General features: G+C 31.9%; 12 protein-coding genes and 1 non-coding gene across 22 annotated transcripts; 3 read left to right on the forward strand and 10 right to left on the reverse strand.

Moving 5' to 3' along the window:
- Positions 1–16,019: 16,019 nt before the first annotated feature.
- On the reverse strand, positions 16,020–20,851 carry LOC123910094 (alpha/beta hydrolase domain-containing protein 17B). Its single transcript, XM_045961141.1, has 5 exons — positions 19,687–20,851; positions 17,761–17,797; positions 17,344–17,580; positions 17,132–17,179; positions 16,020–16,828 (listed from the first exon to the last, which is right to left on the reverse strand). The coding sequence occupies exons 1-5, from the start codon at positions 20,001–20,003 to the stop codon at positions 16,256–16,258; spliced, it is 1,212 nt and encodes a 403-aa protein (XP_045817097.1). The 5' UTR covers positions 20,004–20,851; the 3' UTR covers positions 16,020–16,255.
- Positions 20,852–33,585: 12,734 nt separating this feature from the next.
- Positions 33,586–42,242, reverse strand: LOC123905604 (glycerol-3-phosphate acyltransferase, chloroplastic). Its single transcript, XM_045955273.1, has 13 exons — positions 41,823–42,242; positions 40,429–40,526; positions 39,908–39,994; positions 39,657–39,754; positions 38,219–38,276; positions 37,021–37,122; positions 36,860–36,921; positions 36,643–36,753; positions 36,293–36,371; positions 35,270–35,389; positions 35,079–35,192; positions 34,295–34,473; positions 33,586–34,058 (listed from the first exon to the last, which is right to left on the reverse strand). Exons 1-12 carry the CDS (start codon positions 42,145–42,147, stop codon positions 34,339–34,341), a joined length of 1,389 nt encoding a protein of 462 aa, XP_045811229.1. The 5' UTR covers positions 42,148–42,242; the 3' UTR covers positions 33,586–34,058; positions 34,295–34,338.
- Positions 42,243–45,027: 2,785 nt separating this feature from the next.
- Positions 45,028–48,301, reverse strand: LOC123911229 (dolichyl-diphosphooligosaccharide--protein glycosyltransferase subunit DAD1). Its single transcript, XM_045962601.1, has 5 exons — positions 48,100–48,301; positions 47,967–48,014; positions 45,688–45,775; positions 45,485–45,528; positions 45,028–45,288 (listed from the first exon to the last, which is right to left on the reverse strand). The coding sequence occupies exons 1-5, from the start codon at positions 48,214–48,216 to the stop codon at positions 45,205–45,207; spliced, it is 381 nt and encodes a 126-aa protein (XP_045818557.1). The 5' UTR covers positions 48,217–48,301; the 3' UTR covers positions 45,028–45,204.
- Positions 48,302–51,740: 3,439 nt separating this feature from the next.
- Positions 51,741–55,310, forward strand: LOC123909622 (uncharacterized protein At1g32220, chloroplastic). The gene is made up of 7 exons (XM_045960493.1): positions 51,741–52,004; positions 53,088–53,187; positions 53,276–53,364; positions 53,453–53,508; positions 53,742–53,888; positions 54,171–54,296; positions 54,826–55,310. The coding sequence occupies exons 1-7, from the start codon at positions 51,889–51,891 to the stop codon at positions 55,104–55,106; spliced, it is 915 nt and encodes a 304-aa protein (XP_045816449.1). The 5' UTR covers positions 51,741–51,888; the 3' UTR covers positions 55,107–55,310.
- Positions 55,311–55,726: 416 nt separating this feature from the next.
- TRNAM-CAU lies at positions 55,727–55,811 on the reverse strand. The gene is given in 2 exon segments: positions 55,727–55,762; positions 55,774–55,811. It is a non-coding gene; the product is annotated as a tRNA-Met (tRNA).
- A 915-nt stretch (positions 55,812–56,726) lies between these two features.
- Positions 56,727–59,727, reverse strand: LOC123911021. The gene is made up of 5 exons (XM_045962336.1): positions 59,543–59,727; positions 59,386–59,465; positions 58,724–59,307; positions 57,724–57,826; positions 56,727–57,189 (listed from the first exon to the last, which is right to left on the reverse strand). The coding sequence occupies exons 1-5, from the start codon at positions 59,615–59,617 to the stop codon at positions 57,147–57,149; spliced, it is 885 nt and encodes a 294-aa protein (XP_045818292.1). The 5' UTR covers positions 59,618–59,727; the 3' UTR covers positions 56,727–57,146.
- A 6,067-nt stretch (positions 59,728–65,794) lies between these two features.
- LOC123909855 (protein KTI12 homolog) lies at positions 65,795–68,248 on the reverse strand. Of its 2 annotated transcripts, none has more exons than XM_045960782.1 (2): positions 67,617–68,248; positions 65,795–66,991 (listed from the first exon to the last, which is right to left on the reverse strand). In XM_045960782.1, exon 2 carries the CDS (start codon positions 66,928–66,930, stop codon positions 66,016–66,018), a length of 915 nt encoding a protein of 304 aa, XP_045816738.1. In that variant the 5' UTR covers positions 66,931–66,991; positions 67,617–68,248; the 3' UTR covers positions 65,795–66,015. The 2 variants fall into 2 exon arrangements, with proteins under 2 accessions (XP_045816738.1, XP_045816739.1); XM_045960783.1 differs by having other exon boundaries at positions 67,612–68,248.
- Positions 68,249–68,910: 662 nt separating this feature from the next.
- On the reverse strand, positions 68,911–77,865 carry LOC123908101 (BUD13 homolog). 9 transcript variants are annotated; one of them, XM_045958625.1, is made up of 10 exons: positions 77,456–77,828; positions 75,987–76,129; positions 74,058–74,267; positions 73,098–73,845; positions 72,723–72,787; positions 72,343–72,404; positions 70,922–71,025; positions 69,595–69,667; positions 69,311–69,491; positions 68,911–69,198 (listed from the first exon to the last, which is right to left on the reverse strand). In XM_045958625.1, exons 3-10 carry the CDS (start codon positions 74,239–74,241, stop codon positions 69,113–69,115), a joined length of 1,503 nt encoding a protein of 500 aa, XP_045814581.1. In that variant the 5' UTR covers positions 74,242–74,267; positions 75,987–76,129; positions 77,456–77,828; the 3' UTR covers positions 68,911–69,112. The 9 variants fall into 9 exon arrangements, with proteins under 9 accessions (XP_045814581.1, XP_045814580.1, XP_045814583.1 ...); XM_045958624.1 differs by lacking the exon at positions 77,456–77,828 and adding an exon at positions 76,577–76,689; XM_045958627.1 differs by lacking the exon at positions 77,456–77,828 and adding an exon at positions 76,577–76,683 and having other exon boundaries at positions 75,987–76,493.
- A 5,246-nt stretch (positions 77,866–83,111) lies between these two features.
- Positions 83,112–89,666, forward strand: LOC123909760 (homeobox-leucine zipper protein HDG5-like). The gene is made up of 12 exons (XM_045960646.1): positions 83,112–83,283; positions 83,487–83,688; positions 83,816–83,991; positions 84,380–84,497; positions 85,140–85,331; positions 86,106–86,585; positions 86,666–86,767; positions 87,204–87,416; positions 87,492–87,660; positions 87,737–88,005; positions 88,159–88,254; positions 88,583–89,666. Exons 2-12 carry the CDS (start codon positions 83,545–83,547, stop codon positions 89,045–89,047), a joined length of 2,424 nt encoding a protein of 807 aa, XP_045816602.1. The 5' UTR covers positions 83,112–83,283; positions 83,487–83,544; the 3' UTR covers positions 89,048–89,666.
- Positions 89,667–110,584: 20,918 nt separating this feature from the next.
- LOC123907110 (lysine-specific demethylase JMJ706) lies at positions 110,585–118,469 on the forward strand. The gene is made up of 11 exons (XM_045957217.1): positions 110,585–112,120; positions 113,865–114,192; positions 114,757–114,913; positions 115,008–115,227; positions 115,389–115,442; positions 115,525–115,604; positions 115,727–116,004; positions 116,113–116,508; positions 116,678–117,096; positions 117,209–117,484; positions 117,642–118,469. The coding sequence occupies exons 1-11, from the start codon at positions 112,118–112,120 to the stop codon at positions 117,978–117,980; spliced, it is 2,550 nt and encodes an 849-aa protein (XP_045813173.1). The 5' UTR covers positions 110,585–112,117; the 3' UTR covers positions 117,981–118,469.
- Positions 118,470–119,480: 1,011 nt separating this feature from the next.
- LOC123904285 (F-box protein At2g35280-like) lies at positions 119,481–120,218 on the reverse strand. Its single transcript, XM_045953967.1, has one exon. The coding sequence runs from the start codon at positions 120,216–120,218 to the stop codon at positions 119,481–119,483; it is 738 nt and encodes a 245-aa protein (XP_045809923.1).
- Positions 120,219–125,599: 5,381 nt separating this feature from the next.
- LOC123904286 (F-box protein At2g35280-like) lies at positions 125,600–126,325 on the reverse strand. Its single transcript, XM_045953968.1, has one exon. It carries the CDS (start codon positions 126,323–126,325, stop codon positions 125,600–125,602), a length of 726 nt encoding a protein of 241 aa, XP_045809924.1.
- A 3,218-nt stretch (positions 126,326–129,543) lies between these two features.
- LOC123904287 (F-box protein At2g35280-like) lies at positions 129,544–130,281 on the reverse strand. Its single transcript, XM_045953969.1, has one exon. The coding sequence runs from the start codon at positions 130,279–130,281 to the stop codon at positions 129,544–129,546; it is 738 nt and encodes a 245-aa protein (XP_045809925.1).
- Positions 130,282–144,179: the final 13,898 nt, after the last annotated feature.

Below are 144,179 nucleotides of genomic sequence, written 5' to 3' on the forward strand. Positions count from 1 at the left end.
GAGATGTTATTTGATTTGTCTCGAAAAATATTTTCAAAATATATAATTTTTATAATTTTTAATAATAAATAATTTAATATATTAATGATTAAAGTTGTGCATTAACAAACATAAATGTGGTAAACTAGGTCATTTGTTTTGGGACGGAGAGAGTAACTCATAATTTCTCTTTTCCATACAACATTAATTAAATTTCTTAATATGCTTAAAAGTGTCCAAGTGACATATATTATGGTACGGAGAGAGTATTTACGACATTGATTAACATTTTCCATTAATAATATATCCTTTTAAACAATTGTTCTATCATTTAAATTCAATCTCAAGTGACCGTATTTTGGCTATCTGTGTATGTTATACTTTCGTGGCCCCGCAGTATGTCCGCGTGGGTCCAAACTCCAAACCGTGAAATGCTGCTTTAGCCTCGCCGCAATTATTGCTGGAAAGTAGTAGTAAAATCATTGCCAAGCCAAACGACACTTCTCAACCCTCACAATGCTGTCGTTTCATGTCTACTGTAGTACTACATTTTTTCATGCATATTCCCCTCCCAAAAGGAAAAAACTCTTGCAATCATCACCTTATGAATTGTTTGATTTCATTAGTACTAATTAATTTTGTATGGAATTTTTTTTTAATTTTTTTTTTTGAAAATTTTGTATGGAATTTTTGGATTATGGTTTTGAAAGCACATAAGAGTAGAGAAGTGTTCCAGCGGAGTCTCTAGCTTTTTTTTACACTTGGAGTCTCTAATTTAACTAGCTTAAAATAAGGATGAAAGAAGTTAAAGGAGCAAAAATTCTGAATTTAAATCTTAATGAAGATAAAAAAATACTAATAGTAGCAATTAATTACTAACTTTAACTATATGTATAGATACATTCATGTGTAATTTCAAAAAGACCAAAATAAATAAAAAAATCAAACGGTTCGTCAAAAGAAAAAAAAAAGTTTGTTGTCAACTAGGTAGGGCATCTCTAGTATCATAGAGAGATATGATTCGCACATTAATTTTTTTTATTATTGGAGTTCCATAACGTGATATAGAGGGTATCAAAATTGATATACGGTACCTTATTTAAGATACCGTATCATCAATTTAATATCATCAATTTAAGTTAAAAAAATATATATAATAGGTATCACTTGTTAATAATGTATGATACTCAAAGTGATATCATCACTAGAGCAAAATATGTATGAGTTGCATAAATATTACATTATTATGTAAGAATCAATTGTTACTAATGTATAATACCCAAAATTGTATCGATGCTATAATGTAGAATGCAAATGGGTGTTGTGTCATTGCCACAGAATATATTCGTCAATAATTAAATACTTTACTCAATAGATTTCGTCTTTGATTTAATTATCATTGTGTGTCTCCATGTGCATATCTACTTCTTTGTTTGCATCATGGAACCCATGACCAAACAAAACAAAAACAGGAACAAATGGACAACCAAACATTCCAATTGCTACTTTTATTACATTGGATTGATGATTGATTGAATATATGTATTGCAATCACACCATACCCACCATGATTTGTATGGGAGAAACACAATAAAAAGGTCAATTATTTTTAATCAAGACCAAAAAAAGTTATAAAGGATAAAAACCTAATACTAAAAGTCTATCCATTTAGATTAGCTATCAAATTATCCACTCATCAAATAACCCAATAATGTATAGTATATAGGAAGAAAATAAATTAAGGTTAAGATAAAATATTAGCTCAATTGGTAGGGACATCGCACTATACATGCAGGAGCCTGAATTTGAACTCGGGACACTCCACTTATTCACTTTTAAGGTGAATTTTCTAGCCACTGAGCTACTATAACAAAAAAAAAAAAGATTAGTATGAGTTAAGATATCTTCATTTTTTTAAAAAAATTGAGAGTTCTATAAGAGAGATATATACACAAAGAAGTATAGATTATTTTTTAAAATATTTAATGACAGGGTTCTAATTGGTAGTTGTACCCGTTGTTTATTTTTTGACTCTATTTATCTTCATATGGAGCTCTCTATTTATTTATTTTTAGAATGGAGAGAATTTTAGTTCAAAAGAGACATAATAAGATAAACTATCATAATCGAACATTTTGTTTTTCAATGACAAAGTAAATAGAGAAATTACCAAGGGTACTCGAGCCGTAACAAAAAGTAAAAACAACTCAAGAAAAGAAACTACCAAAGGAGCCACAAATTAAAGAAACACAAACAAAAAGGCCGAAGAAATACCACCTATGAAGCCCCGATACGTGACATGATACCGATACGATACGATATGGAAAAAATTTCAAAATTCTCGATCCGATATGGCCGGGATACGTTATTTAAAAAATTAATTTAAAATTAAATATATATATATATATATATAGATGCACAATATATAAACATAACTAAAATCGAGAATGACAAAAAGTTAACATTCAAATTACTCAAATTGAGCGAACAAGTGATAATTACATATCTTAAATACTACCCAAAAAGATGAGTGAGATGAGTAACTCAACTGGTTAAGCTAGTTGAGCTAAGGGTTAAAGAGTTGGAGATCTAAGGTTCAAGTCCTCACAAGGAGAAAAACTAACATAACAATATACTAACAATTTGCTCATAAAAAAAATATGTACTACCCAAAAAAGATATAGTTGGTAACATTATACTCTAACACTCAATACTCACGAATTTTACGTTTCCATCATCAAAGAGCATTAATTGCCTGATATTTTTTCGATACGCGTATCGGAGAAGTATCCGACATGTATCGGTTATATTTTTTATAAAAAAATAATATTAATTTCTCTGATACTGTATCATAGAATATCATATGTGTATCAGTATCGAGTACGTATCGGACACGATACTTCGTCATTTTGAAGTATCGGGGCTTCACATAATACCACATATAGACAAACATACGGTGGCATTTAGTATACACAAGTGATAAAACTTGTGTACCATACCTAAATAAAACACTAACCATTGATTTAAATTTTAAATGGTAGGGATGGCAATTTGACCCATACCCAGCGGGTACCCGCAAAAATTACCCATAACGGGTAGGGTAAAAACCCGCATTTTGGGTACGGGCACGGGTATGGGTAATTACCCGCAAAAATGAACGGGTATGAGTGCGGGTACGGGTACCTTAGTACCCACCCCGCCCCATACCCGCATAATATATATTTATTTATTTTATTTATATTATTATATTATAATATATGTAAATCAATTTAAAACAATACAATTCTACTAAACTATTACATATTTTTAATAAAAATATTTATTTATAAAATAATATAAAAATAATGTGAATATTTAACATAAATATGAACTTTAACATAAGGTTAATAATAATTGTTTATAATTTTCATTAGTCAATATTAAAATTTTTGAAATTATTTTAATTCTATTAAAATTATATGATATTTTATAATTGATCAATTTATTTTTAGTAAAAATGCGGGTAACGGGTACGGGTATGGGTATCTAGATACCCATAGGATATGAGGACGGGGACAAAAGTTGTTACCCACGCGGGTATGAGGATGGGTACAGGTATTTTTTCAATCCGCGGGTATGGGGATGGGTACTATAGTACCCTACCCATTGTCATCCCTATTAAATGGCACTGATTTGAGAAGGGTGAGTTGGTGTGAGAAGTATGCAACTATTTTCCAACCCAACCAAAAAGCAATCGCGTGCAAACAGTAGCGTAGCGCAAAGCTTACAGTAATTTTGTATTTTGGGATAATTCATTGTTTCACTTTAATTTGATAAACATAAAACATCCGTATATACTTAATTCTTTTAGAAAATGCATAATAGTGTTTTTTTTTTTTTTTTTTAAAGTTTATACTAACGTATTTGAGTTGGGCACTTGTTAAAAGAAACTAAAATTAGAAAAATTATCTTGAAATTTATGTAGTTGATATTTTTAAAATATAAATAATGTTATTTACCATTTTTATTTTCTTATTAGTGTTATAGAAGTACCTATTAGTAATTTCGCATAACCCTATATTTTTATATATAAGATCCATATTTTTTCCGATGGCTTATAACTTTTGCGCTTATCATTAGTTTTTTATACTTTTTCTCCATTCTTAATCTTATTATTTACTACTTCATTACCTTTACAATAATCGTCCTTATAACAATTTTAAACCAAAAAAAATTGTTTAAAGTAGAAGATCGGAGTTCGAACTCCGGTCGTGACGACTAATCTAACAATTTTGACATTTTTCCACTTGAGCTAGAGTTTGTAAACATGTTTTAATAAGTGTCATTTTATATGAGTTTGTCTAACATGTACAATATTGCACATGTTAAAGTAACCAAACCTAATAATTTTTTATTTGAAAACAATTATTTATTAATTAAAAAATTACATATTTAATATAAATTTCAAAGTTCCAATATTAATTTACTATTTTAAATTTTTAACATGTGTAAATTTGCACGGAGAAAACCCATTCGTTGTCAAACAGTATTAAGGAGTTATTTTATTTGATACTAATGTATGTGTTTGGTAAAACTGTATATTCATTTGTTTAAGTATGAACAGTATACTTGTATGAACAGTTGAGTACAATGAAACACCTACCAGATCCAGATGCTAGCTATGTCAGCACACAAATTTTTTGGTTGAAAAAAGTATTGCATGCTTCTCACACCAAACTATCCGTATAAATCATTGTCATTGAAATATTAAATGATAAATCAATGATTAATATTACATTTGAGGTATGGAACATAAATTATTAGGTCTATCTTGTTTGTCTACTTGCGCAGTCAAACAATTGGTCCTGATCATATTTTTATCCAACTCTATATCATATAACATGTTATTGTCTCTCGACCATCAAATGAACTCTCAAATTCTACAAAAAGTATAAGACTTAGGGCCCGTTTGGTGCACAGGATAAGAGACAGGATAGGATAACTGTATCATATCCTGCCGCAATCCAGTGTTTGGTGATACAGCAGGATATGATAAGTTAATCCTGAAGCTTATCCTATCCTGTCTCTCTAGTTATAATTCTTATCCTGAATTTGAGCTGGGTTACCAGCAGGATAGGATAAGAAAAAAAAAATTACTGATTTATTTTATAAAATATATTTTAAAATACATAAAATAAAATTAACAAAATATAAATAATAAAATAATTAATTTTTAAATATATATGTGATTTTTTCACAGGGGTAATTTTGTAATTTATATATTCTAAAAAATCAAAATTTTACTAAAATTACAATATCTTAAAATAAAATGATTATTAAAAAATTGACAAATAGGGATATTAATTTAAATTTTATAAAAAATTAAATATAATTCTTTTGCAATAGTAGTTTTATTATTTACGTATGAGATATATCATATATTTATTTGGCTTATCTAACATGTATATATTATTGAGTTATTTATTTGATCATGATTCATATAAAAAATTAAACTTGATTATTTTCTCATGATTTTTATTTTAAATTATATAAAGTTATTTGATTACTTATTTATATTTTTTATTTATAAAATTCAAAATATTACAAAATAAGTTTTAAAAAATAACAATTGTTTTATAAGAGTAATTTTGTCAATTAAATATGTTATATATCTTATCATATTATTATGAGCAAGTATGTATTAAAAACAAAATATAATAGTTATCATGTTTGTTATTCTGTGTGCACCAAACACAGGATATGATAACTGAGTATAACTGTTATCCTGTTGTTATCCTATCCTATCCTTATCCTGTTTTATATCCTATCCTGTCACTATGCTATCCTGTGCACCAAACGGGCCCTTAATGAATTTTATAAAGCGTAAAATTGATTATATTATGGATCTGTTTGGTAAAAATAAGTTATAAGCTAGTTGATCGATAGTTGAAAAACTGAAAAACTAGTAGAATGAAATTAAAGTATTTGACAAATTTATCTGTTGTACGTATAAAATGACATAAAAATACATGGTTAGTGGATAATTATTATATTTAAAAAAAAATAAAGAAATAATAAATGAAAATAATAAGGGTAAAAATAGGATAAAATGTAAAATACTACTACTATAACCTATAAGTTCATATTTTTCTTGAAATATCATCTAAAAAAGCGTTATAAGACTAGAACATTGACCCGTGCGGTGCACAGGTCTAATTAGCTGTAAGATATATAATAATTAAATAAGATATGATAATTCCAATAATGTAAGGTATATGAAAAAAGTTGAGTAACATTAAACGATAGTTCAACAATAATTTTGGATAAATATTCATACAAAGAAAATTATGTTATATTACGGAAGACTTCCTTATAGACCACATTCGAAGTCTTAGTCGTATATTCACTGTCATCATCGATGATCAATATTTTTAATCCTTTTCTAGAAGTAACTCTTGAAATTGCAACATACAACTGACCATTGCATTTTCCTTCAAGAGCACGTTTTCCCAATCTCGTAATAATAAGTCTTGTTCCATTGCATGATCCTAATTTTTTATTCAAATTTCTTAATAGCATAACTGGAACTACAACTTTAAGTCTCAACTTGTGATTAGGATGTCCCGACGTAGAAATTGTGTTCAAAAATTCGGAATTATGAATATCATCCACTGTTTGACCGTCTACATTTTGTGTGAGTGGAGTATCATAACTCAAATATGTTTTTTCTTCACCAGGAATTAAATCCAACATATAATCATTTATTGTGTCGACTATTGAATTTTTAGGAGCTAGTATAGCTCTATTTTGGAAATACGTTATATCGTTCATGTTTTGTAAAAGTTGGGGATAACTGCTTTCAACGATAGAAGCAAGATGATCACCTGAATTTGGAATCAATAAATCTGATGGAATGTTAAGTTCTAAATCATCGTCGTTGTCATCTCCAATTTATCCATCGCCAACACCTAAAATATATTCAGAAAACAATCTTCTTTGTTCAACGTCTGCACTCGAAGCACCACCGAGAAGCCTCATGTTTTTACTCAATGTTAAAACTTCACAAAAATGCCAAAGAACCGAAGAATTAATAATAGCATGAACAACTTCTGACCTTGTACCTTTGGGTATTACTGGTTGAATTTGTCTAAAATCTCCGCCAAAAACAACAACTTTTCCACCGAAGGGAATGTGTTTATTTTTTTCATCAACAGACTTGAGTTCGATCAACAGCTTCGAAATAGTGTTTGTGCATCATTGGTGCTTCATCCCATATAATGAGCTTTGCTTTTTGTATTAATAGCGCCAAAGAGTTTTTACAAACTGTGGTACATGTTGAAAACTCGTCAACATATAGAGGAATACAAAACCTTGAATGTGTTGTTCTACCGCCAGGTATAAGCAATGCAGCGATCCCACCTGAGGCAACTGTTAAAACTATCTCACCTTTTGAGCGTAATGCGGCTGACATGGTCCTCCAGATAAATGTCTTCCTTGTATCGCCATAACCATAAAGAAAAAACTCACCAGGTTTGTTTTCGTTAACTCTTGTCATGATTGTGTCATATACTTTATGTTGCTCTGAAGTCATAGTTGACATCAATCTAACATGTTCCTCAACTAATGATTGTCTGTTATAATTTAATTATCGTGTATTAAACTATTTTGTATATCAGGAACTCATGATGTGTCTGCTCTAGGCATTGGATGATAATCTTTTAAACTCTTCCCACGACTACGTAACATCATCTCAATATCTGCTAGTGCATATTGTATCAATTGATCATCGGTTAATATTAAATCTGCAATGTTAAAATTAAAATAATTAATGTGATTAGTGACATGACTATGATTGTGTTTGGTTGTATTGCAAAAAAAAATTGATTTAGCAAAATTGAGTTTGATAATAACTTTCCAAATCACACGTGATAATAACTTTCCAATCACACGATAATTATTCTCTAAATTTATGATCCGGTAGAAAAAAAAACATTGATCAGGAAAGACATAAAAATATTTCGTGATGAATAATATAGTCAACAATAATTTTGATATGATATACTTTTAAAATTGATGGTGCTTATCAATTATTGCACATAATTTTAATCATAATTGATATACTTGCCATAGTGGTTCGAAATATTGTCTTGCACTGAAGGGTTGCGGGTTCGAATCCTAGTCAAGACAAAATTGTATTATTTTTTAATAAAAATTGCAAGATAAACTGGAGTGAAATCAGGGAAAACAAATTAGGGTTTATGGTTTGCTTGTGTATACAAGCTTATAATATAAAAGATTAGATAAGCTTGTTACCAAATACGTTAATTTTTATCAAATAAATTTATAAGTTAATCCAATAAAGCTAACTTATTAGACTTACTAAAGAGACGCTATATCAATTTGGAGTAAAAATGAGTGTGAACCTATTTTTGTGGAACGCGACTAAAGTGCACCTATTTTTGTGTGAACCAATTCAACTTGTATTGTATGTTAGGAGAAAAAGGCAAAATAAAATAAGGCTGTTGTTTTGTTTCTGTGTCATTCAATTCGTGGCGTGTAGGCAACGTTCAACATTACGGCATTACCCATGTCACATACTAAATGTGTATTTCATCTTTAGATACATACTTCTTATGTTTTAAACTTATGTGTTTTTTAACCTAATAAGTTTAATTTAGGGTCTGTTTGGTAAAAATAAGCTATAAGCTAGCTGATAGCTGAAAAGCTAGCTTATAGCTGATAGCTGAAAAACTAGCTTCTTGAATTTAAAGTGTTTGGTAAAATTAGCTTTTAAAGTGGTTATTAAATATAAAATTACATAATTGATAGTGGGTAGTTTATTTTTTAGAGTGGGTAGTTATTAAATTAAAGGGTAAAAATGGAATAAAGTGTAAAAAGCTATAAGCTATAAGCTCAAATGCTACTTGAAATAGCATCTGAAAAAAAGCTATAAGCTAGTACAAAAAGCTTGTTACCAAACACCTCTAATTTTTTGAAACAAGCTTATAAGCTCATATAATAAGCTATAAGCTAGCTTATTTGTGTTACCAAACAGAGCCTTAGGGTCTGTTTGGTAAAAATAAGCTATAAGCTAGCTGATAGCTGATAAGCTAGCTGATAGCTGAAAAGCTAGCTTATAGCTGATAGCTAAAAAACTAGCTAATTGAAATTAAAGTATTTGGTAAAATTAGTTTTTGAAGTGGTTAATAAATATAAAATGACATAATTGATAATGGGTAGTTTATTTTTTAGAGTGGGTAGTTATTAAATTAAAGGGTAAAAATGGAATAAAGTGTAAAAAGCTATAAGCTATAAGCTCAAACGCTACTTGAAATAGCATCTGAAAAAAAGCTATAAGCTAGTAAAAAAAGCTTGTTACCAAACACCTCTAATTTTTTGAAACAAGCTTATAAGCTCATAGAATAAGCTATAAGCTAGCTTATTTGTGTTACCAAACACACCCTTAGTCGTGTAGACTAAGAAACTTAAAATATGAATGTGTAAAATACTAAAATTCACTTTTATGCAAAGTTCTTGTAGGTCAATGTTATAAGTGTGATTGGTTCTTGTAGACCAAGCTTATAGTTTTTCCTTCTATCAAATTTTCTTCGTCTACAAGAACCAATAACACATGCATAAAAGTGAATTTTACACATTCATATTTAAAATTTTAGAATGGTAAATTTGAAAGGAAAAAAAATTAAAAAAATTATAGGGGGCACGCTAGAACTGTCCGCTTTCGGATCCTAGAGTCCAAATGGTTTATATGCTTTCAGATCGTACGATATAAAACATCTTGGGTCCAAATTGAGGGTATTTTAGGGGGTCTGGGAGCAACTCAGGGGACCGGAAGAGCAATTTTCAAGCATCAGTAATTTTTTAAGGCTTGAATGTCTTGTTGGGCTTGGTCTGGCCCCGAAGACAATGAGGAGGTTTAGTATTTTTTTTTTTTTGGTGATAAGGAGGTTTAGTATTTTACTAGTCCCACACCCGTGCGATGCACAGGTGTTATGTGGTATTTTATATTATAATGTTGAAAAATTATTCGTATAAATTGTAACAATAAGTGTTGTGAAAATGAAAATAATAATAATAATAATAATAATAATAATAATAATAATAATAATAATATTAATAAAAGTGATGTACTTATCACTTCCTTCAACCAATATATTTTCAACTTTATATGTTGATCCTTCTTCAACCAATTTTTTTATCTTTGAAACCAAACTTTTTCCCAAAGTAGCAAGAATCTTATCACACTGGATGATCAAAGTAAAAAAAGGGAAAAAGTCAATAATAAAAAAAAAATATCAATAGAGATTTTGTGAAAATGTGAGAAGTATATCAAGATAGTACATCACCTTTTCATCAACAAACAACATATTCATAGACGTAACCTCAGTTTGGTTTGTATTTGTTTGTTACATTCCACACATGAACAATTCGAACTTTCAACTTTAGATTTGTTTTTCTAGCTACTATAGCAAACACATGAGGGTAGATAGGAGCTGCTATGGTTTGAAAGAGTGATTTTTTTTAACTAAAAACTAAACTCAATAGAAATGTATGCATGGATAAAGAAGTAACTGTTATACTAATTATATATACCTATATGTATAGAGAATGAGTAGGGACCATCAAAATTGAATGAAATATGATAATGATAATGGTTATATATTTCAATCTCATAACCTAACTTTTTGCATAACCTTCACTCTTCTCTACAATTATAATGTAATTAAGTCAATAATGTATACACTCTTCGTATTTTTTTGTGTGACTAAATTATAAACTCTTTGTTGTTTCTATGAAAACGGTTGACATTTAAATGGGATAAATGTTGAAAGAGAATCTAACTATGCTCATCTTCATTGTCACTAAGGAATGTTATAATAATGTAGAAAAGTGTAACATCTTGTGACATCAATTTTTGGATAATTGGAGAGGTATAATTCAATAATAATGTAGAAAATTGTAACATCTTGTTACATCAATTTTTGGATAATTGGAGAAGCATAATTATTTATTATTTATTATGAGATTGATATAATATAAAAAAAAATAGAGATGAGAATGATATAATATAAGGAAGTGATGTGGCATTATTGTGTGATTTAATTGGATGTAAGTGGATGATGTGGATTAGGGTTAAGATGGATAGTAGGAGAACTATCTAGGAATTATATATATAGATACTAGAACTAGAATGATCAACGATGGCTTCTCTTTAGGCACCCCATATTTCTTTTTCTCCCTTGAATTTTACTTTTTTTGCCCATCAATAAAAATTTCGATTTCTACGAACCGGATTTTTTCTCCTTGAAAAAAAAATTGGTTTCTGTTAACCAAATTTTACGCATTGGATTTTCACCCCGAAGACAATGAGGTTTAGGTGCTCCATATTTCTTTTTCACCCCTTGGATTTTTTTTGTCCATCAATAAAAACTTCGATTTCAACGAACCGGATTTTTTTGCCTTGAAAAAAAATTTGGTTTCTGTTAACCGAATTTTTTCTGAAATTAAACTAGAAAAAATTTCGGTTTCTGCGAACCGAAGTTTTATCAAGGGCAAAATTAATTTTTTTGGAGGTGTAAAAGAAACATGAGGGCCTAAAGAGAAGCCATCATGATCAACTAGAATAACACAAGAGATTAGTCTAATATACATATACCAATTTGTCACTGTTGTGAATTCGTCTTAAAATCACACCAATGAATAACTTGATGTGTGGAGCAATAGAACGGCAACCAATAATTAAGCGGAATAAGCAATAATAATAACAACCGATAAACAAGATAAAAGAGAAGAAAGAACACGATAATTTGTTTACCCAGTTCAGTCCAATAATGACCTAGTCTGGGGGAGAGAGCAGCTCCTCCGTTCCACTATATCAAAGAGTAACGCTACAAAGAAATTCCCAATTGGGTTACAAGAATTAATCTTAATTCTACCCAAAACCCGAATCTCTTCCCGTGGCCAAGAGACTCAATTTGATAAGTGTTTCCCAAGGTGTAATCAATCCCCTTTGCCCAACCCTAGAGTTATACCAAGAGACAACCCCTCTTGTTTCTCTCTAAAACCCTAGCCTTGTGTCGGCGGCAAATCCTAATTGAAAACCCTACATTGTTGCTCCCTTTCTCTCTCTCTCTCAATTTTTTCTATGAATAAAGCACTCCCTATTTATAGAAAAATATATGCCAAAAAATTAGTAACAAATCTGTTTTAAAATAAAACAAATCCAAGTCAGAGTGTCTTCCAAAAAAATATATTTTTTTCCCAAAAAATCTTCAAAACATCAAAGATGCAAAAAAGATTCAACAAAGATTTTTCCGACTTCTTGTAACTGAGATTTCAAGGCATATCCAACAATTCTCCACCTTGCCTTTAAATTGATGGTGATCCCATCAACCACCGTGCTGCTCTCTCCATCTTGAATCTTTTATTCAAGATCACCGGATTGTACCTCCCTCTTCATCCTCGGAATGCCTTCCGCTCTCATGAAGATCTTGCATCCCACTACCATAGGATTTTAGGTAGCCCCACAAGATTCACCGCACCCTCTTCAGACTCCGAACTGGTCAAGTCCGTACCTCCCTGAAGAAACGCTTGCTCCCAACTATCATCGGAATTTTAGATAGCTCAACAAGCTCCACCATCCCTCTTCAGCCCCCGGATTGTGCCTTTTCCGTCCTCCTGAAGAATCGCTTGCCTCCGACTATCCATGGATTTTTGCGATAGCCCTACAAGCCTTCACCACTCTTCGACCCCGGAATGCCTTCCGTACTCTCGAAGTTTTGCTTGGCTCCAAACCAACCTTGGAATTTTAGGCGGTTCCACAAGCTGCAACATCAAACTCTCCTTGTATCCAACTACCTCCAGCAGTTCACAAGTTACCAAGTCTGATCACCTGTTGCTTTCAATTGCCTCCCTGAAGATCATCTCAAGGTCTTGCACTTCTTCAGCCACAATTGAAACATAACTCACAAGGTCTTCATGGTCATCCCCCTTTGGTTCAACAATACCACTCTCCTCCCTATCTCCGATTAGATAGCCAAGAGCTAATGTTGACTGTCTACCACTATTGGAAGACTCCACCTCAAACTGAGTTTCCACCAAAGTATACCCACCATGATTTCCACCTTGTAACACGCAAGACCTCTTCAACTCCTCTGAAACATACTTCAAGCTATTGTTAGTCTCCAACAATTCCAGTTCAGTTCAACACCTAGTAAACCCTGTTCACTAGTCCAACTAAACACATGTCACTAACAGGTACACCCGAAGTCCCACAACTCAACCACATTATGAGAATCACCACTAGTTAAAGATGCATACCAACTATCTTTGCATCTAAGTTCAGAAACATACCTCACATCGTGTAAAGAAACTCACGATTGTCAAACTTCGTAAGACAAACTGAACTCATACCTTGAACCTTCAAGCTTTACGTTTTCAAGATGAACAACTCCACCTTCAACTAGCTCTAGAGTCTCAAAGTATTCATTCTTTGACCACATGTGAAAGGAGCATCCAACGTCCATGACTCAACACTCCACTGAATCTCAACTTCCACTAGCACCTCCACATAATAAAGTTGTTGTTTCAGAAGTAACCCGAGTATTATTACCACCGCCTCTCCAGGCCGATGTCGAGTATTATTATCACCGCCTCTCCAGGCCGACCATCTTCACCATGTCCATTAACGTTTTATCTTCGAGGCACCAGGTAACAACACTCCATGTTTTACCCATCATCCCGAATATTAAAATTGCTTCCATCTTCACTTTCCACAATTCCAAATTGCTTTCGGAAAGTCCCTCGATATCCCACTTAGAAACCATGGTGCTCACTTAAAATTGTTCCGATCGCCCCACGGTGGGCGCCAATTGTTGTGAATTCGTCTTAAAATCACACCAATGAATAACTTGATGTGTGGAGCAATAGAACGGCAACCAATAATTAAGCGGAATAAGCAATAATAATAACAACCGATAAACAAGATAAAAGAGAAGAAAGAACACGATAATTTGTTTACCCAGTTCAGTCCAATAATGACCTAGTCTGGGGGAGAGAGCAGCTCCTCCGTTCCACTATATCAAAGAGTAACGCTACAAAGAAATTCCCAATTGGGTTACAAGAATTAATCTTAATTCTACCCAAAACCCGAATCTCTTCCCGTGGCCAAGAGACTCAATTTGATAAGTGTTTCCCAAGGTGTAATCAATCCCCTTTGCCCAACCCTAGAGTTATACCAAGAGACAACCCCTCTTGTTTCTCTCTAAAACCCTAGCCTTGTGTCGGCGGCAAATCCTAATTGAAAACCCTACATTGTTGCTCCCTTTCTCTCTCTCTCTCAATTTTTTCTATGAATAAAGCACTCCCTATTTATAGAAAAATATATGCCAAAAAATTAGTAACAAATCTGTTTTAAAATAAAACAAATCCAAGTCAGAGTGTCTTCCAAAAAAAATATATTTTTTTCCCAAAAAATCTTCAAAACATCAAAGATGCAAAAAAGATTCAACAAAGATTTTTCCGACTTCTTGTAACTGAGATTTCAAGGCATATCCAACAGTCACTAGAATCACAAAGAAATAAAAAATTTATCATTCTTTTTTTTTTTACTTCTTAACAAATTTCCTAAGGATAGACTTGTTAGTATGACCCAAAAATAAAAGAGAAGTTAGACATCGCACAAAAAAGAAGTGGGGCCTAGCAATTTAGAAATAAGTATATAATATAATTTTTTTGTAAAAAGATAAAATGATAAAACTATCATAAACCCACACATATAAGTAAGGGAATTGGAGTTCGAACCCGATTATAACATTCAACCTAACAATTTCGGCGTTTTTTTGTCAGTTGAGCCCGGATTTATTGATAGTAATTCTAAAAGCCATTAACATGTACTATTTATGAGAAAATGGAATAATAGTACATATTAAGGACAATCTTACATAAGAAATCGAGTTCAAATCCTAGAATAATCCTTGTTATATCAAAGCAAGACCATGTATTTATGTTTGGCTCCTAATAAGCATACAACACAAAGCCAACAACCAGATACTTATGATAAAAATTTAACTACAAAATATACCAACCCCAAATTTTTAGACATGAGCTGGTTGTGAGAGGCTTCTCATTAGGATAAATCAATTTCACATTTTGTGCAACATTATTATCTTAGGGCAGAACAAATGCAACAGAAAGCAATTTAGAGATACACATAACTCTACTACATGCACATATTTTTCGAACGACTTAAATACCATTTTTTTTCCCTCTACAATGAAATTTAAACATATCCGTCCAAAATAGATCGAAATTCTATGAAGTGATATTTTCTCTGCAATAAGATCTCAGCCGTTTAATGTGATTATTGATTATCATCCGTAGTCAAAGACAACTCAAAAAAATATGTAAGATTCTACATGCACATATTTTTCGAACGACTTAAATACCATTTTTTTTCCTCTACAATGAAATTTAAACATATCTGTCCACAATAGATTGAAATTCTATGAAATCATATTTTCTCTACAATGAGATCTCGGTCGTTTAATGTGATTATTGATTATCATCCGTAGTCAAAGACAACTAAAAAAAATATGTAAGATTCAGATTCACACCGGAATGAATCCAGTGAAATTTCACGGAAGAGGATCTCGATGGATTTGGATCCTCTTCAATTTTCACCCTCATGTTTTCTCTCATTTTCTTAATCTAAGGGTTGGTAAATTACAAAGAATAAAAACACACTTAAGAAGAGAGAGAGAAAATAACATTTCTCTCATTTATCAACTATTAGAATAAGAAAACGAGAGAAAAATTGGAGAAGATCCAAATCTGATCTCGATCCATTACAAAGGTTCTTTTGTACAGATTACACTGCCCTGTTCAGTTGTTACTGTTGGCCTGGGTAATATGCAATGCAAGGTATGACAGGATTGAAAAGACTTAGCTTATTGTCAACGTTCCCTGTCTAAAATACAGACATGAAGAAAAGAGAATGACAATATTTAAGAAGCTACAGAATGCAACTATGCAAGATATATATATAGTACTACAAACAATTCAACTACTTTAATACTTAATTAATTAAAACACCAATGTTTATGAATTATGAGTAAAAAAAATTACATTAGAACTTCATAAACTCTAAATAACCCAAAAAGATATAGAGGATACTAAATTTCATCACATATATCAATCCTCTACAATAATTCCTCCTCTTTGTACACCAACTTCACAATATATATTCTCTTATACATTGCATTGTTATAACTTATAACCATTATCCTCTTTGTTTTCCATTTCTTCCACTGTGTTTTCCCATAAAACATTGCCAACAGAAACAACTTATGCAACAACTTGGTCTTGAACATGTAGGGTAGCAACAAGGCAATGAACATTTTGGAACACAACAGCAACTAGGCCTTGAGCATTTTGTGCAGCAAGTTGATCCGAAACAATTTGTTAACTTCGGTAAGCAACAACACTTGAAGCAGTTAGGTTTCCAGCAGCAATCTGGACAATTGATTGACAAGGAGAAATTTATGCAGCTGCAGCAGTTAGAGCATTTAGGTAACTTGCATTTGCAGCTACAACAAGACGTAATTCCACGGCATGTACATGCGGAACAAGTGTTTGATTTTGAATTTAGACTTTGTCGGATCTTTTTGAGGCGTTTTCCGGTTGTCATGTTCTCCATTTCTTGGATGAATTTGCATAGATGGCGTATGTAATCAGGGTAAAGCTCGAGGTTGCAATGACCGCCTCCTTTGATCCATAAGGGTTCGTATGACTCCCTTGCCATTTTCCATAGTCTGTTACCATGTAACCAATTGACAACATCGTCTTCTGTTCCCTGAAATAATTTAGCAAGTCCATCATAATAATTTGTTCTCACAAGTTAAATTTTCATACACTGTCAAAATTTTACACTATCAGCATATCACAATCAACCATTTGTGTAACTTAGTTATGATAAAAGTCAAACGTTTTAAATGATCTGGCGGATATGATTGATTGTCATTGCAAAACAAAATTATACCGACAGTGTATAGAGAAATTCCAAAACGAGAAAATCATTACGCACAATAATTGCAATGTTGAAAGAAACAAATATGATGAGGAAAAACAGTATGATTACATTTTATCATTTACTTACATGTATTACAAGTACAGGACACTTGACCTTCTTTATTTTGTTAATGTTCTGCATGGTTTGGAAAAGAAGAAAAAACAATTAGATCATACGAGATGACGTAACAGTATATTATATTCATTTTAAAAAAAATAAGATTTCCACATGTCACTAAACTTCTATGAAGAGGTGAAGTTTAATTTCATTAAATAGTTTGATTATGATTCGTCTATTACCTTATAAATGTCAAAGCAAAAAGAGAACTTCACATGACAAAGAACTCGGAGACCAGAAAGAATGCCACTGTGTAGAACCACGCCTCTCAGCCTCGGTAATTTAGATGCCAAATGCAATGTTGGTCCACTTCCAACTGATTGACCATATAAGATCACGTCCTCTTGACCAACTCCATATTCGGTTTCAAGGCATTCATATATTGCCTCTATGTCAGCATATGTGCTGGATTCACTAGGCTGTATAATTTGAAAGTATTAGTATTAATGATTAAAGAAAAAACTGTATTTCTAACCAGACATGTGGCATTACAAAAATTGCCACTGGTGTATGTGTTGGTGACTGTCTGTGTGCGTGTGTGTTCTATCATTGCATTGCAACCAACTAACGAATGTTGTATTTGCGAAAGAATAGCCTACCTTGCCAGTAGAGGCCCCATATCCAGAGTAATCATATCTGCAAACAAAATGTTGCAGAAACATATCAACTTTTCAGCTTTAATATAGAAATGTTGGCACCTCAAATGATTGAAGTAACAAAAAATTTAATTCTTTAAAGATTACTTATATTAATCCAACCATGTATGGGTCAAGGACCGATATACATAATTACTTTTTAAGTAAAAGCTCATGACCTAATAACCGGTGACATCTTCCGATGAAAATTTTAAAGCAAATGTGACTCAAATTTGCGCTATAAATTTATAGGCATGCTTGATAAGGAAGTTAAAATTAATAATAATGGCCAGGTATGTCGATACAGAATAGAGTGATAATGTCGATGCAAGGTAAGGAGATGCTTAGAGTGTCTTTGATTATGCAGTGATAAAACTTGATTTTAATTGAATTTAACATGATTTACATTTACATTTGGATACATTCATGTAAAAATGGGTTGAACAATAAATTTGAGGTTTTGTAGAAACTAAAGCTCCAAATTATGGCTTCAAGTTAGAATAAATTCTTGAAGGCAAAAACAATTCTACTCGAGAACATCTAAACATGTAAAAATCAATTCTATAACTCTAGAATGAATCTTGCTACGTCTCCCTAAGATGAATCGTTCAGTAGAACCCAATTTTGATTCCTAGGAGGAAAAAAATTTGGTCAGACTTTACTTATTGAACTCCAGATAACCAGGACCCTTCCCATGGGAACAAGAGTGTATACACCAAAAACAAAAGTGGTACCAAACATGCATTTAACCTTTTCTTTAATATTGTTTCTTTAAAAGGGTATTAAAGAGAAATAATGTTGGTGGTAGGGGAAAAGAAAATTAAGAGCTTTCAAAGAACAGCCAAGAAACTCTATGCTATGTCCACATCCAAGTAGGGGTAAAAACTAGAAAACTTTAACTGATTAGAAAGAAATTAAGAAAGTGAAACCAAGGACAAAGAAAGTTCACAAAAAATTGCTACAAACTACAAAGAAGGAAAAGTTAGCCTAATAGAATCTTAACAAAGGGGAAATCTTTATGAATGTCTCAGAATTCATAAATATAAGCTACTTTTTTCCTTTTCCTTTTCACTTTAACTTTTCATTTTTTGTTTGTTTGTTTGAGGAAGACACCCTCTAGTGCCAAAAGCCTCAACTTCATCCACTTTCTACTTACAACCATGAAAAGAAACACTAAAAGAAAGACATTGACATTAACATTTGACACAAAACATTTATGTATTTCTAATGTGATACTGTGATTTATGGTTAAAAATCATTTTTCCTCGATAAACCAGATACATTAATTATACAATGAACCTATTTCTCGATAAATCAGATACATTAATTATACAGTGAACCTAGAAAGTTGAATTTTGCTTATGAAATATTACCGACGGAGTGATTAATTTATGTTCTTTTGACGATTTTCTCCTTGTGCATTCTTTAGACAATTAATTTGCACAAATACTCAATACTAGTACACATACACATTCACATTCACATTCACATTCAGAACCAGATCTAAAGCATACACATACACATGAAGATAAGTGATTAAAATATAAACCAAAGCATAGATAAACTTAATAATTTCAGATCTAAACTAAACAAAACCCACTATGACCCAATAAATTATATTTTTATCACCTAATTAGAAAGAGAAAGAGTTCAAAACACCAATATAATACAAAACAAGGGTCAGTGGTTAACGTGAGGACTTTGAATATAGTGAAGAAAAAAAAAATGTGAACAGACAAAAAAGACAAAAACATCAAACACACAAAACAAAAACACAACCAAAAAAAAACAGAACATGAACATGAACATGTTACATGAACAAACTAAAACAAATTCATGTCTTTTTAATGATTAATTAGCAGAAACAGAAGAAGAAAAAAAACCACTAACCCCATGAGATTAACTCTGAGATTAACCTTAAGTTGAACAAAGAGATCATAAAGTTGACCCAAATCAGCAGCATTGCCATGAGAATAAAGCAAAGTTAATCTTGCATAAGGATTCTTAAGATAAAAAGCAACAATCTTGTTTCCATGTTTTGTGTCAACAAGAAGAACATCCAATGAGTTATCATCAGGATGAGGAATCGGAGACGCCGTAGAAACCACCGTGAGTTTACCGTCGTCACACTTTTTCAGCTGATACGTCGGCGGTGAAGGTGGAAAAAAAGCAAATTTGGAAGCTAAAGATGACACCATGCAACCCATTCACCAAACAACACAAAATCAAACTCATTTGTTGATTAGAATGATTTTGAGTTCATTTCAAACATACCCATTTGAAGTTTATGAGGTAATAATTTGTGGGTAGTGTTCAAGCTTGAAACTTTTTTTGTTGGTTTGTAATGAAAGCTAGTTTAGTTGCAGGTTACTGTGATGATAAAAATATGATTTTTTTTTTAACCCCACTTGAAATTTGCAGAGTTTTTTAGAGAGAGAGAGAGAGAGTTAGAGAGAGAGTGAGGTGTTAATGTTTGAGAAGGTACAAAGCTAGTTATGGAAGTGAGAAAGTGTAGTATAGTGAGATGTGGAGTGTAGTGGTGGCAAGAGAGAGTGAAAATTGAAAGAGAAAGAAAGGTTTTGTTAATTTTTACTAATATTAATGGGAAAATAAATATGGAAAAATCAAAACTTGGTTAAAATATTTATGTGCATGACTTCATAGTTGTCTGTCAGCTATGCAGAGAAACAGGTCTTATTTTATTTCTGCTAACTGACATTTTTTATTGGAAAATGAATGATTCTTTCCTTGCTTCTTTCCTTTCAGTACATTTCAAAAAAAGAAAAGAAAAAAAAAACTTTTTTTTTTATAAATTTCTAATTCTTACTATAAGAAAAATTCAATTTTTAAATTTATTGAATAACGGACGGAAATACAAAAAATCTAACAATTGAAAAGAAAAACTAAAATTTGTTCTTATAATAGAGAACAAAAGGAGTATATATAAAACTTTATATTATTTGTTATTTTAAAATATTCAACATCAAATTTGTGAGATTTTGATATAAGCAAATTAGGTTGATGGTGTAGAGTGGAACTTAGTTTGTTCAACAATGCTAAGCTTGTGGTGTGATCTCCACATATATAACACATTGACACATTTATGGTAGCTATAGTTTTCTAAACAAATACTACTATACTAGTATCCTCCCTCACACATATAATACATCTTGTTACCAAAAAAATATAGGAGCATCATAATCACGTTCTTGGTAATGTGGGAATATAGGTGAGTGTCTTTTATTTTTATTTTTTAATAATAGATGAGTGTCTTGATCTTGAAGCGTAAAATGTGTGCTTCTTGTTTTTCTACTTAATTCACCCATGTTATGTAGTTAACATTATACAATTCTGATTAAACCAAAATATACCTTAATCATCTTATGATCCAAATCCTCTGCATTCTTAGAATTTGAATCATACACAAGATCTCTATGGAATAAATAAACATGAATTATCTCATCCAAATGTTTTTAACTTCACAAAACCACCATGTTGGTATCTAAAAGTGTTAATTTGCTTTAACATTACTAGAATACACTATAGCTAGTTTTATTTATTTATTTATTTTTATGATAAGTAAGAATTAGCGAATAGTGTGGTATTGTATTTTCTGATCACTTTAGGTTGGAAGTGTGATTCATGCGTGTGATACTTGAAAGATATCTGGCTACTAGTAATAAAGTAACTTACCTTTTATCGAATAAGCTCAATTTTCAGAGTAACGTTTCTTTGAAGATTATTAACCCTTTAAGATAGCGTGCTGTAGCGTTCAAAGTTTTTTTAGGTTGGCATGAGAACCTTACACAGTAAAAAAAATATTGCATATATTAATAGTATAAATTTTATTTACACGTACATCTAATTAATAGATACAAGAGGTTATTTGGTCTTTTCCTCCGACTGGTTGGATAAAAGCAAACACTGATGGTGCAGCGAGAGGTTCTCCGGGGCATGCCTCAGCTGGTGGTATTTTTCGTGACTCAAGTGGAGGAATCAAAGGTTGCTTTAGCTTGTATCTGGGTATTCAATCTTCTCTCTTTGCTGAAGTAATTGCAGCTATGCATGCTATTGAAATTGCTCATCAAAATCATTGGCATAATTTTTGGCTGGAATGCGACTCTAAACTAGTAGTGGATGCCTTCAATAATCACCATATCATTCCTTGGAAGCTTAGAAATTGTTGGTATAATTGTATCTATTTCTGCTCCCTTATGAACTTTAGAATTTCTCATATTTTTAGGGAAGGAAATTATTGTGCTGATAAGCTTGCAAATTTTAGTTTAACGTCTCGGGAAGATCACTGGTGGGATAATGTTCCTAGTTTTATTGGTGATGACTTTTTTCGCAATAGGACAGCTTTGCCTTCTTATAGATTCAATTGATTATTTTTCTTGGGTTTTGGCCTAGTCCCCCAATGTTCAATTGCTTTGTTTCAATAAATTTTTATGTGTGGTGCTGCAAATGATTGGTGGTGCTTGGGGTGCCAACATAGTTGAGATGTCAAGTTTCTACAACTGATGCCTTTGCACTACACTAGCCTTTAAAAAATAAATAAATAAATAAATAAATAATTAAATCATACCATTTACATATTTGTAGAGTATTTTAAGAATTTACTTATAAAAATAACAATATTTTTATTTTTCGGTCAAGTAGTTTAGTGGCTAGAAATTTCATCTTTAAAGGTGGATAAGTGGGGATGACCGAGTTCGAATCTCAACCCCGCATATATAATGCAATGTGTCTTCCAACTAAGCTAAATTCACGGGACATAAAAATGACAGTATAATATAATTTAAATGTATGTATATGTCAAACCTCCAAATGGAATAGGCATGTGCATCCGAGATGATCAAGGAAGGTTTGTTTTGGCCAAAACATAATGGTTATCTCCAATTACTGATGTCGATACAGGAAAAGCTATTGGCTTACTCAGTGCTCTCAATTGGGTCCACGACTTGCAACTAGAAAATGTTGTAACTAGTTTCCATAGTAAGCATCCTAACGTGTCTGAGTTCGGAGATATTATTAAGGATTGTGTACATGTCTATAATACTCATTTTAGAAACTCTCGTATCGAGTTTATTAAAAGACAAGTCAATGAGATTGATCATGCCTTAACAATGGTGGTCACATCTCTAACTAATTTTGACCTCTTTATTAATCTATCCATATGTTTCGGTAACATCCTTTAAAAATAAAATGTAAAACAATTTTACATCCGTCCATAAATAACAACTATACGAGCCTTCATTTCTAAGAAGTCCTTACTTAATGTCAATTATGATGGCTTTGCATGATTAATTATCGATATGATCAGAAACATAATCATGCTTTTGGGAATAATCTTGATCAAAAGGATAAAGTTATGCGGATAATGCGTTTACAAGGGAGATAAAGTAAGTATTTTTCATCATTAATAAGGCCAAAATTCTCCTCCAAGTGGTGATAATTAGGTGAAAAAAAACTACTTAGAGTTTCTACTGTTTCTTAATTTTTGTATATTTCTTTTCCTGGGTAAAGAGGGGAAATTGTGATTGGTAAAATAAAAAGCACTTGAAAGGAAATTGAAAGTGATGCAATGGACAATGACTAGAGTTACCGATCAATGGGAAAAATATATAAGTTGAAAGACAAGCTTACCTCTCATCTTGTCTTAAAAAAAAAAAAGCTTACCTCTCATCTCATGTTATAACATCCGGTGATAATTTTATAAGTAACCTACTTGAATTTTATACACCAATAATAAGTGGTTCTTACAATATTACTCCACATGTTTATATTTATACAATTTGTATATATTTTATTCTCATGATATAAAATTAAGTAACACTTATTATCAAAAATAAAATTATGCAAGTCTTAAACAATTCATATTTTTATACATAATTATTTAAATAAGTCCACTTAAATGAGCCAACATTAAATGATGATACAAATACAATAGTTTAAATAAGAATTTTGAACCTATTTTTTCAACTCAACATCCCACATCATATTTTCTCTAATGAGAAAAAAAAATTAAAGAACGGATCATTATTCTATGAGAGCTATATATGCTCTAAACACTTTTGTATTTTAGAGTAGATCAATTCATATAAATTAAGGATAAATTTTAAATAAAGAAAATAAAATAACAATTTTACTAAATTAATTAACTATATGAATTGGAGGTTGGTTTTCATTATCATCATAATTTAGACAATTTCTTTTACAAGTTTGTGTATTATTATGGGATAGATGGGTATCAGTTTATTTTATACTCTATTAGTGTCTTATCTTAAAATATTTTCATATTTGTGTATTTTTTATTATTATATATTATTTTTCTCGTCATATCTCATGTAATTATATTAGTAGTAGTATAAAAAGTTTCTAGCATTTGAAAATATATATATATATATATTTTAAAATAAGTTTTGAATTTTTTAAAATGTTAACCTAGTTGAATCAAATCAGCTCAACATGTTATCTATCTATTTGATTCGGAATTAAAAAAAAAATATTATAAAAATTAAATTTTCAAACCCAGCTATTTTTAATACTTCAGTTTCTGCTTTCTCTAAAATTGAACAAAACTGATTCGTTAACATGTAGTATTTGAGTGTTCTCAACTATAATTAATTTTTCTCCCAAATATAAATCAACTTATATTCAATGGCGAGAAGATAATTATTGTACCTGAAACACAAATCACTCAAGTGGTTAATGATAAGGAATTTGATGAGGAGGTACAAAATGATTTAAAAGTGGTGAAGCAACCCCGGGCAAACATGGCAGAGTAGGAGAAGCCATTTGCACCATTTGTTTCGAGAAGTCGGGAGATGAAAGATAAACATGGCATAGGCCAGCCATATAACACACGCTCGAAGGTGCTCCTCTCACATGTCTTTATGAACATTTGGTAATCCATACACTAGAATATAACTTTGAGAAATTATTGTTTTTTCTCATAAGTCTCATAACTTGAACTTTGTTTTTTCTTCTTTATCCTTTGGGGTAAGGTCTAGACCCCTTGTAATTAATTTTTTTTTAATGATTATCTTTTCTTTTTAAAAATTTAGATATATGTTAAACAAGGTATTCACATTTTATTAGTTGAGTTAAACTTTGATTGAAAAATGCTGAACTGTAAAATGAACTACAAAATGAACTGTATTCACATTTATGATTACTAGTGCATATTACTTGGAATGGAATTAATCTTTCAACCAACACAAAGATGATCATTTATGGTTTTGCCAATAATAAACAAAGATACCTGATTACATGAAAAAGTTGTCTCATTCATAATAAAAAATGGACACACGAGTTACAAACAAACTATGTCTCTAACTAATGTAATTATTTTTTTTTACACAATCTAACATTCTAACTAATGTATTTAATTATGTCGATGTATCAAAAAAAAAAAATTATGTCAAAAAAAAAAAAACTAATGTAATTAATTAAGCAATAAATAACCAATAATATTATGATGGCTGACATATAGGAGTTACTGTATATGAAAATATAGTCCAAAATTAGAAGCAAAGGACAACACAGGTAATTGCTAAGCTATGATGTGTGGGTCTGTGGGACGAAAATATAACTTTAACAACTACAGCCTACAACAATATGGCAAGGCAAGAGTGGGAAAATGTAGGCACACAAGGCAACAACTTATCAGCTAGAGGACTAGAGTGAAAAATAAGAGAATCAGAATATTCTAGCTATAATAAATTTTGAATTTATTTTTAAATTCTAGCTTATGGAATATATATATTTTGGTGTAAAAAGAAAGAAAAGTTTATGCCATATATATAATATAGATTTAAAACATTAGCTAGTTTTCACTCTTATTGCATAATTTTTTTTAGTTTACAATAAAGCATGAGAATCAAACTCAGGACATCATGCATATTATACAAAATTTTTACCATTAGACCAAACCTGATAACTTACTCCTATTAGTTATTACATAATTTGTATAACAACTTTAGAAATTATAGAATTGATGCATCTAAGAAATTTTTTGTTCATGTTAATTAAGGATGTAAATTGGTATGATACAAGAATGATTCTAACAGCATTTAAGTGAGTTTCATAAAAGTTATGATTCATTTCTTATTTCTTTGCAATTTGATTTCGTGTCCGTATGTGGATACGCTGTGTTGTGCTTATGGTGATTTTACTTTTGCGCTGGTTCTTTTTATATGTTGGATTGATTCTAGACCACGTATGAGTTGCTTATTTATTTGCTTTAACCGTTTGAGTTGAATGGTACACTTTTGTGTGGTTTAACTTGGTCACGTATGTCTCTAGTAATTTTCTCATTAAAAAAAACACTCCATCAATTTTATTTTAATTTTCACCACCAGTATCTATCCACTAAATCGCCTAAAAAATTTAAATCAACCTAAAAAAAACTTCCACGTAAATTGTTGATTAATAATCATCTTTAGTACGACATTTCTTGGATGATGTAGGGTCTTTGGGAAACACCTTTCAATTGTCATTTGTTTTGACAAATCAATTCGGACAAGAGGTTGAAATATATATAACTTGAATTCGTATTTATAACCAATCTTTAATTTGGCTTATTTACGGATTCTGATTTCATTTGTTTCATTCTACATAGATAGATAGATAAAGATGATTAATCAATAGTTTTTGCCCCGGTACGTAAGTTGGTAACATAAGGGTCCATCTTGATGCCATATCAAATCCTCATATCAAGATATTTTTCCACATGACAACAATTTCTAACTCCATTCATGTTGCTCCTCCTGGTAATTTTGACATAGATAGTAGATGTGACTGGAAAGTGAAGCATTGATGGATAATAATGCAAATTGCCATACTTGAGATTTTGATTGTCCGATACAAATTAAAAAAATCTGTCTAATTAATAATTTGAATTCTTTTTTGTCTAATCGAATCAAGTGTATAATTACAATGAACAATGTTGTATCTCGCGATTAAATAATTTATACTTAGTTAAGTTGAAAGAGAGGTCCCAACCATCTTATCAAATAATTTGAGGAATTCAATAGAGCTAAGAAAAATATTCACTCAAAGATCACTTATTAGATTATATCATCCATCCATTTATCTTTTGAGATGAGAGTTAACCAACCTGTTTTGCTGATTGCATATAAATGTTGATAACTTATGTATTGATAATAATGTATAGCATGCATGATTATCATTTTGAAAAAATATGAAGCATATGTATGATTTGAGAGTTGAGTGTACAAAATGAATGAGAAGAGGTGGGGTTCATTCATGGTACGTACTGAAGGAGACAACTCAATAGCATCGTGTGTTCCCTTAGATTTTGTACAACCAATATATTTCAAAGTGTCCCTAGCTACTTGTTTCCATATCCACCTCTCCTCATACTCCAAGTGTATTGATGGGAATATTTTAAGATCAAGTTGATTGATGTTAATTTCAGATAAAAACAAAATAAGTTGAGAGCAAGAATTTTCTCAATGGAGTGATTCTTCAAATGAATTATCATCAAGGAATTGACTTTATATCCTATATATTAAGAGTGGGATTTGAATCCTCTCCGGCTTATCTTTTCCGATTGTCTATGTTGCTATCATTTCAACTGTTCATTCATACTTTTTCTCTCTTTAAAAATGTTTCTTTTATTATCATTCATTGAATGAAGAGCAGCAGGGTTAACAAAACATAAAGGATAGTAGAAGATCCAATTTTGTAAAAGTGTAGGTTCAAACTCTCGCTATCGTGAGCAGGGAAGGCTTTGTGCATAAGTTACTTACATGAGCTATTGCACAGAGCCTCGGAAAAATGTGGGTTTAAAATGTATTTTATATGGTGGTAATATGACTAGTATAAACACAAATAGGGTCATGGGAGTGAGGACCTCTTTAGTCGGTGATTTGTAAGTATTTTAAAAACATTCTTTGAATCTTGAGATATGCACTGACTTTGATGATTCTCATAACTCAACTCACTTAAATTTTTGTAATTTTTTTTACTTGATGCGCACGATGAAAAGATGGAATATGATAAATCATCTCATATTATTGTGCTCCAAAAGAAAAGGATAAATTAAACTCGTTTTTAATCTTATATTATTGACCCTTGAGATAACAACCTGATAGGATTCCACAAACCTTCTCACACGTTATATCCTCTATTCAGCGAACTTCCTCTTCTCCAACGAGTTTCTGCCTCTCACTCATACAAGCTCTCACATCCGATTAAAAAAAACAAAAAGATTATGACCTTTCAACTCGTGTGTGCACCAAACATTAATGGCTATCCTTTTCACTATCTTATCATGTTATTATTCATTTTTTTATTTTATTTTTTTTCATATATTGTCTCTATTCTATCATGCGCATCAAATAGACATTAAATATTTATATTTCTTTTCTTCATATTTTTAAATTTAAAAATAATATAGCAGTTGTTATTTGTTTTGTAGAATAACTGTAGGAAATGATATAAAATGAAAATTTTCGATTGTGTAATAAATATAAAAAGTTTTTTTTAAAAAAATTGTTTCAATTTTTTATTCATATTTTTTTTGTTACGAGGCTAATAAAAAACAAAAGACAAAAAGAGAAAAAAGAAAACTATTCTCTAAGGAAAAAAGTTTCAGTTGCGTCGCTCCAGAGAATGTCTAAGAGACCTTTTAGGGGAGATGCGTGAATCGTTATATTAGAATCTGAAGAGGCTCCAAGTTTGGCTAAACAATCCGTACAATTGTTACCCTCGTTGAGTGTGTGGCAAATAGTAGTGTTACATGTCTTGAATCGACACGGCATAAACATGATAATTTATATTGGGGAAGTTCATACTACTTTCTTCAAAAAAAAAAAAAAAATTCATACTACTTATCTGATTCTTTAACGCGAGGAAAATCAATTTTTAAAAATTATTGAAGTGATTTAAAGAGTCTAGTGATGTCAAGTTATTCCTCCCCTTTTTGACTGATTACACCCCCAATTTTATTTTGGTTAACCACCTTTTTTTATATAGGTTAATAGTCCAAAAGCAGCTTATTTTAAGGATATATATCATACTTTTTCTAAAAGCAATCGACAATTAGTGTACTGCAAATTGACAAAGTTACAGTAATTACATTTTTATAGGCACATAACTATGCTTTAATTTTCTTTTTCATCGAGTAAATCACCCTTATATACAACAAGTTACTAAGAACTTGTCATGTCATTTTTTTCCCATTCCATTGTTATACCTTTTTTTATTCGTGTGAGATTCTCACAATTATGTCGATTTCATTTAAAATATTCTTAATTTAGAGTAATATCACAAAAGGTCACAATATTTTTTTTTATAGAAAATAATTGTAATTTTGAGACTCAAGTAGCTTCACAAATAACTTTGATCATTTAGATAAGTTATGATACTAATTCTTACTAGAATGTTTAGGTCGCATTTTAAAGCGTAATGTTTGCTTGTTTGCTTGACGATTTATATTGAGTCACATTCATATGGTGCAATAGCTTCACTTGAATGAAACCGGTAATTGGTCTCATATGTAAAAAGTGTCTCGATGGATGAGATGTGTGAATGTTGTATATAAACTACTTTTATATAAACCCTCACGATATGAGACTTTTTATGTATACCGGAACATTATTGAATGCAAATGATTTATTTGTGGTTATATAGAAAAAATTAGGCTAACAATTAATTGAAAGTAACAAAGATTTCAAATTCTCTTGAGACAAAATTATTTCGGATTAAACAGGTCCAACCCGTCAGAAATTTGAAATGTCCAATCCACTCAAGGTCTTTCGAAAGGCTCACATTCACATTCCTTTTGGAATATTAATGTTTACTCTGAGTCAACGCATTCTCCCTCATACTCTTCCCTCCCCCGTAAATACGGAGATCGTGGATTGTCTCCCTGAAAAATCCCTCAAGTCAAATCTGAACCCTTAAAAAAATAAAAGAAAGAATTTTTAAAATAAAAAATTGGAAAGTGAGTGGTGGATATTACAACCGGAGAGAATCCAGTGAAATTTCCAATAGAGACAGTCCATTCCCGTAAATACGTTGACAACCTCGGTGAAAATGTACGCACACGTTTTCTATTTCATAACTTCTCTACCCACACTCATTTTTATACCGACTTAATCGTCAAAGTATTTGCAGGTACTACTCCACTTTTGAGGCAACAAAGTGCTTGTAGTGCTACCTAACTTGTTCGGTAAACTCAGTCAATCTCTTCGGTCCACTTTGAATAAAAAATCAATTATATTTAATGTGAGATGATGATCTAAACATGAGTTTACAATTATCACATTTCAAGTCATATTTATATGGTTGAATTAGACTCAACTTTCAATTTTAAAATAGTACTAGAATCTCTTAAGATCCTTTGAACCACCTACTATATGGTTTCCACTATCGAATCACCTGTCATTATATCAACATACTAATAATAACATGAACATGAATTTATAAACAGAGACAATCATCATCTTACAAACCGATTTTAGGACGTTAAATATGCTCAACACCCAACTTCCAAAGTTCCAACTCTAAAACATAAGAATAACGACAAAATACAAACATGTCAAAATGTATTATCATAGTCTCAAAAGTATAACCAAACAATTCAATTCCCCTGCCCCTATAGTATCATCGTGTGTTAGATATGCGGTATTATAAATTTTGCTGGTGTCAATGTATTGAGTCCTTGTCCTTGCATAAATAAAGAAAATGTATTGGCTCCTGAAAGGAACATGCATGCACTGTTGCACACTCCTCACAAAGATTTGGTAACCTTCGTTGGTGATCGTAAGTAATAAAATATTATTTTTATCACTGCGTGACAATGTGACGTTATTCGGGACCCTCGTGCATGCAATCTTAAACTATTCATTTATGTAATATCTACAGTATCAAAATCACAGCATCCTAAACTTCATTATACAGTTATAAGCAGTGTCGTAACGCTACCTAAGATTCAATGGGGACCAGTTAACTATGTTTTCGTAAACAACTTACTCCATTCGATTTCATTTATAAATTTAAGTGGATTTTTTAAATTCATTGAATAATCAACTACGTTATATTTACATGAACCAAAAAAATAAAAATGTAAATATGTAATGTTAAAGTGAATATAAATGAATATTTTGTTTGTATTATAATATCTTACTTTGAACATGTCGTTATGCGAACCCACTTGAGTTGGTTTGATGGTATTGACTTGAGACTTTGGAGTGTGCTCCTCCTTAAAGTCTTATGTTCAGTTTTCTATGATGTTAATTTAGACGGGCTAATTTAACTTATTAAAAAAAAAAACATGTCGTTATGTGATTATAAAAGAAACCATACAAAAGCACAACAAAACAATGGAGTGGATACCAATTTCAAAGGGACCCTTTTCTTGATGTATATCGTATGGGAAAACAGTAGCAAAGTAGAAAGAAATTGGCCTTATTGAGCATGATAGGGCTGTGTTGGTTCCAACTATTTTAACACTAACTTGTAGCTGTGGTGTGGGACATTGATCGTACTACCATACGTAGTAAAATGACTGTGACTCAAAATTGGCCTAGCCTAGAAGCATAAAACTGACAAGGGACACATGTGATATCTTAAATTGTACTATCAAGTTGGTTAATTTTCTAATTTATATAGAATGATATAAGTAAATGTTGTCTAAAATGTGCCAAATTATAATAACCTTTGATATTCAATCAAATAATTATTATATATGAAATCAAGTGATTGGATCAAGTGGTTAATAAGTTTCACTTAATGAGTTTGAGAGAATGTTAATATGATTATGACTCTGTTTGGTAAAAATAAGCCATAAACTAGCTGATAAGCTAGCTTATAGCTGAAAAGCTAACTTATAGCTAATAGCTAATAGCTGGTAGCTTATAGCTGAAAAGCTAGTAGAATAAAATTAAAGTGTTTGGCAAATTTAGCTGTTGTAAGTTCAAAATGACATAAAAATATGTGGGTAGTGGGTAGTTTTTTTTTTTTTGGTAAGTGTTAGTGGTAGTTATTATAATTTTTAAAAAATAAATAAATAAAATTAATGAGGGTAAATATGGAATAAAATGAAAAAACTATAAGCTATAAGCTCATACGCTACTTGAAATAGCATCTCAAAAAACGCTATAAGCTAGTTAGAGAAGCTCGTTACCAAACACTTCACATTTTTTTCAAACAAGCTTATAAGCTAGTTCAATAAGCTATAAGCTAGCTTATTGGACTTACCAAACAGTGCCTATGAAGTAGAACAATTATTAAGTTAGACTTCACTTATTTATGAATTAATATATTAATTATCAGTAGAAGTTTATTTATTCCTCCTGTTTTCTTAGAAGTCACTTGGTTGAGGATTTGTTCTTCAGCCTAGAGGTACTCAGTTCGAGACCCGGCACCGACAAGTTTATTTATTCCATCATTTTACACTCTCTTGTGACACAAGTAGAAAGGTGAAGTAGAAATGAGATGGATATTTTAATGAAAGATGACATGATGCACTGTATTAATATTGAAGTACATATATATTAAAATAAAATTGAAAGAACATTCAAAATATAATGTACAAAATACATGTATAAAAATTTGATGGTCAACATGTCACGGATTTAGCAAGTATACCCGACCCTATAGCAAGATAACTTAAAGGAAAAGTCCCATTTTTTTTCAGCACATCACTAGGCAGGTCCCCAAAATTCAATAATGAGACTTAGGAGCAGTATAGGACAAGTGTTCTTGAATTATAGTACATTTTGGTGGTTCTGGTTCTGTTGACTAGTAGCATCATTGAGAGCAGTAATAATAATAATAATAACACATTGAAGGCCATTTTGAATAATTGCTCTGAAGAATAAGGGATGAACCACACAACACAAGCATACCAAATTATTTGCAAAAATTCAAATAAAGCAAACAAAAAAAGCTAGACATGTTCTTTATGTCATTCACCTAAAGATAATAAATTTATTTATATCTTTGTTTGGGCAGAAATGAATAGCCATGTGCGCATCTTATCAAGCAATAACAACAGAACATTTTTAGAAAGAGATGGTTGGTTCAATTTCAATCTCCAATCTCCTTGATATTGTTCCAGATACTACTTACGGTTCAACTTTTTTAAGAATGGAAATAGTTCATGTCTAATAAGGATTAACTATTAAACAAATAAATTAAGACCCAATTTAGATAGAGAAATCATGTTTTAGATTACCTCAATAAACCTTTTAAACCTACATAGCAATATGTTCACGTTTCTATGTTCAATTTTTATTGCAACTAGTGGGATACCCGTGCGTGCAACTTCTATGTTCAATTTTTATTGCAACTAGTGGGATACCCGTGCTTCCGCATCGGACGCGCATTCCGCAGTTCCGCACGGAACGCGTTCCGCGCGTTGCATTGTGTGGTGTGTTAAGTTATGTGATTGTTCATGATATATATACACAATTGGAAATATTAAGAATGCTATTTTGGAACAATAGTATACTAAAATCATATAGTTAAAAAAGTGTATAAACCTATTTAAAGATTTAAGCATAATTATCGATTCTATAAAACTCATTTACATATAAGATCTTATTACCAAAATAAGAAAGAATTAGCAATATTTTAGGTTAGGTCAAATCCCTGAAAATATCACTTAAGACCTAAAATAAACTTTATCATTCAAACAACCAAACTTCATCATTCAACAAAAAAAAGAAGTTAGGCTACTGTATTACTAGAAAACTGTCTTGTTTGACCTATTTCCACCCTACACATATAACCATCATCAATGCAAAATAGACATAAGCAACACAGAAAATGCACCACTTTTATTTATTCTGACAACATACATTTTCTTCCAATTGCACTTTGACTTACTTATATACTGTGGCACGTTTGAATGAATAATTGGATTATTATGAAGAAAAGGTTCTAATATTAACAATTATACATCTATAATGGAACAAATTTGACTCAAAACTACAAATGGAAAATTAGCTATTATCTATTTAGCTAGCCAAAAGAAATACTGATACAAAAATAATTGGTAAAAAATTATATTTAGTCTCTTATCAGTCAATGGACTGGATGTTACAAGGAGCTAAGAGGGACCTGTACAGTAAGCAGCTGATTTGGAACGTTCGGAAACAGATTCCTGACAATGGTAAGCGCAAACAAGAACATGAAAATGAAAATATATCTGACGGGAAACTTCCATCAAGCTAATCATGGGATCAATCAGTTGGATTATTTGACCAACGTTTTGTAACTTGCATCTAAAAAAGGAAGAAATTGGAGCCTTCAGCCATGAAAAATTCAAGCAAAAATGCTACTAGAAATGAAGATTGATATTTAAAGCAATGATAAATTGTAGTACAACGAAAACAAGCATCCCATCTAATAATCATCTAACAGAATTTTCTACCCCAACAATAATGAGAAACTTTCCTAAGTCTAACCTACAAGATGTGTGGTATTAGGATTGCATTTTCCTACATCAAAAGAATCGTACCTGATAATCAGAGAAAGGTGTAACAAAAAAGATTCAGATCTGAACTACTTCCATGGCTGCGATAAAGAAACTACAGGAGTTGATGCTTTTAATCCTTTTTTGCCGTGTATGGCAGACTTCAGCACATCATATTGATTAGTCACAGAATCATACAAGGCTTTTGAGTATGCTTCCTTAGCCTGCACCATACAGACTCCATATTTCAATAATCAAATTAAAGACGTCAAAGAATCTAACGGATGATGAAGTATGAAACCACCCTGTCTATTTTTTAAGCTCAGAACACCGAGGTCCAAGGGTCAAAAACATTAGCAAGTTTGAGCATAAGACCCAAGGATACTGAATGTCGGGTTAATTTACAATTTACATAGATCATTTAGTCATTAGTCATTACATAACAAGAAATTTGACTGAATTTTTGTAAACTACAAATGTTTGCAAATATTAAACACTCAGATTCGGTAGAGGGTTCATAGGTTCACATAAGTTACTGTTCTTTTTGTGGAGTATCCAAGTCCCTCTTTATAGGCCTAAAAGCTTACATGTAATTTAAGTGTGCAGCATAAACTAAAACAACAAAAACAAAATGACACAATCTGTACTTAGTGTTTTATAAGTAGTGTCAAGTTACATAGCAATATAGCATTCTTAAGCAGTTAAATGTTCTCACTTCAAGGATAACAGAATGACAATAGGTGACTTTTCAGAAAAAATTGATGTAGAGTCGATGACAATGATAAATTTAAAGATCTATAGAAGTTGAAGTGGATCAAAATCTCCTTACCTTTTCAGGATTTTCACAAGCAGCAGTGGCATTGGAAAAGCTTACTTCTGGAGCAACTGATATCCCAGTCCCGTGATAGGATATGATTCTTTTCTCCCCAATTTCTTTTTCGACCTGAGAAATTACATGGTGTCAATAAAAATAAGAGGAAAAAATATCAGGGCCAACTCTCGAAGGAAAGAACCCTGTACCTTAAGTGGAGGGGGCATTATGTCATGGCACAATATTGCCAAAGGATAGATATGACCTGGGGGACCTGAATGATCGGCAAGTCTTCGCATATTATCCACTGAAGAAGGATCAAAGGGTGCCTGAATGCCTCATATAAGCATGGAAAAATCATAATCAGTACGGAAATATCACAGAATTGGTTTTTTTTTTTTTAATGGCATCATAGAATTGGTTGTATTATACACTTGGGATTATTAACCATGTGACATAAGTCTCGATGTTCATTATTTTATACAACTACAAGCAAAAGAAAGAAAAATAAACTGTTGAACAATATTTACAATCATACCACATAATAGATCAGATTCACAAACTTAAACGTTGGATTAATATATTGCACATAACAATAATCTGACTTAAGAGTACAACCAGGAGAGAATAAAGATAGCTCAATAAGCATAGAAATCGTTATCAGTTATCTGTTTTCATGATAAGCAAATCATAAGGTAATAAAATTTTTAACATACATACTTGGTTTTCAACGCTAAACCAACTAAATAATAAAATGGTGCAGCAGAAAAGAATTCCACATTTGAGCCAAACCGGGACTTCATTTCTAACCCCTTCCCAGACCATCCGTAATGAATTATCCATGCACTTAATTCTACCGTATGATACAAGGCTTTGCTGTTATTATAACACACTGGAATTCGAATAGCATTTCCACAATTTTCAGTGAAAAAGGTCACTAAGCAGCCTTTGCAAACAACTGATTATGCTTAAATAGAGTATTAGACATGGCTCCCATTCTATCTGCTTCTAACATACTTTCTTATACTTTTCTATAAGCATATAAAATAATAAATGAAATAAAAATAACATGAGCTGGACAGCTGGAATACCCTTATGGAAGCAGTAGCCCAGTTAATGATATTATGTTTCCGCATATGAATCGTAGGATCAATCTAAGATGTGGCAAGTTTTGATTAAACTGAAACTATAATGCACTTTTACATTTTACTTTTACAAGAAAGTGAACTTACCGGTTCCCATTCCCCGGAGTTGGCAACTGGTCGATCCCTACCGCCGCTTGGGGCAATCCAAATTATTTGTGATCCACTCCTGTTGAACAGTACATTAACATTTAATATGGTAACATCAATATAATGGATATCTGACCAATCAACAAGTCAACAACTATTACACAAAAGATACTATCTAAAGGGAACATATCAACTGTATTACACACTCTTTCCTTTTAAGATTGAGATTCAACCATATCAGTTTTCAGAATTCTAGAACACATGCACTCGAAATGATGCATTGCAGCCTGAATTGGAATAAAAAATGAAAGCAGTCATCTGGTTATAAATCAGTATGTATATATATACACCTTAAAAGCGTAGCCATTTCCTTCAGACTTCGTGTATTTGCTTTTCTTTTCATCTCTACAAGTGCTGGATCATCAAGCATGTGCTTTTTCGAATAAACACAGATCAGATTCCTACATAAATAAAAAATGTAATTACAGAGTTCCAGTCAACTTCATTTAAATTAGGAAATATGACAGCTTAAATCTCAAATTTCATAAAAATAAGAATAAAATGAACCTGCCAATACTGAAGGGTTTGCATAGAGGATCGGTTATAACTCTATCTCCTGCTACATAAATCTGTAGAACAAAAGGCAGAACACAATTAGTTGTGCATTTATAAATATGCAGAACAGACTGTACATTAAATTAGTCATACAATACACATGCAAATTTTACCAAGTTTTCAGCAATATATGGAAGTCGCAATTCAAGCAGCAACGAAATAACAGCCGGATCTGCTTCAGTTTGGTGGTTTGACATCAAGATAATATTGTGTCCCTGCAGTAATTTTTCAATCTTTAAATCAATAATCCTACATCTACGAAAATGTAAACATAGGGAAAATATACATAAGAATTAAGAACCATAAATCAGAATCAAGATTGACATTTCATGAGAGGTGGTGAATATTCTGTCAGTTTTCACATTGACATAGAAGTGATAAGTATTGCTTAATGGGGAAAATTAGACATACAAACAATAGCATCAACAACTCAGTATCTAACTTCCACAAATTCTAGACATATTTGTGACAAGAGGAACCTTACACTGGTAAATTTTGTTTTCTAGTTCTAGTATAATAGTAATGCAGAATTGCAATTAAGTTCAGTTCATAGCTCATACTTTCATAATGAAACTGATCTGAATACCAATGAAATATCGAAAACAATAAAGAGTCACATGATCTCAAGACCAGTGAAATATCGAAAACAATAGTCACATGATTTGGGTCAGTTACCACAGTCTAGATTTAAGATTGCTTTGTTGTTAAAAAAAAAGGTGTGACATAATTAGCATGGTAGCATATTAAAATAAATAACAAGGTTATTTTGCATAGTCCACTTTAAGAAGAACTTTTACACATCACATACATAAACTCCATATATGTCACAACCTTATGCATAGATATACCAACCTTAGAACTTGGTGAAAAAAAAAAAGGGTGTGACATAATTAGCATGGTAGCTTATTAAAATAAACAACAAGGTTATTTTGCATCTTGTCCACCACTTTAAGACATGATTGACCCACCATCGCAAAAAGGGGAGTAGGAGGAGATTAATCCCCCAGTGTATCTCAAAAGCAGAAAAAATAGAACTCATTTGAGAGAGCTTGGTGGTCTTAAGAATGGTTCGGGGGGGTAACTTTTACACATCACGTACATAAATTCCATGATAATCAAAAAATAAAAAATACATAAATTCCATATATCTTAAAAGGCTCTACCAATATTCCATACTGTAAGGGTGGAATATTTGACTTTCTATTATGCCCTTTACCTTTTCTAGGGGAAAAAAGAAGGTTCTACCAATATTTTACAGTAAGCAAATGAATAATACTACAATGTAAAAGTAAGCATATTAGAAATTGGCACCTGCTTAAGTTGTTCTTGCATTTGAACGAAAAGGGGCATGTTGCCAACGAAAGAATTGCTGCAGAAAAAGTATCACATTTAAGAATTAGCATGCATATGAATGGGGTATACAGATTGCTAGATGCCAGCATTATAATTCTCAAAGCGCGACACAAAGCCTACTTCTAGTACATACATACATACATACAGATATATTCATAACTAGGGAGCAAAAGCTGAACAAGTGTCATCCTGCCTGCATACATCATAAATTCATAAGAGATCTCCATTTGAGGGCACAAAGAAAACTGAGGATGAATCCTGGTAAGATGTAGTCAAAATCTGCAAAGGCATAACTCCAATGAGATCATAGATTTTTTTGGTTTTATTTTATCATTTATATCCTATGGTTAACCATGAGCAACTTCCAACTAAGCACAAATGTAATTGAATACTGATGGGCACCCCATTGCAGTGCGTAATGAATGGACACATGGCCATAGGACAATGGAGAAGAGGGTGATGGAAGTGAGGAATGGATGGCAATATGATGTAGGAAGTTCGACAAAACAGGAGTATGGATCTGTGAAAGAAAATTTGGGAGGTTTAGGCTTTGAGGCAGGGTAGCATCTAGCTTCTCCCATTTGTTATTTTATTCTCCATCTACGTGTGCATATTGTAATTAGAGCACTTCATCATAATTGCTCCTATCCATGTGATACCCTCATGTATTAACATATACATATAATTGCTCCACCTGTTGCTCTATTTCTAAAGAAATTTCCCCCTTAGCATAAATGTGAGTTGTCTTACATTCAATATGATTGCAGAACATCACTAACTACTAACAAGCAAAAGAACCAGAATGATGAATTGCTTAAATAAATTCTGGGATGTAGAATCCCCATGATTCATACAGGATGTAGCATTTTCACTTGTGCAACATAAGACAGGATGAAACATAAGAACATTCACAATCAAAATTACATTTTTTTTTGAAGAAGCTAAATTAGCCCACCCAAATTGGCGCCAGAGAGAATCGAACCTCAGACCTCAAGAGGAGCACACTCCCAGGTCCCAAGCCAATACCAATGCACCAACCCAAGTGGGTTACAATCAAAATTACATCGATATTCATTCCCGATAACCATTAGCTTCAAAAGCTCATGTTCAACATGAAGACTTCCATAAGACCACTACATGCAGATTGCCTGTTAAGTGTTCACTTCCCCCAAACCATAATCCTATGGGTTAAGGACAACCCATGCACGCATATATTATAGTTCTCACCACAACCTTAGCTTATTGTAGTAAAACAAATCTACTAATAATGAGCAATATCCACGTGTGAAATGTGACTAATCAATTTTGTAAACCGATGAACAACAAAGCCAAATAAGTAAACTAAACTGATCAATGCCAGCAGAAGGAAGAGTATAAATTATTGCTTGTAACTCACTTGAAATCAACCAAGGGACGGATATAATTTTGACCAAACATGTAGTAGTCAAAAGGCTCTCTCTTGGCTTTGTGGTGTGCTTCAAAGACAAAAGGCTCCTGTTAAAAATCAGACCAATTTTTTAGCATGGAATTTCATAACACAAAACTATAACAAAATTAAATGTGCATAGATGTGAGATGATATGAAAATATCAAAAATCAAAGACTCTGAATGCATCGAAACAGTTACCAAATAGAATTCAAACATACCTTCACATCCAAAAATATGCGATCTAATAAAGCAGTCATATTTGACAATACAACCTCATCTGATTTGGGATCTCCACTTTTAATAACCTGAAATATAGTTGCATACAAAAGGAATTGGAACTAAGTCACTGGGTGAAAAGAGGAACTAATATATTAATTAATTAATTGCAGCTTAATAATAACATTAAACTGAAGGACTATAAAAAAAGCTTGACTCAACTACTTTAGTTATCCTAAAGTATATCTACACCAAGCCAGGTGGGAAATTATCAAAGTATATCCACTAAACAAGAACAGATGACAGATATCTCCTGCCGTTAAAAAAAAAAAAAGATGACAGATATCTCCAAACTTAAACATAGCTATTTTGGGATTTCAGTTCCACGGTGAATCATGGGTAAACTAATGTCTTATCCCACAAAATACAAGAAATAATTTAGTCACAGAAAAACATATTAATGGTCTACTTCTTTAATTAAAAACTTACAAACATAAGATAAGACATCGGATTATAAACTTACTGCACTTTTATAGTTAAGATACAATTCTTCCATACCACCAGCAATACTGGGAGGCAAAGTTCCCGCTTCTACTTCCTTCTTTATTCCAGAAAGAACATCTGCAAACAAACAAATCAATATGACAAAAACTTAATACTAATAATAATAATCAATCTTCAATATTTAAATAATGAAACCAAAAACAAAATTATGTACAAACAAACAAAAAATGCCCTCTTAGCCCCAATTTTTGCTAACAATAGTCAAACCATACACATAAAGAAAAAAGAAGCAGCAACAAACTTCAAACCAATTTAATCTTATTCTTTATTAACATAAAACAATCAGCATCAACAGAAATCAACTTCAACAACAATAACTTTACCTACCAACACAAAAAACAATATATAATATCTAACACTGACACTTCAACTTGTCTCTGGCATCAAACACCAACACTTGCCAAACAACCACATCAGCATTTACTTATATTCAATCACTTCTATTTTCTCAAAACCATCATTGATTTCTATGTATCAGTCAATATCGTGTCTAGTGTCCGTGTATGCGTTTTGTTTGGGAAGACACATAAGCTAACTTATAGCTTATAAGCTCGTTTGGCTAAAAAAGACCTGTTTGGTAACAGTTTTTCAAAAAAAGCTTATAGCTTATCTTTCAAACGCTATTTCAAGTAGCTTATAGCTTATCATTTTTTCTTCCAATTTTACCCATGTCATCTTACTTCAAAAAAATTAAATATTAATTAAACATATCTTTCTTTATGTTATTTCATACTTATAAGCTAGTTCAACCGCTAATTTTACCAAACACTACCAATTGTCATACTTATAAGCTAGTCCAACCGCTAATTTTACCAAACACTACAAATTCAATCAGCTAGCTTATTCAAGCACTAACATCGACACAAACACCACCCGACACTAATACATCCACACCAGTCAAAATTTGAGAAAATGACTTAATCGAATGTAATCACATGTTTCGGTACACACACACCTTACACCTCTTTTATCAGAAGTGTCGGTGCTACAAAATTGTATAGTTATATTCAATCACTTCTATTTTTCCAAAATTATTATTATCGGTTGCTATTATTATCGGTTTCTACACATATTGTTTCTACATATCGGTCTGTATCGTGTCTGGTGTCCGTGTATGTGTTGGATATTGTAAAAAATAAAAAATAAAAACACAAAAATAGTCTCATCAAGTAAGCAATTAAACTTCATAATCATGTTTTCTTAATTAATTTAAATAAAAAAAAAAAAAACTGAAAGAATAACTAGTTATGGTAATTGATGAACTAAACTTAATAATCATGTTATCATTCTTAATTAATATAAAATTAAAAAAAGAAAGTGAAATGGTGTTAAAGGATTAAGAGTAATTATTACCTTGTTCATTCTGAGCATTGAGGAAAGTTCTGGAAGAAACAGAAGAAGTCATATTAGCAGAAACAACGGTGTTTTTATTATCTCTAGATTTAATATTGAAAGCGAGATTAGAATAAGAAGTGGAAGTAACAGAAGAAGAAGAAGAAGTAGAAGTTGAAGATCGAAGATAAAGAGTAGAACGAAGAAGAGGTTTAGAAGGTTTGGGAGGTGAGAAAAATGCGGTTGAAGGAGAAGAAAACGGTGTAGAAGTGATGAACATAGTTTTCTTGTTGTTTGTGTGGCGGTAATAATTGTGTGACGCATAGTGAACGAAAGAATCGGTCATCTTCTTTTCTTGTATTGTGTTGTACAAAGAAAAATCAGAAACAAAGAAAGAAAAGAAAGAGGGATAAGGGTGACGATGAGTGACTGAAAAGGGTAGGATTGTCTTTTTGGATTGGGGGGTTGTGGGGTAATTTGCCACTATTGGAACCAATCGATTTTGAGATTTTGTTTTTTGACACGTGGGGATTGTTTAATGGAGTTTTGTGATGGACGGATAAAATTAGTTGCCATTTTTTTATAAAAAGTATTTATTTTGAAGTTTGGACTATGGATGACATTGATTTAATTAATCATTGGGTGAAAGACAATTTTAATGTTCATAAATCATAAACTAGCTAATTAATCTGAAATCTTGTAGTTGTGTATAAATTTTATTGATATTTGTCATTTCATTTACACAAATAAATACCATTTTAAGTATCCAAAGCTTAATGGAGTTTGTGATGGATGGATTTTTTTTTGTTTCAATTGATATTTCTTTTTGAAGTATCAATGATATGTGATGAAGGTAAATTTAAATAGTAGTATTTCTTTTGAAGTATGGAGCTGTTTTGAAGTAATTATAAGAGGTCTAATTCAAGTTCTATTAGTGTTTTTAAAGGAGATAAATATAAATATGTTTCTAAGTATTTAAGGATATGTTTTGATTAATTTATTTGAACATTTATTGGCGTAAGTTTTGTGACATTATTTGTGAGAATTTATGAATAAGTTGTTTATCTAAACATACTTAAACTTTTCATCCTAAATTTTAATTACAAAAATAAATAAAATATTTGGGTTTGGTTTATTTTGTTTTGGTTTATTTATAGTTGGTTAAATGTGTGATACACAAATAGTTTTTGTGTGGGATATGATGGCTAAACTTAGACTAGTTACAATGGTGTGTTGAATGTGTATTTCAACAGCAAGGGAAGTGTTGAAACCATTGCAAGGGAAGTGTTTAAACTGATGTGGATGAAAGAGGTGATGAAGATATTCAACTGTGTTGAATGCTGTCATGGGGGACAGCTGGCGCTTCATGATTCGGCCAGACAGGCGCGTGTGCAACACGCGCAGACAGCACGCGTGGCTTCTTCTTCAACGCGGAGAGAGAAGCTGCTTTGGATAAAAGGCAGCGACGTGGCTGCTGCTGATTGGTCCGGTGGATTTTTATGATTTTTATCCTTTGAACTCAATTATCTCATTGCAAATTAATTTTTTATTTTTTTATTTTTTTACTAAAATTCGTGATTTTTTTTTCTCTACAAATAGAGACTTGGTTCATTTCATTTGGACACAGAAAAAAACCAAATTTTTCACTATCTTAATCTATTATTATCTTTCTAATTAGTCTTTCTTTTGAAGTTTTAATCTTTTTTTTTAGTGAAATGGATCTCAACAATTCTTCTATACGTTATTTGTGTGTTGTTTCGTATTTTAAGTTAATTTGCATCGTATTAATTACGTAACTTGTGTGTTGTATTGCATTTTAAGTTAATTTGTATCGTACTAATTACGTTATTTGTGTGATGTATTGCATTTTAAATTAAGAAAATAAAAAAAATATTTAAATAAATTTTGTTAAGTGTATTATTTTAATTTAATTTTAATCGATAATTATAATTTTATTTAATCATAAAAACAAAAATTTAAATTTAAATAAGAATATAAAATAGAAAGTGGTGGGGTAGAGAAAGTGGTGGGGTAGGGTGTTGAATAGAAAAACCATTGGAGAGGGTAAAAGTTGAATGTGTGTTGAATGATTAGGTGGAAGAAAGAGAAAATGATGTGGAGTGAAAAAATGGGTGTTGAAGGTATTTTGGTGTTGAAACCATTGTATATAGTCTTATACTAGTACTAGTTATATATAAACATTGACTTTAATACCACAACTTTTTTCAATGAAAAGTACTTAAAAAATTGGAAAATAATTAAATACAAATTTTCCTTTTTAATCTGAATCAAAAATAGAAAATTTACTTTTTGTTAGCTAGGAGATTTCTTCATTGAAATTTGAAAGGGTATAAGGTTGAAAGGGTATGATACTCCTAAATCATCTTTTCTTGATCATATGACAAGTAGCTCATTGTTAGTGGGTAAAGATATTGAGACCTTCTTGATTAATTCAACTCATGTACACCCTAGTTATTATATTCATATTACAAAAGTATTTGTCAAACAAGGAAATGGGGATAGAATGCCTATAAATTGACTCTTTCTAAGTTGAATAATCATATTACTATTGAGGACAATTCTGATTTCACATTAGTTATGTGATTTCCCATTAGTACTATTATTAAGGTGCTTGAGTTTCTCTATTATTGGTCAATAAAGACATGGAGTATATATATCATAAAACCACATGAATCACGAGGGAGGAAAAAAACCCACTTTCATCACCCACGGTGATCTCATGGAACCGACAGAGCTTTTTCTGCTCCATATATCTTTTTAGTAGTCTCTTCAAAATGCAATTATAAATACTTAGATTATTAAAGAAAATCATTAGACAACTTGGTGCATGTTTGAATTCAGTCTCTTCAAAAAATATATTCTAAATACTAATTGATTTTGAAGTTTATAAGTTCACAATTAAAATCAATTTTGCCTCTAAACTTTATTCTAACATGAACCTAAAATTTGTAGTTTTCACCTCCAAACGTGACTTTTACACTCACTTTCACGTGAATGTATACAACATCAATTGAATTCAATAGAATTTTGCCACCGTAGGATTGAACACAGCAAGTGAGTTTGTATTGGCGGTGAATTTGGCAGAACTAGGTGTACCAAAGTAATGTTGACAGTTTTTCAACAAAACCACAGCATCGCTCTAATTTTGCCAAATTCACCGCTTATCCAAGGCATATATTTCAGAGTTTTTGGTCTAGTACTCAGGTTGAGATATCCATGTTCACCTTCTGTAATTCATCATTAAAATGGTAGTTTTAAAAGATAACAAAATATTTAGCATTTCTATGTTCAAAACAAAATCCCCAAAAATACAATACTATTGGATTTTTATCATCCCATGATTATCTTTCTCTTCGAAACAACAAAACCACACCAAACCAATTTAACCGAGGAAGTTGATGATCACCAAATGAAGCACCACATTGCAGAGAACAAAATCAGCAAAAGCACGCTCAGGCGCAAGATCCTGCATCAGGACAGAGGACCAAATTATCAGTAAGAATATATCAAGTGAAGAAAATAATATGCAGACAACACATCATTGCTTTATTTCCTTTCCTTCTTGCTTTGTCTTTGTTTTGTCGAGTTAAACAGTGTTTACCATGAATTTGACTTGTATACATCAAGACAAAAATCAAATTAGACAAGAGAATAATGTTTACCTTGAATTCCTTGTTCTCTTTATTGACTTGGATCCGGAGACAAACTGATTCAAAATAAAGGATGATTAGCAAAGATAAGGAGGACAATAAGTATAACTAAATTTGTGTACATGTATCTAGCTGGTTTAGAAATAACCGTAAGTTGGTATATAAATGAGCATAACATCCTAACTTGGACAATGTAATGGACCATTGACACTTACCGGCCAAAACTGCGGTCCCCACACAAGAGAGTACTCCAGAAAGGAAGGAGTTAAATGGAAATGTTCCAACCAGAGCCATGTAAACTACCTGTTCACAAAGAAAAAAAATGTAAGTTTTCAGTTTTAACAACTAACAAGCTCATGTAATGTCAACATTAACCTAATAACCGATCTCAAACCTTCATTGAATTTTTTTTTTTCCTATTGTGCAATTTTTAAGAATATGTTAAAAGTAAGAACTCATTAAACTAGAAAGTGGAAGAGTATCCATCCAGTAATGCAAGGGTTATGTTAAAAGTAAAATTCTTCATCCCTACCTACTAGATGTAAAGCAAGGGTTATGCAGAAACACACATAAAATAAGTGCATTTAGTTCACGCTTAAATCCCACAGAAATATCATTCCATTTAAATTACAATTTGGACTTTAAATGCAAATTTACTGAACTCTGAAGGCCTTTGTCTACATCTTACATATATATGCATTGTTACGTCTCACACTCATGGAAATCACTTGGAAATAGAGAAAATAGCTCCGACAGTTAAGTAGTTTCCATGCTTATTGGAAGGGACTGTGAGAATGTGATAAACACTCTGACAATAATATATTTGACATAAAAGAGACTGTATCTTACAAGAAAATGATTAATATGGGCAAGGGGAAAAGGAGCTGTTTAAACAACCATATATTAATTGTGCATTGCACTAGATTAGTCTGTCTTTCAAACTAAGCAATATTTAGGCTATCCGCGACCCCACTTGCCTTTATTTTTCATGAAAAAAATATCATAAATAATATCCCTATGGCTTAGTTTTTTTTGTTCCCCAAGAGACAACAATGAAGGGGATCATGTTGGGATCTATAAATCTCTTTTCACATTGGTTGTTGAGGACAAAAATAGCAAAAGATGCAATTTTTTCAGTTGAAAGAACATGACAGAGATTAAAAGCTGACAAAGTTTGTAAGTTTATAAATTCATAGCTCTAAAATCTCTCGGGTTTGGAATCTCCTTTTTTTTATTGCATATCAGATGATGTGATTGTGCATCTCTAATACAGTCTTTCTAGCAATATAGGGTTCAGTTTGTTTAATTGTGTTTGGTGGTAGCAATACTTTGAGTTAGCAATCAAAGTGACGCCAATGTCTCATGATCTGAATTGAATGAGGGTTGGTTTGGGAGTTTAGGAGGGGAGGGCTTTATAAAAAAGGAAGGAGGAAGTGGAAGGAATTAAGGTGCACAACTTTAGATCTTTTAAATATATTAATTATAGATTAACAAGTTAGTTCTGTTAAAATTAAATGGTATTACCGCCCTTTAGGATATTTGATTGCTTGACCTCAAACAAGTTAGGGGGTTTTTGATGATTCTAGGTTAGTTTGAAACCAGATAAATATACTCCTACTAGAGTAGGTACATGAAAATAAAGCAGATTCGGTAGAACTGAGTTTCCACTATCCCGACATGTTTGAATGTCATTATTGAGCTATAAGTAACTAACTAATTCACTAGCAGCTCGCTACATTTAAAACCCAAGAGATAATTACGGATGATTGAAACTTGCAGTTTCACGATGTTTCCATTAAACTATGGAAATAAGGCAAAGTTTACAGAATGGTAGTATTTAACAGCTTGTTTTTCTCACCTAAACATAACCTTACCTTTGTTCAATCTATGCTATGAAGGATTGTTAACAGTTCAAAAACACCTACTCATACAAGACATACATGCAGATTAATTTCTTTACCTCAAACAACTAAGAAATGTCTTTTAAAAACAGCATAATATCCACACAAAAAAACCACAAGAAAATGAGTAAACCATCATATCAAATTAGTCCCTGACTTTGTAGACAATCTCAAATAGGTCACTAACTCTATTAAATTGTCAAGTTGGTCCTATATTTAACCACTTGTTTTCAATTAAGTCCCTGTATTTTAACAACTTATATCAATTTGGTCCCTAAGTTTATCAACTTACTATCAATTTAGTCCTTAACATATTCTTTGAAAGACTAATACGAGTAAAATTTGACACAGTGAAGGACCTTTTTGAAATATTGTACAAAGTCGGGGACTAATTTGGTGGCTTACTCTCAGAAAAATATACAGAGATCATAAATTAAATCAACAGGAGTAAAGTCAAATACCACAATTTTTTCATATAATTAACAATCAAAATCTAGATCAATTGAAATTGAAGACTACAAATGCAGAATCAGAAAAACGATAATCAAACAAAAACGATAGATCTAGAAGAAATTGAGGGGAGTACTAGGTACCTGAAGGAGTGCGGTGAAAACAGCGAAAGCGACATAGAGATCGATGATCTGAAAGAAGAGAGAAAATGAGATTAGGGAAAAGTAGAGATTTAATTATGTAGAAATGAAATGAAAAGGATAAGAGAAATGGAACCTTGAGATTTGTAGGTGTAGCGGAATATGCAGACCAAAGTGCACGGAGAAGGTCTTGTGCATCCTTGGTGATGGAAGAAGAAGAAGAAGGAGAAGAAGAAGAAGAAGTTCTCGCCATTCTCTTCACTTCACTCTCTCTCTCTCTCTCTCTCTCTCTAACTTGTTTTCAACTCAAGTCGTCACTCGTGACTTTTCTCAATATTGTTTTTCGAGTCTAAACTTTAAACTAAAAAATTAAATACCACACTAAAAATAAAAACGATGAATCTATCGAATAAACTCACATTAAATGTTTTTTTTATTTTGTTTTTTACAATAATAAATTTATATCAATATATTCGTTATAATGGGAAAAATACAAGATGAAATAAGATCGGCATATAATTTTGATGTCTTTGCTAAATAATGAGGGATACAATTTGTTTGTCTCTTTATAAAAACTTATCTCCAAGTTTGGATAAAAGTATAAAAGTGATCGATACATTTTCATGATAGTACCAAATTCGGTTCGATTAATGGAACAATCCAAAATATCGTCAACCACTAGCTTGTAATAATCTACGATTGACATTTTAGACGCTTCCGTATCACCTTAACCAAATCATAGTTTCTTTTAAGCCCACTGTTTCTGCTTCTTGTGCGAGGGGCGACTTTTCGAACCACGTCGTCTTCACGTTGATGAATTGACCCCGATCGTTGCGAATACACATGTCAACGCCATACCTATTCATATCACTGAATATTGAAGTGTCTACGTTACACTTTAATGTCCCTAGGATCAGGTATCATGGCACAACAAAGACATTCTTAGGTTTTTAAATAAGATAAGTTAGGTTGTGTTTTCTTTAATATCTCATAGGGAGATATCACATTATTAACCTTGAGGACTATATTCAGGACATAGCAAACACTCAATATAATTTTTCCCACCAGTGAGAAGCACCACCATAATTTAACTTAACATACTAGCAATAACTAGTTCAGTAAGATTTCTATTTTTTCTTTATGCTTTACCATTCATTCCAGGAGAATATGGTGCGGTCGTTTCATGTATAATTTCATGTTGTTTATAAAATTCATTGAATAAACTAGAATCATACTCAGTTCCCCTATCACTCGAAGCCTCTTAATTTTCTTACTAAATTAATTTTTAATTTCACTCACATACATCTTAACCATATCAAGCACTTCATTTTTATTCTTCATTAGATACACAACAGTGTAATCAAAATAATCGTCAATAACTAGGTGGTCATCTGACTATGCAAATCTAATGACGTGGCATGTCCACATGGGAAAAAAATTAATTTATATTTATTTTTTAAAATTGCATGTCAGTTAATAAAAAAATTAAAAAAATCAATTTAAATCTTATTTTAAATAAAATTAATTTAAATTTTTGTTTTCTAAAAATTAATTTATTTTTAAAAAAAATTAATTTAAATATAAAAAATTAATTTAAATCTTTTTGTTTTTTCGTGTTAACGTCGTCTAAGTGCAGCAAAGTGATTGTTGTCGTCTAGTGCTACATTTTTGCATCATCATATTTAGCGGATCCTAAGAATAACATAGGAAGAAAATGGGAACTTAAATATAAACAAAACATAACAAACACCGTATTACATAATAATCAAGTTCATCATATTCTAATGTTCCCACAAACACCCTATTACATAATTAAAGAGTCATTAGATCATTTTGAAGAAGTCCATCTTATCCGCATCGTAATTGTAATAAATAATAAAACACATGCTTGTTGTACACCTGTGCGACACACCTACTTAGGGTGTGTTTGATCTGCTAAAAAATAAGGGACTGGACAAGACAACTCTTATTGTACTGTGTTTGATTTTAAAACTGTTCCTGGTACTGGACAAACTGGGGGCCAAGGGACAGGACAAAACTTGAAATTCTTGTCCCCCACAGAACCACGGGACAACTTTTTGTCCTTAGCACAAGTTGTCTAAAATACCAAAATAACCTTTTGTCCACCAAACATCGTACAACACAAAGTTTGTTCAATACCTTAAACGTTTGTCTTGTGTTGTTCTGTCTTGTATTGTCCTGTACTGTTCTGTCCAGTATTTATATTTTGCAGATCAAACGGACCCTTAATCACATGTTAAAAAAGGGTCTTGTTAACATGTGCCCTAAGGGCACATGTTAAAATAAGGGACAAATTAAACATTTAATGATATACCAAAATAGAAATTTAACATTTAATGATACAAGAAATTTAATGATTCAAAAGTCAAAATGCACAAATTAGCATCTAATAATTTCTATTTTTACTTCCTTAACATGTGCCTTAAGGGCACAAGTTAACATTCTTCATTAAAAAATATGATAAAGTTATGTGAGTAAACAATTAAGGGTCTTGTTAACATGTGCCCTTAGAGCACATGTTAAGATGTACCAAAATAGAAATTCAACATTTAATGATACAAGAAATTTAATGTTTCAAAAGTCAAAATGCACAAATTAGCATTTAATAATTTCTATTTTTGCTTCCTTAACATGTGCCTTAAGGGCACAAGTTAACATTCTCCAACAATTAATTCAATTCATGATAAATAACATAGTTTTTTTAACCTAAATTGAATTACTAGTTATTGAGCTAAATTGAAAGTAACTAATTATTCTACTAAATTGACCATATTTTTGCATGTAATTAATCATAAATTTGCAACTTTTATGTCCATTAAAGACATCAACCGAAAACCAAGTCATTAAACTTAAGTGATTAATGAGCATCACCAAAAAGGACGGATTTTGGGAGAACCCGAGTTCGATTCCCTAGGTGGAACAATTTTTTGGTCAAGTTTTACTTACCTCGTGGTCGAACTCTAAACTACTTGAGCCCCTTTCCCCTACGAACCAGAGGGATATAAAAAAAAAAAAAGACATCAACCGAAAACATTCACTAAAACAAAAATATAAAGACTATGAGTACAAATACTCTTTAGATTAGACGTGTCTTGATGTTGGACACGCGTCGGTGTAGGACACCAACACAATATTGAGTTATGTCAATTTCTCAAATTATTATCAAATATCAATGTATTAGTGTATGTGTCATGTCCGATGTCTGTACTTCAGACACAACGTCAAAAGAAAAATGATATTTGTACAATTAATTTTAGACAACTTTCTCTCATACTCTCATTGTATTATTACTCATTCTCTCTTTTTCTTTATTGTTTTTGTCCCAAAGAAGAACGAAAACATGTTGTCTCAAAAATTTAGTGTAAAATATTGTATTTTTAAAAATGTTAAATAGTATCTCCTAGCACTAATTTTTTTTGACACAAGCACTAGTTTTTTTTGTTACATGACAGAAGCACCAGTTAAATATACTAATGAGTAAATTCTATTTTGAAACTTGTACGTTCAATACCTTAAAATATAAAAAAATTACTTTTTTCGACATGAATTTTAATTTGAGTTTAATTTGTATGTCTGTCGATGTAAAGTTTTTACACATGCATCCAATGATGTGTTGTCATATTATTTAATGAATGCGACACATCATGTGTTTTTAAACACCATACATAATGCGTTGGTATATTATTAGACGCATGTGACGGTGTATATAAATTAAATTCTTTTAATTTTATGTTTTATTTTTTATTTTTATATGGTTAAGACACCTTTTAAAAAATAGAAGAGAATTCAAGTGGTGGATGTTTCAAACCGTCACTGTTTCTTCTTCTTCTTCTTCTTTCTCAAAATTCTGTGTTTATTGCATCTTCTTCACCAACTAAGTATTTCCTAAACTCATCTCAACAAAATGGCATCGTTTTTGTCTCTCCCTGTCATTTCTCCTCGTCTCATTCCCACCGCTTTCTCTCTCAAACGACCTTTCATTAAGCCTCCTCCACCCACTTTGCATTTCAAAAATCCCAGGTTTGTATTTCAATCCATTCTTTCAAAAGTTCACAACTTTTTTCATTTCTCTATTTTGGGTTTCGTTTAATTTTTGTGATTTTCTTTTAGTTTTCATGTTTTCTGCTATTAGCTACTGTTTGGAACATGTTACCATGAAATTTGTTTTACATAGGTTATCTGTTTCTTTGCTGATCATAGATTATGATTCATAATCATCAATATGAGTCTTAGTGAGTAATGGGTTATTGCAAGATAATTTAATTTTGTTTCCTCATTTTTTGGATTTGGTCTGTTGTTTTTCAATTGTTGTCTGATTAATGTTTAAGCTAATGATTATTACTGTGTTGTATTAAAATTCAACTATTCCGTTATGATTATCTATGTTAGCAACATTCTCTGTGTTGCATGTGATCCGTTATGATTATCTATGTTAGCAACATTCTCTGTGTTGCATGTGAGAAACACCGCTTGCATTAGTTTTTTTTTTTTTTTTTTGAAAACTCAGTATCCGGCTCAAAGACCGACTAATCGGAGGTACACAAATCCCACCATCTACTAGTGGGGGGCAATTGAATATATGGTTTTGCTCAGTATGGACTGACCCAACATAGGTAGTGGCATTGGCAGGATTCAAACCTGAGACCTTGAGAGGAGCATACTCCAAAGTCTCAAGGCTTCACCACCGGACCAATCCATGTGGGTTTCACTGCTCGCATTAGTTATAGTAGTTTGAAGTTATAGGAGAATATAATTTTTGGATAAACATTTTAATTAAGCACTCATAAGTGTTTATGTGTGAGCTCTTTCAATAACAAAAGAGTAAATAAAGTCAAACTATTTTCATAAGCTATCCTATAAAGCTGATAGAAATATGCTGAAAACAACTTATGGACTTGTCATAATTTGTTATGATAAGTTCTTCCAAATAGTCTCACAAGTACTTCATGTCATTAGATAAGCTCAAATTAACCAACCCAAACTTGCTCTTTGCTTCCCTTTTGCAATGTGGATCTTGGTTGTCTTGTGAATTGTGACCAAAGACTGGATTTAATACATACTGTGTGATGTGTCTTCTAATGGTTTGTGTATATTTTCCTGCAGATTTGCAGTTAGCTGCAGTTATGCGGGAGCAGGTCTTGCTGGTGATTTTGAATCATCAACGTCGACTATAGATGTTTTGGCTGATGTTAAAAGTGAAAAGGTATGTCCACACTTCCCATTCTTTCAATAATATTCATTTTTGGATATTTCTTGCAAAAATATAATCGCTTTAATATGTTCCTTTGTAGATTGTAGTATTGGGAGGAAATGGGTTTGTTGGTTCTGCCATATGCAAGGCAGCAGTATCCAAGGGCATAGAAGTCATAAGCTTAAATAGGTTTGTGAAATTCGTTACATATGTCTGTCTATTCGTCTCTTCTTCGCTTCTTCCAATTTGTGTATTTGACTGAGATTTTGTTTTACAGATCAGGACGTCCTAATTACTCGGATTCATGGGTAGATCAGGTTACTTGGGTTTCAGGCATGTTAACTTAACCTTATACAAAACAGATATGTCACCTTTTCCTTTCTTTCTTGTAATTGGTTAAGGGCACTAGAAAGTAGAAACACTTGCATTATTGGCGAATGCAAATTGTGAGATAGATAAAATGTAATGTGCTTTGTACTTCTGAAATCTAACCTATCTTTTATGTGGTCTCGGTAATATTTTTCTGGAGAGTATTTCAGTGTTATGCACTTATGCCTAATGTGCAGGAGATGTTTTTTATGTAAACTGGGATGAAGTACTTCCTGGAGCTACTGCAGTAGTCTCAACCCTTGGAGGTTTTGGTAGCGAGGAACAAATGATTAAAATTAACGGCGAGGCAAATATTGTGGCTGTGAATGCTGCAAAGGAATACGGTGAGCCTACTCATTGAATTCTCACTTGCATGTCTCTTTTACCTTCCATGTTTGATTACTATTGTAACCTAAACTTTCATGCACACCGTTCCATAAAGTGAGACTTAACTTTGTGAGAGCAATGTTATGTGATGTTTACAACTTAGCACCTTGCAATGTTTCTTCACATTTCAACTGGTTGGTTTGATGCTTAAGGCTTCGTATGAATTGATATGTAGAACGGGAGATTAATAACCCAGATGTGCTACTCACCTCTCACACCGCTCTTCTTTTTCCTTGCAGGAATTCCCAAATTCATATTGATCTCAGTTCACGACTATAACTTGCCATCGTTTCTACTTTCATCGGGGTACTTCACAGGAAAGAGGAAAGCAGAATCTGAGGTTCTATCCAAATTCCCTAATTCAGGTCACTATTCTATGCCTTTCACGATCTAGAATCTAAATCAGTATTTCAGTCTTGTAAACAAGGACCTGAGGTTCTTAACTCAAGATTTTGAAAATGATTATTTTTAGACTAGTAGAGCTTAATCTGTATGAGGGGATCCAACAATAGGATTTCTGGAAGATGATTATCATGCTTTTGGGGCCTGTTTAGGCCGACTACTTATTTGAGAGACTGTTTGGGAGGGCTTGTAGAAATAGTTTATGATATGTTCATAAGTTGATTTCAGCATATTTCCGTTACCTCTCCAAGATAGCTTATGAAAACAGCTTATAACTTGCATAAAACTGTTTGACTTTATTTTATCTTTTGTTATAGAAATAACTTTTACATAAGCATTTATACAAAAAACGCTTATGCTATAAGTGCTTAATTAAACTGTCTATCAAACAAAGCTTTGAAGGATATAAAGCTAACAAAATATATAAACCGCGCTGTTTTTTATAGAGTTGCATTCTTGACGATTCTCTTAAACATCCCAAAACATCTTCAGGTATTGTGTTAAGACCAGGTTTCATATACGGGAAAAGGAAAGTGGATGGTTTCGAGATTCCTTTGGATTTGGTAGGGGAACCAGTTGAGAGAATTCTAAAAGCAGTAGAGAACTTCACAAAACCTTTAAGCTCACTTCCTGCTTCTGATCTACTTTTGGCTCCACCAGTTAGTGTCGATGATGTTGCATCGGCAGTTATCAATGGCATCGCAGATGATGATTTCTTTGGTGTTTTTACAATTGATCAGATCAAGGAAGCTGCTAAAAATGTAAGGGTATGATCCACATATATAAAGCTGTTAAATGTATATCTTTTTTCTTTTATTTATTGTTTATGATTATACCATTCGTGTGTGAAATTCTGATACCATCTTTAAGGCCGTTCAATATGTGAATACAAGCTATACTGATTCTAAAGTATAAGTACATGTATTGTTATAAACATTTTGACCTTATTAGAAATTACTAATTCGTAGTTTGTGAAAGAATACTGCATTTATCCTTATCTTAGTTTTCTTTTTTCAGAAGGATTCACAATAATTTCATCTTTTATTTGACATAGAATAATATTATTTTGAAGCAACTAAAAGATCAAAATGTTAATCACAACCATAGTTTGCCACAAGATGTGCACAAACTAAAGAAACATGAATTACGCAAACAATTTGTCACAAAGAACCAAAAAGCTAGCGAAGTGCTACAAATGATACATCCACCTAAATAACATGAAACATGTTTGTTGGTCATACTATACCGTCACCGACGCATAAAATTACAGCAGTTAAATCACCGTTGAACCCAAACAGATAAAAAAATTGTAATAGGGATATAATAATGTGGCCAATAACGTCTCAGAAAATAATTTCTTTTATTGATTTCAATTTTGGGAAAAAGAATTTGTTGGGGTGAGAGAGGCTCAAACTCTCGACCTCAGGATAACTCAGAAGCTATGAGACCTACGCGCTAGCCAACTGCGCCACCACCCCATTTGTTTATTATTATTTGCATCTAATATTTGTATTAAGGCATGCTGACCATGTTTAGTCACGTCACTTAAATGATGATTTAGATATATTTTATTTTTGGTAGGATTTAATTTAGTTTTTCTTATGTTTAGTTTTTTTTTGGTAGGATGTATTTTACAAAAGCTCATTAGATAATGTCATGGACTATCGTTTACAAATTTTCTCAGTGTGGTTATGCTTTTTATTCTTTACGACACTATAGGCACCAGATATTATTGCTAGTTTTCTTTTTAGAACTATATGCACAGTTGAGATACTCTCTATTTTGTATTTTTTCCATTTACTCCAATATTATATTTTAAGTAGAAAGAAAATGCACTTAACTATATTTACTTTTTTTCACTTGTCTATGTTTATTTTGTGTGATTTGATTGTTCAATTTGTTAACTATTTAAATTAAATAAATGATAGGAATAAAAATAACTATAAAGCAAGATATACACAAAGCATACAATTTCTTCTTCTTCTTTTTGAAAGATAATAATTTCTTTTAATAATTTCAAAGCAGGATGCAACTAGCGATTTTACAAAAAAACATCAATACATACAACCAAAAAAAAAAAAAAAAAAACCTCAATACATATAACCTTGCTATGCTTAGATTTTAGAATTTGAATACCCTCATTACATATATAAAATTTCAGTATTTTACATGTTTGTATCTAGAATCTAAAATTTTGTTTGGATTCTAGAATTTAAAACCTATTTTCTTAAGTTTATGATGTTTCATATATAGATGTTCCACGTGATTCTTCTACAGATGCAGAGCCAGACATTGCATAAGTAAACTTTTATTGCTTTTTATAACAATAAAGTACGCAACTGTAACTGTAGTGAATGAAAAAATAGAATTCATCGAAGGAAAAGAAAACCAACTGTAAGGTAAATAAGTAAGATGAAGATACCATAATTGTAGGAAGTCTATATAAAATAAATGTATATTTGATTGACATCATCAGAAGCAAGAGTAAAGGATGAAAGCACAAGCACCATCTATAATAAATTATCACCCGGATCCCACCACTATCAACAACGCGCAAATAACCATCAACAAAAGCATGAAGTTCCTCTCTTCAGCATAAAAAATAAAAGAAATTACTGCCTTTGCTGCCAGCAACAGTTGTCGTCTCCAACTACGTCAACAGGCATGGCGATAGTGTTCAGTTGTCCCATGGGCCATGGCGATATCACCATATGCGATTCCAGTTTGATCAGATTACCGACATTCCCTTGACTCTTTACAATATGGATGGGAACCCTTTTTTGCCTCCACTTTAAAATGTAGCATCTAGGAGTTTATTTCTGTATTCTATTTCCAATTGATTGTTCAGCAAGATACCTGTTATCATCATAACTTCAATCATCATTACACAGAGAATAGGATATGTGTAGAGATTGTTTCAGAAAACACAAAAAAAAACAGTTTTTGAAGTTACTACAACACTCTTGTACGTGTCACACAAGAGAGATCTAATACATCAGCAACACTCCATCATTAGCTGAGCTCCACTAAAATGTACTTCAATCAAATAAGTGTACATAGTGCAAATAAAAGAGGCATACAAATTAATTTCGATTTGACAGTGCAATATCAGCTGGTTATCTTGCTAAACATTATATTTGAAAGTGAATATTACATTTGATTTTGACTAAAGCAGAGGTTAAAGAGTTTGGCCAACCAAAGCTCAACCTACTAAATGCCGCAACAATCCAGATACATAATTTTGTTAAAATAAAACAAACAAAACCTTATTGATTACCTGCTACATAACAACATGCTAGAAATATTTTATTGATTACATTCTAGAAATATTCTCTTGTATAAAAAATGTGCTAAAATTTATACACAAATAACAGTTTGACAAAAACTTACTTCCCAGTATGAAAGCCAGCTGAATACCAAGCATTCAGAACAGCAGTAAGATCTGTTTCTGAGTCGCCAATTTTTTCAGGTTCAGAATTCTTTCTCTCTTTATCTGAATTACATGAAGTAAAACACATATCACGGTGATGAGTAGATAATTTGCACCCAAGAATATCTTTATACTTAGTAAAGCCATTTATCTAGACAAAAAAGTAAAGCCACTGAAGCACAAAAAGTTGTGTGGATGTCAGGATGTGTGGTGTGTCAGCTACAGTTTCTTTAACCAAATGACCCAAACCTAAGAAAGATCTAATAATACAGCATATTAAACATTTAAGAATGGACAACATTAGTACAGCCGAAAGCATGCTTCTACAAATGTGGAATGATGACTAGTTCCACTTCCATGGCTAAATCAGAATTAAAATTCATATCTTAATTCATCAAATTACATGACGGTAAATAAGAATCAGTATATAACACAAAACCAGGACAAAATTTCAACTGACGCAAGCACAAAAATCACAAAATATGCATGTACTAGTACATTATAAGCCAGCAGACTGATCGATGCACATAATAGATCCAGGATTACATAAAGAATTCACAGCATTCAAACCCAAAAAATATCAGAAGGCACAAATGAATCCAGGAGCATTTGACATCAATTTTTTAGTTCCAAAATGACGCAAAGTAGCTTTTGATGCAAACAAAACGATGCCAGCTTTCAACTCAGTTAAAGGTGTTCATATAAGTTATAACCCTAAACATGGTCCTTTCATTGAAAGAAAACAACTGATACTTTCTTAAAATTATTTTCTCCTTGATGCAAGAAAACAGCTTAAAGCATCAAGCTCAAGTACAGAACCCACATTTTTATGATCACGAGAGTCATAATAAATTCAATAACAAAATCACAGAAAAGCAATATTACCAACTGATATATCAATTAATTAAACAGAAACTAAGATATTCATGCACCTGCATCCTTTTAGATAGAAATGCTTACCTTCATTTACATTAGGATCTCCAGAAATTGTTGTTCTGATGGTAGACAGTGCCCTCTCAGCCGCTCCCATTGCCATTTCACGAATCTTACCATCTTCACGAGGAATCAACATTTTATGATCCTTCTCCACACTATAATCGTTACAAGGTTTACCAGCACATGACCTGCCAACAGAACAACCAGGAACCGATGTGCACGAAGCCAAAGCACATTGACTAAAAGACGGACAACAAGTACAGACAACATTTGGATCCAAAACTTGGTGTGTAGACATCGAATAATCTTGACCATCCAAACACGGTACACCAGAATTAGATTCAGTTGCTGCATATTGATAATTCCAACCACCATATTGATTAATTTGATCCAAAATCTTCAATCTTTTCTCCTCAAGTTCATAATACTGAGCAACTAACTGATTATAATCATCCAAATCTTGCCCGTTTGAATAACCATTATGCTCATTTTGAATTTCTGTACCATTTGTTGAATCTAAACAAGGTTGTTGATTTTCTTCCAACTTTGAGACATTGCTAGTTTCAATTGAATCAATAGTCGGAACATCAATTTTCTCTTCAACATCCCTATAATTAAGCAAAATAGGTTATGAAAAACTATGCCAAAAAAAAAAGAGACCTTTTTAATGTAAAATTCGATTCTACCTTGTAGTAGTTGAAATTTCAACGTTTTCTTCTATGATTGCATCTGGTTCTTGTTTGTTTTTGGAGGTGATGTGCATTTTCTGCAAAAGGGGTAAAAATTAGGTCAAATTGAAAGGGAAATTGAGTTGGAAAAAGTGAGATTGTGAAGAAAAAGAACCTTGTAAGAAGAAATAGCGTTGTCGAAGGCGTTGATGAGAGCTGAATCGTCCCATAGATCTCCTTCTTTCCCCATTCTTACAACACAGCTTCTTCTTCTTCTTCTTCCTAAAACCCTTCGATTTCGTACATAAACCCTAGTCGCGGACAATTATGGAGTGCATTTTTTAACTTAATTTTTTTCATAAACATAAACTCTTGATTATTTATTTAAAGGCTTAAATTTTTTATCATTTAAATTAATTTATTATATTCGTGAGTTTAACTCAGTTAATATAAACATTACCGTGTATTATTAATTTATTATATTTTATTTTGCAGGAATTATATTATATTATTTATTTTTTTGACGAAACATTATTTTATTATTGTAGATCGTCATTTATTATTTATGTATTTATTCATTGAAATAGCTCATTTGAGAGATGATACTACTTTAAAAAAATATCAGATATTCATAAAAGAAAAATCATATTAATCGATTTATTTACTAGTAATTACTAATTAGAGCTTATGCAATTGACAAGATCAGAAAAAATTTGTGAAATTGAACATACTCATTTTTTTAATGACAATTTTTTTTTAAATTTTTTTTTTGAAGGAGACAAATTATTAATTATTATATTAGTTTTTTCTCTTTTCTAGAACTCGAAACCTGAACCTCAAACTCTTTAACCTTTAATTTAACTAATTAAATCAGTCGAACTACACGGTACACATCTCAATCAATTGAAAATACTCATTTGTTTTATTTTCTACTCATCACTATACACCCAATCCACTCAACATGTCTCCCTTTTACCTTGGTTACTAAAAGCTTTACCATAAAAATGATTTTTTTAGCACTTAAATCCTTGTAAAACTATGTTGAAATTTTACAAATTTTAAAATGAAACTAAACATAGACACTATAGAATAGAACTCTAATGAAAGAACAAGAAGAATGGAATGAATAATTGGTGGAAATCGCCAAAGAGATATTTTCTTCAATAAAAACTTTTTTGCTAAACAAGCTTGAGGTTGCAAGGTTTGATGTAGAATCAATGAAAAATTGAGTGTATTTGAATATTTGAGGGAGAAAATTTTAGGAGGCAGAAAAATACTTTTTTTTTCCAAAATCACAACTTCAAAAGTTGCATATGTGATGTACTCATAATATGTTCACTCACACATGCAAATAATCATTCTCACATATGCGAAGAACACCATACTTGATTTTCTCACATTTCGTGTTTATTTGCACATGTGAGTTATCCCTCTCGCATATGTGATGAACACCATAATTGATTTCTCTCTCATACTGATACATTTCCCCATTGATTAAGAAACTTTGTCCTAATAATAGTTTAGTTAAAGTAGACACTCGAAATTGGGCTTATCTATCTTACTCTTAATATCTCAAGTAACATTCTCGCTAGTTTCTCCACTTCGGTTAACCTTCACCAATATAACTACATTCCCACAGTCCCACATAGTTCCTTGACCTTTTGGTTGTATAGGGAAAGTTTCAAAAGTTGAGTTCTCATTTTTTTAAGTCGGCCAACTCAATTTCATGGTTGGGGTGAAATAGAAGTTAATATATTCCAACTAAATTTTCTCCATACGCAAAAGTAATTATCAACTATATTTTGCTTTATATCATAAGTCCAATAACACCCTTAGTGTTTTTTTTCCTCAAAATACTCCTATGGTGTGTTTGTTTCGAGAGAAAAAAAGAAACACATAAACCATTTTATTCATTGATTTCCGTGTTTTTCTTTCTACCATTCTTTCTCTCAAACCAAACACACTCTTAACGATTCTAAGACCAAATCTATAGGCACTAGTAATGTCTTCCATCATGCATAAAATTATTTTTACTATTGAAACAATAAGTTTCTAACCATTTAATCAATATGTCACATTATATCTCATTTAATTCAGCGATGAGACTTATTAATTCAATAGTAAAAACAAACTTATACATAGTGCAGGATTTATCTCATTTGTACATATTAATAAAAATATTTTGGCTTTAATGCACTTTTGATCCCCTTATTTTGAAAAACCTGAATTTTTTATCCCCTATTTTAAAAACCAACTTTTTGATCCCCTATTTTGAAAAACCTGAACTTTTATATCTCATTTCGAAAGTTGTGTTAGAAATCTTAAAAATCCGTATAATACTTTAAAATCTTGAAAATCAGTGTTAGAAATCCATTAAAATTATATGTTAAGAATCCTGATTGTAAAACGTCTACTAATAGATCTCTTAAATCATCAAAACTTGTTAAAAAAAAAATCTTCAAAACTTTTTTGTCAAAATAATCTTTCAAAATTTCAATTGAATAGCTAAGATTCAACTCAACCTCCGGACAATTATATGGTTGATTATTTATTGATAGATAATTTACCACAGACAAGTACACGAAACTCCAACTACCACTCGTGAGCTTTTACTTATAAGGGACCACATCGATTATCATTAGCTTTTACTTTTAATTCAATTGACTAGTGATTTTTTATGTGTAATGCTAACGCCAGATAAGCGAGACATTGTTACTTAATGGTGTGTCTAGTAATTAATAATTGGAGAATGTTAATATGTGCATATATGACACATGTTAAGGTAGTAAAAATAAAAATTAGCTTTGTTCTAATTAACCCTCACATAAATTGAGGGTAGGTGCCCTATGATGATGTGGCACCAATGAAATTCATCCACATTTATTTAAGTCAAACATAATTAATTTTTTACCATAAATTATTTTGACTACTTTTATTTTCAACTAATTATATTTTATGTATTATATTCTATGAATTTATATTTTGGACCTAATTACTTTTGATTTGTTTGCTTCTTCTTCAAATTGTATTACGTCTCAAACAACTTTTTTCTTCGCGTAAAAAAAAAAAAACTTTCTTCTTATCGTTAAAAAACTTTCTTCTTCTTCTTAATGCTTTCAATCTCTGCCGCAGCTTCCACCACTGTCATGTTAGCATTCTACGGCTCCTCCGCTTTTGTGTTATCCGATGTCAATATTTACTGCAGCCTTCGCCACCGATCTACCGGATTTCTTCAAGATTCTAAAACTTGTGATTTTCAATTTCTTAGATGTTATGTTTTTTAGCGTATTTTTTCCTGTTTTTTTCTTCTTATTTTTTCCTGTTTTTTTTTTCTTCCTTATTTTTTCTTGTTATGTCATAGAATGTGATTCCTATTCATCGTCATTTTGTTTTTGTTTTCTTTGGTTGTCCATATCGGGAAAAAATTGAAAACAAAATAGTTTAGAGAAGACAAACTAATTCTTGAACTTGTTTAGAAGTAAAAATATAAATAGTTCATCTGAACTAAAAGAAAGGTCGGAACATTGTCGGAAAACATACACACGGGAGCTCGCCCGATCACAAGTGCGGTCTACCTGAAATTTATCCGATCAAAATGAAAAGGTTCGACTATTATAAGAAGACGAACTAACTCTTGAACTTGTTTAGGGTTTAACTATTGATCACAAGTAAAAATATAAATAGTTCATCTGAACTAAAAGAAAGGTCGGACCATTGTCGCAAACCTAAACCTAATTACTTAACCTAATTTTTTCCCCCTCTTTTTTCTAAGATCGACATCATGTCAACCAACGTTAATCTATGCAATGATTTAAAGAGATTGAAAAAATAAATACTATATACTCTCTTTGTTTCAAATTACTTGTCGTTTTAGAAAAAAATAAAATTAAGAAAGTGTATTTTTGCACTTAATTTCCTATTATACCTTATTTTAATTCACCAATAAGCTTAATTTGTTTTTTTCCATGCATTTTATCTTTCCAATAAATTTAATATGTTATGTACCAATTTTTTTAAAAAACAAACTTTTTTTTTGAAAACTTAAAAAAAACAAACTTTAATTTTCCAAATATATAAATCTTTTACGGTTTCGACTACTCCTAAATATTTGGAATTTACATGAGGGACTTAGATAGTTAACAATTTTTTTTTCTAAAACGACAAGTAATTTGAAACGGAGGGAGTATTTACACCGGAATAGCATAAATTATTTGATTTGATTTTTTTTGAAGCATTATTTGATTTCATTTAATAAATGTACAAGTGGAATTGTATATTTAAATTAGAGATATTAGTTTTTTTTTCTTTGTTGTTTTTGTTCTCTTATTATTTTTATTTAAACTAACATTGATATATATTTATTTTTTCGAGCCTACAACATTGATTTTTTTTTTTACTAATAACATTGATATTTTAGAATCAATATATAATGTTTAGAAACAAGCATTCAATGATCAAATTAATTATAATTATATTTACACATAGTCTAAAATATAATTAAAGAAAACTAGTAACATAAAATATAATTAATTGAAAATAAAAGTAGTCAAAATCATTTATGGTAAAAAATTAATTATGTTTGACTTAAATACACGTGGATAAATTTCACTGGTGCCACATTAGCATAGGGCAACTACCCTCAATTTATGTGAGGGTAGAGAAGTAATCACCTAAAAAGGATGCTTTAAAATTTGTGCATTTTAACTTTTCAAGCATTAAATGTTTTGTATCATTAAATGTTAAATTTCTATATTAAAATACCTTATCATGTGCCCTATATACACATGTTAACAATACTCTTAATAATTATGCATACATTTGAACTACGAAACCACTACTAGTAAGATATAATTTGCCAGATATCTTCTTAGTTTATTAGTTTATCAAAAGAGGGATGATTTAAGGTTCATTTTGACCTAAAATCACCCGTTCAAGTCATTTTTCTTTTTTGTTATAATAAATAAGTGTGATTATCACATATTTGTTTGTTTTGGTTTCCTGTCTTCGTACGGTGTATTTTGTTGTCATGTCTTTGTGCGGTGTATTTTGTTGTCCCGTCTTTGTGCGGTGTTTATTTGTTTCAAACTGAAGAATTAGTTCGGTCTAGTGCAGATTCAATCAATGTCAATTTTGGTGTCATCAACGCTACATATCGGTAGGCATGGACATTCCAGACACTTCAATATTTAAATTTGTATTGTAGACTTATGCATTTGCCGTTTTATGCTATTAACATAGATACTGTGAGTTTATTCGCAGATTTATCCTTTTTGTTTTTAGCACCTTTAAATTTGTATTGTATCGATGTACTCTATTAATTTGAATGAATTATCGTTTATTTTTAGTCAATATGAAACTGACATAAACCCACTTGGGTTGGTGCATTGATATTTGGCTTGGGACCTGGGAGTGTGCTCCTCTTGAGGTTTGAGGTTCGATTCTCTGGTGTCAATTTAGGTGGGCTAATTTAACTTCTTAAAAAAAAAATATGAAACTGACATAATTTGTCAGATATGTTCTATCAAACTGACATAACTTGTCCAGGTATGTTTTATGAAACTGGCGTAAGAGCATCATTATCGGTGCCATATCACCGTTTCTACACATTGTCCAATGTTATATTGCCAGGGTCACTTGGATATTTGCCTACATTGCATGTTGCTAAATACAACAACGTTGTCAAAGAAAGACACGCTTCTACTCTCTCATTTTGCTTTCTTTAATTTTTTTTTAAATGTTATGAGGTATAATGTGAGATTATGTGAGACCTATATTAGAGTTTTTAGTGAGTTGTATGAATATTTAAAAAATGTAGTTGAGTTGTTTATGTAATTGAAAAGTATGAAATAATATAAAAGAATAAGTGGGAACAATGGATATTGAGTTGTTGTCAACTATGTTATACGGTACAATATATTGTGAGGCCAAGTTTCCGGAAAATATATGTCAAGTAGACATAATATATTTATAATAAAAAAAAAAGAAAAGTAAAATGATTATGATCATGATCTTCCGTTTTATTTGTAAGTATTTTTCTAATTGGCATAATATTTCTTCGGGAACTCACTAAGATGTTGATATCTCACCCTGCTATTACCTTTACTTTTAAAGGTATATGACTTTCATCAAGAGTTCAGATGTCCCCAGATCACAGTCAATATCTAGTTTAGGAATATTCGTCTGTTTTATTTATTTTTTTAAAAATGACATATATGTATTATTATAAATATCTGTATATGTTCTTGTAAGTAAAGCCATTCAAAGTTAACTTGAAATGCAAGTTGTTTTCTAAAATTTCTTGCTTGAAGGTTTCTGTATTGGGCAAGTTCCCTAGGCCTAATGGGCCCGCCAAGCCCACTGGGAGGAGGAGGCGGCTATATATATAGACCTAGGATCATTAGGTCTGACACATTCTACATACCTAATATACTAAATCCTAGCTCAACATCTCTGTTGACTAGATATTCACATAAATAACCTTAGCTTGGATCGGAGAGAAGCAATCAATTGATATTACAATAAAAACTAGAGGGGATAAACAGTTTATTCAACAACAATGCTCTAAGTAAATATCTAAAACATCTCTGTATTTAATTAATCAAGCACACATATAAATTCAATGATAAAATTACTGCAACATACTTTTCTTCATGAAGTTCCAAGTTCCCTGTTCAAGTAATCAATAAACATTCTTTTAGCACTATCTGAATCAGAAGGAGGAGGTTTCCCGCTCAAACTTGTTTGACCTGTTAATTTCATGAATGTACGTCGCAACCTGCGAAGCTCTGGCAACCCAACTGATCTTGAAAGATTGATTGGAGGAAAATCTTTCCCTATAGAAATGCCATTAGCTGGTAGCATACCAAGATCACGAGATTGAGCTTCTGCGATAGCATTAGTAACCTCTTGTGTTGCTTTGTCTAACTCATGGAGAGAATTTGCATCCGAAAAACGTTTTGTTTGAGTTGCAATTGATGGTTGCAATATCTTCACATCGCGGGTTTTGGAGTCCAGTTTTTTGGTTATGTAGGAGACAGCATCATGTACAATGGAGGCAGAATCAGACAAAGAAGACGATGCTGATTTCAACTCAAACAAAGGTGAATCCCATCGGTTTCTTCTCTCCGGTTTCTCAAACCTCCTTACCAAATCTTCAAATATTACATCATCATAGTTGTCCTCACCTTTCTCCCTACGCTCTTGATTCCATTTTCTACAATCGTCATCTTCAACATCACAGTAAAAAACACAGTATCTAATCCCCGCAGCACGAGCCAAACACCATAGCTCATATCGATAACCCTTAATGTTATTCAAAGAATCAACGATGATAACAGTATCTTTTGACAGAGACCTGTCAACTTCTGACCTAAGAACCCCTCTTAAATTCTTCTCTGATGGCATATTCGCGTAACTTTGATTACGATCAAGATGAAAAGAAGCTTCATCTATGATTCTCACTTGATATTTCAATTCCGATGATTGTTTGAGAGCTTCCGCTAGACATAACGCAGCTTTGGATTTTCCACTGCATGGTTGACCACAGATTACAACGAGTGCCATTTGAAACTACAAAATTGTTGTATTCTCAGTTGATAAAATGATATCTCTTCAAAAACACTACCTGCAATATATTAATACATAAATAAGGATAAAACTTAGACGCTATGCTATAGGAACTGTTACTACTGTGCTATAATAAAAAGATAAATATAACAATCACCAATAATTCAATATAAAATGGCTCATATATATAACCTTCTATTGTAGTATCTAAGCCAATTTCACATCCAAACCCGTGACCATATCATAATGCAATTCTTCTAACTTTGAAATTATAATTCAGTGAGGTCTAGTGGAACTTATGAAGCATGGACACTGACACGTCGACACCGATAATAATTTGGAAAAATAACACAATTCAATGTAACTATAAGTGTCGGTGTCAGACACGGACGCGTGTCCGTGCTTCAAAGAGTGGAACTCATATTAAAACTTGCATAATATAACAGGAGCAGGACACTACCCAAACAAATAACCATATCACCAACACCAAAAACACACTATCAAAGCTAGATGAACAAATCCAAGACATACAATAACCTACGGAACATAACAGATGAAAATCACAACTAAATACTATTGTTCTTCACACCAATTGATTATAAAGGAATTGAGAAAATAGAAGTTTTAGGGTTCAGCTGAAAAAAAGAGAATAGAATATGGAAAAATTGAAATACTCACTTTACCTTAGATTTTCAATCTCAAGATTGAGGATTTGAGGTTGACACTTTGATTTTGCTTATTTGAGAATTGAGATTGAAGATGTGAATCCTTTTTGCTCGATTGTTGGAAGTTTTAGGGAAGAAAGAAAATCAAATTTGATGGATAGGGTGAGCGATGATGATGATGATGATGATGATGAAGAGGAAGAGAGAAAGGGGCAATTTTATTGTTGCTAGAGAGAGAGAGAGAGGGAACCGACGATGAAATGGAGGCGGCGTGTGGCGGTGGTGGTGTGCGACGGTGGTCTGGTAGTGTTGTGGCAGCGCGGTGGGAGAAAGAGGTGGTGACGTTTTTATCGGCAGTTGTGTTTTTCACTTTCTTTATTCTTCTTTCCCTTTTTTTTTTTTTTTTGTAATTTGCTGAAATATAGTGAAATATGAGTTTGTTCAAAGATTATGGAGATTGAAAATGTTGAAGATTTATTTTGGGTTGTTGAAGGAAAAGAGTATTATTTTCCTATATTTTTCTGGCTCCTCTATTCTCTTGCTTTGATTTTTTGTTCTCACTTTATACACTCTTTGATGAAGGCTTGTACCCAATTGATTATGGTAGACAATTAAACATGAAGTTGTCTTCGAGATATGCAAAGTCAAATTTATTATGTAGACAATGCACATAGTATACTATATAACGTGTGGCATGTTAATATGTAGGATTGATATAAATGGCAATATAATGAGGAGTTAAACACATTTATGAGACTGTTGATGATGCAAATCATGCATTTAATAACATTTTCCCTCCATTATTTAGAGGAGATTAGGGTTTTGATTGTAGCATGTTATGAAGATTAGATTAGATATAAGAAGATTTAGCAATCTATCAAAATTCTGGCGTGATCATTTTTTTCTTCCAAATTTACCTTTAATTTTAAGCTATTTAATTCCAATAATTTACCTTTCATTTAAGCTATTTAATTCTCAATTTCAATCTTCTTTATAAAATGTAAGTTATAAAATGTTTTGTGGTTATTGAAAAAAAGTTATTTGATTGAGTAAAGAAGATTGAAATTGAGAATTAAATAGCTTAAATGAAAGGTGAATTATTGGGAATTAAATAGCTTAAATGAAAGGTAAATTTGGAATTTATTTGCCAAAATATAACTGCTTGTCTTAACTCAAAAAAACAATGTCACTTTAAAACTTAAACTACACAAACAGTTAAATTAGTTAACATTACTTGGGGAAAAATCCTGGTCGATACTACTACAAATAAGTATGGCTCATCCACTAATACACTTTCAATATGAAACCCAGGTTGACAAAAAATTTCCTCATTTTTCTGCAGGATTAGAACAATGAAGAAAACTATGGCTCATCATTTTCCATAATTAACATGAAAACATCATATTAAAATCTTTACAAACATGCCTCCCAAATGTGGCCCCCTGAGTACACTTCGAAAATATGCCAGATCAACCATACTTTGTTTGAATGTTGTTACAATATAATGTAAGTTTTCACATATCAGAGACAGACCAAAGATAAGCCTCTTTGTCTGTAGCTTGTCTCTCATTCATCCTCTTAAACAATGCCTTCTCGAACCCTACGAACGGAGAAAGAGGTCAAGTCGATGATTTAGAATAGTTTCCCAATATTTCTATAAATATGTGAATATAAAATCAAGGTATAAAAAACATGGCAAATATGAAACTAACCGTTACTACGATCAACACCATCCCAATGTCGTCCCGGCCGTATCCCATACCGATTTGGAGCGGCATCTAAACCTCTCTTCAACCAGCTATGACTTGGAATCTCTTGAGGAACAACAAAACCAGATTCCCTCATTTTATCACTATCCCCCAAGTTCGGCAGAACAGGCTCTGGATATTTTTTCTGCACAAATGATAATTGACACAAAAAAACATATTAGTCATCAGAACAGATCAAACTCCTATATCATCACAAGTGTCCAGCAGTAAGAGTTGCATCGCATTACCTTTACTAGATGGGCCATAGGATCACCCCATCTTATCCTCTCCTTCAGTGACCTGTCAAGTTCAGGATCATCTCTGAAAAGAAAACAAAGAATGCATTATAAGAGATAGAGAGAAGAGAAGGAAAAAGAAATCTTTAAAATGATATCAAACTCACGCAATAAATACCAAAATCATGACTGTTTTCTAACTTTCAATAACATATTAACAATTTTATAAATAAACTTTCATACTGTCAGTCTGTCACAGAAAATTAGGTAACTTTTAAAGACTGGCACAAAGAGTTGACATTTACTACAGAGGCCTAACTAGAACAGCAAATATTAGATAGCAGGTTCAACAATAGTCATTGAACTTGAATGGTATCGGTTTCTTTGACCATTTTGAACAAGATTTTTATCATTTTGAGAACATTAGTATCAGTGCAAAATGTGATAGACTCGTATACATCTGAACAATTAAAACATCTATTAAGAATATGATAAATCAATCATCACTTTAGTGTTATGTCAACTAAGTGGATTAAAGCTCAACTCATGAAGACTGTTAAAAGAGAATTAATAAGCAAATTGATAGATTATTTTCTCATAGTCAGTAAAGACGGTCATTCATTTTCATTTATAAAACAAATCTAACCAATTCTAACAGCCCAGAGCCTGCGTGTCAAAATTTACCGAGTAAATACAAATTGCTTGTCTACATCAAGCTCTAGTTGTTGCATGCTACCAGATTAGGTTTAACAAGTATATGTGACCAAGCACATGACTTGGTCTAAAACTATGGTGTCAATACTGCCGCTACAGCGGAATAGCGTAGCAGTGGCAGGGTTCAGCGTTCCACCTTCAGCAGTGGAGGTTGTTGCAGCCGCAAATTGCAGCCATCCCATTATCTGTTATACCGCCAAAGAAATCTAGACTCACTACAGAATACCGCTAAAGAAATCTAGACTCACTACAGATGTGGCTAATGGAGATGATGAGTTGGAGGTGGAAAAAAAAGAGTTTGAATCAAGTGATGAAATGGCCTGTCATTTTGTTTACTTTTAGAACTTGATTTTGTCATTTTGATGGGAAATGGCAAATTTTATAATTATTAAGTATGATTGTCCCTTTAATTTTGTCTTTTTCTGTTTATTTTAGTATTTATGTATCTTTTTGAAATTTTAGTTTAATTTGTACATTACTACATTGTTTTTTAGACTTCACAATAGTGGCTATCCCACTATCCGCTATACTGCTATAGATTAAATACATGACACGTAATAGGTTACTGCAGGAATTAAGATAACAGATTTAAGACAATGCACAACACTATTTTCTTTCTATATACCTGGTCCGAGCAAAAGGTTTTTCTTTCTGAACCTCTAGTTCCTTTTGCCTAGCCTCAGCTTCTCGCTTTTGAGCCAAGCCTTTGCCCCATTCTATTTGAATCTCCTGAAAGTCAAGAAGATAGCCAATAACTCAACTTGCTATTTTTCTTAAGATAACACGAATAACATCAATGTTAAAACATCTATACGTATAGCTTTCATACTTCATTTACACTATAGGAACAAAATAACTAAACAAATATAGATGGTTTCTTGTCTTCTAGATGAAATATAGGTAGAATTATATATTTTTACACAGCATTAATAAAATTATCATTCAGCTAACATGTGTACATGTACACATAACTTACACTATATTCTGTAAGGAAATCTTTATATAACTTTCACTCTACGACGACAAACCTACTTTCAGTTTCATGAATATATTTGATATAGTGTTATAATGAATGAACAACTACGCATGACAAGAAATATTTAAGAATGAAATCATGAGACATCAGAGAGAAAGTTGGGAGTTGGGACATATCATTCATAGTAATGCTCAAAAACTATCTAGGCAATCATCTTGATATAAATAACATGCAGAATTGTGTATTGGTAATTTTAATTTGCAGATAGTCCTTTAGGAAAATCTCAGTATGTGAACATATCCAAAACAAGCAAGTATCTTTCTAATCACTCATATTACATAAACAAATCTTGGATCTCAAAAATGGTATAGAGTTAATAATAATTTTGGTCCCTCTAGTTTGAGCAATGTCTGGTTTTTTTTTTTTGAGCAATCTCAGTCCCTCAAGTTTTAATTGTTACAATTAAGCCCTTCCATCCCTTTTCATTTACTTCAAACTCTCAAATTCTCATAATCTATTAAAAATTTCACAATTTGAATTGATTAAATTGTTTTAAGCATTTCACTAAAAAATTGACAAATATTCTTTTCTCAAAATCCTAATCTCCGCATTCTACAAATTTAAAAGGGTCATGTTAACATGTGCTATTGGGGCACATGATAAGCTATCCAAATAAAGAAAATCTATATTAGACTCCTTAACAGGGCACATGTTAACATTTTCCAATTTAAAATACCAAATTATTATACATTATTTCAAAAAATATATACCAACTAAAATATCAAATTTAACCAAACAAAAAAATTCAGAAATTTTCTTTTCTCGAAACCCTAATCTCACGTTCTACAAATTCCAAACTAGAGGGACTAAAAATCACTCGAAAAAAAAACTAAAGGGATCAAAACCACACATAGCTCAAACTACAAGGACCAAAAATGTAATTAAACCAAGAATATATTCATTTATCTACTCCTAAATAATATGCAGCCAATTGCATACAGGTAGTATACAGAAAGCTACATCCAGATAAGAAACACAGTGCTAGACAAAATATACAGTACACAAAATACCTTGGGCTTTTCTTCTACTTTCTGTTTTGACTTTACGTATTCCTCTTTGGTAATGCGTGCTCCTGCAAAAAAATTCAGCTAGATTGAGTAACTCATCTTATCACAAAATGATATTGACCCAAAGAAAAAGTGTATATGTATTTTTACTAAGGAAAAAAAATTAGTTACAGAATAATGTCTGTCTATAATCCTAAAGCTAAGCTCCCCTTCCCTCACTCCCTGCACGTGTATTCCCTTCACTTAGCAGTAACTTACTAGATATGCCATTCCCCCAGCCCATTGGTTCCTTCCACTCGGATTTTCTCTCTAGAGATCCCATCACAAAGTCATCCAATAGATTGGAGAGAATAACAAACTAAAAATTTACTTCAACTCCTTACCTTTGTTATCACGAAATACAGGTTCAGCGCCACGCCCACTGATGACAGGGTCCATCTGTTTAAGTCTGCATAAAGGAATAGATAATCAGAACATTTCCGTGGGCATAATAGCGATATAGATAAAGCTATTCTGTGACCTCTATTTAATATCTTCAGGTTTAAAAGAAATAGTTCTTGAAATGTATATTCTTATTGGCTTTATTTCTTGATTAATGAATTATAATATTGATGGTGGAAAAAAAAATTTAAGGATTTGTACATAGACAAGAAAATAATATAGAACAAGATTATGGCATGAATATTAATGAGAATTTAACTAGTACATAATAATATGTGCATGGAAAAAAAAAATCCTTATAACAATTGAACAATTACCTCAGCAAATCCTCCTTCTTCTTTTTGTCAATCTCTTCTCTGATATCCTTACCAGAAATCAAACCCGTCTTTCTTTCATTAACAGATGCTGGAATGGATAGCTCCTTCGATTTCTTCCTTGGTGGAGATAGGTCATGATCGAAAGATGGATGCGAACGACGAGAAACATCAGATAAACTCGATCTTGCAACACTATGCTGGCGTTTCCTCGGGGGTGAAAGGTCAGATGACACAGTTCCATGAAAAGTATCTTGAGAGGGAGAATCATGACGACCTCGTCTAGGTGGAGAAAGATCTTCCATATGTTGCCGTCGAGGAGGTGATCTATCACTATCTTCAAATTTTGATTTAGACAACCTTGGTTCACGAGCTATCTGATCTCTGTGTTTACGAGGAGGAGATAAATCAGAATTCAGTCCCTCTGAATGTGCAGGTTGTGAGTTACGTTCAGGTGATGGAGTGTCTTTGCATTTCAACTGCCGACGCGAAGAGGATAAATCAGCACCCGTTTTGTTAGAAGTGGAATGATTTAATTCAGGTTCTGGTGAAGGAGTGTCATTTCGAACCCTCTGCTTACGTGGTGGAGACATATCATTTGAGTCACCAAGATTCTCAGACTTAGAAGAAAGTGGAATCCAACCACTTCCATCCTCGGATATATCATGATAAGAACGCCTGGCCTTCAGCTGCTCAAGCCGCTTCATACGCTTTACTTCAATGTCTTCGTCAACTACCGGTTTCTCCTCATCTGCATCGACCAATAAAATAAGGTTATTACATTTTAAAAAAAGAAACAAAGCACAATAAAAAAAGAAGTAACAGCATGCTACAGAATAAATTTTCATTTTAAAAAAAACATCTTACAGGAAACCAAATAGTAAATTGAATAATACAGAAACAAATCACAGTATATTGTCTAACAAGAATATATATGTATATATTAATTTCTACATTATTTACCGGATGAGTTCTCAACATTTTCTTCTCCGAGATCCACGGGTTTCTGCCAGGCTGGATCTTCATCAACGACTAACAATCCAGATGCTTGTGGTAGAGTTTTCCTCTTCTTTTTCTTCTTTTTCTTGTCTTCTTCAGGGTTACTAACATATTTTTTTAGATAATCCTTCAATGAGTTAGATCCCATTGTTTAAGCCGCACCTTAGTACTTGCCTACATAATGTTAAATTCTATAAGGTGATGCTTAAAAGATAGAAAGATTGCTGTAGGAAAAAAGAAACAACATTGTATGAAATATCCAAACTAAACAGACACATCAATGAGTTCAACATTAGGTAAAGAATGCTGTAATAAAAATGAAACGAATGTATGTAACATATCATCTAAACTGAACAAACATCAACGAGTTCAACATAAAATTTACCACTCAAATTGACAAATACTAATATTAGAGGAGTAATCTGTAAATGTCATGTTTATAAGTTAACACTGTCACAAGGAAGAGCAATACATGAAATCTACTAAGGTGTGTTAGGAAGCGCATTTTCACAGCTTATTCAGGTTTATCCAATGACATAAGCACTTGTATAAATGATTGGGAGAACTTATGAAAGTAGTTTATAAAATGTCCATACGTTGTTATCATATTATTTCAATAAGCTTCTCAAGATAGCTTATGGAAACAATGTAGAACTTATCTAAAAACAGTGTAGCCATATTATCTCTTTGATTATCATTACAGAAATAACACATACATAAGCACTAAATTGAGTTGTTTACCCAAATGAATCTCAGAGCTTTAATAATGATCAAGGAAAAATAAGTAAAGGTCCAACCTAGCTATTCAACAATATGATGTCAAATGACAAAAGAGTAATAACCCTCCGATTCCAAGGGAAAGGGGTCATGGTAATCCAGAGTTCGACCGGAAGGTAAGTAAAGTCTAACCAAGAATTGTTCCACCCAAGAATCGAACTTAGACAACATTCTTAACCCATTTTTTGTTATATGACAACTCATCCATCTTCACAATCATATCTCTACACACATAGTAAACTTCAAAAACTCAGTCATCTACAATATTATAGGTCTTATAGTTGTTATGCAATAAAATATTTCTGAATTTTTTATAACAAAATTGACAATTGAAACATTCCTTAATTTCATCTACCCTAATTGAACACACTATGATTTCATCTCTAAGCTATGATTTGAATGCATATTGTCTTGTGCAGAGGGTTAAAATCAAAATTGAGAAGAAAAAAAAATACCTTTATCTTTTACAAAAACCGATCTGTAGTAATAACCTTCAAACTCGAAAGTCGAATTAGCTTATAGGGTTCGTTCCCGGTGAGCCCTATCCGGTTGCCGGTTGCCGGCACTACGATTGTATCTTCTGCTTCGGCCCTCTTAGCGCCTATTTGATTTTTTTTTCCTTACTCTCTCAAATATAGATTTCTTATTGAAACTTTCTAACCACACCCCAAAACCTAGTTACACCCAATTTTCATTAATATTTAATTATAATACCAAAATTACCCTTCTTTATATAAATTTTTAGAAACTGCTTTTTATGCTCCTGTTTCACGCTCTCTCTCTCTCGTAAATCTCTCATTGATGTGTTCTCTCACAATCTCACAGACTCCATTAACATGTCATTAATATCAATGAAAGATTTATATTTTTGTTTATGTTGAGTGGTTTTATATTTGATAGTTTTTTTTATCTAAGTTGTATGTCAACCTATAATCACAGTACCATTCTTAATTCTTTATTTTTGATCATGTATTTGCTGCTATTATTATTTGAATCAAATAAATAATTGTTAGTTTTTTGGTGAATTTGCGATTATAATTAGATTTTTTCTAATTACACCCCGAATTGACCAAAATACCCTTAGAATAAATTAAATTTTCAATGTTATCCAAAAACCTGTTTCTCGCTTTCTCTTCCATTCTCCTTCTCGTTAAAACTCTCAAACCACCGTAGCTCAAACCGCCGTCGTCGCCGTGGCCGTTAATCTCCGCCGCTCAAATCTTCGTCACGTTCCTCCATCTCCACTGCTTCAACTCAATCTGAAAGGTAAGTTTTCGTGTTACCAATTCATCTGCGATTTATTTGAGTTTGATTGTGAATATGCTGCAAATTCCTTATGAAATTATGTTGATAAGTTCCTTCATGATTCTGGTTTTGTTTTTGTATTTTCTAATAAGCTACAATTCGAATTTGATTGATTTGTGTTTTGATATTCTGATTTACAAAAGGGTCAGCGTGAATTCATTTCACGTATTAATTTATGTAAACTGAGTTTGCGTACAAATCAAATTATTCAATTTTTCTTCGGTTTGTTGCCCAACTTAACTTGATTATGCATGTAATTTGTTGGAGTCAGACTAAATCCAAGTCCTTCCCAATTGATGTCAACTTGATTATTTTCACCTATACCATTGCATTTACATACAAAAATGGGCTATCAATGAATTTAACATTGATAGCAATAACTTTTAAAAGAAAAGTTGTACCTTTGACCAACAATGAACCAATCGTTTGTCCTTGCACACTTTGCACATTCTTTCAATTAACCTTCAATTATGTTAGCTCCTTAGGAAGGTGACATTCATACTACTAGTGTGGTAAACATGAAAGAAATTTAGCAAACTAAGTTAATTGTTTGTCTCAAAGCAATTCTTGTCTCTTATTAGAAGATCGTATGAAATTAACATGCATATTGACCTTATTGAAAAAACCACTAACATCTTTGTGAGTCTTAGCAACAATTGAAGTTGATGGACGAAACAATGCACATAATAAGCAGATGGATTCTCATTTTGGATTAAAGTTCTCAAACCACCAAACTTGTTTCTTTAACACTTACAATGCCAATAAATCTTTCTTTTAATTCAATATAAAATGGCTCATATATATAGCCTTCTATTGTTGTATCTAAGCCAATTTCACATCCAAACCCGTGACCATATCATAATGCAATTCTTCTAACTTTGAAATTATAATTCAGTGAGGTCTAGTGGAACTTATGAAGCACGGACACTAACACGTCGACACCGATAATAATTTGGAAAAATAACACAATTCAATGTAACTATAAGTGTCGGTGCTTCAATTCAAAGAGTGGAACTCATATTAACACTTGCATAATATAGCAGGAGCAGGACACTACCCAAAAAAATAACCATATCACCAACACCAAAAACACACTATCAAAGCTAGATGAACAAATCCAAGACATACAATAACCTACGGAACATAACAGATGAAAATCACAACTAAATACTATTGTTCTTCACACCAATTGATTATAAAGGAATTGAGAAAATAGAAGTTTTAGGGTTCAGCTGAAAAAAAGAGAATAGAATATGGAAAAATTGAAATACTCACTTTACCTTAGATTTTCAATCTCAAGATTGAGGATTTGAGGTTGACACTTTGATTTTGCTTATTTGAGAATTGAGATTGAAGATGTGAATCCTTTTTGCTCGATTGTTGGAAGTTTTAGGGAAGAAAGAAAATCAAATTTGATGGATAGGGTGAGCGATGATGATGATGATGATGAAGAGGAAGAGAGAAAGGGGCAATTTTATTGTTGCTAGAGAGAGAGAGGGAACCGACGATGAAATGGAGGCGGCGTGTGGCGGTGGTGGTGTGCGACGGTGGTCTGGTAGTGCTGTGGCAGCGCGGTGGGAGAAAGAGGTGGTGACGTTTATATCGGCAGTTGTGTTTTTCACTTTCTTTATTCTTCTTTCCTTTTTCCTTTTTTTTTAATTTGCTGAAATATAGAGTGTAACTGGAACGTAAATAATATTAACAGTTAATTAATAAATCAAATGTTATTTGTATATCATAATAATCATTGTATTATTACGATTACAACATTTGATTTTTTTACTTTAAACTTTATTCACTTTAGAGCATTTAAATCCAAATCCTGCAAGATATATCCCTTAGTCATGCGGTAAAAATTAGACTTGATTTTACTCATAATATATTCACTCACACATGCAAATAATCATTCTCACATATGCGAAGAACACCAAACTTGATTTTCTCACATTTCGTGTTTATTTGCACATGCGAGTTATCCCTCTCGCATATGTGATGAACACCATAATTGATTTCTCTCTCATACTATGTTACATTTCCTCATTGATTAAGAAACTTTGTCCTAATAGTTTAGTTAAAGTAGACAACTCAAAAATTGGGCTTACCTATCTTACTCTTAATATCTCAAGTAACATTCTCGCTAGTTTCTCCACTTCGGGTAACCTTCACCAATATAACTACATTCCCAAAGTCCCACGCAGTTCATTGACCTTTTGGTTGTATAAGGAAAGTTTCAAAAGTTGAGTTCTCATTTTTTTTAAGTCGGCAAACTCAATTTCATGGTTGGGGTGAAATAGAAGTTAATATATTCCAACTAAATTTTCTCCATACGCAAAAGTAATTATCAACTATATTTTGCTTTATATCATAAGTCCAATAACACCCTTAGTGTTTTTCTCCTCAAAATACTCCTATGGTGTGTTTGTTTCGAGAGAAAGAAAGAAACACATAAACCATTTTATTCATTGATTTCCGTGTTTTTCTTTCTTCCATTATTTCTCTCAAACCAAACACACTCTTAACGATCCTAAGACCAAATCTATAGGCACTAGTAATGTCTTCCATCATGCATAAAATTATTTTTACTATTGGAACAATAAGTTTCTAACCATTTAATCAATATGTCACATTATATCTCATTTAATTCAGCGATGAGACTTATTAATTCAATAGTAAAAACAAACTTATACATAGTGCAAGATTTATCTCCTTTGTACATATTAATAAAAATATTTTTGCTTTAATGCACTTTTGATCCCCCTATTTTGAAAAACCTGAATTTTTTATCCCCCTATTTTAAAAACCAACTTTTTGATCCCCTATTTTAAAAAATCTGAACTTTTAATCCCCTATTTTAAAAGCCAACTTTTTGATCCCCTATTTTAGATTTTCTGAATTTTAGTCCCCCAACCCATGGAACCCTAAGAAATCAAAAACATAAATCATCACGCTCGTGTTAACATCATTTGTCTTTGTACGTTCCCTCTCAATCGTTCATTGACTTTGTTCTCAATCATTAATTTTTTGGGTAATTTATTGATTTTTGATTATATATATTTTTTGGTTAGTTTTTTAATTATATATATATATATATATATATATATATATATATATATATATATATATATATATATATATATATATGTATAGAGGTTAATTTTACTATTTTTTAATTATTATTAATTAATTATTTTATTGTTTAATACTTTTAAAACATTTGATGTAAAAAAATTAAAGACATGGAAACGTTTTGTCAACATGTACACTGCCACGTCACTAATGAGCTTGACACATCAGCAAAAATTTGACCAAGTTAAGTTCGGAGACTAAAATTCAGAAAAATCTAAAATAGGGGATCAAAAGTTTAGGTTTTTCAAAATACGGCGATAAAAAAGTTGGCTTTTAAAACAGGGGATCAAAAGTTTAGGTTTTTCAAAATAGGGAGATCAAAAAGTTAACTTTTAAAATAGGGGATCAAAAGGTCATATTTTTCAAAATAAGGGAATCAAAAATGCATTAAAGCCCAATATTTTTCTAAACATAGTACTACAATTATTGTACAATATCACTATTTCTAATTCCAACTATTGTAGAATATCACTATCCCTTTGAGAATTATCCCCCAAACACAAACATTACCCCTAACAAACAACTCTTAATTAATATCTCTAAACGCTCAATCGACAATTTCTACTTAATCACAATGTGCCCCTATTTGTTGCTTGTATCTATCTAACCCATCTTCAACCACATGGTATACTATAAAGTCCTTGTTTTAAACTAAAATATCCTTTTGAAAGCAACACATGTTAACATATTTGACCCAACCATAAACCTCAAACTTTGGCTATACCCTTTCTTCACCATCATATCATACTACTATAAAATTTAAAACCTCTTACAGCATTTCATAATTAAATTTCCAAAGCAATAAATCCATATGTCTAGTATCTATACCAAATTTAATTCCAAATTTTTTCAATAGTTTGTGTGGTCCCCCACTTGAAATTGACACCCTTGGATCTCACCGGTTTCAGTGTCAAAATTCAATAAATACAAGTCACTCTATACTTCTTCTGGGCCCATCACTATTTCCACCACCATGCAAGTCTCTGATGCAATGTGAATCGTTAGATTGTTTTTCGGGGTCCATTTATTAGAAATTAATGGTTGTGATCTAGTTGACCCTACTTCTACTCATGACTTCTGATTTCTTTCCCTTCAACGCTTCTATTCTATTGTAAGTCAATATTTATTTCGTTTGCTCTGTCTTCTATGGTGAAATTTTCCTACAAAAGATACCACTGTCAACAAAGCGCGTGTTGTACACTCGGACATATATAGATAGGAGTACTAATTCACAATTTTTTTTGGTTGTAATGTACTACGAGAATATGAAAAGAAACATAAAAATAAAAAGGAAATATGGTCCACGATTCCGCTAAATTAACAAATGTCGATATTATTAAATTGAACATTTCGGTATCGCACATTGTGCGTGTATTTTAGTAGTGTATATAACTTCATCTAAGACAAAAAAATGAAATATGGTCTATGTAAAGTCTACTAATAATGTCGAAATTATCATGTTGGACACATTCACCCGAATTTAAACTTATGATCTCAAATCTCAATTGTACATATGTTGTGTGTGTAAGTTTTAAAAAGTGTTTGTCACTTCGTTTCCATATAAAAAGAAGTGAAAAATGTCCCTGTGAGTATAGCTCAGGTGGTTAAGACTTAAGACATTACATGTAAAATACAGGGATCAGGGTTTGACTCCCGATACTTTCACTATTTCACTTTAAAAGTGAAACTTTAGCCACTAAACTACTTTACAAAAAACGTATTATGATAATATAATATTTTTCAAAAATGACAATTTAAATCAATTCAATCCAGGTTAAAAGAGAGGTAAAATTTGTATTATCTAGCATTTGATATAAATCTCATACTATATTAGTTATATGTTTGAGTATGACTCATAGTCGTAGATGAAGCCGACAGAGGGTAGCCACCACCATGAAATGGCTCACATGAATTTGTGTAATTAATCTGGACCGTAGTATTATATATATATATATATATATATATATATATATATATATATATATATATATATATTAATCTGTTTAGCATTTTCCTATATATATATATAGCACAAATTTCAATATATTTTTACCATATTGAGTTTCCTTAATTAATGTCACGAAGGCATTGATTATCATTTTCCATTCTTTTTTTTGTTATCATGATATTGGTACGAAGTTTTCACACATCTTTAGTGACGACTAATCTTTGTCGAAAACATGTGGGGCACACAAGATCGGTTATCCTCCTCCCAACCTAATTTTATCCATACACATAAGCTAGTAATCAAACCCGTAATCATATGCTTAAAGGACCAAGACCCTTACTATTTGGACAAATTCATTGCTCTTTTATTTATCATTTCCCATTTTTAATTTGCATGAACAATTTTGTCAACAAAAAAAAAATGCATGAACAAACAATGAGGAGAGGATCTAACTGAGTCACCAAAGAGAGCGTGCGGTTGAGTAGTTGAGAGAAATAAAAAGGTTTGACTTCTAGTAAGGTAAGCAAAGGAGAAAACGAGTGTGTGGGAAACGCAACGCAACGTATAGAAAAGCCATTCACAAAGCGCCAAGTGGAACGAAACAGCCGACGAAGTAAGTGGCGCTGATGGATCAGTTTTCTGTCCACCTACATTTACCGCCAACAGTAAATTATTAAATTCACCTACATTTACCGCCAACAGTAAATTATTAAATTCACCTATTTATTACGGTACTACTCCTTTACTGTATTTTATTACGTGGAGTGTTACTCTTTTTATTATTTATTAGTATTTTTTTTCCACATAATTTAATAATTTAATTGTTATAAATTTTACCCTTAAAGTGGATAAATAAAATGTTGCGTTCGAATTTCGACTTCTACATATAAAATGTGATATTCTTACCAATTTTTTTTTACAGGTTTATTCTTACCAATTAAATTAAACTAATGAAGATATTTACTTATTAATGTATAATAATAATAATAATATTAATAATAGGAGGAGTAATAATAATTTTAACAATTTTTTGTTATCATAAAAATTACACTGTAATTGTTATTCTATCTTTTTTAGTTTAATCTTGGTACACTATGAATACATCAATAAATTATAACAAATTTCATAATTCACTTAATAAAAATAGTAGTACATTGTATATTTTCTTTTTATACAAGTACATGGTATATTATATATATGCAGAAAGTTGATATTCCGAATCTAGTATTCTTTATTTATTCACTTTAGTGGATGAATGTCTACTCTCACTAAATGACTTGATAAAAAATTGTAACAATTAATATACCGGATATAATTTTAGAATCGATTAAAGTTAAACAATTTTTGTAATATCGATTAGTATAGGTTCTGTTTGGGAAGACCAATAAATTAGCTTATAGCTAAAAGCTCTGTTTGGTAACAGTTTTTAAAAAAGAACTTATAGCTTATTTTACCAGCTTATAACTTATCATCTTTTTTTCCAATTTTACCCCTATCATCTTACTTGAAAAAAAAATTAAATATTAGTTTTTTATGTCATTTCACACTTATAAGCTAGTTCAACTGCTAATTTTATCTAACACTACAAATTCAATCAGCTAGTTTATTCGCTATAAGTTAAAAAGGTAGTTTATAAGCTATCGGCTATAAACTCATCCACTATAAGTTAGCTTATCAGCTATCCATAATAAAAAATCTTTACTTAATTTTTTTTTTTTGATAAATCTTTACTTAATTTTTTAACTTAACATTTGTGTGAAAAATAGTGAAATGTAGATTCATAGGGATTATTACCGTAAGAAAATGAATGATAATAACACCATTTTATTACTATGATAAGTAACATAAGGTATAGTAATAACAATCTAGTCTATAGGATAAGGTAATGAATTAAACAAGCAAGAAAAGGGACCCTCTCACACCACATTGTCTCACTGTGCATAGTGTGTGTGAACAAAGATCTTCAAAAAGCTATCAAAACCATTCACTTCATTTTCAAAACCAGTTTCAGAAACCCTCCTCATGGTCCTTCTGGTAAACTCTTGAAAACTTTTTTATTTTTTTCCCACTTTAGCTTTGTTTTTTTCTTACACGTTAAAAAACTTCTGAAAGATTCTACTATCTACACAGATTCTACATCTTTGATACTGTCTTAGATTTTGGTTTTTTGTTGTCTGATCAGAATCTTTGTTTTACTATAATAATAAGAATGTTTTTTTTTTTTATGTTAACATCAGGTTTGGTTCAACTGAAGTAAAAAAGTTAAGAGTGTGTGTGCAGTGTGGTTAAGAAAAAATGTTTGGTGATTGTCAAGTTATGTCAACAATGGGAGGAGGAAATGTAGTAGTGAACTCAGAATCTCTCTTTTCTTCTCCGATCCATAACCCTAACTTCAACTTCATGTCTACCATGCCTTTTCAGCCGTTTTCTTCTTCCATGGTAATAATATTTTTTCTTTCTTCTGGTGCTCTTTGTTTTTCTGAACTTTCTCTTGTACTTTTTTCGTTTTAATATTTATCTCATTATGAGTTTTTTCTTCATTTTTTGTGTGGATGTTTTTGAACAGAAAGAAGAAGATGGAATGTTGAGAGGGAAAGAAGAGATAATGGATCAAAGTGGCTCGGGGAGCGAACAAGTTGAAGATAAGTCGGGGAATGAACAAGAGATTACTAATGAACAAGAAACTACGAAGAAGAAACGTTATCATCGACACACTGCTCGCCAGATCCAAGAAATGGAAGCGTATAATCACAATCTCTCTCGCTATATATTTCTTTTCCTAGATCTCTCTTTATGTCTATTATTTTAGTCCACACGCAACCGTCCATAGTTTTAAATTGCAGTTGCGACCTTTTGTTATCCATAATATTATGACCTACCTAGTATGGTTGCATTGGTTGTATTTCAGTTGTGGAGACATATACTCATAAATAAAAGTCCATAAATAAAAGTCACAACGTATTTAGCTTAAATTAATCTTAAATTTGAACAAAATACGTTTTGACTTTTACTTATATTTAAGATTGGAAAAAATAAAAATATGAAGTGTTGCATATTTTTTTTTCTTTTTTTAAACCCTAGAAAAAAAATTTAAGGTTAATTTTTTTTTCATGTGTAAAATAATGTGCAGATTATTTAAGGAATGTCCACACCCAGATGATAAACAAAGACTGAAACTAAGCCATGATTTGGGATTAAAACCACGGCAAGTTAAATTCTGGTTTCAGAATCGTCGAACTCAAATGAAGGTACACAAGATAAAGAATCAAGAATAATTAAACTTTAATTACTACAAAGCTTTTCAACAACTTTCCATTAAAATGTTTATTCTTCTTTTCCTCCTTCTTGTAAAAGAACCCTAAACTATGCAAGATCTTTATTTATTAGAACTATTAAATTAAATGAAGCACGTTTCCCAAAGAAAACGCGTTTTCTTTTGGTTTCTTGCATTAAAAATTTTCTTGAGGTATGAATGAAGAAACATGTAGTAATAGGGAACTTAGGGAAGTGATAAGAAAAAAGAGTTTTGGTTTGGTTGAGTTATGGTGATTATTGGTGTTGTCCATCATATACAGTCTGTATTCCATTAATGTAACGCATTAAACGTTACCTGTCACATGTGGTCTCTAAACGTTACTCATATTTATTGCTATATTTCATCATTACTTTACTAGGGTTACATTACAATTCAAAGGAGTTTTCGTTTCTTCATTAATTTTTCAAAACCATTTATTTATTGTTATTATTATTCTTAGAATAGTAACGTAGTACTAATGTACTATACGGTTGATTAAATATTGATAGTAAATTTATAATAAATATTTTTATTAATTTTGTGAAATATTATTACTAATATTCTTCTTATTTATTTATTTATTTATTTATTATAGGCACAACAAGATCGTTCGGATAATGTGATACTTAGAGCAGAGAATGAGAATTTAAAGAATGAGAACTATCGACTACAAGCGGCTTTACGTAATATTATGTGTCCTAATTGTGGCGGGCCATGTATAATGGGTCCTGATTTGGGTTTGGATGATCATCAAATTCGACTTGAAAATGCCAGGTTAAGAGAAGAGGTAAATATATTTTGTTAATATTGAAAATCATAAAGGATATATATCTTGTATGTATCTTAAGATTTTGGAAAATAAATAAAAAGGATTTTAATTAAAACTTCATTGATGCAATTAAGAATTAATAATTAATAAATTAAAAGAAAAAAATAGTTTAATAATTGAAAGAAAGATAGTTTAATAAAAACTTCATTGATGCAATTAAAATGCAATAGAAAAAAATGATACTAATACTTTCATTTGTTTCGTAAAACAACTTATAATTGAATTCAATAATTCTCGCATTTTTAAATGAATAATTAGTCTTTTGAGTTTTGACTATATGAATTTTCATCAAATTAGTCAATTGCATCTTCAGAGTAGAGTTTATGAGATGAATTTTCATATACTTTTGTTTAAGACTACTCCTACGTACTTACTATTTTAATGTACTTTGAAATAAATTGAATGTTTACTAGTTGATTTTTCATTAACAATTTATATCACTTGCTTGAGCCTCTAAAATAAATTGATTATACCAAATGGAAACAAATTCTAATACCTTACTACTTTTTTGGAAAGGAAATAATACCTTTACTACTAAAAAATGTTCAAATAGCGACCTAAATTTAGAAACCACCAAACACAAAATCAGTTTCTAATTTGATCGTTAAATGTTAGCTACATCAAATTTAGTGACTAAAATTATTTTTTGGTTTCGAAATTTTGTCGTTATTATTTCAACATTTTTTAATTAATCGACAATGAATTGATTCTAAGAAAGCGATTATTTTGCAGCTAGAACGTGTATGTTGTATCACATCAAGATACACCGGTCGCCAAATTCAAACAATGGCACCACCTCAATCTCTTATGCAACCATCATTGGACTTAGACATGAACATATACCCAACAAGACACTTTTCTGATCAATTAATGACACCATGCACTGAAATGATTCCTGTCCCTATGCTACCACATGAACATTCACATTTTCAAGAGGGTGGTCTCTTATTATTGGAAGATGAAAAATCACTTGCAATGGAATTTGCAGCTTCTTCTATGGCTGAACTTATTAAGATGTGTCAAATGAATGAACCGCTTTGGATTCGTAACGGTGAAAATGAAAGGGAAGTTCTTAATTTTGATGAGCATGCTAGGCTTTTTTCATGGCCTTTGAATCTTAAGCAAAGAAGTGAGATGAGGACTGAAGCTACACGTGATTCTGCTGTTGTTATTATGAATAGTGTTACTCTTGTTGATGCTTTTCTTGATGCTGTAAGTTTTTCTTTTTCTTGAATTTTTCAGCATTGTTTTAGTATTTTGCATTTGTTTCTTATGAATTTTGTGAATTTTAGCAAAAATGGATGGAATTGTTTCCAACAATTGTTGCTAGAGCAAGAACTGTTCAAATTATAGCTTCTGGTGCTTCTGGTCATGCAAGTGGGACTCTTCAGCTGGTAGGTGTTAATTACCGCTTCAATATCGCTGCAGTTTAGAGTTTCGCTTATTATTCGAGAAATTGTTGTGCTCATAAGCTTGCTTCTTTTGATATTAACCACTTTATACTTTCATAATGCCGACTCTTCAGACTATAGACATGTCTAAGTGTCTGACACATGTGGTTACATTAGATGTTTGAGTGTCTGACAGATTAAAGACATGTATGTTTGAGTGTCTAACACGTGTGGTTACATACAATCACTTACATTTTATGAAATTGTTATCGGTGTTTTCATATCAATGTCTATTTTGTGTTTGGTGTTCGTGTTTGTGTCAGTGTTTCATATCCGTCTCCTTGCTATGTGATGTTTTTTTTTCATACTATTTTGGTTTTGAAAAAATCACTATGTACTTGAATATTGTATGAACACTAACCTTGCATTTTTTTTACAGATGCATGCAGAATTCCAAGTTCTTTCTCCATTGATATCAACTAGAGAGACTCATTTTCTTCGATATTGTCAGCAAAATGCAGAGGAAGGAACATGGGCCATTGTTGATTTTCCTGTTGACAGCTTCCAACAAAATTTTCACAATTCTTATCCCAAATACTGCAGAAGATCTTCTGGCTGTGTCATTCAAGATATGCCAAATGGCTATTCAAGGGTACAAAATTAGTCCTATTTTTAATGCATTGTTACTATAATTTATCTTAGAAATTAATTTTAATCATGTATGTAGGTAACATGGGTTGAGCATGCAAAAGTTGTTGAAAAACCTGTTCATCAAATATTAAGCAACTATGTGTATAGTGGAATGGCATTTGGTGCACAACGTTGGTTAGGAGTTTTGCAAAGACAATGTGAAAGGGTTGCTAGTCTCATGGCTAGAAACATATCAGATCTTGGAGGTTTAATTTTCTTCTTTAACTGTAGAATCCGACGTAGAAACGAATTTTATATTTGACATTTTGTTTTGAATTGCAGTGATACCTTCTCCGGAAGCGCGGAAGAACTTGATGAAACTAGCAAACAGGATGATAAAAACTTTTAGTCTTAATATGACAACTTATGGTGGCCAATCATGGACTGCTATATCAGATTCACCAGAAGACACTGTTAGAATCACTACTAGGAAAATCACTGAGCCTGGCCAACCTAATGGTGTGATTCTTGCTGCGGTTTCAACCACTTGGCTTCCTTATTCTCATACCAAAGTCTTTGATCTCCTCCGTGACGAACGCCACAGATCTCAGGTAACCACAAGATACTTAAGATTGTAGAGAATCACAGTCAAATACAGATGGTGCGACTTCAATATCTTGATGTCGCGGACAAACTTGCCCTTGCTAACATATTTTAAAAACTCTATAACTATAAGTCACTTGACTATTTTTTTTAAATTCCAGATGGATGCACTTTCTAATGGGAACTCATTAAATGAAGTGGCTCATATTGCAAATGGTTCACATCCAGGAAACTGCATTTCCCTTCTTCGTATAAATGTAAGTTTCGATTCGAGGTGTATTAGACATAGAGTTCGTAAGTAATTATACATAGTAAGGCGAATAAATTGAAATTGTTTACATCAAAGGGTTATATCGCTTATATAACAAGTAAGTTAGGGACCAGGATTGGACGTCAATTACTGATTGGACGTTTGGGAGCAGTAACTGTGTGACGTAGTTAATGCGTGTAATCCAAATCCGTAAGTTAGTAACTAACTAGCTACTAACAATCTAACTAACTAACTATATCTCTAATAAGGCGAAATAATTCAATTTGTTAGCATTTATAAAAAAAAAAAAACTTATGATTTTCTTACACATGCAGGTTGCAAGTAACTCATCTCAAAATGTAGAGCTAATGCTGCAAGAGACATGCACAGATCAATCTGGAAGCCTAGTAGTCTACACGACAATCGATGTTGATTCGATCCAGCTAGCCATGAGTGGTGAAGACCCTTCATGCATTTCACTTCTTCCACAAGGGTTCATGATAGTACCAATGGTTTCATCAAACACTGAGACATCATCTGAACAAGGTGTGACAGGAACACCATCATCAACTTCTAGTGCTTCTGCTGCTGCTAACTCAGGTTGTCTTCTTATCATGGGAATGCAAGTTCTAGCAAGCTCAATTCCTTCTGCAAAACTTAACCTTTCAAGCGTCACGGCAATCAATAACCACCTCTGCAATACCCTGCATCAAATTGAAGGTGCTCTTTGTAGCACCACTAACAACAATTGCTTTGTTGGGTCTTGCAATGAACCAACCACTAGTGCACCTCCCAAGTAATGTTAACACCTTGTCCAAGTTATTAAAATTGTTCCTTCCCACTTTTGGATTATGGATTTGTAGAGAATATTGTACGAAAAAGTTGAATTAGCAACGGAAATTATTGACGAGAAAATATGAAATCTGTCTTTGTCACGTAGTCTGGTGACACGTGAATTAGAGACTGATTTTATTATTTTCGTCTCAAATTTCCATTGCTAATTTAAATTTTTTCCAAGTATGAGAACATGAATTTTAGTTAATTGAGTAGAGTAGTTAGGGAAGGAGCAAGGGCATGAGTGTTTTTAAATAAAGATGGATCTTTAGTAGGAATTAAGTATGGGGGGTGTATTAGTAAATTGAATTTGTTTAGAACTAATTGATGTGTGTTTTGTATTGGGAGTGAGAGTGTGGTAACATTGAGAAATAGTATTTTGATGTATGTGAGGAGGGTAGAGGGACTGAGGGAGTCAAGAGCGCACCAGATAATACCTTTGATTTTCTAGTAAGGCCGTCTCGTTTGATACGAGATGATGGTCTTACTAGTTAGGAAGGGTGGTGTGGTTCGGGTATTGACTCTTGTTTCTATGTTAGCCTCTACTATTCATTTCAATGTTTATGATCTTTGAACTTGAATCAATTTTACTAGTGTTTTGATTTCGTCTTCTTTTCTTAAATGTACCCTCATTTTCTCTTTGCTCTATTTAAGTCTCCAAATGATACCCACTTTGAGAATTGAATGAAAACTAAGAGAGGAGAGAAAGTAGTGTTCTTTTATTGATTAATGAAAAGGGAAAAAGTTGTTGATTGATACACTTATGAATCATCACTACTTATAGAACTAGTATACTAAGTTAGTTAACTTGAGAAACAAGTAACCAACAAACTAGTAACTAACTAACTAACAACCAAAGCAGTTGCTATAACTAACTGCAACTATGATCAATTACAAAACAACCCACTTGAACTTTGATCTAGAGACACTGACTTCCGCTTGCATCCAACCACTCTTAATAGTCCCACAAACTCCCAACTTTGCTGAAAACGCCTAGGCCCGTTGTGATCACATCACATGCATGAGCATGACGAATTAGCTAGTAAGAACCAAATTAAAATCACCCATGATTAACCATCTATTAATACTAATCGAGTAAGAACTAGCAACATGGTTTATCAATTCACAATTCAAAGCATTTTGCTTTTGACAAACTCTTTCACTTCAATTACAATATTTAAATATATGTAATGTATTTTTTGTTTCGGAAATTTAGTAAATGAACTTACTGATCCGAAACTTTAACTGTATCATAGAGAAAAATTTGAAAATTGTGAGACAAATGTTGTATTCGCAAATTCAGAGTAGTGGAATTTGGAAAATTATGGGGGGGGGGGGTATATTGTCTAGGTCGGAGTAGCAAGTAGAAAATTCTTTGGACAATATTCTGATGGACTTTATAACTACTAGATTGTTGTTGGGTCAATACCATAAAATCATTTGATGTTTGCTCTTTAGGCCCCCAAGATATCTTTTATACCCTAAAAAATCCAATTTTGCCCTTGATAAAAACTTCGGTTCACAGAAACCGAAGTATTTTCTAGTTCAAATTTTACTCATGCTAAACAACATTTATTTTAGTGTGTTAACATTTGTTTGTACACACTAACATGATTTTAGTCTTTGAAAACATACTCGAATAATTGATGATTTAATAATGAAAAAGTTCATGTTAACAAGTTTTCTTTTTCTAACAAGTAGTAACTAAAAAATTCATGCCGTCCAAAATATTTTTCTTGCATTCAAAGGACAATTCCCCCTTTCCCTTTTAATTGTTCAAAACGTATAATTTTCCTTGCGACGCAATTTATCTTTTAATTTGCGGCTCATATATATGTTCTCAAACTTTGCGGCCTTATGTTATTGTTAGGTAAATGAAAAAGGTGTTATATTAATTAGCTAAGTAGTGTAGAAACATGCATAATTAAAATGTCGTATAAGTTCGAGGTATGTGACTTAAGAAGTAAGCTTTAGGGGACACAATATAAAGGACAAGGGACCAAGATTTTCATTCCATATTTCCATGCCTAAGCATGATATATATGCATCACTTGTTAAAGGAAAAATAAAATAAAAAGATAGATGAGATAGTAATTGAAGCCCAACATCTAAATATGACATAGAAAGTAGAAAAGATTCTTTGAATGGAATGAGTATATGTCGTTTAGGCAATGGCCCCAAACAAGACAATTTGAGTAGTTTTTGGTTTTGATTTTGACGGATTCAACAACAAAAAATTAAGTCCAAGTCATTTGGTCTTTGTTTTGCCTAACATATATAAACACAACATCACTGTCTAAATAACGACTTAGTCAATGTTTCAAAGGTTTGTCAACGTTTTAAGCTCTTTGAAATTTTGAACCAATCTCTCTTATCTTAATATAAGACATTTATTCTAAACATGACGTCTTTACTAAAGGTTGAATTTCAATATGAATTCATATTAAAGGGTCAAGTAGCTTAATGATTGAGGTCTTATAAAATACCGTGTCTCTCATCTCATGATCATGATGGGTCACACTCACACATTAATATATTTTATGTATTGTTTGCTAACTTGTATGGTCATATTTATTTATGTTATCAATCAATAGGAAGAAAAAGAATTCAGACGTGGGAGATAACAAAGAGAAAAAAATAAAATAAAGAGGAAGTTATTGAGTACAAGGAGATTAAGAATTAGGAGTAGCTTAAATTGTCTTCTTCACTCAAATTTGAATTATCTATCTTTACGTTTTCTACTTTTGTATGTGTAATTTTAGGCAAAAAAGGAGAGAGCATTTGAAAAAATAAGGAGAAATGTGAAGAGAACAGACAAGAGAGAAAATGAGATAGATAGAACGAAAGACATGTGACTTTCCCTCCTTGGAGAATCGTTGTTCATCTTCACGTAGCGTGCATCTAGGTTCAATTTCTACAATATGTACAAAATTCTTCTCTAATATCATGTTAAATGAACTTGTTCTCATTCAAATAGTGAGCTCAAGGATGAGGGTGTGGATCACACATATATATCGCACAATCGAAAAATATCTACAATGTAAAACTTAAATACAACTTTATTATTAAGAAAATTGTTGATTAAATACTCATTTATCACATCACGTATTATTTGTGAAAATTTGACCTTTATTTCCAATGCACTCTCTCACACTGGATAAACTCTATATTAAATTAAACTTTTGTATTGAACATTATTCATCCTTACGTTTAGGGATGACAAAAATATCCATACCCGTAAATATCCGCGGATAAAATCTGCCACGGATACATGACGGATAATTTAATGGATATCTACGGATGAAATAAACGGATATTTTAATTACCCGATATTTAATGGATATGGATACGGATTTAAAGGTATTCACGCCCGCGGATATCCATACCCCTATTAAATAAGAAAATTACTTAAATATCTTTAGCTATTAAATATGAAAGAGACTTTTATATTTCGAATAATTTTGCGATGAATTTTATTTTAGTTATAAATATATGTATATTATTTTTTTTAAGAGAAATGTATGGATATTATATTAAGTTTTGGTAAAAAGAAGAAAAATGCATGTGGTGACATTGTTGTTAAATTGAAAGTGAAATGTATGAATATTATTATGTTATTTTTTTTACTTCTTTTAAGAAATTTTAGGTAATTAGAAAAAAAAAATTAAAAATTATCATCCATGGATATTTGTTAATATCCACGGATATCTCAAAACCCGCGGATTACCCGTTTAGTGGATACCCGCACGGATATGAAGCGGATACATATATCATAGTTATCTAATAAATTAAAGTGGACACGAATATTATATTATAATATAAAACTTTTATGAAAATGTTTATAATGTAAAACTTAAATACAACTTTCATATTAAGAAGATTGTTGATTAAATACTCATTTAGCAGAATATGTATTATCTGTGAAAATTTTACCTTTATTTCCAATACACTCTCTCACTATGGATAAACTATATTAAATTATACTTTTGTATTGAACATTATTCATTCTTACGATATAATGGATGACACTATTTATAAACGTATTTGAGACTCTGTCCACGTGTGTGACTTGGATTATTTTCTTATAGTAAACATCCAATTGGGCCAAGCCCAATATGTCAAGCGATAATTATTAGGATTGTGTTGTTTCTCAAACATTATAAAATTGAAGAAATTATGTGTTTATCTTAAAATGGAAAGAAATAAAAACATAGATAACTGATGTGTATAGGAATCAAGAAAATATCCCATAATATGAGTGGAAGAGGAGGGATGATCCAGCATCACATCAACAACCACAAGCCTCAACAGATTCTGAAAATGAAAATGACACTTTAACTTAAAAAAAAATGTTCAATTAACTTTGACAACTAATTTAAAATATCAAAATAATTCATTAAGAATCACAAATTCAATGCATTATAAAATTTATTCAAAACTTATACTAGTACATAATACTAGTACTTTTATGTGTGGCTATATTTAGCATCTTAGTTAGTAGTAACATCTACTATACATCCAAATTTTGGCCTTAGATTAGGTAAAACTATAACTAATACCGTTAGGTAATGATTTAATTCTATTCCATAATACACGAACATTATATAATTTTTTTTTTTGTACATAACGTAACTTCTAATAAATAAGTGACACACAAAAAATAAAAGATAACTTAAATTGGAAAGATCAAGATCTAGTAACAAACCCACAAAACTAAAACCATATTAATTTGGGGTGTTAGAATTTAATTTTTTTTTAACACAACTTAAGGGCTTGAATTGGAACTATAGAATATGTGATTTGAGAGGGAATAAAATAAGTGGGGCTAAGTTAAAGTGCTTTGTGAGCAGTGACTGCGCAGACAAAGGAACACTCTTTTCTTTTTCTAATTTCTTTTTTCCTTTTTTACGGTTGTGGTTATGATATCATTGATATATAAATATAATTTAGTAAAAAAATATATATAAATGTAACATATGGTTGGGTATTATAACCAAATAAAATATATATGGTTGGCTATTCACAATATGTAAACACAACCAAATGTGGACACAAAATATAGTTACAATATTGTGTACCACATTAAAGTTCAAAAGTGACTTCAACTTTTACTTTTAAGCTATTATTACGTGGTAGCTTCCTTTACCACAAATAAATCCTACCTTTCATAATAGCCATAAACAAAACCTTCATTCCTTAATTCCATGCAAATTCCTTTGTTTATTCCATTCCAAAAATGTGTGACAATGTATGCATCAAACTTCAAGGAATTTTATTTTTGCACATATTCTTAAAGATTCTTTACCTTTGTCGTACACATTATATATTTTTAGTCAAATTAATAGTAAAATAAAAAGTTTTAAAACATGTGGATAAATAAAATTTCAACAAAGAATATAAAAACAATTAATGGGTCTATCATCAAGTGAAAATTAAAATAATTGGGTCAGCTAGTGGGACATAATATAGCAGCTTGCTTGAAAAGGTTGTGTTCTAATAAGTCTTTTCCACCTTAGTAATTCACAAAAGTTTTTTTGTAAACTTAGTCATATTTTCTATCAACGGTGGGAACCATAAGCGATTAAGCACCGTGCTTTTTTGGTCAGAGAATAACGGTTTTGAGTAAGCTAGCTTTATACGTGTCTTAAGGTCATGTTTTTTTTTGTCCGAGTTGAACCAAATTAAACTTTAACGTACTAAAGTCAAATTCTTCTTTCAATCAAATTTGAAACCTTGTACTTATCTAATATCTATATCAGTGACATGTGTTTGATTTATCATAAGATATAGTAAATGTGATCAAATGAAACTTGTTGACTTTGAAAATTGTCTCTTTTCCTTTTTTTGTGGTTTTTCTTAATTAAAAAAAAAAAGTCTTATTAGTATTTAGGAAATCAATTGCTACTTTGGTTATGTTTGACAAAAATAGTGGAGGACTGATAAGCTAACTGATAATTTATAACTTATGGCTGATAACTGATAGTTTATAGTAACTGATAAGTTAATTGAAGTGTTTGGTAAAATTAGCGGTTTAATTAGTTAATAAATATAAAAAGACATTTTTAATTAAAATAGTATCGTCAATTTATTAATGTAATATATCTCTTATATTTTATTATTAATTAATTTGTGTATGATGAAATTTTATTTTAAATTTATTTTTATAGCAAGACCTTTTATGTTCTGACCTCAAAATTTATTTTATTTTATTTGTGTACAGTATACTTCTAAGTTCTAACCTCAAAACGCAAGTGTGTTAATTAATAAAAGAAAATTGATTATTATTAATTATTAATACTATAAACTAAAACAATTGTTAGTAATTAAAATTCAATATCACTGGCACCAAGAGAGCAGAAAATTCACTATCCATGACAAAAAGAAAAAATATTCACATGCATTTCATCAAAAAAAAAAATACTATGCATCCAACTGTTTTATTTGTAATTCAAAAGAATATGAGTGAGGAACATATGCAGGAAATTAAAAGTTTGTAAATGATAAAATCATTTGAAAAAATATATATAAATGGCAACGGCAATGTATTTATACATATGAAACATTTGTATTCTCAGGGTAAAAGTGGGTTTATATTAAAATAATACGGGTAGAATTGAAAGAAAAAATGATAAGTTTATAAGCTACTTAAAATAGCGTCTGGAAAATAAGTTATAAGTCAGTAAAATAAGCTATAAGCTCCTTCTAAAAATATTGTTACTAAACAGAACTTTTAGCTTATAAACTATAAGACATATGCTATAAGCTAGTTTTTTGTCTTGTCAAGCCTTTATATATTTTTTATGCAAATTTCCACTTTGTATTCTTTATTTCTCTCAATATTCTTTTCTTATTATCGAAATTTGCAAGCCAAAAGAGTCACATGAGGTAAAAAGTTTATCAACATAAAAGATTGAGAGGTTGAACTTCTAACTATTTATTTACGAAATTCAAAACACTTACCATTTGGATCAATTTTCATTATTGGTACTTTTATTAGTTTTTTATTTTTTTGTTTTTAACCTTTTCATTCCCATGGAATGAGCTCTAATATTTCAGAGTGCGGCCATAAAGTAAGTAAAATCGATCAAAAATTATTCTCATTGGAAATCAAACTCAAATTTTCTCAAATGATTCGTTCTAAAAAAATTTATTAAACACTTAAGTCAAATGTCTTGCTTACTTCTCTTAATATTTTAATAAAGTCACAAAGGATAATATTTAATAATTCTATTTTTCCTAAATATATCGAATAAAATTTAGACCAATCTATCTCAAGTAACAATCTTTTACAAGCCATTACGTTTGTAATACCAACACGAAGTAAGATTGGAAGTACTATTTTATTTTATTTTTGGTTTATAACCCTTTGGTTCATATGGGGAAGGGACCCTAGTAGTCCAGTGTTTGGCCGCAAGATAAATAAAGTCTGGCCAAGAAATTATTCCATCCAGGAATTAAACTTGGGTTCTCCTAAAATCCGTCCTTTCTTGTGAAGCTCGTCGGAAGATTGGAAGTACTATTATTTTTGCACATGCTAGGACTTTAGCTAATAATTGGCCTATAATAAATGCTAGTAAGAATATTCTTAAATGTATTTCACTTTAGTAAGAAAAATGAATTTACGTCTCTTTGACTAATTAAGGTTCGGTAGATACACCAAATAGTTGACCATAGAAAGTTAATTTTTGGAATATCATGTGATAGATACAACATTGAATTTTAATGTTGTTAAGTTGTGATTATATTTGTCGGAAAACATTTAAGATATATTAGCTGGATTTCTTATTTCCAACTGGATTTCTTTATTGATCAAGTATATATAAAATTTTGGTCTATTTATTTTATTTTTTATTTATATTTGGCTCTCATGAACTATGAATGAATTCATTAATATTAATAATAATATTTAATTTAATATTAGATATATAAGAGAGTTAACTTATATTAATTTTTTTTCTTCGTAAATCAGGTATTCTCTATATGCTCTAAGCCTTGTGAGACTCAAATGGGTATCAAACTCCCTCAAGAATTTTAACATTATTACATGCCTAAGTCAGAGATTGAACTCAAAATCTTAGTTAAAGTATAAGAGATTTGCGTCATTTCATCTAAATTTTTTGAAAGTAGACGGTTATTAACTTATTACTATATCAACACACTTTCAATTTCCTTAATTAACATTCAATTCATTAATCATTTAACACTAACATATGTTATGTTATATATATAGTAATTAATAGTTATGTTTGTGAAAAAATGAATTTATACTACGATCTATCTACAACCACATTCACACTACGATCTCATCTATCTACAAATCTATATATAACATTAATTAATATAAACCACATGTCTTAGAAATGGATATTGGGCCTAACTCATCCTTACAAAACCGGCTTGTAAGGTGAGGATTGCCTCTAGTATATAAACACTTAGTCAAGCCATCTCGCAACCGATGTGGGACTTCTTAACACACCCCCTCGCGTCCAGCGCTATTGGGCTTGGTACGCGGATATAAATGGTAGGTGGCCCGATATCGGGTGGCCCAACGGATCTTTGAGAGGCTCTGATACCACCATCTTAGAAATGGATATTGGGCCTAACTCATCCTTACAAAACCGGCTTGTAAGGTGAGGATTGCCTCTAGTATATAAACACTTAGTCAAGCCATCTCGCAACCGATGTGGGACTTCTTAACAACATGTGGCACTTTGGTACAACATGAGAATTGAAATCTCCTTGTTTCCCGTACGGTGTTTTTGATTTACACACACAAAAAAAAGAACATAGCACGTTGAATTATTTCTATAAAACACCTGGAGGACTTTGTTCCAATAAATACGCATCTTTGTTCTGTCTGTGTAGTGTGACTGTGAAGTGGTGTTGAGTTTCATTTTCTCATTTAAGACAACATTTTCTTTTGGACAGTTGGACTTGGACCCCAAAAAAATAGGACAAAGTGATAAGTACAATTATAAGAATACTTTAACTATAAGATTAAAAAATTTAAAATGATTTATTTTAATATGTTAAATATTGCATAATGGAAGTACTATTATTTTGTTTTCTAGAATGAATTCTATTTTTGAAGCTGAAATTTAGAGTTTTTGTCTCAAAATGTGACTTTTAGAATACATTTATTATTCAATTGAACTTTAAGTATTGTTTAATAGTCTTATTCAAAATGAATTTTACTTTGTCTTTAGAATGAATTTTTGTTTTAACTTATGTATATATTGTTCTTTTTTTTTTCTTACATGTTGCTTCTCATATAGTAATAAATAAATTAATTATGGAATATTTTATTGCATTCATGGTTAGGTTTAGAGAAGGCTTTTTTTTAATGTCACGTATTTTAGATATCGATAACCGTTTTATTAAAATCAAGTGGTCCATAAAAATCAAATTTTTATTTTATAATTCAATATCAAATTTAAATGTGAATCGTTCAATTTTAATCGAATAACTAGTAACACTTTGATGTGAGTTTGTTGAAAGATCGATATAGGGGAGTGAGACGCTATCTTATATGCATAGTGGTAGTCTAGTCGTTGTGGTTGTTGAAGAATAAAATAAATTTAAATTGGTGATATAGTGGATTATAACTTTTTGTAGTGTCTCTTATAAAAAAAAATGGTATATGTCATGTATCTTGTTCATTGTAATGGATCCATAACGACAAATTGAATACGTGTTTGGTTCTACGATGGACATAATTGATTTTGACAGAATTGAGTTTGACATAATTAATTTTGATAAAATTGAATTTGATAGAATTGATTTATGTTTGGATATAATAATTTATAATTGATTCTTATTAATCCATGTTATTTGTATTATATATTTTGATATGTTAATATTATATATTTAAATGTGAAATGGGTTGAATTGGAGGTTGAGTATATGAACTATGAAGCGAGGTCCCCAGCCCGTCTTTGAGACACCACGTGACACCTTATGGTTCCAATATGTCTCTGTCCTACCAAACTATGCCTACAACATATACACAATTCATATCCAGATTCAAGAGTATTATTAGTAGTATCTTTGATTAAGACTCTGCTTATAAACAATTTGATTATTATATAATAAAAGTATATACAGTGTTTTAGCTCAACCAATTAGCTTTATCTAATCCATCACCCTTTCAATTCAAGTTTTTCTATTGCTTAGAGTTGGTTCTCAGGCCCACCTTCGTGCAATGCATTATGCATGTAGTTCTTGTACTATTCTTAATTAACTAATATGCGTCAATAACACTAACTATCAATAAAGTATAGTGATTAATAAATCCCCTAAGATATAATAATCACACGGATTTTTTTTAACTTAATTACTGTAAGATTTTGTGTTGGGTTTTTAATTTTAGAATGTAATAATGTTAAATTTCTTAAGAAAAGCTTAACATTTGCTTGAGTCATACGATATCTCCTATACATATGTAGATTATGTGGAGGTTTAACTTAAATATAAAAAATGGTCTCATAGTAAAAAAGCATAAATTTTTTAAAAGAATTATTCTTGATTTAAACGGTAAAGAATTATCATTGTATAAAACATAAAGACATACATTAATCAAGGATTAAACTTGCTACAAATATTGAATTTAACTGTTTTAATTTAATTTAAAATGACAATAATTAAAATTATGCAAAAACACTTGCTTACGTTGGGATTTCAACCAAGGACTTAACACACACACAAACATCACAATCTACCAATAATTTATTGATGCGCATATAATATTTAATGAAAATTGACAATATATAACTACTAATGTAGGAGGACCGCAAAATTTAAAGACCTAAAATTACTCCAAAATTTGAAAATTCGATACCGTCGCACATGTCATGCTATAGGGTCGCCCCTATGCATAGGAGTACTTATGAAATCCATTGTCAAGAAAATAATAGCGTTTACCTTTTCACCAAATTTTTATTATTCAGGAATTTACAATAAAAATAATAATAATTTAGATGTAGATTAAACCTCTTAAAAAACCCTATAGGGGTGTTTAAGTCAAACCCAAGTGAACGGCTAATTGCAATTGTCAACCACTCTTGTTTCACTAAGAATATCTATCCATGTGCATATTGATGTACATGTTCATTTTCTAATCCAATTTCTCCCACTCACTTCACTTCTTTATTTTCTAATCATTTGCTTGATTTACTTATTTTGGACTATATCCAAACATATCAATGATGAAGGACCATGTATTTTTATTTTAAATCATAATAATATCGTATTAATTTACTCTTCTAGATCTCACAAAAAAAAAAAACACACTCTTCTAGATAAGAAAGAGAGTAATAAATGAAGGCAAAGTTACAGGGTTTGGTCTTGGTAAGCAAAGTCCCTTTCATAATTTTTCCCTTTTTATGACCATATTTCCTTTTTTACCATATTTTATGACCAACTTGGAACTTGGACCAACTAGCTGAAATTTGATTCACCCCTTGTGTCATTTAACTTCCAAGATTTTGGGTGCTTTGAAAATATACACCTCTAAATTTAATCCACCTCTTCCCCTCATAAACGCTCCAAGGGCTTTACCCATCATCATCATCATCATCATAACTTTAGTAGGTATACCCACGATAAATGTGGCATAATAACTCCCCTACCTCTCCTCAATTATCTCCTATCCAATTTCCTTATGGTCCCATTCTCATCATCATTTGGATTACAAAAATCTATTCAAAAGGATCTTTGTTAAACTGTTTTTCCTCATATATTTTTTAGGAAATGCTAAGAAGTATTCTAAAAACACTAGTTATGAAGTTAAAAGAAGTAATTTTCAATTGAAACAAGCATTACTTATACTTTTAAAAAATAAAATACATAAGCTTCAAGACTTGTTTACTATCTTTCAATCTTAATTAGTGGTTCAAAGATACTAGTTAGCATTTCCTTTTATATATTGGAAATAATTTTGTTCGAGATGTTGTCATGTTTGTTATAGCTTATTTTAGAAGAAAATTATTTTTTAATAAAAATAATCACTTTTAATTGTTTTGCGTCTGTTTGTTACAAAATTTTAAAAATAATCAGAACACAACTAAAAATGAGAAGCTACTAAGAGTAGCTTATAAAATAATAGATTTTTTTTAGAGGAGATAGAAAATAAATGTTAAAAGAAGAAAGTTATTTGTAATTAAAAAAAAATCACTTTTATAAGTTGTATTGTATCCAAACAAACTAAAAAAAATTATTTAAAAAAATGATTTTTATTATAATAAACATACACAAAGTAAATTCAACTTTTCTAAAAATCTCTAAAAACTAATATCTAAATTATTTTTCAACAAAATTACTATTTTTTTAATCCGTAACAAACAAACTTCTTCTATGGTCAACCCTCATTGGTTTCAATTAACCATTTTTGTATTCACCGTTCCTTTTAAATTATCGTTTTTACACATAACAAGGCAACTTGTGATTTTTGTTGCTTTTGATATTATAATTTGTCTTTTTTCCTATAATACTTTTTATTCCATATTTGATAAATTTTCATTATAGTATTGGATCGGTTCATCATTAGACATTAGCCATAACATGGACACGCCCTAAAAACACATCGAAGCAGGGCCAATCATCTCTTGGTAACTGTCAAATGAATGAATTTAAGCAATCTCTCTAAACATGTGCTTGAGGACGATTGTCTAGATGAAAGTTCGAGGACCATAAATCATATAATTCTTTCACCGTAAAGTCTAACTTATGGTGTTAGCCTGTTAGGTTAAGTGGTGCATTATTAAAACTCTAAACCTCAGACAATGACACTTACTTATTTGATCGTCGAATATTTATTGATACGCCATTTTATATTTAGGAGTTCCAGAACCAACGATTCATCGTCAACAAACCGCTTAAACTCTTTCGGGTGAAAAATATAGTTCGAAAGAACCACATTTAATCATATTATTATCTCATTTTGCAATATGTGGTCCAAGAATATTTTTATTTTGCTTTTGATGTCACAACATAAAACGGACTACAACCATACTAAAAAGGGTCATGTTAACATGTGCATCAATGGCACATGTTAAGGTATCTAAAAATAGAAATATGCATTTAATAACATAAAAAAATTTAATGTTTTAAAAGTATAATGCACAAGTTACAAGAGAATATTACTACATTTGTATTCTTAACATGTGCCCTTGGTGCACATGTTAACATTTTCCTGCTAAAAAAGCAATAGGTATTTAAGTGATTTCATACTCTTCATAAGGCATTTTGGTCAATTAGAAAAGTTTCCAGAAACAAAATCTTTACACTTACTACTCCTCCAACGAAAACTCAGACGGCTTTATTAAATGGACAAAGCTAACATGTGTAAATACATATTAAATAATTCAAACTAAAATATTTATTTAAAATTTCGTACTTTCAACCTTATAAAAGTTCATTATCTCACCATTTTTAATGTAATTTTTTTTTAACATACTTCCTCCGGTCATAATTATAAGTAAAAAACACTTTTAGATTCATTGAAAAAATAATATATTGATCAAATATATATATTACTATTTCAATATATCTAAAAAATAGTTTTTGATTATAATTGTGTCAATAGCAAGTACTACCTTAAAGACACATAAAAGACACATATTAAAGAAACTCTTATTAAATTACTGGAATACCCATGTGATTCTTCGCACAAGGAGCTGGTTTAACATGAGCTTACACGCAAAGCAGGGAAGGGTCGTCTAAGGACAGTATCAATAATGTTTCAATAGGTTTCGTGTGACCCGTTGCTGCATTTATTGCTTGTCACTCACTTGTGAATTCTATTATTAAAAGGGTTGTGTTAACTTGTGCCCTAAGGGCACATGTTAAGCTACCTAAAAATAGAAATAGAGCATTTAATGATAGAAAACATTTAATGTTTAGAGAATTGAATACACCACAAGTTCAATAAATTTTTTCCACATTTATCTTCTTAACATGTGCCCTTAAGAGCACAAGTTAACATTCTCCTTATTAAAAAAGTGATTTTTTGTCACTTCATGCTCTGCATTAAATCAATTATCACTACTAGTACCACTCATTTAAGATTAAGATAGGTCAAATCCGTAAAATATCTCCAATACTAATAGTTACTTCTTTCAAAAGTGATTTTCGTTAGATTCAATAGAAATAATCATAATTCGATCCTCCGATTAAAAGTGTGTTGGAATCATTTTATAGTAAAATTGATCATAAAAGCATATTAAGATGTCCAATGAGACGGATACTTGTAGTAGTGGAAAAAAATCACTACTAGTATTATTTAAGGGTTTTCGTTTAGTGTGCAGGATAGGATAAAGACATTATATGATAAAACTCTGGTTAAAGATATGACATGATAGTAGTAACATTATAACACTTATCCTATCATGTATTTGATGTACACATGATAAAAAAAAACAATAGTAATATTTTATCAACGTTTTTTTCTTTTTTTTTTTGAGATTCAAAATACTCTTATATTTTTTTTTTCTCCCAACCCACAAATCAATCAATGGTAAGATGTATATATAAGAGAAGAAAAATTGAAACGCCAAAAAAATTCAGCAAAAATCAATACATTGAGAGATATGTATAAATTGATTTATGAAGAATGAAACAAAGAGAGAAGCATGAAAAAAATTGGGAACAAGAGAAAACGTGAAGAGGAGGAAGGGAGATAGAGAGAGTAGCGGCCGTAGACTAGAGAGAGGTGAGCGAGATGAAAAGAATAAAAGGCGTGAATATTTTAATTATTCCTATTAGATTGCTAACCCATCAAAAATTAAGGATAAGAATAACAAAAAGTTAATAATATAAGATTAAAAATAGGATTAATTTATTTTTTTCTATTAGTGCACCAAACATCAAATTTAATTAGGATATGATAGTATTATCCTATCCTATTCACAAAAAAAAAATATTATCTTATTCTGTCTTCTTATTCTGCGCACCAAACGGACTTTAACTTGACCCAAAAAAATATAGGAGTATTATTCCTTATACTCCTTTCATCCTTAATTATAAGCAAAAATCAATTTTTCAGATTCATTGAAAATTTTATATATCTATACTATAATGTAGACCAAATACATCACTTTTTTAATAAATCTAAAAAGTAAACGAATCTAAAAAGTAAACATTTGCTTATAATTAAAGATAAATGAAGTATTCCTTAACTTCACAAACTAAATCCTTATGACCATCCAAGTATTCCTCCAAAATTTATTCCTATAGTGACATTTAGTTTACGACAAATGGAGTAATATATAGGGATCAGAGTTTAAACTACAATACACCGCTCTCATTGATCGACACTTGTTAAAGAATTGAAAAAATAGTCGTGATAACTAATACCTCGAAGCACTAATTGAGAAAGCCAAAATAAGTGATTTTTACATTAAACAAATACTATTATTTATACTTTAAAACGTAAAATACACAAATTTCAAGATTTGTATACCATATCCAGTTATTTAACAACCGTTGATAAAATTCATTTAAGGAGCTTGATATTATGATTTTCACTAAGCCATAATTTTTTGTAAGAGAGTAATAGTAAGAGATAATTGAATCCATAATGCGTGTTTTCTTAATGTTCTTGTTCTTTTATGGAATTTTTTCGCCTCTATGCTTTTTCTTATTGTATTCATGATGGTATGAATATCAATCTTTTATTAGACAGTGAAACATTATTATTTTCTTATAATTTTTATGCTTTTAGAGTTACAATTATTTTTGTAACCACCATTCAAAAGGGAGAGGAGAGAGATATTGTTTACTATTTTGAATTTCATAATGACCTCATTGACTTTGATTACTATTAGACCAAACAACAATCACACTACTATTTATTTTAATTTAAAGCACATTTTGGCATTGTAACAAACAAAAAAAAACACATGTTGGCATTTTTCTCAAAAAGAGATGTTATTTACCAAAAAAACAAAGAAAATTAATTTTTTAATTACCAAATTTTAAAAAAGAATGTCTTTAAATTTAATAGACTTGTTGGCATTTACCTAAAAATGTATAAGTGGATTTCATAAAAATAAAATATATATATATGTTTCTTTCTTTTTTTAAAAAAAAAAAGAAATATTAGAGAAATTTCACCAACAGAGTTAATAGCATAAAAATGATAAAAAGTAGATTAAATAAGATATACTTTTTTTTTTCAAGTAGCTCGTGCTAGAAATTTCACCATAAGATAAGTAAGTGGGATGATCAGGGTTCGAACCATGACCCCTTACATATATTATCCAATGTCTCTGCCAATTTAGCTAAATTCATGGAACAAATAAGATATGATATTATCATCGGTGTTTGATTGCATGATGATGTATAATATTCATAAGTCTCGCCTTTTATTATTGATTTTGTCTAATATACTAGTACATAAGTAATATGAAATTTTCATCTTGCACAAATTTATTTTTACAATTAGATCAGTAAGTCTCACAATTAAATCAATATATCATATCACATATAATTTAATTCAATAATATGATTGATTAATTTAACAGTTAAAACAAATGTGTCAGTGTGCGCGGTAAATACTTCTTTCGTTTGTTCACCATAATAGACTTAACTATTACTCCAAATATAAGAAACTCAAAATAGTAAATGCTTAAAATAGTTTTTTTTTTAATAGATTTAGTAATATAAGAAACTCAAAACAGTTTCTTAAAATAATTATAGAAGATGCTCAAATATAAGTTGACTTGTAGACCGCAAAAATGTTAGATTCAAACTCCAAATCCATCTCTCTAAACTTTTTGTCCAAAAATAAACTAAAACAAATTATTTAAGTGGAATTTTAATTGAACTTTTTTACCTAAGGTGTGTACGAAGAAATGAAGGCATGTGTAACTTGGTGTGGACCGTTAGAAGTTTGACATATTGACTTGGCCGGCTAGCGAAGTTTCTACAAGCTGAGCCGCCAAGTAGTAGACCAATTCAAAAGTATTACAGTACTACATAATTTCCCTACGGTGGACCACCTTCACAAGTGGTCTACCGTGGACAAGTGATCTACCGAATATGAATTTTAAGAAAGTTACTGTTGAATTGAAAGTTTATATTGTATAGATCATCCATAAATTTTTTAAAATTTTTTGAAAATCATTTGATATGTTATTGAGACCCATCAAGATTTACATTATTTAATAAACTGTTAATCTTGATGTGTCTCAATAACATATCAAATGATTTTCAATTTTTCTAAATTTTTCTATGGATGATCTATATGATATAAACTTTCAATCCAACGGTGAATTTTGTAAAATTCATATTCGTTATAATGTTAGTCATGTCTGATCCACTATGGACCACTTGATGAAGTTGTCCCTATTAGAATTTACCTAATTTCCCACTGAAAACCAAAAACCATTTGCTACAACATGTGATTTCTTTTTCCCTTTCTTTTTTTTGTAGGACATTTTTTTTTATATCCACAAATCTTTTTTATAAGAGATATTTCACATTTTTATATTTATAACAAATCAAAAAAATAAATATATCTTATAACAAAGGATAGGAAAAAGTATAAAGAAGACTTAACTATATTAAATAAAGGCTTTGCATTATAAGCTTCGGCATTGTTCGTTTTAAGGCAAGTGTACTTAAATCGTCAAGTAATAAAAGAATGTCGAACCACAAAATATTGTCGTATTTACACAAAACAATCGAAACTATTGTTAAGAGTCCCACATCGGTTGAGAGATGGCCTGACTAAGTGTTTATATACTAGAGGCAATCCTCACCTTACAAGCCGGTTTTGTAAGGATGAGTTAGGCCCAATACTCAATTCTAAGATGGTATCAGAGCCTCTCCCCGATCCGTTGGGCCATCTGTTATCAGGTTTCCGTTATCGGGCCACCTACCGTTTATATCCACGCACCAAGCCCAATAGTGCTGGGCGTGAGGGGGTGTGTTAAGAGTCCCACATCGGTTGAGAGATGGCCTGACTAAGTGTTTATATACTAGAGGCAATCCTCACCTTACAAGCCGGTTTTGTAAGGATGAGTTAGGCCCAATACTCAATTCTAAGAACTATTACTTAAATGTACAAAGGGTAACATAATTGGGGGTTTTTCCAAGTCTATAAGTAAAATTCAATCGCAAGTAACTAAGAACAATGTTTAAAACAAATTCAAAAAAAAAAAAAAAAAAACAATGTTTAAAACGGTTTTTTGGAAAATTCTTGTATTAAAAGTAGGTTGGATCTTGGAAAAGTCCGTAAATTATGCAATTAAATAGTAATCAATCATTAATGCAATGGAAATCCCTCTAGTATTATGATTAGATTAACTTTAATGAATTCAAAAGCACTTAGATGAAATGACGCGGGTCTCGTCTAGCTTAACCAAGGTTCTGGGTTCGATCCCTTACTTGGACATGCAATAATGTTAAAACTATTAGGAATAGTTTGCCACCCATTTGGGTCACACAAAGTTTGAGGGATTAGTCTCTACAGTTATGCGCAGAGGATACCCGATTTAAAAAAAAAAAGATTAACTTTGATGATGAATACCAATGTCTTGGTTGGTTCATCCTCACCATGATTCATAGCTTCCCAATCTTTTGGTAGAAGCTATGATTGATGGAGGAAATTAAGCTTATTAATCCTTTAATCACACTAATTCAATCAAAACCTCTAAAGATCAAACTTAATGTTCAATGAACTTATGTCCAATTTCAATCAATATTCTCATAACAATTGAAATTCAAAATCAATTCAAACTTTTATCAAGAGTAGAAAGCATTAAAATCACAATTCATTGCATAATACTCACAAATGGGGAATTCATTACATTAAAGGATAGATTACAAATAGAAATCGATAATTCAATTCTTAATCTAAATCTAACCTTGAGAGGTTTAGTTCTCCATGTAAATTTGGGACAACTCCATCAAAATCATGAGCAGAGATGCTTCCATGGTGATAATTGGTACATAATTGGTCAATCTTCTCTCAAAGGTCAAGGGAAATTCAGATCCAAACTTCAAAGAAATTCAATATACAACTTTTTTTTCCAAAATTTCGAACCAGATACCAGAAAATGAGTGTGTCTTTTATAAGAACACAGACCTGCGCCATGTGCTAGATCCACCGCGCCGCGCGCAGGCCAAACTCCAAATAGCTGCGCGACGCGCAGGCCAGACTCCCAACAGCTGCGACGCGCAGGATGAACTTCAGACCAGCTCTCCAGCCATAATTCCTCAAGAAGAAACACCAGGAGCCACTGCTCCAAGTGCAGTACAAATTTAAAAAATCCACTATTTCTTCAGGTTTCTTGTGTTTCAAGTAATCTCTTCAATTATGTATTTTCCACTTATTTAATGGAAAAAAAGCATCAAAAGGGCCCTAATTTGGCTTGAACTTGTCTAAAATCCTATAAAATTACGTAAAGTCTTCCAACATCAAGTATTACGATAAAATATAAATAAGTAGAAATATGACTAACAACAACAATTACAGTAAACGACCCAAATGACCTTATGTTTTTTTTGTAAATATCCGACACTGCACCTCACAATCTTCTCTACTCCTCATTAATAGAGTTTTTACCTTTCGTGGGAATCGAATCTTATACCTATTCTAAGTACATGTTCAAGCTATAAATACTATTTGTATGTTTTAATTTGTTTTTGACAAAACATAATTCTTAAACTTAAATATAATGTACTTTATATAGTTATAATAAATTTTGAGAAAATATGTTTTTGAAAATAACATACAAAAATATTAAAAAACGTTTTATCCACTTATATTGTGTCACCTCTCTACTTCACTCATTGTCATGATTGTCTTGAACATAAAAAATATTTGGGAATATCATCCCAACTTTTAAGACCGCAAAATGTTGTTTGACCTACATAAAGTATCTTATGAAAAATTAAAACGAAAATGAATTTAATTGTTATGTATTGTTGGTGTAAAATTATTTTATACATATATTCAATAATATGTTGCCACATCGATTAATGAACGTGACACATAATGTATTTTAAAACACAATATATGATATGTCAATATAAATTAAATTCAACAAAAATTCATTACTTTGATGGATATATATGGTCTGCTTAAAAAAAAAAATACACAAGCTCACCGTAAACTAATTTTGCACTAATACCAATAAAAGTAATTTAATTTTTGTGTTATATCAATAAAGGTTCTCCCTCCATCCCAAAATATAAGATATCAATACATAATTTTGATTATAAATATCTTTAATTGTGTATAATTACAAATCAAACAAGATCTTATATGATAATATTTACATTTATTTATTTTTAGAAAAATACGATCAAAATAAGACATATAAATAATGTATTTAGTCAAAGTGAGTCTTATAAAATGGGACAGAGGGAGTAATTAGAGATTTGGTTTATCACACATGCGAAAAAAATTTGACTGTAAGGAAAAAAAATTCATTTTTGTTTGTTCCACTTGTTCCTCGACAGAGATTAATAATCGCTAGCAGCATTAAAAACTTTGTACTTACATGATAATAACAAAAAAGAGTTTAAAGATGGTAAGCAGTCGGTGTAATGAAAGTTTACACAGACATCCATTAAAAAACCACCGCTCTTCCATGTCATATAAGTAGTTTGAAAATAACCATACATGAGTGAAGTGATGTTGCAGAAAAATAAAATATGGGTCATGTTAACATGTGCATAAAAGACACATGTTAAGGTTCTAAATATAGAAAATTGCATTTATTGTTAGAAAAAAATTTAATGCTTAAGAAGTTAAATGCACATATTTCAATATATTATTTCTACTTTTGATTCCTTAACATGTGCCTTTGGTGCACATGTTAACATTTTCCATAAAATATTATTGGTTATTTGTGTAACATTGTTTTACTATGCCTGCTTATATATTTTAATGTCAACAAAAAAAATAAATAATAGAATGACGTACAAAATACAATACTTATTGATTGATGCCGTAAAATTATTTTACCCGATTTGCAGACAATCATTTTTCTAAAAAAATTATACATAAATGAACAACAAAAATTATGTTTGGATGGTAAACTAAATTCTCGCGAAAACTAAATTGAGAAACTTAGAGAACATATTATGCTAAAAAATTTAAAATGTCAAACCAAAAGATATGTCAATTGTCATCACATACTTTCTCATCTCTAACCTTAATTATAAATAAATTTTTAAATTTTAAATTTTCAGATTTATTAAATAATTATTATATCTGCCTTTAATTATGAATCAAATATATTAGTTATCCGATTAATTTAAAAAGAAAATTTTGAACCAAATTATATTAGTTATCGGTTTAATTTAAAAAGAAAATTTGCTTATAATTAAGATGTGTAGTACTCTCTTTGGCCTCGTAAATAAGCAAAAATATCTTTTAAAATTTATTAAAAAATAGATGTATTTAATCTAAAATATAGACCAAATACATCACCTTTTAATGAACCTAAAAAAATTACTTTTGCTTACGTGGAGAACGGGAGAGAGTATAATGCACAAAGGACAGATGAGATGAGAAAGCTCCAACTTGGAAATTGGAAATGAAATTTGCTGAGCAAGGCAGAGAACAGGAGAAGTTCTCGTGAAGTGGATACACTTACTGGGCCCTATTGTCTTCTCAAAATCAAGATGGGACACACACACCCTTCACAACCCTATTGTAACCGCCAGCTATTACCGTTCTGTTCACCACCCTTTCTTTACTAACCCATCACAGAAGACACACTATATCCACAAAACCATACTCTTACCCACATGCCACGTACTACTCCTATTTACCACGCGTCTACCCCACCTTCTTTCTAGGAATTACCCTACCCCACACTTTACCGCTACTTCTCAAAACCCATATTTACCCTTCCCTCCCGCGCTAACTTAAACAAACCGATCAAGGACAAAATCGTCCTTACATTTCAATAACTTAACTAACTGCAAGGTAGGTGAAAATTATCCTGTACAAGTCGGCAGTTCAACAGAAAAAGTACACATGCCTCTGAGCCTTTCTGATTCAAGGGATTTTTCAGTTTAAAGTACTTTTGACGGTTCTAAGTAAACGACACCCTAAATCAACGGTTAGATGTCAACTTTGTCTATATATTCCACCAAAATCTTATTACACGTGATTATTCTCTTTTTCAGTTTTTCTGCTACTTTCTTTTTCTCTGACCGATACAGAACCCAGTCCTCATCGATAACACCGCTTTTTAATTTTACTAAAATACCCTCCATTTCATTACATTAATTACACTGTCTTTAATTCTCTACCCGCCATAAATTCTAACAGTAACGGTGATTGTGTAATTCCGTCATGTTCGCGTAACGGCGTTATCTTTAATCGCGTTTACACTCAAAACGCGTTTTGCAATTTGGACGGCCTGTTTGTTTCGTTGAACCACCTAACAACCACCACCACTTCTCTTCAAACTTTCTTTTATTTAATTATTTTATCAACCAAACAAACCCAAACAAAAATAAAAAAATAAAGCCCATTTATTTATTTATTTTATATATTCCGGTTTTCAGAGCTAAAAAAGCGATTAATTATTTTGGACTATAAAACTATAAATTATCACTTCCTTACCCTTTTTCGGTTTTCTAAGCATTTGTTTCTCTCTCTCCCTCATCACTGTTTCTCTCCGTTTTCTTTTCTCGCCGGTAAACTTTTCCGTTCGCCGGAAAACCGCTTTCGTTTTTTTTTCAACGTTATTCCGCGTCTCCGTAGGAAGCTGGTCACGTTCTTCCGATTGAGAAACTCACATTCACTCCCAATTTTCCGTGATTGCTCCTACAAAGGCGTTGGATCTCTCTGTAACGCCGGTATAAGCTTCGTATACGGCGTTGTTCGAGAATGTGGCGAGCCTTGTGTTCTTATAAGGCTAGGTTTTAATCTGCTACATTCAGGATCGTGATTTAGGGTTTGGCTTTGTGATTTGATTTCGGTTACGTTACGGTTACGTGATTCTGTTAAATTGTGATTGCTTGTTCTAGTTAACAAAACGGAGAACTACAGGGACCGAGTTCGTAATGAAATGGTAGGTTAATTGCGTTTTGTTGAAGAACGAAATTGTTTCGTGTAATTGTTTCGTTATTGATTCATGAATGCTTGAATTTCTCTATGAAATGTATCTTCCTTCTGGTTATTGTTCAGATCTCGTGCATTGTTATACTTTTTTATGAATTTAATGCGATTTCTCTGATTTTGTTGGCTTGAATAATGATTTTTCCTTAATCAGTTTTTTCGTTGAAGGATTCTTGTGGTGCATTTTGCGAGAATGAATTTTTTTCTTAACAAGTAAAACATATAGCTCTTATCTGAAAATTGATTAAGAAAAAGTATTATGAGAAAAACTAGGGTAATTTTTTCCTCTTTTGTGGCTTAATTCTAAAATATGAATATGAATTAAGAAATTTACTTTAATCAAGGATTATTAACAGTTTTCTGGGCCTATCTTTACTTTTTTTGTTCTGGTTGGAATTTGCATGACTATTCTACTTTTTGTGTGATTGGGTTTTCTGAGGTGGAAAATAATGATGTTGATGGGAGTAGTAAACTGTTCAAATTTCAGCGCATGCACTTGTTGAATGTCTCTATTCAATTTCTATAGGATCATTTTTTGTTGACTATTTCCTTTGCGTTGTTATGCTATATTGGGATGTTTTTTTTTTACTCTCTTAGTGGCTGCTTTTCATGAGTGAGGTGATTGTGATTATTTACTTTGGACTTTGAATGCAATTTTGATATAGCTGGTAAATGTTCTTGACTTGGGTTGTGATCGTACCTGGTGATCAGAATAGATTGATGGCCGGTCCGTTGAGCGAGCGTCCACACCGAAGGGGGGGTTTGTACCTGCAGGTGCTCCGATGCCTAAGTCAGCAAAGTGAACAGAGAGATACAAAGGAAGAAAGAGAAAGTAGAGTGAATAATGATTTAGAATACCTGGCTCTCCTGTCTAGGAGAGCTTATATAGTGCCCCCAGCGCTGGGCCAAAGGTTGGTCTATTGGGCCGGGATAACCGGCCCAATAGACTCAACTGCCAAGATAGTCCCTGTATCGTAGGGGAAGGCCGTTATTTGCCTCTATCTTGGTTGGAGCCGTTCCGCTATTCGCGGGTAAGGGATAGGCTCCATGACAGCTGTGGCTGGATAGAGGAGCACGTGTTAAACGTGCTGCTTAGCTGTTAAGCTAAGGCGGAATGAGTCATCGTGCATGGATAAACGAGCACGTGATTAGCGTGGAGCTAATCCGTTATGTCGAGCAGGACACGTCATTGGTTGACATGTCGGGGAAGTCCCCCTTATTGGGCCGTGCCCTAAATGTCGGGCAGAAGGGATTGGGCCAGCCCTTGGCCCAGTCCAGAACAGGTTGTTTTGTAACAAGTACCCTGATCATCAAGTTATTGACTCCTCAATTGTAATTTGTCAAAGTACATATCATTTGTTTTCCCCCAGGATTGTTGAGTTTGTTGTTTAGCATTTATTCCTTTCTCTTTGTTGAATTGCATCCTTTGCCAACTGGAGTAAGCTAAAGCATTAGAAATTATGCTTTGCTTTGACATCCCTTTGGCTCATTTCTTGATGAATTACCGGGGCAGTGTTCCGGTGGTGCCAACAAAGTATATGATTCAGTCTATTCGTTCTTGGATATATGAACATATCTATTGAGTTTCAAGTAGCTGTAAACTTGTGATATGATTTTGTTTTATTGTTTGCTTTCAAAATTATCCTTGCATTTTTGTACGTTCTAATCCGATTGTGAAAATGTGAAACATCTAATAGGTGGAAGGAGGAAGAGTACGTTTGTCCGAGGAAGCTAGAAATGGGTTAGAAGTGTTGAAGCGTAAAAGGCTTCAGCGCGCACAGGCGAGTGTTGCTAACATGACAAATAGAAGCGGAGGAGATGCTTTGAGAGCTTCAGCTCCATGTGGTCCAAGATTGCATGGTAATCCGGATGTCTTTTTCAAGCGGAAGGTGGCTAAGTTTGATACAAGTGATTTGGAATGGACTGATAAAATTCCAGAGTGTCCTGTGTATTCTCCAACAAAGGAAGAATTTGAAGATCCTTTGGTTTATTTGCAAAAGATAGCTCCAGAAGCTTCTAAATATGGTATGGAGTTTGGCAATTGATACTTTTTATTTTTTCGACGTGTAATCACGTTAGTAGTATACACTGATGTTATCTTATTGGTTAATTTGTTGATCAGTAAACCCCGGCATTAACATGCACACAAGTTTTGGGATTCTCATACTTTTACCACTTAAATATTTCTTTCGGGTGTGTTGTGAGGTTGTATTAATAGTAGTTTGTAAGAGATAAAATCATTGGATTCTGAGTAGAGTGTTATGTGCAAACTCCCATACCAATATGCTGAGATAAAATCAATATTTTGTCTTAGGCGTAGTTTGGATTAGCTTCTATCATGTAGTAGCTTCAATTAAAACTTCATGATTTCTACCAATAGAAAAGCATTCATAAGCATATAAATGTTTATGGAAAAGTAGTGATAATTAGTTTGAATATTTTATTAATGCAACTGGCCTTTTCAAGAAATTCCTTATTTGCTGATGTAATTTACCATGTCTTCTCTTTATAGAAAGGGGTGGATGAAATCAGTAGAGTGATATAATTATGACCTATCTTTATTCATTAGAATTTTTTTATGAGTTCCAGGTATATGCAAGATTATTTCGCCTTTGAGTGCTTCTGTACCTGCTGGGGTTGTTTTAATGAAGGAGAAAGCAGGATTCAAGTTTACAACCAGAGTGCAGCCTCTTCGCCTTGCTGAATGGGATACTGAAGACAAAGTCACATTTTTTATGAGTGGAAGGTCAGTTCTCTAATGTCTATGTTAATATTTGTAATTTCAATTTCATTATATACCATTTCTGATTAAACAATTGTAATTCATTGATTTCATTCAGAAATTATACATTCCGTGATTATGAGAAAATGGCGAACAAGGTATTTGCACGAAGATATTGCAGTGTTGGATGTCTTCCTGCCACTTACTTGGAAAAGGAGTTTTGGCATGAAATTGGTTGCGGGAAAATGGATACCGTTGAATATGCATGTGATGTTGATGGCAGTGCCTTTTCATCTTCTCCTACCGATCAGCTTGGGAACAGCAAATGGAATTTGAAGGTGTTAAATTTACTGGTGTCTCTTTTGTATTTGTTGTTTTCTTTTTAACCTGTTTTTTGTTTATTTATCATAAGGGACAAATCATTTTAACAAAATGATGGTTTTTGCGTTTTCTTTTCGTGTTAATACACTTGCTGAATACTTCCTCTCTATTATTTTAGAAGCTTTCCCGGTTGCCGAAATCAACACTGCGTCTCTTGGAAACTTCAATTCCAGTATGACAATTTCTTTATGTTGGTCTGTCATTTATGTACACTGTACTATTCTTTTTGTGTCTTATGTTGGGCTTTATTTCAGGGAGTAACAGAACCCATGCTATACATTGGAATGCTGTTTAGCATGTTTGCATGGCACGTGGAGGATCATTATTTGTACAGGTAAAATTGAATTAACTAGTTATACTAATAAATAGTGAAGCGTTATCACCAAGCAAATAAATTCTTCTTAAGTTGCATATTTAATGATATTGATATATTCTATGGTAATATGGTAATGGCAGCATTAATTATCAGCACTGTGGTGCGTCAAAAACATGGTATGGTATCCCTGGTCATGCAGCTTTGGAATTTGAAAGGGTGGTGAGGGAACATGTATATTCTACCGATATTTTGTCAAGTGATGGGGAAGATGGAGCCTTCGATGTTCTCTTGGGGAAAACAACTTTATTTCCACCTAATATTTTGTTGGAGCATAAAGTTCCTGTCTATAAGGCTGTCCAAAAGCCAGGGGAGTTTGTAATAACCTTCCCTAGAGCGTATCATGCAGGCTTCAGTCATGGTTAGATTTGTTTTCAATTATTTTATTCCTGGAATGACATCTTTTTATGCTGCTTCCCATTTAATGCATGCAAAATATTAATGTTGCATATCTTGAATAAAATTCTAGGTTTCAACTGTGGAGAAGCAGTGAATTTTGCACTTGGTGATTGGTTTCCTCTTGGGGCAATTGCGAGCAGGCGATATGCACTTCTTAACAGGGTTCCTTTACTGCCCCATGAAGAACTTCTTTGCAAAGAAGCGATGCTCATTCATACATCCTTGGAACTTGAAGATTCAGACTTTCCCTCTTCAGACTTGCTTTCTCATAATAGAACAAAGATATCTTTCATTAATTTGTTGCGTTTCCAACATTGTGCCAGTTGGTTACTACTGAAATCAAGGGCATGTATAAGTGTTTCTTCTCATTCACATGGCACAATTCTCTGTAGCCTGTGCAAACGTGACTGTTATATAGCTTATGTCGATTGCAGCTGTCACATGCATCCTGTATGCCTACGCCATGGTAAGCTTTGTTCAACGCTATTTACTAAGATTGTGTGTGTCAATGCATGCAAATTTTTTTTGGGAACGTATATGTGTGTGCGCATGGTAGCTAATAAATTTTGTTACTTCTGATTATATTATACGTGGCCAACAATGATTTTTAATGTCTTTAAATTTTGTGATTGCAGATGTTAAATCTCTTGACTTCACCTGTGGGAGAAAATACACTCTTTATTTGAGAGAGGATATTGCGGATATGGAAGCTGCAGCCAAGATGTTTGAGCAAGAAGATAGGATATTGGATGAGATAAGAAAGCAATCCAAAAGTGACCAAGATATGTACTCATATCCTTTGTCAGATATGTTTCAGAGAGCTGAAGCAAATGGATACGAACGATATTGTGAGCTTAAACTTGATTCTACGATTGAATTTTATACAACTCCAGAACAGTCAACAAATAACCAAGAGTGTGGCACACAAAATCAACTTGTTTTGGGACATTGCTCAGAAGTTCATACACCGGAAGCGTCTGAGATTTCCTTTTCTGCTGCATCCACTCTTTGTTCTCTTTCAGAACCTCTTGATTGTTCCTCTGCTCCCAAAAATGTAAGTTTTATGAATATGAATATGGTATTCGAATATTGACAATTTGTCACTGCTCGACCGCATGGGTTTTGAACGGCTATTATTAAATCAACTAACGCTGTTCATTCTTTAGGCTGAGGAGCAGGCTAACTTGAAAATGGGCATTATTGATTTTGAAGAACTTGGCGAAACAGTATCCAACAGTGCATGCAAATCTTCGCTATCCCCTGCTCTGTATCATGAAAGCTCGGCTGAACTGCATGATCTCCAGAAACCGGACATGAAACCCATAGTGGATAACGACAGTGATGATTCTGATTCAGGGATATTTAGGGTAAAGCGACCTTCCTCTCTGAAAGCAGAGAAAAGAAATGCAAAGGTTGCTGCTTTGAAGCATTCTGAGCAGCAGGTGTGTAAAATAGTCAATCAATGATTTAATCAGTCCATCATGTATATCTGCTGGATATTCTGTTGCTCTGTCTGTCTCTAGCGCGATTTTTTTCCTCACATTTCCCATGTTTTCTATTTTACCTAAATGACTAACTAATTTTTATCGATATGAGCAGGGACTTAAGCGATTGAAAAAAGTCCCCCCTGAAGGAAAAAGCAGGCAACAAATGAATTTCAGAACCAGTGAATTAAGTTACAAACAAAACCCTGTTAGTCATAAAGTTGATATCGAAATTTCCTCGAAGGACAGATTTGCAAGGGGAAATGGTGCTCCCATTTCTGTAAGATATAAAAAGTCAAGCAATGAAGATGTAAGCATCCATATGCAACAAGATCACCACCGGAGAGAGAGGTTTCAGCAAACTTATAGGGAAGCACCTTCCATTGAGACTGGGCCCAAGCGACTTAAAGTCCGAGGCCCTTCATTCATAGGCTTAGAGAGCAGGTTGAATTGAAGTTTCAAGTTGCCTTTTGACAATGATTGCGAGAGTCTGACTTTGCTAACTTCATTTTAGCTAACAGGCTTTCTAACAAATACAGAAATCGAAATGATTGATTCAGGAAGCAGCTGCAAGGTATTAACCAATTAGGATAAGAATTTAAATTCTTTGTGCATGAAAGCCCTAACATTTGGGCAATCTGCACTGGTGGTGATCCTTTGGGTTCTCTAGCCGGGGTATTTTTCCTACTTCGCTAGGTGAACCTGACTGAACTGCAAAGCTAGGAACTTAGAAATTGGTTTAATGGCTCCTTATTTCAATGTAAATTTGTTTACTTTTCTTTTCATCAGTCGTTTAGGTCTTGTTAGGAACATGGGTCCCTCCATTGTTTTCTTACTAAAATGCTGTCAGCTGCTTCCCCTTTTAATGTTGATTCATTCTTTTTGTAGAAATAGGTCCTTGTACCTAGAACTACATTGAATAAAAGTTCAAAGAAATTCCTTATTTTCTTCCAATATTCATTTCATCCATCATTTGTTTTTTGCACATCTCTACTTTGCCGTTCTTTTCGTACATTCTTTTTTTATACAGTACATGCATTTTATCCACTATTCTTTAACAAATAACTTAACTCAGATGCATAAAAGAAATAGAATATGTCAAGTTGTATGTTTGTTTTATGCATTTCAAGGTTTTCATATTGTTTCTATATTATGATACTCTCAATTCTGTTTACAAAATTTGAAGACATTTTATTTTAATTTAAAGTTTCAAACAATATCGTCCCCATTGTTACAACCTAGTGATTTTTTGCGGGGGTCATTTTGTGAAATCCCGAGTTTGAATTTCGGTCACCACATTTCTCCTTCATGTGTTTATTTTATTTGACTATATTTTGGCTAATTGGCAATTAGCAAAATAATGATTTTTTTTAAAGTGTTGCATATCAGAAAAAAAGGAGAATATAATATGACTGTTATATGTTGCTTGAACCCAGGTTTTTCTTTAAGTATGTTATAAATAAGATCCTAAACATGTCTTATCAGATGTTGCCGGTAAGAAGAGTTGATTGATACGCTAAGAAAAAACCTGCAGTGGCATGGCATCCAATTGCGTGACAGTGTGTATATAAAGGACCTATGGATTGGATTTTGATATTCACGCTGTCTAGTTACTAAATACACCCTATAGTATTTAATATATATATATATATATATATATATATATATATATATATATATATTTTGGACTATAATCGTAAGTCAAGTTAATTTAAACTTATGACAACATAACAATAGTATAAATTATGTACCCAAAAAAAAAACACAATAGTATAAATTAAAACTTATTACATAACAATAATACAAATCAAAATATCAGCAAATAACAAATACAAACAATAGATTGTTTAGATTACAAAATGATAACACTAACTCCTAAAATAAATAACAACGACAAATAGAAGAAACAATCATCGTTACATTGATGGAGTTCGATACAATATCATATACATCTCTAACGAACTCTAAATATTTGATAAAAGATCTCCAACTCGTAATCCCATCTACAATATTCACAATAACTTAAGTCATCATCTTCATCATTTATCATTATCCATTTACCTCTCCTCAATCCCCATCCCTTGCAAGGCTTTGATTTACAAACACGAGTTTGCCTCCGAACCAACATTCCATTATAGTATATAAAGAGATATTTTTTCCTGATTTCATCTATCTTATTTCTTGTATGCATAACACATTTAGCCATCTTTAAAAAACGGATATGCTCGATTCCTTCTTGCATGGACTCATTATTTTCAGAAGACAACATTATCATACCATACACATACTTTGCTAATTTGTGACCACTTTCAGCAGCAATCTTTAATTTCTCAAGGCCGCCAATATTTCCGTTTGGATACTTAAAGTATTCACGTAAGCCTTGACTAAACAATACATCAGGATTTCCACTTTCCTCACAACGTTTGATAATTGCCAATGCATGCTCGGTTGGTTCCCATAGGATCTTAGGATAATCCTCGAATGAAACTATTTTTAAAAGATCGTTTTCTTTAGTAGTGAAATTGCAAAAATCTTGGGAACAAACTTTCACGTTGTTAAAATCAACAACAGATTCAGAAGCTACCTTTGCAAGCACTTCGAGTAATAAAGATTCTGGAAGCATCTCAATGGAAACTTCCATTGTGTTGTTGCTTTCACTTCTTTCAATCTCGGATTTCGTTGTTGATGCCATGATATAAGGAAGGACTAAGCAATTTAGATATTTCAAGGGGTTTTTTGCTTTTTTCTTTTTACAAATATGGGAGTTATGGGTTGATGTGTGTGATATAAGTATGTATTTATAGGAGTCGCTGAGAATTTTGAACACAATCCATACAATGTTTGGAATCACACCGTTTGAAATCGCAATGCTTAACATGTAAATTGTAACAATGTTATGTTATATCCTTTAGTCATCAAATGACACCCTTTAGAATTTGAATGACATGCTAGCTTAGTCATAAAATGTATAAAAAATAAGTAAGGGTTTTTATTCTAGACATCATTGTAAATTTTTAACCAAATAAAGTCACACCTTGTCAAAATTTTTTTTGACGAAAGGTCACACCTTTTCAATTTATTTATTTTGACGAAATGACACACCTTTTCATTTCTATCTTTTTTTTTTGTTTATTTTCATTTCTATCTTCTTGTAAACACGTTTTGTGTTACCTTTTTATTTTAACACCCAAGACAAATTTTAAACTTACTAGAAATACATAAATTACTAACTATATAAGGGTATATTGTTATATATGTTCCTTTTAACTTATTAATAAGATAAGAAGATGAGACTAATAATGAATTAATTTAAGTAGCAAGAGTCTTATATCTCTTAAGCAAATTGTCAGATGTTCGATTATTGATTTTTACTCATGAAATTTTTTCGATTGGGAGGAGAGAGATATCTTGGTATCAATATAACATGGTATTCAAAAAAATAAAAAAAATAAAAAGATGAGAGACATTTGAAATAGTCACTATGATAGAAAATATTTTCACGAAGTAAACATATCAATATTTCTAAATTTTTGTGTTTATATTCTTAAGATTAATCAATATACAGAATGGGCCTTCTTAGGCCACTCCGGAATCCGGATCAATAACTACATATAAATTCAAATAGGAAAAATGCTAATCTAAATTACCTATCATCCTTATGATTTCCACACTTTTTCTTTTTTCAGTTTTCCGTAATGAAAAGTATCTTGAGAAACTGAAATTTTGAATTTGCGGCAAACTCAATTCAAGTTTTCCAAAGTAGAAATAAGTTTTGGAAAACTTGAATATTTTGGAATAACATTATCATTTACTATTAATTTTTTTTTTGAAAAATTCAAAATTTGAATTTGATGGTACACTTTTAAATCTTCCAAAATTGAAATAGGTTCCGGGAAAGTTGAATTTTGTTTTTCTGAACTAATTTTTTAAAAATAAATAGGCTTAATTGCAGTTTTGGTTCTCCTATTTTAAGATTATACAGTTTTGGTCCTCATATCATAATTGTTAACTATAAATTGGCGACGTGATATGTTTTAAATGATGTGGCATATGATCCGACGATGAAAAAAAAATCAACATCGATGAAATTGAAAGAAAAATTCTTCATAAAGTTAATTTAAAACACATTGTATCACCATATTTTAGACAAAATATGTGATAGGTGGATCAAAATTGTCGAATTTTATAATAGAGGACTAAAACTTCAAAATGGTGAAAATAGTGAGACAAAAAATGCTATCAAGCCAAATAAATAAAATAAATGTTTTTGCAAATTCAAATTTTCAATTTGCCAATATATAAGGGTATTCAGATAATTTCGTAGGAGTTGGAAGAGTTATTTGGAACTTGCAGGGGTGGAAGGTACAAGTTGGGGGATGTGAGGTATTTTTATTCAAGAGCAATGATATGTACATAAAATGTTGTCACTTGACGGTTGACACTATATAAAAATACATTCAATTTAAGTTTTGATTTGATTCAAAATATTCCCTTCGACCCAAATTATAAGGGAAAAAAACTCAATTTCTTTTTCCCAAATTATAAGCGAAAAAAATCAAAATTTCTCTTTTCCACGAATTTTTTCTACTTATTCTCATAAAATTAAATGCAAATTGCATTTAATTTTCTCTCTCCACTTTTATCAATAAGCAAATAACCAATGAAAATCATTTGTATATCTTTTCATGAAATCTATTTCAAGAAAAATACAAAAACACATACTCCAAATTATTATAATTTAGTTTTTCTTAATAAGTGTGATTTTTGAATTTTCTCTTATAAATTGGGATGGAGGGAGTACCATTTTTGTTTTCTTCAAACATATTCTTAATTTTTGGGTTAGAAAGAGGGAGAAGTGTCTCAGAAGTGCATCAAGCAGAAAAAGAGAAAAGCTTAGAATTGCCGTAAGTTTGGAGTAATTTTTTCAGACTTAACACTATATATAATGTTGGGAGCTAATCAATGTGTGTAATCCAACTGATATAAGACCTTAATATATACGTAGGTAGTATATATTTTTGTTCAAATTAGACACATTAATATTTTATTTTTTTTAACCAGACACATCAATATTTTCTACTACTCAATAAAAGACAATAGAGTTTTTTTTTTTTCAATTCACACTCTACTAAATTTTATTCTCCTACACTTTGTTTACACCCTAATTAGGACAAACCACTTATAAGAGATAACAAGTACAATAACCTAAAACTAAGGCCATACCCGATATTAACTTGGACACACTGCCACAAAACCCCCTGGTATTGGGTTGCCAATCCAACTCAACTTTATTTTTTTTAAGAACAAAAACAACGATATTCATTCGTTCAAATGAGTAGATATTACATCAATCAAAATTATTACATATTCAAAATCGCTAAAAACTAAAAAGGATGAATCTGCGAACAAGCTCACAACATCTGAGTTAATAGCATAAAATAGCTTTATCTTTAAGCCTACAATCGATATAACGAAATACAAGTGTCCAGAATAGTTATGTCTCCGGATCTGCAACGTTGAAAACGCTAGAGTCATTGAATCTGTATTGTATCTTGATCGAAGCAAATCTGCAAATCCAAACAAAACAAACACCGTACAAAGACGGGACTCAAAATAAAAACCGTACAAAGACGGGACGTCAAACAACACCGGACAAATAATTCACAAAGATGAAAAACTCAAACAAACTCAAGAATATGTGAAAATCACTTATTTGGGTAAAAACGTAATTAAAAAATGATCAAGAGGGGTGATTTAGGATATTTAGGATCAAAATTGATCCTAAATCACCCCTCTCAAATGGATGAACAAGAAGTACAAAAAAAAAATAGTTTTTTTTCTTTAGAGCGGCGACTTGTGGAAGATCATTTTAAACCAACTCAACTTTAACATCAATATATAAATGTACGTGGAAATATTTTTGAGACGTTTTTTTAGCCGTCTTACCATTTTTTTTTTAATTACCATCCGCTATTTAAGTAGCGGTCGATATTTTTTCCCACAATTTTTTTTACTTATCTGTTATTTAAATAGTAAATGAATAAAAATAAAGCGCGTGAATTTTACACTAAAAATTTATTTTCCAAAATTTATTTTAGTGTAAATTTTACACTAAAAAAACTTCGGGCACTATTTACAAAAGTTTTTTGCATGTTTTGGGGGTAGAAAAGAAACGTGGGGTGGAAAGAAAAGCTTTCAAGGGTGAAAATTGTGGGCTATGAACTTGTACCCAGTAGCGGCCCAAATTGGGTTGATGTATCCAAATGATTGCATTATGTTTGATACAAAGGTTTTTCTTCCCACCCTTCGTGTTTCTTTTCCACCTCATGTTTATCCATTCGGAACATGTTTTTCGAATTTATTTTGCCTTGAAAAAACTTTCGAATGTGTTTTCCGAATTTTTCCCGAATTTGAACGAGAAAAACTTTGAAAAGCACGTTGTGATGTTTTTTTTGATAAGCATATTGATATATTTCTATGATAAGCATATTGATATATTCTATGGTACTGCCCCATGAAGAACTTCTTTGCAAAGAAGCGATGCTCATTCATTCATCCTTGGAACTTGAAGATTCAGACTTTCCCTCTTCAGACTTGCTTTCTCATAATAGAACAAAGATATCTTTCATTAATTTGTTGCGTTTCCAACATTGTGCCAGTTGGTTACTACTGAAATCAAGGGCATGTATAAGTGTTTCTTCTCATTCACATGGCACAATTCTCTGTAGCCTGTGCAAACGGGACTGTTATATAGCTTATGTCGATTGCAGCTGTCACATGCATCCTGTATGCCTACGCCATGGAAAAGTCCTCCCTGAAGCGATTGAAAAAAGTCCTCCCTGAAGGAAAAAGCAGGCAACAAATGAATTTCAGAACCAGTGAATCAAGTTACAAACAAAACCCTATTAGTCATAAAGTTGATATCGAAATTTCCTCGAAGGACAGATTTGCAAGGGGAAATGGTGCTCCCATTTCTGTAAGATATAAAAAGTCAAGCAATGAAGATGTAAGCATCCATATGCAACAAGATCACCACCGGAGAGAGAGGTTTCAGCAAACTTATAGGGAAGCACCTTCCATTGAGACTGGGCCCAAGCGACTTAAAGTCCGAGGCCCTTCATTCATAGGCTTAGAGAGCAGGTTGAATTGAAGTTTCAAGTTGCCTTTTGACAATGATTGCGAGAGTCTGACTTTGCTAACTTCATTTTAGCTAACAGGCTTTCTAACAAATACATAAATCGAAATGATTGATTCAGGAAGCAGCTGCAAGGTATTAACCAATTAGGATAAGAATTTAAATTCTATGTGCATGAAAGCCCTAAAATTTGAAGACATTTTATTTTAATTTAAAGTTTCAAACAATATTGTCCCCATTGTTACAACCTAGTGATTTTTTGCGGGGGTCATTTTGTGAAATCCCGAGTTTGAATTTCGGTCACCACATTTCTCCTTCATGTGTTTATTTTATTTGACTATATTTTGGCTAATTGGCAATTAGCAAAATAATGATTTTTTTAAAGTGTTGCATATCAGAAAAAAAGGAGAATGTAATATGACTGTTATATGTTGCTTGAACCCAGGTTTTTCTTTAAGTATGTTATAAATAATATCCTAAACATGTCTTATCAGATGTTGCCGGTAAGAAGAGTTGATTGATACGCTAAGAAAAAACCTGCAGTGGCATGGCATCCAATTGCGTGACAGTGTGTATATAAAGGACCTATGGATTGGATTTTGATATTCACGCTGTCTAGTTACTAAATACACCCTTTAGTATTTAATATATATATATTTTTGGACTATAATCGTAAGTCAAGTTAATTAAAACTTATGACAACATAACAATAGTACTATATAAATTATGTACAAAAAAAAAAACAACACAATAGTATAAATTAAAACTTATTACATAACAATAATACAAATCAAAATATCAGCAAATAACAAATACAAACAATAGATTGTTTTAGATTACAAAATGATAACACTAAATCCTAAAATAAATAACAACGACAAATAGAAGAAACAATCATCATTACATTGATGGAGTTCGATACAATATCATATACATTTCTAACGAACTCTAAATATTTGATAAAAGATCTCCAACTCGTGATCCCATCTACAATATTCACAATAACTTAAGTCATCATCTTCATCATTCATCATTATCCATTTACCTCTCCTCAATCCCCATCCCTTGCAAGGCTTTGATTTGCAAACACGAGTTTGCCTCCGAACAAACATTCCATTATAGTATATAAAGAGATATTTTTTCGTGATTTCATCTATCTTATTTCTTGTATGCATAACACATTTAGCCATCTTTAAAAAACGGATATGCTCGATTCCTTCTTGCATGGACTCATTATTTTCAGAAGACAACATTATCAGACCATACACATACTTACCACTTTCAGCAGCAATCTTTAATTTCTCAAGGCCGTCAATATTTCCGTTTGGATAGTTAAAGTATTCACGTAAGCCTTTACAAAACAATACATCAGGATTTCCACTTTCCTCACAACGTTTGATAATTGCCAATGCATGCTTGGTTGGTTCCCATAGGATCTTAGGATAATCCTCGAATGAAACTATTTTTAAAAGATCGTTTTCTTCAGTAGTGAATTTTTTAAACTTTTGGGAACAAACTTTCACGTTGTTAAAATCAACAACAGATTCAGAAGCTACCTTTGCAAGCACTTCGAGTAATAAAGATTCTGGAAGCATCTCAATGGAAACTCCCATTGTGTTGTTACTTTCACTTTTTTCAATCTCGGATTTCATTGTTGATGCCATGATATAAGGAAGGACTAAACAATTTAGATATTTCAAGGGAGTTGTTTATTTGAACAAATTTGAGAGTTATGGGTTGATGTGTGTAATAGAAGTTTGTATATATAGGAGTTGCTGAGAATTTTGAACACAATCCATACAATGTTTGGAATCACACCGCTTGGAATCGCAATGCTTAACATGTAAATTGTAACTGTGTTATGTTATATCCTTTAGTCATCAAATGACACCCTTTAGAATTTGAATGGCATACTAGCTTAGTCATAAAATGTATAAAAAATAAGTTAGGGTTTTTATTCTAGGCATCATTGTAAATTTTTAACCAAATAAGGCCACACCTTGTAAATTTTTTTTTTTGATGAAAGGTCACACTTTTTCAATTTATTTATTTTGACGAAATGTCACACCTTTTCATTTCTATTTTTTTTTGTGTTACCTTTTAATTTTAACACCCAAAGAAGACAAATTTTAAACTTACTAGAAATACATAAATTACCAACTATATAAGGGTCTATATAAGGGTATATTGTTATATGTTCCTTTTAACTTATTAATAAGATAAGAAAATGAGACTAATAATGAATTAATCAAAGTAGCAAGAGTCTTATATCTCTTAAACAAGTTGTCAGATGTTCGATTATTGATTTTTACTCATGAAATTTTTTCGATTGGGAGGAGAGAGGTATCTTGGTATCAAAATAACATGGTATTCAAAAAAATAAAAAAAATAAAAAGATGAGAGACCTTTGAAATAAGTCGCTATGATAGAAAATATTTTCACAAAGTAAACGTATCAATATTTCTAAATTTTGTGTTTATTTTCTTAAGATTAATCAATATACAAAATGAGCCTTCTTAGGCCGCTCCGGAATCCGGATCAATAACTACATATAAATTCAAATAGGAAAAATGCTAATCTAAATTACCTATCATCCTTATAATTTTCACACTTTTTCTTTTTTCAGTTTTCCGTAATGAAAATTATCTTGAGAAACTTAAATTTTGAATTTGCGGCAAACTCAATTCAAGTTTTCCAAATTTGAAATAAGTTTTTTTTAAATATTTTGGAATAACATTATCATTTACTATTAATTTTTTTTTTGAAAAATTCAAAATTTGAATTTGATGGTACACTTTTAAATCTTCCAAAAATGAAATAGGTTCCGGCAAAGTTGAATTTTGTTTTTCTGAACTAATTTTTTAAAAATAAATAGGCTTAATTGCAGTTTTGGTTCCCCGATTTTAAGATTAGACAGTTTTGGTCCTCATATCATAATTTTTAACTATAAATTAGCGATGTGATATGTTTTAAATGATGTGGCATATGATCTGACGATGAAAAAAATATCAACATCGATGAAATTGCAAGAAAAATTCTTCATAAAGTTAATTTAAAACACATTGTATCACCATATTTTAGACAAAATATGTGATAGGTGGATCAAAACTGTCGAATATTAAAATAGAGGACTAAAACTTCAAAATGGTGAAAATAGTGAGACAAAAAGTGCTATCAAGCCAAATAAATAAAATAAATGTTTTTGCAAACTCAAATTTTCAATTTGCCAAAATATAAGGGTATTCAAATAATTTCGTAGTAAAATTAAGCGCGTGAGAAATTCATAGAATGGTAAAAAAATATCTCACTATTTTTTGTAGTAAAATTTTAAAATAAAGGCCCATTTTACTACTACCTCGATGTGGCATTTTTTCTTTACCATGATATAGAAACACTACTGCAGTTTATTTTGTTGAAAAATTTGTGGGATAGACAAATGGATTTCTCTCACACAAATTAACATTTTCTCGATCAACTAATTTTTCTTTATATACAAGAGTCAGATTAAATCGATAACCACTTTTTTTTTGGGTAAACCAAAGGTATCTTTCGCGCGCAGCTGCAGAGACTAATTTCCTCGAAGTAACTGAGATACAGTTAAATGGTTGACTTCTCCCAACAAACGATAACAACTTGTTTTAATTGCCGAAATTCATTTAGACCAATAAAGGTGGCATGCAATTTAATTTGTAAGAAAAAGAAACAAAGTCTACAAATATTTGGAATTATCGGCTAATGACATGCATATTAGTCTCTATAAAATATTTAAATACTCAAATCAATCTTAGATAGATGGACTAATCTGTCGTAATAATACAATTTCTGATGAACTATTGTGTATCTTATTTATATTTTTTTTAGAATACAATGAGTTCCTATTATTTTCAAAGACCAAAACGAATTTCTCAAAATAAAAAAATAGCATTAAGAAAGAGGTTACAAATAAGAATAATTTCTGATCAATCCACTCTATATTGTTATATTACTACAAAATATACAATTGGAAAGTGCTTCCGGTAGCATGAAAGGGCTGAATTGAGACAAAGAGTGAAGAAAGTTTCTCTTTCAAAATACGTAGAAAACTTCAATTTCTATTTTCCGAAATTTATTTTAGTGTAAATTTTACACTAAAAAAACTTCGGGCACTATTTATCAAAGTTTTCTGCGTGTTTTGGGGGTAGAAAAGAAACGTGGGGTGGAAAGAAAAGCTTTTAAGGGTGAAAATTGTGGGCTATGAACTTGTACCCAGTAGCGGCCCAAATTGGGTTGATGTATCCAAATGATTGCACTATGTTTGATACAAAGATTTTTCTTCCCACCCTTCGTGTTTCTTTTCCACCTCATGTTTATCCATTTTTGCCATTGAATAAATATTTCGGAACATGTTTTTCGAATTTATTTTGCTTTGAAAAAACTTTGAAATATGTTTTCCGAATTTTTTCCGAATTTGAACTAGAAAAACTTTAATTATCAACACTCTGGTGCGTCAAAAACATGGTATGGTATCCCTGGTCATGCAGCTTTGGAATTTGAAATGGTGGTGAGGGAACATGTATATTCTACCGATATTTTGATATTCACGCAGTCTATTTACTAAATACACCCTATAGTATTTAATATAATATTTTTTTGGACTATAATCGTAAGTCAAGTTAATTAAAACTTATGACAACATAACAATAGTATAAATTAAAAACAATAGTATAAATTAAAACTTATTACATAACAATAATACAAATCAAAATATCAGCAAATAACAAATACAAACAATAGATTTAGATTACAAAATGATAACACTAACTCCTAAAATAAATAACAACGACAAATAGAAGAAACAATCATCGTTACATTGATGGAGTTCGATACAATATCATATACATCTCTAACGAACTCTAAATATTTGATAAAAGATCTCCAACTCGTGATCCCATCTACAATATTCACAATAACTTAAGTCATCATCTTCATCATTCATCATTATCCATTTACCTCTCCTCAATCCCCATCCCTTGCAAGGCTTTGATTTACAAACACGAGTTTGCCTCCGAACCAACATTCCATTATAGTATATAAAGAGATATTTTTTCGTAATTTCATCTATCTTATTTCTTGTATGCATAACACATTTAGCCATCTTTAAAAAACGGATATGCTCGATTCCTTCTTGCATGGACTCATTATTTTCAGAAGACAACATTATCAGACCATACACATACTTTGCTAATTTGTGACCACTTTCAGCAGTAATCTTTAATTTCTCAAGGCCGCCAATATTTCCGTTTGGATAGTTAAAGTATTCACGTAAGCCTTTACTAAACAATACATCAGGATTTCCACTTTCCTCACAACGTTTGATAATTGCCAATGCATGCTTGGTTGGTTCCCATAGGATCTTAGGATATTCCTCGAATGAAACTATTTTTAAAAGATCGTTTTCTTCAGTAGTGAATTTACAAAACTTTTGGGAACAAACTTTCACGTTGTTAAAATCAACAACAGATTCAGAAGCTACCTTTGCAAGCACTTCGAGTAATAAAGATTCCGGAAGCATCTCAATGGAAACTTCCATTGTATTGTTGCTTTCACTTCTTTCAATCTCCGATCTCATTGTTGATGCCATGATATAAGGAAGGACTAAGCAATTTAGATATTTCAAGGGGTTTTTTGCTTTTTTCTTTTTACAAATATGGGAGTTATGGGTTGATGTGTGTGATATAAGTATGTATTTATAGGAGTCGCTGAGAATTTTGAACACAATCCATACAATGTTTGGGATCACACCGCTTTGAATCACAATGCTTAACATGTAAATTGTACCAGTGTTATGTTATATCCTTTAGTCATCATATGACACCGTTTAGAATTTCAATGACATGCTAGCTTAGTCATAAAATGTTTAAAAAATAAGTTTCTAGGCATCATTGTAAATTTTTAACCAAATAAGGTCACACCTTGTCAAAAAAAAATTTGACGAAAGATTACACCTTTTCAATTTATTTATTTTGACGAAATGTCACACCTTTTCATTTCTATTTTTTTGTTTGACTTTTTTATTTCTATCTCATTGTAAACGTTTTGTGTTACCTTTTTGTTTTAACACCCAAAGAAGTCAAATTTTAAACTTACTAGAAATACATAAATTACTAACTATATAAGGGTCTATATAAGGGTATATTGTTATATGTTCCTTTTAACTTATTAATAAGATAAGAAGATGAGACTAATAATGAATTAATCTAAGTAGCAAGAATCTTATATTTCTTAAGCAAGTTGTCAGATGTTCGATTATTGATTTTTACTCATGAAATTTTTTCGATTTGGAGGAGAGAGGTATCTTGGTATCAAAATAACATGGTATTCAAAAAAATAAAAACAATAAAAAGATGAGACCTTTGAAATAAGTCACTATAATAGAAAATATTTTGACAAAGTAAACATATCAATATTTCTTAATTTTTGTTTTTATTTTCTTAAGATTAATCAATATACAACATGGGCCTTCATCCTTATAATTCAAATAGGAAAAATGCTAATCTAAATTACCTATTATCCTTATAATTTTTTTAAGGACACCATCCTTAATTATAAATATAAAGTAATTTTCACACTTTTTCTTTTTTGAGTTTTCCGTTGAAAAGTATCTTGAGAAACTGAAATTTTGAATTTGCGGCAAACTCAATTCAAGTTTTCCAAAGTAGAAATAAGTTTTGGAAAACTTGAATATTTTGGAATAACATTATCATTTACTTTTAAAAAAATTGTTTGAAAAATTCAAAATTTGAATTTGATGGTACACTTTTAAATCTTTCAAAAGTGAAATAGGTTCCGGCAAAGTTGAATTTTGTTTTTCTGAACTAATTTTTTAAAAAATAAATAGGCTTAATTGCAGTTTTGGTTTCCCTATTTTAAGATTAGACAATTTTGGTCCTCATATTGTAATTTTTAACTATAAATTGGCGATGTGATATGTTTTAAATGATGTGGCATATGATCTGACGATGAAAAAATTATCAACATCGATGAAATTGTAAGAAAAATTCTTCATAAAGTTAATTTAAAACACATTGTATCACCATATTTTAGACAAAATATGTGATAGGTGGACAAGATCAAGCTATTTTCTTACACGTGGTTGAAGACAACGAGTATTACTTTAGGTTCAAACTACCATAGATGATGGTTTAGTCATTTGTTATGCTTGAGCCTTGTATGATTAAATATTTTCTTCTTTCTTACCGTGATTATTTGTAAACTTTGGTATTCTAACTTGGCACATCTTGTGCTGAGGACATTGTTTGTTAATATATTTCATTTTACTTTTTTTTTAAAAAAATATTTGATAGGTGGATCAAAATTGTCGAATTTTAAAATAGAGGAATAAAACTTCAAAATGGTGAAAATAGTGAGACATAAAATGCTATGAAGCCAAATAAATAAAATAAATGTTTGGCAAAATCAAATTTTCAATTTGCCAAAATATCAGATAATTTCGTAGGAGTTGGAAAAGTTATCTGGAACTTGCAAGGGTGGAAGGTACAAGTTGGGGGATGTGAGGTATTTTTATTCAAGAGCAATGATATTTAGACATAAAATATTGTCACTTGACGGTTGACACTATATAAAAATACATTCAATTTAAGTGTTGATTTGATTTGAAATATTCCCTTCGTCCCATAAGGGAAAAAAATTCAATTTCTTTGTCTCAAATTATAAGAGAGAAAAAATCAAAATTTCTCTTTTTCAAGAATTTTTTCTACTTATTCCCATGAAATTAAATGCAATTGCATTTAATTTTCTCTCTCCACTTTTATCAATAAGCAAATAACCAATGAAAATCATTTGTACATCTTTTCATGAAATCTATTTCAAGAAAAATACAAAAACACATACTCCAAATTATTATGATTTAGTTTTTCTTAATAAGTGTGATTTTTGAATTTTCTCTTATAAATTGGGACGGAGGGAGTACCATTTTTGTTTTCTTCAAACATATTCTTAATTTTTGGGTTAGAAAAGGGAGAAGTGTCCCAGAAGTGTGATGGATAATTTTCGCAAGTGAACGAATTACCACGTAGTAATAAAAATATCGATCCACAGGGATTGTGTGATTAAACGAGTCTAATAGTGTTCATAAACATGATGCAAAGAATACACATAAATTGGGGGTTTGGTTTGAATGATGTGCTTGTACGAAAATGTTGAGAAATCAATTGATTAAGAATGAGGTTGGATCGTCGACAATTCCCTAAACAATAGTATTCACATGCAATTCAATTGTATCGTAATGAATCACTCGAATGTTACAACTAGATCAACAATATGGTGAATCGCAATCTCTTGTCAAAATCCACCCTATCCTCTACCGATACTTCTCCAATCTCTTGGATGGAAGCTACCGGTAGCGGAGTATTTGAAAACGCGTTGATCGTATGCTACATTCTATGTTTCAATCTCTCGACCGGAAACACTCAAATGCACAATGAATTCAGTTCTGATTTCAACTCATACTCTCGTACATAATTAAAATCTAAGTTCATTGCAAGATTGATCAGAAATTGTAAAGCATTAAGGATAGAATTTCATTGAATAACATTCATAAGAGAGAGATTCAATACAGATACAATTGATTACATGGAATACATTAGTTAGTTCCTCATCATGATCCAACCTCAATGGAGGTCTAGCCTCTCATCGTGAAGTAGCTCAATTCTTGCTCCAACTTCAAGGAATCAACTCCCATGATGTTGAATGCTTCCAATCTAGCCACCTTTAGCCTCTGGAACACAGGATCAGTCTTCAAATCGTGCCTGGAATTCCCAAGATCAAGATCAGATTCCCAAATTTTCCAACCCTTTTTCAGAAAAACAGAATTCCTTATATAACATCGCAACCACGCCGCGCGTCAGATCTATCACGCCGCGCGTGGTTGCAAATCCATCAACTACGCCGCGCGTGGTAACGGTATCACGCGGCGCGTGATCAAGTCAGAGAGCAAACCAATTCCTGAACAAAGCTTCACGCCGCGCGTGGTCAGGTGTCACGCCGCGCGTGGTCAGGTGTCACGCCGCGCGTGATCAGAGTGAAAACTTGGCTCCCTGTGATCTCCATCACGCGGCGCGTGATGGGCTACGCCCCCAGCGTAGTGAACATCAGTAATTTCCTGCAATTTTTCCTGTTTTCTTGCAAAACAAGTAATCAAGTTTCTGATTAGATTTCTCTTATATTTATTGCTAAAAACCTACTAAAAAGCATTTAATGTTGCTAAAATAGGCATGGATTAGAGAGTGTGACGATCCGTCATCACAACCCCAAACTTAAACCTTTCCTTGTCCTCAAGGAAACAACTTTTACCTCAAGCTTTTGTGTTAAGACCTTGGCATTTTCCTTAAATTCACTCGAATCATACATACGTGAGAATCACCTGATGATCAATGATCCACCTGCAACATCGCTCAATTGCACAATCGTTCCCGCAAGACATTTTCAAGTAGTTCACACTTTTCGACCAAGGCTCTATGATTTCATCACACTACTCACATACACTCTTCAGTTTTGGTAATTCACTCAAATCAACACATCAATGCAAGTCAACAATAATTTTGCAAGTAGTCTAAGAATTCATTCGGTTCACTTTGTGCACACACATTAGAGGTCTTTTAGGGTTATAACGTGGCTTGGCTAGGGTGGATGGTGACATTTTGGATAAGTAGTAGAAAAACTTGGAGTTAGATCCCCCTATTAGTCAAAGAAAATTTTCATAAACCAACCCTTATTCTTTTGAAACATAGTGGACTAGAGAACATTTTCATTTTAACACACAAGTTTGCAATTCTTTTTGTACTCAAGGCTATCACTTCTTTTTGCATTTCTTTTCTCTTTTTCTCAATATTCATTTTTTTTTTCTTCCACATAAAGCCTCGTAATTTTTGAAATTTTTTCTCAATTTTTCAAATCAAACTTTTGTAAGTTCTCTAGTACCCTCACCCCAAACTTTATTGTTTGCTAATTCCAAAAAGCAACCCCAAACTTAGTGGTGAGCAATGCGCATCAACCACTAATTAGGTGCCTAACCTCCAAGAAAGTCGTTCCTTTTTTCAACAAAATTTTCTTAAGGTTGTGCAAAATAACATATTCTTTTCAGCTCAAATTGGTTAAGCAAAGGATAATTATATGTAAGGGTGGATAGAAAGGCTCAAAGGGACCAAGGAACATGCCTCGTGTGTGCTACAAAAGTACCAATCAAATAAAAAGACGACAAGCAAAATCGAGAGACAATACATGAGTGGATATCACACATAGAAGAAAAAGGAGTGTTTGACTCAATACCTCTCGGTTGGGTCGAATCAAAGAACCGGTCAAAAAGTGTGCGTTCCCTTCCTTTGCCTCTTGATCACATGAGTGCAACAAGCTATTGCACTGCAGGTTTCACATATCACACACGGAGAAAATCAAGCAATTGATACTCAAGTAACTAGAAGGAACATGCCAAAATATCGAAACAAACTCTAAAGGTAAAAATCATTCCACAATCAAACATAAAAAGATTCAAATTCAGAGTTAAAAGTATCTTCATCCAGCCAATTCAAAGAGAACATCAAACAATTATTCATAAAGTAGCATAAGAGTGAAAGGGAAGAAAGGACCGTAAACTCATGGGTTGCCTCCCATGAAGCGCTTCTTTCTCGTCATTAGCTTGACGCTTCATCATCACAAGTTAGGGAGGATACTTTAACTTTGATTCAACCCGGCTCCTCTTGTTCTCTTCATTCAAAGGAGCAATATTAATATCAATAAGTAATGATTTCACACTTCCCGAATCACTCTTAAGATCTTCCCCTTTGGTCTTCAAATTGGTTCTTTCCTTCTTACTAGACCGTGATAGAGATTTCTTAGAGCCTTTCTTCACCGAAGCTTTTAATGTTGAAGTGGAAGACTTTTGAGGATTGACAACCGGATTGGGCTCTTCTTCTTTGGCCACCTTGTGCAAACAATAGATAGGAACCACACCATCCAAGTCCCATCCTAGGTCGTCATTCACTTTCTCCGCTTCTTTTAACAAGTCATTCTCTTCTAGTGGAGTGAGCAAATCACTTATGATCATGGGTTTCCTAGAGTCGCCACCCAAAAACACATACTTCCATTTAGGAGGAAGTTCTTTCAATTCCGGTGGCTTTTTTATCGCCTTTGGCTCTTTCTCCTCTTCTAGGGGGTTATCCAAGTTTTGAAGAAAAATTTCAATCTCATGATCCCACTCTTCTTCCTTCCCATCTTTTACCACTTCCTCTAGCACTTCCACTTTGAAACATTCGGATACCACTCCACAAAATTCAAGGTCTTGGTTCTTGACCCTCTTCATCCTAGGATAAGGCATTCTAACATATGGTGAAGGAACTTGAAACTTGGGGTCCTTCACAAGAGGTTTCTTGCCTTTCTTGGCACTAGACTCACTCTCCACTCTCTTTTCAACTTCACCCTCATAAGCTTTTTCTTCCTTATTTTTTTTTCTTTCTTATTTTCTCTTCTATTTTCAACTACACCATCCCTCATCTTTTCAACTACACCATTTTTACTCTCATCCTTCTTAGGATTCTCCACTACTTTTTGTGATGAAACTTCTCTACTCCTCAAATTAATGGAATTACAACTTTCATTACGAGGATCCGTGGTGTTTCCACAAAAACCACTTTGAGTTTGTAGAGAAGATACTTGCCTTGCTAGTTGACCCATTTGGTTTTCGAGATTTTTGATGGAGGCTTCATGACGTTCGCTTGACACTTCTTGGTTTGCCTTCATCACCTCAAAATTGCCTTGAGTCATCTTCATGGCTAAGATAAGAGTGTCTTCAAAAGATTCAAGGTGACCTTCAAAATGTTGATCTTGAGGAAATGCTTGATTTGGATTAGCTCCATAAGAACAATTCACGTGATTCTTCACTCCACGATTGAAGGTGTTGAAATGAGGATTATTTTGAGAGGTTGCTTGCACCATACATTGAACTTCTAGTTGTTTGGTAATGATTTGTAGAAAGACATTATTGAACTTGGGGTAAATAGTGTTATACCCCCCTGCAAAATAGGCGAGTTTTGCGTTACCCCCTGCAAAATATTTTTTTGAGATTACCCCCCTGCAATGTCAAGATTCTTTGCGTTACCCCCCTGGTTCAACAAGTGGGCATATGACATGGAAGAATCTTGACGTGGCATGACACGTGGAAATTAATTTATTTTTTATTTATTTTTAATTGCCAACTCATTAATTAATGTGGGTTTTTAATTAAAAAAATGAAAAAAAACTTAAAAGTTGTTATATTTTTATGAACTTACTTAAAAGAAAGTTTTGTTATTTTTTTTTTTTTTACTAAAAGTTGTTATTATATATAAAAAAAAAATTCTTATATATATATATATATATATATATATAATAACTAATAATAGAGTAACAAAAAAAAACGAAGATGAAAAAAAAATTAATAATAATAATAGTAACCAAAAAACTAATAATAATAATAATAATAGAGTAACCAAAAAAAAAAAAAACTGCAATCACATAGTAACGGAAGAACAATCGCTTTGCCCTAACCCCCAAATTGAAATTGAAAACGAAGAACAATCGCTGCATATGAACGGAACGAAAACGAAGATGAAACCGACGAACAATCGCTTTACCTCCTCACGGACTCAGTTTTGTTCTTCTTCGTCTTCACAGTTTCGTTCTTCTTCTTCGTCGTTTCTTTCTTCGAGTTCACCATTTCCTTCTTCTTGGTGTTCGTCAGTTTCATCTTCGTTTTCGTTCTGTTCATATGCAGCGATTGTTCTTCATTTTCAATTTCAATTTGGGGGTTAGGGCAAAGCGATTGTTCTTGCGTTACTATGTGATTGCAGTTTTTTTTTTTGTTATTATTAGTTATTATTATTAGTTTTTTGGTTACTATTATTATTATTAGTTTTTTTTTTCATCTTCGTTTTTTTTTGTTACTCTATTATTAGTTATTATATATATATAAGAAATTTTTTTTATATATAATAACAACTTTTAGTCAAAAAAAAAATAACAAAACTTTCTTTTAAGTAAGTTCATAAAAATATAACAACTTTTAAGTTTTTTTTCATTTTTTTAATTAAAAACCCACATTAATTAATGAGTTGGCAATTAAAAATAAATAAAAAATAAATTAATTTGCACGTGTCATGCCACGTCAAGATTCTTCCATGTCATATGCCCACTTGTTGAACCAGGGGGTAACGCAAAGAATCTTGACATTGCAGGGGGGTAATCTCAAAAAAATATTTTGCAGGGGGGGTAACGCAAAACTCGTCTATTTTGCAGGGGGGTATAACACTATTTACCCTTGAACTTGCAACTAGTTAAGAGTGCCTCTTCATTGAATGATTCAAACATGCCTTCCTTCCGCTTTACGATATACTCGTGTTGTTTTCTCAATCTCAGAATCGAATTCCAGCTTAATTGGACCTGTCCTCCGCATGCACAAGGAAACAAACAAGTAGAACGCTCTCGACAGAAAAATGTAAAAACAGAAAAATCAAAGAAAATACAGAAAATATGAACACTATTGCCTTGTCGAATCAATCACAATCCCCGGCAACGGCGCCAAAAACTTGATGGATAATTTTCGCAAGTGAACGAATTACCACGTAGTAATAAAAATATCGATCCACAGGGATTGTGTGATTAAACGAGTCTAATAGTGTTCATAAACATGATGCAAAGAATACACATAAATTGGGGGTTTGGTTTGAATGATGTGCTTGTACGAAAATGTTGAGAAATCAATTGATTAAGAATGAGGTTGGATCGTCGACAATTCCCTAAACAATAGTATTCACATGCAATTCAATTGTATCGTAATGAATCACTCGAATGTTACAACTAGATCAACAATATGGTGAATCGCAATCTCTTGTCAAAATCCACCCTATCCTCTACCGATACTTCTCCAATCTCTTGGATGGAAGCTACCGGTAGCGGAGTATTTGAAAACGCGTTGATCGTATGCTACATTCTATGTTTCAATCTCTCGACCGGAAACACTCAAATGCACAATGAATTCAGTTCTGATTTCAACTCATACTCTCGTACATAATTAAAATCTAAGTTCATTGCAAGATTGATCAGAAATTGTAAAGCATTAAGGATAGAATTTCATTGAATAACATTCATAAGAGAGAGATTCAATACAGATACAATTGATTACATGGAATACATTAGTTAGTTCCTCATCATGATCCAACCTCAATGGAGGTCTAGCCTCTCATCGTGAAGTAGCTCAATTCTTGCTCCAACTTCAAGGAATCAACTCCCATGATGTTGAATGCTTCCAATCTAGCCACCTTTAGCCTCTGGAACACAGGATCAGTCTTCAAATCGTGCCTGGAATTCCCAAGATCAAGATCAGATTCCCAAATTTTCCAACCCTTTTTCAGAAAAATAGAATTCCTTATATAACATCGCAACCACGCCGCGCGTCAGATCTATCACGCCGCGCGTGGTTGCAAATCCATCAACTACGCCGCGCGTGGTAACGGTATCACGCGGCGCGTGATCAAGTCAGAGAGCAAACCAATTCCTGAACAAAGCTTCACGCCGCGCGTGGTCAGGTGTCACGCCGCGCGTGATCAGAGTGAAAACTTGGCTCCCTGTGATCTCCATCACGCGGCGCGTGATGGGCTACGCCCCCAGCGTAGTGAACATCAGTAATTTCCTGCAATTTTTCCTGTTTTCTTGCAAAACAAGTAATCAAGTTTCTGATTAGATTTCTCTTATATTTATTGCTAAAAACCTACTAAAAAGCATTTAATGTTGCTAAAATAGGCATGGATTAGAGAGTGTGACGATCCGTCATCAAAGTGCATCAAGCAGAAAAAGAAAAAGAGAAAAGCTTAGAATTGCCATAGTTTGGACTAATTTTTTCAGACTTTAACACTATATATAATGTTGGGAGCTAATCAATGTGTGTAATCCAAGTGATATAAGACCTTAATATATACGTAGGTAGTATATATTTTTGTTCAAATTATATATTAATATTTTTGTTCAAATTATATATTAATATTTTCTAATTAGAAAATATTTTCTTTTTTTTAACATTAATATTTTCTACTACTCAATAAAAGACAATAGAATTTTTTATTTTCAATTCACACCCTACCAAATTTTATGCTCCAATGCTTTGTTTACACCCTAATTAGGACAAACCACTTATAATAGATAACAAGTACGATATTTTCTCTCCCGACCCTCCCGCCTTTCTTTTTTATTCCCTGAATTTCCATTTTTGTCCTTGGGGGTACTTCGGTTTGTACTAACCGAATTTTTTTGTCATGCTAAAAAATTTTGGTTAATATAAACCGAAATATTGTGTTCCAATTTTTTTTCCAGATTTTCTGCATAAATTCTGCATGAGACCCTCAACTTCCACAATTTATTTGAAATACTAAACGATGTCCGATTTGAGGGTTAACTATCCAATTGGTTCAGTTTGACCAAATAATGAATACTGGTACAAAAACAGCGCATAAACTTTTCTCAAACTTGTAGGTAGATTTTCTCATACTATACTTAATGAAATTTAACAATTCAGGTGTCAATCCTGTAGTAAATTTTGTCTTCTTTACACTAGATTAAAAATCATTAGCATACGACTTATATTCAGAGAGATATGCTAACTTTACCACAGGTATCTCTACAACAATTTTTGCAGAAACTTTTCTCAAACTTGTAGGTAGATTTTCTCATACTATACTTAATGAAATTTAACAATTCTGGTGTCAATCTTGTAGTAAATTTTGTCTTCTTTACTCTAGATTAAAAATCATTAGCATACGACTTATATTCAGAGAGATATGCTAAATTTATCACAGGTATCTCTACATCAATTTTCACATAAATCTTTCTTCTTTTCTTAACATTTATGTTATTTCGGTTTATATAAACCAATTTTTTTTTCAATGTTTAAAAATTTCGGTTCGTAGAAACCGAAATAAGTTGGCCAAATTTTTTCAAACCGCAAGGGGCAAAATGCGATTTTTGGGAAGTATAAAAGAAAGGCGGGGAGTCGGGAGAGAAAACATCAACAAGTACAATAGACCTAAAATTAAGGCCATACCCGATATTAACTTGGAGACACTGCCACAAAACCCTCTGGTATTGGGTTGACAAACCAACTCAACTTTAACATCAATATATAGTATGTGGAAATATTTTTGAGACGTTTTTTTAGCCGTCTTATCATTTTTTTAATTATCATTCGCTACTTAAGTAGCGGTCGACATTTTATCCCACAGATTTTTTATTTTTACTCATATGTTATTTAAATAGTGAATGAGTAAAAATAAAACGCGCGAGAAATTCATAGGACGGTAAGAAAATATCTTACTATTTTCTCTACTAAAATTTTAAAATAACACTAATAGAAATGATCAAGTGGTGCACCGTGCACTACTTATCAATAACCTTATAACGAATACAAATTTTACAAAATTCATCGTTGGATAGAAAGTTTAATTATATCATATAGATCATCCATATAAATTTTTTAAAAATTTGAAAATCATTTGATGTGTTATTGAGACCTATCAAAATTAACGGTATTTAATAAAAATTCATAAACCGTTAATTTTGACGAGTCCCAATAACACATCAAATGATTTTCAATTTTTTTTTAAAATTTATATGGATGATCTATACGATATAAACTTTCTATCCAACGGTGGATTTTATAAAATTCGTATTCGCTATAGAGTTATTGACAATTGGTGCACTGTGCACCACTTGTCTTACTCTTTCATTTTAGCCAAAGCCCGTTAGGGTTACAAATAAGAATAATTTCTGATCAATCCACTATTGTTATAGGGAGTTACTTTTGCCACCCTACTGGTTACTCAAACACTGTCCGCGACTTAAGTAGTGAACGACTTTTTTTTCTTCCCAAAACGTCATATTTTTACACATCCGCTACTTAAGTCGCGGATGTGTAAAATAGGGCGCGTGAGTAACCAGTATGATGACAAAAGTAGCTCTCATTGTTATATTACTACAAAATATACAATTGGAAAGTGCTTCTGGTAGCGTGAAGGGGCTGGATTGAGACAAAGTGTGAAGAAAGTTTCTCTTTCCACTCCACGTTTCTTTTCTAACCTCAAAATACGTAGAAAATTTCAATTTCTATTTCTCGAAATTTATTTTAGTGTAAATTTTACACTAAAAAAACTTCGGGTACTATTTAGCAAAGTTTTTTGCGTGTTTTGGGTGTAAAAAAAAAAGCGTGGGGTGGAAAAAAAAGCTTTCAAGGGTGAAAATTGTGGGTTATGAACTTGTACTCAGTAGCGGCCCCAATTGGGTTGATGTATCCAAATGATTGCACTATGTTTGATACGAAGATTTCTCTTCCTACCCTCCGTGTTTCTTTTCTACCTCATGTTTTTCTATTTTTACCCTTGAATAAATATTTCGGAACGTGTTTTTCGAATTTATTTTGCCTTGAAAAAACTTTGGAATGCGTTTTCCGAATTTGAACTAGAAAAACTTTGAAAAACGCGTTCTGATGTTTTTATACAAAGACAAAAATGAAAAAATAGAGGTAGAAAAGAAACTTGAGAGCTGGAAAGAGAAAAATTCGTTTGAATTTTGTTCAATTTCTACTTGATACATACTGATGACGAATCGTCACACTCTCTAATCCATGCCTATTTTAGCAACATTAGATGCATTTTAGTAGGTTTTTAGCAATAAATATAAGAGAAATCTAACCATAAGCTTGATTACTTGATTTGCAAGAAAACAGGAAAAATTGCAGGAAATGGAGGATTTTCACTACGCTGGGGGCGTAGCCCATCACGCGCCGCGTGATGGAGCTCACAGGGAGCCAAGATTTTTACTCTGATCACGCGCGGCGTGATGCTCTACCACGCGCGGCGTGAAGCTTTGTTGAAGATGAAGATTGCTCTCTGACTTGATCACGCGCCGCGTGATTCTGTTACCACGCGCGGCGTAGTTGATGGATTTGCAACCACGCGCGGCGTGATAGATCTGGCGCGCGGCGTGGTTGCCTTCTGTATATATAGTTTCTGCATAATTCTGTTTGAAAGGTTGGAAAATTCTGCAAATTTGATCTACATTCTCGGTTTTGAACTTCAAGATTGGGATTCAAGACTCCGAAGGAAGCTCCAAGCACATCGATAGCATGGATTCACAAGCCATGACATTGAAGCTCGGACGCGGACAAAGGGAGATGAGGAGCTAAGTTCTTCGGAGGTAGGATCTAGGATAGCCTAGGATGTAAATAGACTTCATGTAATCTGCTATATGTGTAAGAAACTACTCTGTTATAGTGTTGATTTAATGCAATTCGATGTTTAATGCTTTATAATCCTTCATTAGTGTTGTAATGATTTCGAGTTAAGTCACGTGCGAGAGTATTGATTTAATTTCTGAACTGAATTGCATTAAGCGCTCGAGTGTCTCCGGTCGAGAGATTGAGGCATAGAGTGTAGCGAACGATTGACGCGCGTTAATATCATTCGTTGTAGGTAGCTTCCGCCCGAGAGATCGGGGGAGTATCGACAACGAATAGAGTGGATTTTGACAAGAGATTGCGATTCACTAATTTGTCGATCTAGTTGTTAACGCTTGAGTAGATTCCTATGATATAGTAGATTGCATGTTGTTTAGCTATAGACTAGGCGATTCCGATGATTCTACCTCGTTTTTCCATTTTATCAAAGCACGTTTTCTAGCAATTCATAACTCAACATACCCCCAATTTATGTGTATTTCTTGCATAATGTCTATGAGCACTATTCGACTAGTTTGATCACACAATCCCTGTGGATCGATATTTTTATTACTACGTGGTAATTCGTTCACTTGCGAAATAATCCATCAAGTTTTTGGCGCCGTTGCCGGGGATTGTGATTGATTCGACAAGGCGTTAGTGTTCATATTTTCTGTTTTATATTTTTCTCCCGGAGCGTTCTACTTGTGTGTTTCATTGTGCATGCGGAGAACAGGTCCTCAAGAGCTGCAATTTGATCCAGAGATTGAAAAGACAGCTCGCGCAATTCGAAAGGCAACAAGGGAAGCTCAAGCTTCAAGGGGAACAGCTTTGCTAAGGGATACACCGGACTGTCAAGGACAGACTGCAGCAACAATGGAAGAAGAACAGATTCCACCGGTTCCTCAACCGCCAAGGCGTACCCTTGGTGATTATGGGAGGAGAGACAATGACGCGTTGGCAAATCAAGGCTTTCAGCCGGCGAATCCTGTCTCATTCGACATCAAGAACACGGTCCTCTCCGCCCTAAAAGAGAATCCGTATTCAGGATCGGAAGCTCAATGCCCGAATTTACACTTGTCTCACTTCTATGAAGCCTGCGACTATACCGATCCACCGGGGGTGAGCGAATCGGACAAAAGACTTAGGTTATTCAAGCATTCTCTCACCGGCCGTGCTAAAGATTGGTTGGACACGATACCCGCCGGAACTATTGAGACTTGGAGACA

The sequence above is a fragment of the Trifolium pratense genome, linkage group LG2, assembly GCF_020283565.1.
Source record: "Trifolium pratense cultivar HEN17-A07 linkage group LG2, ARS_RC_1.1, whole genome shotgun sequence".
NCBI lineage: Eukaryota > Viridiplantae > Streptophyta > Magnoliopsida > Fabales > Fabaceae > Trifolium > Trifolium pratense.

Bases quoted from the DNA above. Each gene is read 5' to 3' on its own strand.
- LOC123910094 (XM_045961141.1), bottom strand. From the start codon at position 20,003: ATGGGTTGCATGGTGTCATCTTTAGCTTCCAAATTTGCTTTTTTTCCA. The intron at 17,180-17,343 runs GTAATAGACGAA...CAAACCATGCAG, and splicing joins TTTGCTTTGACATTTATAAG to AACATTAACAAAATAAAGAA. The intron at 16,829-17,131 runs GTAAGTAAATGA...AAATTATTTCAG, and splicing joins GTCCTGTACTTGTAATACAT to GGAACAGAAGACGATGTTGT.
- LOC123905604 (XM_045955273.1), bottom strand. From the start codon at position 42,147: ATGACCGATTCTTTCGTTCACTATGCGTCACACAATTATTACCGCCAC. The intron at 36,922-37,020 runs GTAAAATTTGCA...TTTGTTCTACAG, and splicing joins CATATATTGCTGAAAACTTG to ATTTATGTAGCAGGAGATAG. The intron at 35,390-36,292 runs GTAAGTTCACTT...TGAGGCATTCAG, and splicing joins ACTCCGGGGAATGGGAACCG to GCACCCTTTGATCCTTCTTC.
- LOC123911229 (XM_045962601.1), bottom strand. From the start codon at position 48,216: ATGGCGAGAACTTCTTCTTCTTCTTCTCCTTCTTCTTCTTCTTCCATC. The intron at 45,776-47,966 runs GTACCTAGTACT...CTTTGTGAACAG, and splicing joins TTTTCACCGCACTCCTTCAG to GTAGTTTACATGGCTCTGGT. The intron at 45,529-45,687 runs GTAAGTGTCAAT...ATTTTGAATCAG, and splicing joins GGGGACCGCAGTTTTGGCCG to TTTGTCTCCGGATCCAAGTC.
- LOC123909622 (XM_045960493.1), top strand. From the start codon at position 51,889: ATGGCATCGTTTTTGTCTCTCCCTGTCATTTCTCCTCGTCTCATTCCC. The intron at 52,005-53,087 runs GTTTGTATTTCA...ATTTTCCTGCAG, and splicing joins TTGCATTTCAAAAATCCCAG to ATTTGCAGTTAGCTGCAGTT. The intron at 53,889-54,170 runs GTGAGCCTACTC...TTTTCCTTGCAG, and splicing joins GAATGCTGCAAAGGAATACG to GAATTCCCAAATTCATATTG.
- LOC123911021 (XM_045962336.1), bottom strand. From the start codon at position 59,617: ATGGGGAAAGAAGGAGATCTATGGGACGATTCAGCTCTCATCAACGCC. The intron at 59,308-59,385 runs GTAGAATCGAAT...GCTTAATTATAG, and splicing joins GAAATTTCAACTACTACAAG to GGATGTTGAAGAGAAAATTG. The intron at 57,827-58,723 runs GTAAGCATTTCT...CATGTAATTCAG, and splicing joins AGATCCTAATGTAAATGAAG to ATAAAGAGAGAAAGAATTCT.
- LOC123909855 (XM_045960782.1), bottom strand. From the start codon at position 66,930: ATGGCACTCGTTGTAATCTGTGGTCAACCATGCAGTGGAAAATCCAAA.
- LOC123908101 (XM_045958629.1), bottom strand. From the start codon at position 74,241: ATGGGATCTAACTCATTGAAGGATTATCTAAAAAAATATGTTAGTAAC. The intron at 71,026-72,342 runs GTATTTTGTGTA...CTTGACTTTCAG, and splicing joins AAGTAGAAGAAAAGCCCAAG to GAGATTCAAATAGAATGGGG. The intron at 69,199-69,310 runs GTTAGTTTCATA...CTCCGTTCGTAG, and splicing joins TGGTGTTGATCGTAGTAACG to GGTTCGAGAAGGCATTGTTT.
- LOC123909760 (XM_045960646.1), top strand. From the start codon at position 83,545: ATGTTTGGTGATTGTCAAGTTATGTCAACAATGGGAGGAGGAAATGTA. The intron at 86,768-87,203 runs GTAGGTGTTAAT...TTTTTTTTACAG, and splicing joins CAAGTGGGACTCTTCAGCTG to ATGCATGCAGAATTCCAAGT. The intron at 88,255-88,582 runs GTAAGTTTCGAT...TTACACATGCAG, and splicing joins TTTCCCTTCTTCGTATAAAT to GTTGCAAGTAACTCATCTCA.
- LOC123907110 (XM_045957217.1), top strand. The intron at 116,005-116,112 runs GTTAGATTTGTT...ATAAAATTCTAG, and splicing joins TCATGCAGGCTTCAGTCATG to GTTTCAACTGTGGAGAAGCA. The intron at 117,097-117,208 runs GTAAGTTTTATG...TTCATTCTTTAG, and splicing joins GTTCCTCTGCTCCCAAAAAT to GCTGAGGAGCAGGCTAACTT.
- LOC123904285 (XM_045953967.1), bottom strand. From the start codon at position 120,218: ATGGCATCAACAACGAAATCCGAGATTGAAAGAAGTGAAAGCAACAAC.
- LOC123904286 (XM_045953968.1), bottom strand. From the start codon at position 126,325: ATGGCATCAACAATGAAATCCGAGATTGAAAAAAGTGAAAGTAACAAC.
- LOC123904287 (XM_045953969.1), bottom strand. From the start codon at position 130,281: ATGGCATCAACAATGAGATCGGAGATTGAAAGAAGTGAAAGCAACAAT.